This window comes from Rana temporaria, chromosome 3 (genome assembly GCF_905171775.1).
Source record: "Rana temporaria chromosome 3, aRanTem1.1, whole genome shotgun sequence".
Lineage (NCBI taxonomy): Eukaryota > Metazoa > Chordata > Amphibia > Anura > Ranidae > Rana > Rana temporaria.
Window position 1 is genome coordinate 428,629,462 of NC_053491.1, and position 104,191 is coordinate 428,733,652.

General features: G+C 44.4%; 1 protein-coding gene across 1 annotated transcript; it reads right to left on the minus strand.

Moving 5' to 3' along the window:
* Positions 1-36,586: 36,586 nt before the first annotated feature.
* On the minus strand, positions 36,587-79,730 carry LOC120933217 (perlucin-like protein). Its single transcript, XM_040346304.1, has 9 exons — positions 79,555-79,730; positions 64,923-64,973; positions 61,984-62,091; positions 61,737-61,778; positions 58,687-58,728; positions 49,312-49,353; positions 47,484-47,647; positions 41,056-41,165; positions 36,587-36,770 (listed from the first exon to the last, which is right to left on the minus strand). The coding sequence occupies exons 1-9, from the start codon at positions 79,595-79,597 to the stop codon at positions 36,632-36,634; spliced, it is 741 nt and encodes a 246-aa protein (XP_040202238.1). The 5' UTR covers positions 79,598-79,730; the 3' UTR covers positions 36,587-36,631.
* Between the last annotated feature and the right edge of the window lie 24,461 nt (positions 79,731-104,191).

Sequence of the window (104,191 nt, forward strand, 5' to 3'; positions counted from 1 at the left end):
TAAATATTCGCTTTTCTAACACTGAACCGCCTCTCAGCCAATCAGGAGGCGCGGGTCTAAAACCCATTACCTGATTGGCTGAAGGCACAGGCGCTCCGATTGGACGCCTAGCAGGAAGGAAAAAGAGACAAATGGAAGACACAGGAGCAACCTCCTGACCCGCTGCTCATCCCACAACTCACTGCCATCACCCGCTGCCTGATCCTCCACCAATATGGGGTAAGTGCCGGGCAGGCAGTGCGGGGGGAGGTTACAGTACCTGATTTTGATTGGTACAGTGGCTGCATTTGATGGGCACAGTGGTGGCATTTGATGGGCACAGTGGATGCAATTGATGGCACAGTGGCTGCATTTTTTTTCAGTATTTTTCAGACTTTTTTTGTTTGCTCCCCCCAAAAATTTTGAGCACCAGCCACCACTGGAGCGATGTTAGCATTTGCATGTGTAGCGGTACCCCCATAGGGGTTGATGGTGATTGTGGTACGGCTCCCACCCTGCACAGCCAGGCAAATTAATTTATTAAGGGGATATAACTTGGATGGGGATAAGGTACATATGGGATGCCCAGAAGATAGAAAATTAAGTTACTAACTATATACACTTTTGGTATATATAACCTCTCCTCCTCACCTCCAGCACATATGCTTGATTGCAGACTATCACCCCCAGGACCAGCTAGTACTGTTGTTAAGGCCTGACACTGGCTCAGCCAGGCCCAAAGCAGATGCCCTTTGCAGGCAGGTACCGTGGACCCCTATGGTGTAGAAAAATATGGTAGTCCTAGTGCTAGCTGTCCCACATGTGGCTACTGATTCCAGTAACATCCCTTCAGGCCCTGTCAGCCCTCCTGGCTGCAGCTGCCTCTTTCCACTGCCCGTGCCACCACAGTCCTTCACGGTCATTGTGGGTCATTCACCAGCCCTTGGCTTGTTTTATTGTTTTTACCCGGCTGGGTAATAAAGAGCACAGAAAAAGACATTGGACATTCCGTTACTGCAACTTTTATTAAATACCCCTAGATGGCGGAGGAACACGAGGTAACATGCCACCCAAAACAAACCAGAAGCTTCTCCGGGGGTAGTGCTACACGTGGAGGCTTGTCCAGGATGGGCTGTTGCCTCGGACAGCTGCATTGAGAAATTTATTCTGCCATTAAGATCCAGAAATTGTCGTGGTGTTGGACTGTGCTGGTGAGGAAAGAGTTAACTTCAGGTAGTTAATGTCTGGGCGCACGTGCAGCGAAGTGACGTGTGCCTGCAACGTGCCCAGAAAAGAACTCGAAGTAGGAGGAGCTACCCACCCCTGCATGAGACATAGGGAGAGTTTGGCACCAAAAGACAGAGTGATTGCCCGCCCACGAGAGAGAATCATGCAATATGTCTGTGCCCCCAACGCCGTTTGAGAGATTGAGGCCCCCAATGTCTACGGTGGAAGTCAATCCGATGTCTGCTGTTACAGTAGCTTCCCTGACTAATACCGGGATTACCAGTGGCAGCGTAATGGCCCTGGGACTGTCTTGTCCCAGATGTGTGGAGCTAGCTGTCCGGATCCTGCCCTTTGCTCGGTGCAAGAAGTGCAGAGAATACTTGTTCCAAGTGGAGCCACCAACGGAGTCTCCCCACGAATACCGGGTCGACTGGGTCACCGGACTGCGGAGGAAGTTGTTCCTTGGCCCGCACCTGATACTACGGCTGATGCTGATACTGTGTCTTCTACTTCTACAACTGCGATCACCATGCCATTGGCTGTTACTCCTATTGTGTCACCTGAAGTAAGTGACTCTGATGTTAAGGAAAGTGTGCCTGCTGTGAAGGTGGATGCTGCCACAGAGACTGTGTGTATGGCAGTGGTCCCTGCTTGGCTCAATTCTGAAAAAATGGGCCCCGTGAAGGTCTCCCATGGCTGTGGTCGAGGCCTACCTATGTGCAGATATGAAAGGGACTCCAGGGGGAGCGTTGCCCCTGTCAAAGCCAGAACTAAGGACAAGGTCAGTGCATCTGTTGTGGAACGTATCTGTTTGCCTGCAGAAGAGTATAAGACTTCTGACATTGGCTCGTACTCTGATGTGTGGGATGATCAGTGGTTTGAGCCAGAGCAACCTAGCTACAGTGGGGCAGAAGCTCCCGTGTTTCAAAACCCCGCAAGTCTAAGAGACGTTCCCGGGATACCGCGCTGCGGGCAGATATCCCGCAGTTAACCTGGGGAGTCACAGTGCCGAAAGTTAATGACACCAGGTAGACTGCTCCAATACCAGCTGCACTACCTATTGTAAAGAGAGCTCCAGATGCACCTGTTATGCCAGGACTAGGACACCCCAGTAATCTGCCAAAGTTAGCTCGCCTTCAGCGCATTGTGATGAAGAAGGTGGCTCTGGACTACGAGTGGGAATTTCCCTATGTGCCCCCAGCTCTGATGGCACTGATCGAAGAAATGAGGGAGGAATGGTGTAAAAATGCCATCTGGGAGTACTTGGGAGCAGTGGCGTATCTAGGGTATGGCAACCATGGCAAGTGCCATGGGCGCCATATGAAGGGGACGCTATTGAGTGGCTGGGCAGCAAGGCACTTACCAGGGTCTGAGGGTCTCTTTTTTCCTCCTCCCGAGTATAGGCAGGATCTCCTTTTTAGCCCCTTTGCTAATGGACAATGGCAGCGCTATCCCTGCTGTGTTCAGCCACAGCCCTCCCCTGTTCTCCCAGGCTCTCCCATTCCATCTGGTCGGATTGGCAGCGCACAAAGAAGAAGGAGGAACATTAGTTTCTCCCTCTCCTCTGATGAAGATTTCATCACTTCCAGTATTGGTTCTGCATTTACCTGGCCTTAGAAAGGCAGAGGAGGGATCCGGGGTCTAATAAACCCCAGATTTCTCCATAAAGAGGATATGTCACTACCAAAGGTATCACAAGGGATGATAAATATCACCAGTTTTGTTAGCTGTTTTTTTTTGTTAAGGTGATCTGAAAGAAGGGATTCAAATGTTTTGACAGGGGCGCAGTTTCAGTGCTTGCCATAGGCGCTATTTTCACTAGATACGCCTCTGCTTGGGAGTACCAAAGGTTGATCGAAACACAGAATATGCTTTTATCTCCCTTGGCCATCGGTTTGAAGGTTGCCTGAAAGACTGGAGTTCTAGTTAGTATATTTATCGTGACCGAGTGGTCCTTAAGTGCCCCGGAAAAGTGGATCGGGTCTATTCAGTTACCACAGTGAATGACCAGGGGGACGTTGTCACTCTGCCAGATCCCACGTTTTACCTGTAGGTTCAATATCTGCAGCGTTATTTTTTTTTACTGTTACTTGAAGCAGTCCTGAACAGGGACAACCACAGTCCTATTTTGTTTTATTCTTTTTCTCCTGATACTCATTTGGCGGTGATGTGACGAACTTCGGGGAGACGGAATAATTTTTTGAGCTAGTTAGATTAGGTTCCTGTGGACTTCATCTACCAAGAAAAGAAGAAGAAAATGTTTTTTTTTTTCTGATTGCGCCATTTTTATGCATGGACTGCACTTTACTTGCAATGCCAGGGCGCTGACCGCTAGAGGGCAGTGTTCTGCAGCTTTACCATTGCTGAAAGACAGTTTCCTATATTTTCCCATAGGCCTTTGCAGTTTGGGAAAAAATTTCAGTGCTTTTTTTTTAATGTGTCTGTGAGGAAGGAGGCTTTGCCTTAAGTTGGCAGAAGTGCAACCTTATTCGCCCTTAGCAAACAATGTAAATTTGTGTGTATATGTTTCTCTATTTTGTTTTGCAGGTTTGCTGATCGTCTATCAAAAACTGTTGGAGAATGGGGCAGAATAGATAGATAGGCATATTTGGTGTCAAAGTGTACCACTGTGTGAATTGTAAAGATGTTTTTATATTTTTTATATTCTTTTCTATCCTTTTCTTCTTTTACTCACTGTTAAGCAGATTCAGGTCAGGTGTTCAGGATTGAACACCATTTTGTTGTTTGGACACTGAGGACAGTGTCTATTCAAGTGGGGGGAGTGTGTAGCGCCTGGTTACTTTCCAGAACCGGTGCTAGGTTAAATTACGAGGGGGTCAGAGAGTTAGGTAACTCTGACCATGTTGATTTTTTCAAATTTAGGCGTCTGCCTCAGCGTTGGCTGTGCTGTGGGCTCATTCTGTCCTTTCTGGGGTGCTGATCACACCTCAGGTCGGCAGGTGGCAGCAGTGGAGTCAATGATTGGGTGCTCTTACCCAGCAGCCTATCAGAAGGAGTTTGCCTCGCTGTGCATGCTGGGGGAGGGTATTTATGAGGCAGACGCCATTTTCCTGGGTCTTCTCCTCGTGTGGCGCCCATGTTTAGGGTAGCCACTCCACGCTGCCCCTGAAAATGGCCTTCCGGGCCGGGGTTGTGCTTGCAATGCAGAGATCCTGGCTTCGGGACCACGTCGGCCCGGAGCAATTGATCTGCCGCTTGGGGACTCAGTAATCGACTGGGTCCCACCTAAGGCTGTCTGTCCTGTTGGAGGAAGCTGTACGGTGGAGAGTCTGCCTTAGGAGTACCAAGAGAGGCTGGTGTTCCAATAGGGGCCTGACCATCCATCTGGGACCAGGGGAACCAGACACTGAGAGGCTGGATGTTGGCCACCTGTCAGTCGGTACCCTAATTTAAAACTACCTGAAGGAGATTTAGGTGTCAAGTCCAGTCAAGAGGACTCCAGACTATTATTTTCTGCAACCATTGGGAGGGTCTGTGGCAGAGACTTAACCCCAAGTTTGAGTGTTATTCTGGCTTCCAGGCCTGTGAGAGAGGCCTGTCCAGGTGCGCTATACCCATTCCGAAGTGAAAGTTTGTCGTTGGGAGCAGGACTTCCTTTTTACATACACCTGAATCTGCTATTTCCATTTCTACTATTCCTCTATTCTTCGCCAAGTTTTATTGTTTTTACCCGGCTGGGTAATAAAAAGCACAGAAAATAACACCTGACGTGTGGACATTTCGTTACTGCAACTTTTACCAAATACCCCTAGACGGCGGAGGAACACGAGGTAACATGCCACCCAAAACAAACTAGCAGCTCCTCTTGGGGTAGTGCTACATTGAGGTGCTCCAATATTCAGTGTTCAGAGAGAGGTGGTCCATATGGATGTACATTCACCTTTACACGTTAACCACATATCGCTAGAGTGGTCACTTGCGCTTTGTGGTGATTTATGACCCTTAGATAGTGAATTCCAAGTCAGCTAATGCTTAGGATGGTCCTCCATGGATGGGGAGAAAGAATGACAGAATGGTCTCCCATAGTGTAAAACTGCAATTTATTAAAAAACAGAAATTAAATAGGTGCGGGAACTCAACCGCACCCCTCCCAGCCGAACCGCATCAAATGGTGGGTGTGACCAAATTGTACTAACAGTGGGAGGATCTTAAAGCGGAGGTCTGTCTGTTTTTTTTTAAAGTCAGCCGCTACAAATACTGCAGCTGCTGACTTAAAATAAGAATAGATAAATAAATCCTGCGCTTAGGACCAAATGTGTACGCCAAAGTCTGCTACCCCCCCCCCCCCTAAAAACAATCCCCCTAGGAGGATAGTGAAAAGTGAAAAAAATGTGAAAAAAGGGGGTAATGGCGCTGCCTACCCCTCTGTAACCCTAAAGATAGGTAGGGGGGTGGGACTTCTAACCAAGGGTCCTTTAGTGCAGTGGTCATCAACTCCTGTCCTCAGGGCCCACTAACAGGCCAGGTTTGCAAGATAACTGAAATCCATCACAGGTGATATCATTTGCTGCTCAGTGATTGCAATATTCTAGTCTGCATCTTCCCAAGGTAATACATAAAACCTGGCCTGTTAGTGGGCCCTGAGGACAGGGTTGATGACCGCTGCTTTAGTGAACCAATAATAACTGAACTACTGAAAAATTCAATGTGCAAAAACTATCATAAATAAACATTAATATAATGATAAGATATAGGTGTATACCTATACCAACCCTAATATAGGTATGTGCAATATTATAACAACACAATTCCAATAACCATAGTATAGTGACAAAGAACCTTAATGACCATAAAGTAAAAAATGGCACAACCAGTGCAGTGTCAGATACACCCTATGTCAACATAATTTAAATAATAGCGATGGCATAAAATAAGATGACATCAAATAAAAATAAACAGCAACAGTTATATGATGCACCAAGCATGAATCACATAGGTGAAGAATTGTCCTATGAGGAAACTATGACATAAAGTTCTATTGCTTCCAAACAAGGATTTGATTGTTTATATGGTGCAACTTCTTGCAGTGAGGGAGGTGCTCCTATGTCACAAATGGTGGATTTGCAGTGGTTCCGGTGTTGCCCCCACAGGGATCCCCACTCACCAGATCCTACTACCCCGCCGGGGGTGTATGGCATATAGTGCAGACTTCCCAGTACTGCGTTACTCCAGGGCTCCCCTTGATAGATCGGGATCGTCCACGACTAAGGATTCCCAGCAACAAATGATGTAGTAATTCCTCAGAGAGAAAAAAGTTTGGCTCCCATAGTGTAGTATTCAAATAAAATTGTATTGCGGCCACTACTGCCGGCTATAACAAACGTAGTGTAGCACTTATATAAAAAACAGTTGTGGCCCAAATAAATACAAATTAAATAAAAATTCCAGGCTTGGCTACTATTAGCTACCAAGCTGATTAAAAACAAGCTGACCGGGTGTTTGTAAAAGTCGCCTGTGCTAGCGAACAACAGCATGTGCTCCAGCTGCGTTCCACCTGGCGTTTCCCGGAAGTAACGTGAGTGCGTAACTCCGCCTTACGCGTTTCGTCAACAACGTCTTCTGAGGCAGTGTTACGCACTACTCACTTGCGTCCTAATAAGAGAAGCACCGCTCAACGAGAACGTCCACTCCCCTAGGAGGCGCCAATCAATGGGACCTAACGTTAACCTTCTGCCCCCATAGGATAAACTACTAGGGATATGCAAGGAAAGTAACCCTTGGAGTTGAGTTTGTAATGCGCGGTGGTCCTCTCCCTACATATTTAATCATCCACATTGTTATACAGAACCAAGCAGGTGATACAGTAACTGTGCGAACACTTGTGAATACACAATTACCGCCAGCACATAAGAATATAATACAAAATAGCAACAGACTTTTACTACGGGCCCTATGTTTGACATGTGCTGTAAACAGTGCGTGTTTCTGTTGGAGGTTACTTCCTATTACAAAAGATATTCTTCTATTTCATCTCGCTGCTCTGCAGAGACATGCATGAAGTGTCACATATTGACACTTAATATAAAGATAAAAAAAAAACTAAAAAGTAAACAGTGTGATGTGCCAAAACATTTATCATATCACCCCTGCGTACCTTAGAACTGACATTAGACTGCACAGTAAAAATGCTGCATTTTACAATGCAAGTTAGTGTGAACAAGCCCTAATGCCGCGTACACACGATCGGAATTACGCTCAAGCTTGGTTTGCATACACACGGTCACACAAAAGTTCTCGGAACTTTCAACCGTCATGAACGCGGTGACGTACAACACTACGACGAGCTGAGAAAATGAAGTTCAATGCTTACGAGCATGCATTGAAATTTTTTCCAAGCATGCATACGAATTTTGCGTGTCGGAATTGTTACAGACGTAAATTCTGACAGGAAAAGTCAGATGGAGCCTACACACGGTCGGAATTTTCGACGAAAAGCTCACATCTAACTTTTCCTGTCGGAAATTCTGAACGTGTGTAAGTGGCATAAGTCTAAGAAAACTCCTTAGTCATTTCTTCTACAGTTTATCACATTTTAGGACCAGAAGTATCTAATCTGCTAATATGCAAAACAATGTAGTAGAATAAAAATGTGCATGTTCTATGAAATACTCTAAAGCAGTGGCGGCCCATCCATTGGGGGCGCCGACACTCCCCCCCCCCCCCCCCCCAAGCCAGTCACAAAAAAAAAAATGCTTTAAGTGCACTGTACTCGTGTGACGGACACCATGAATTGGGAAGCTATGACACCAATGCAATCCCGTGATTGCAGGTAAGACACTTCATTTGCAGGGTTTTCTGATACTTTGTGGCACACTGCAGGGCGCCTCTACACTCTCTTATGTGTCATTCTTCTTCATGTCTGCACCGCCGTAGGAAATGGGCGGTGTTTTCCCCGGGTGGCGGCATCACTTCCGGTTTTGGTTTTGTGGATGGAGAAGCAAGGTAATGTGTTCTAACAACACCCTGTAATTGTCTGTCCACCCCACCCATATACAGCAGCACCTTGTGTTGTATGTAGTCTTCTCATCCTGTGATTGGACTGAGGGTGGAGGGAAGGGGAGGGGAGGGCACCCTGCTTCACCTCTGCCCCCGAAATCAACCTCCGCTCCAGCCCTCCACCCAACAATCTGCTGGACCATTTCGATACACATCTCCAGTATGTGTATACCATGAGGGGCCCCAGCATTGTGTCCTAGAGCCATGGTATACAGGTCTCTTTTCTCTCATCTATCTTTATATGTCTGTCTCTATCTATCTGTATATCTATCTATCTATCTGTATATCTATTTATCTGCATATTTGTCTATCTGCATATCTATCTATCTATCGGCATTTCAGTATATCTATATCTATCTGTATATCTGTCTGTCTGTCGGTCTTTCTGCATATATATATATCTGTCTGTCTATATCTAAAGCACATGGCAGTACATCACGCAACTCCAGTTCCTTAGCAGTAGAGTGTTGCGTGTCGCTGGGTTGAGGGTCAAATGTGCAACTTTCATCTCGAACAAAGCAGAACTCACTGCTTGCGTAGTCCTTGGGACATCCACAAAATGTGCCAGGAAAATCCTGTGTCTGTTTTTTAGAACCGACGTTGCACAATAAGATACGCAACTTTTTTTTTTTCTGTTAGCACTGTGCATAACTTGTTCATTTTTATTTTACTATATTGTTCAACAATTTGGACACTTCTGGTCCTACAAAGGTTATAAACTGTGACTCCGTACCCTCTAACTCAGATTACGAAGCGGACTACTTATTAACACTATGTTATCCAAGTTATTTGAGATTCACTCCTAAAATACTGAGACTCATTTCCAGTGGGTTATAAACAGCCATAGGCCTATATTTGCCAACTTGTGACAGAACCTTATGTCGCTGGCTTTACGCCCTAGTTCACACCGAATCCGACTTTGAAATGGTGCGACTTCACTTGTAATCGCACAATTTCAAAGTCGCATGTCAGTGCGACTTTAGGTTAGACTTGGCTGACATCTGAACGACTTCATCCTCAGATGTCAATGTAAGTCAAACCTAAAATCGCCAGAAGTATTGCAGGAACCACTTTTTCAAATCGGTGCTGCACCTCAAAGTCAACGCTGCACAGATTTGAACAGTTCCATTGCCGACAATACAGTGCAACTTATCATGTGATTTGGAACTGTCAAATTGCATGACAAGTCGCATGGGTGTGAACGGGGGCTAAATTACATTGCATGATAGGGGTGAAGTTTTGGCTTTTTGCTTTTGCGGTACAAAAGAAGGTTGGGAGTTTATTATTTATATTCCATTTCTTTGTACTCACTTCTTGATATAACTGGGAGAGACTAATTCCTTTGGTAACTCCAAAAGGAATTTTTGATATCATACTTACCTGTTTATGGTCATTTTAAGACAAATCTTATGAAAGAGATATGAGATGATTTTAGTACAACATTATATATGCAAGTTTATTATGGACTAATATTACGTATACAAGGGTCTCTCTCCATGGTCTTTTTTCACCTGTCAGTGTCCTAAATTCAGTGTGGTCTAGTTTTTGCTTACAAGTTGAGGAATATCTTTTTAATGTAGAGCTACTCTAGCAGAAGCCGCTGGTAATTTGTATCCTCTGCTCTGGCAGAACCCTATGTGAGGCCTCACCCTCACTGATACCACAAGTACACCTGGTATATAAACCCCAGCAGGCACACAAGAATTAGACTCACAACTCTATCAAAAATAAACAGACTGAATTGGTAGGTTAAGGTCATAAAACTATAACAGAGTATATTGGCACATGAAAATCAATCAGCATGAGCACAATGATGACTGTGTAATTGACCTCACAGGTCCTCTTCTAGAAGATTCAGACTCAAGCTTCTATTGTGACCCCAAGAGCATAAATAGTAGCTCTCTGTATGAGATGAAATGCTCCATGTGACTAAACACAAGAGTAACTATGTAACCAACTACCTACCATTTATGCTACTAGAGAACTCTTATATCAAATAAACAGGCTAGGTTAAGGCCTGCAAGATAAAGACTTAGCGTTAGACACAGATCTGCTCTCAGGACAGAGTGGTTTGAAAAAGTATTTTGGATCTTCTGTCAGCCACGTTGGGGCCCTTTAAGAATGGTGGCGCGCAGGGTGATGAGAAAATGTCAATATGTCGGGTATTTCAGCAGCATATCTAGGAGATTGAACTTAATGAAAGGGTGGACTCTTTTGGTGCAGATGAATACTTAGAAAAATGCAGGACCAGTTGCAGTAGCCATGTGCTAAGATATGTACAGTTGCAATAGATGTAATAGTGGGCCAATAGTTAGATGTAATTGTATGCATATTATCAGCACTCTTGGGAATGGAACAAGCAGCTGAGCTGCGTTAAGGTCCACTCCTGTCAGAACAGCATGAGCAATTGACACAGCAGCAGGTGTGGGATCTGTGACTGTACGTTATTTAGGAATAGATGCAGAATAATAGTGGTTCTGTGACCTACCAGCTCCTTCCTTGGGGATTCTCTGATGGTGGTTGGTTGGATGAACAGCAGGGAGGCCCCCTTTCCTGTGGTTGACCAATGGTTGATATCAGAGAACTGGAGAAAGTGCAGAGAAGGGCAACCAAACTGATAAGAGGCATGGAGGAGCTCAGCTATGAGGAAAGATTAGAGGAACTGAATTTATTCTCCTCTTGAGAAGAGGAGAATTAGGGGGGATATGATCAACATGTACAAATATATAAGAGGTCCATACAGTGGACTTGGTGTTGAGTTATTCACTTTACGGTCAACACTGAGGACAAGGGGGCACTCTTTACGTCTAGAGGAAAAGAGATTTCACCTCCAAATACGGAAAGGTTTTTTCACAGTAAGAGCTGTGAAAATGTGGAACAGACTCCCTCCAGAGGTGGTTCTGGCCAGCTCAGTAGATTGCTTTAAGAAAGGCTTGGATACTTTCCTAAATGTACATAAAATAACTGAGTACTAAGATTTGTAGGTAAAGTTGATCCAGGGTAAATCTGATTGCCTCTCAGGGGATCAGGAAGGAATTTTTTCCCCTGCTGTAGCAAATTGGATCATGCTCTGCTGGTTTTTTTTTGCCTTCCTCTGGATCAACTGTGGGTATGAAGTTGGGTGTATGGGATTGTACTGTGTTTTTTATTTTGTTTGTTTATTTTTTGTGGTTGAACTGGATGGACTTGTGTCTTTTTTCAACCTGACTAACTATGTAACTATGTAACTATGTAGAAGCTGTGGGATGGCAACCTCCTCAGCAGATCTGACAATGGTAGCCTGGCTCACAGCAAGCACGTCGGGGTGAGAACCAGGACAGCCGATCATGCAGCAAACTCTATCCAGTCTAAAACCCCTGGCTCTTAGATGCAACAGTGTCCAGTGAACTCAGCACAGAAACCACTCGGCAAGCACAAAACAGCACAGTTTTTAGATATCTCATACAGAAAATGCTCAGTCCCGTACAGCAGGTGTTCATTCCCATGTGCATGTGCAGGATTGAGAGCATAGAAGCCTAACTAGACATGCAAGGACAAGAATGCACATGAGCAATGACACGTGCAGTACATGCACATGCATTCACACACCCACAGGTCTTGGTACTTGGCAGCCTATTTAAACCCAGAACCTGCCTGGCCTCAGTGCTAGATTGTCTTCAGCTCTGGCATAGTTGCCAACATTATCAAATAATGTATAGGGACACTTTTTTGTCTGTAGGCAGTAAGGAAAGAAAGAAAGAAGGAAAGAATGAGGAAGGGAGAGATAGCAGGCCCAGATCCTACACCTTAAGAACAATTTGTGTATTTCAGAGAGTTTAACAATCAGCAGATAAAGATACTCCAAACACCTGTTGTTGGTGCTTCAATCATCAGGGCACCGTGGTTGATATGGTTCCAGATAGCGTGGAATTTTTTTCCAAATTTATTAGATAAAAACGGCTAGTTTACAATAATAGGTGCCAAGGAACTTCTACTCCTCTAGACTGACATCCAGCCATCAAGGCATTTTAATATTTGTATAACTCCTCGCAAGAGCCTGCCAACTGCTTGCAACAGGTTTCTTAAGATGAGTACAGTATAGAGTTAAGCCTCGTACACGCGATCGGATTTTCCAACGAGAATTGCGTGTTGACAGCCCGTTGGTGGAAAATCTGATCATTTGTACGCTCCATCGGACAATTGTTGTCCGACTTTCCGCAGACAAATGTTGGATGGCAGGCTTTACAATTTTCCGTGGACAACGGTCTGTTGTTGGATTTTCCATCGGACAAATGTCCAAAGTACAAAAACGTATGCTCGGAAGCAATACTCACCAAATACAACATTAGCAGAAGGTGCCCAAAGGGTGGCACTAAAGATCTGATAAACCACATAGTACGTAACTATGTTCGTGTTTGTTGGCGGACAATTGTGTGCCAGACAAGTTCCTGGCCAACGCCCTTCAAACAAAAGTCTGAGGCTGTGTCTGTGGAAAATCCGATTGTGTGTACAATGCTTTAAGCTGTTGTTCCCCTTTAGGAAGTTATATTCAGCACCTTGCTGGCCCCTCCCGCCGTGAATTGTTTGCATTGCATAGAGAAGCACAGATGTCATTATTGGGTCACAGGCATATAATGAAAATTGAAAACTTTTTTTTATGACATTTAGCCTAGGTTCACACTGCTGCGAATTCAAAATCGCGGTAAAAGGCGCGATTTTACCGCGATTTCGCGGCCGCGATTTTGCCGCGATTTGCCGCGATTTCGGCCGCAATTGAATGTAAATCGCGGCCCGAAATCGCAAAAAGTAGTACAGGAACTACTTTTTGAAATCGCAGATGCGGCGTCGCACTGATTAGGACAGTGCCATTGCCGACAATTGCCGCCTATTTGAGATGCGATTTGACATGTCAAATCGCATCTCAAATCTTTCCAAATCGTACCCAGTGTGAACCAGGGCTGAAACTTTTTTTTTTTTAAAATATCATTAACATATTGATAAGCAGGGGTTGGGGGAGAAACCAGGGAAACCTAAATTTAAACAGATTAAACTTCAGCTTTAACATTTTATTTTATTTCATGAACATGTAATATGATTTAACAAACATATACTAAAATATTTTACTTTGTATTTTAATAACTGAAAAGTACATAATGACATGCAGCAACCAGGGGCCATAATGACATGACATAATGACATGCAGCAACCAGGGGCCAGATTCTCCAACGTAACTCCGAATCTAAGCCCGTCGTATGTTTAAGTGTATTCTCAAACTGAGATACACTTAAACCTAGCTAAGATACGACAGCCTGCGCCGTCGTATCTTAGGGTGCAATATTTACGCTGGCCGCTAGGTGGCGCTTCCATTGCGGTCGGCGTAGAATATGCAAATGAGACGTTACGCCGATTCACGAACGTACGCTTGCCCGTCGCAGTAAATTTACGCCGTTTCCGTAAGAGATACGCAGCGTAAAGATAAAGCTGCCCCCTAGGTGGCGTATCCAATGTTAAGTATGGCCGTCGTTCCCGCGTCGCAATTTGAAAATTTTACGTTGTTTGCGTAAGTCGTCCGTGAATGGGGCTGGACGCCATTTACGTTCACGTCGAAACCAATGACGTCCTTGCGACATCATTTACCGCAATGCACGTCGGGAAATTTTAGGGACGGCGCATGCGCAGTACGTTCGGCGCGGGAACGCGCCTAATTTAAATGATCCACGCCCCCTACCCGGATCATTTGAATTAGGCAGGCTTGCGCCGGGGGGATTTACGCTACGCCGCCGCAACTTTACAGGCAAGTGCTTTGTGAATCAAGCACTTGCCCGTAAAACTTGCGGCGGCATAACGTAAATGCGATACGTTATGCCGCCGCAGATCTACGTGAATCTGGCCCCCGAAGCCCAATAAGAACTAGCCAGCTCTGTATAGATTGTAGGGACAGGGATGTTTTCAGAACTCACCTCAAAGCAAAATTATCCACTTGACCTCCGGAAGGTTTACCCCTTCCTGACCAGGCCATTGATACGGCACTGCGTTACTTTAACTGACAATTGCGCGGTCCTGTGATGCTGTACTCAAATAAAATGTAGTTCCTTATTTTCCCCACAAATAGAGCTTTATTTTAGTGCTGTTTGATCACCTCTGTGTTTTAAAATTTTTACACCGGAAACAAAGAATGACCGACAATTTTGAAAATAAAACAATATTTTTTACTTTCTGCTCTAAAACATATCCAATAAAAAAAGTGTAAAAAAACATAACATTTCTTCATCAATTTAGGCCAATATGTATACTGCTACATATTATTAGTAAAAAAAATCCCAATAAGCGTATATTGATTGATTTGCGCAAAAGTTATAGTGTCTACAAACTATGGGATATTTTTTGTTTTTTAACTTGTAATGGCGGCTATCAGCGACTTATAGCGGGACTGTGATATTGTGGTGGACAAATCTGACACTTGACTTATAACACTTTTTTGGGGACCAGTGACATTATTACAGTGATAAAAATATGCACTGTCACTGTACTAATGACACTGGCAGGGAAGGGGTTAATATTAGGGTCGATCAAAGTGTTAACTGTGTGCCTAGCTAATGTTTCAGTGTTGTGTAGGAGGTGCTTTTACTAGTGGATCTCATGGATCGGTGTTTCTGCCTCCATGTCTTCTGTACTGACAAAATGTGCAAAATCACGTATATATATACGTGATTCTGCACAGCGCAGCCACCCTGTAGCAGTAAATCGACTGCTATGCGGCAGTCGACAAGTGGTTAAACTTATGCTTGTTAAAGTATAGCTACAGCCATTTTTTTTATTCCATTTTAGATACAAAACAGGGAATAGTAAAATAAACCCTGTCAGGTGTTTTTTTTACATCTAATGTATGTTGTACAGGGCTGGACTGGGACAAAAAATTTGGCCCTGGACATCATCCAGAACGGCCCACTTTAATTTTGCAAACAAACACAAAAACAGTATATGTACTGTTGGGGGGATGGAGGACACAGGGGGACGCCATGGGGGTGGAGGACACAGTGGGACACCGTGGGGGGTGGAGGACAGAGCAGGGGGTGGAAGACACAGTGGGACACTGTGGGTGGTGGAGGACAGAGGGGGACAGCGTGGGGGCTGGAGGACAGAGGGGGACAGCGTGGGGGCTGGAGGACAGAGAGGGATACTTGAGGGGTTGGAGGACAGAGGGAGACAGCGTGGGGGCTGAAGAACAGAGGTGGCCAGGGTGGGGGGTGGAGGACATAGGGGGACAGCGTGGGGGCTGGAGGACATAGGGGGACAGTGTGGGGGCTGGAGGACAGAGGGGGACACTTGAGGGGTTGGAGGACAGAGGGGGACAGCGTGGGGGCTGAAGAACAGAGGGGGCCAGGGTGGGGGGTGGAGGACATAGGGGGACAGCGTGGGGGCTGAAGAACAGAGGGGGCCAGTGTGGGGGCTGGAGGACAGAGGGGGATACTTGAGGGGTTGGAGGACAGAGGGGGACAGCGTGGGGGCTGAAGAACAGAGGGGGCCAGGGTGGGGGGTGGAGGACATAGGGGGACAGCGTGGGGGCTGAAGAACAGAGGGGGCCAGTGTGGGGGGTGGAGGACATAGGGGGACAGCGTGGGGGCTGGAGGACATAGGGGGATAGCGTGTGGGGGGGGAAACCTGAGATTATCATGGGACCTCCTGCATCAGTACTGGCTGCCTCTGCTCCCCCTCCCCAGTGTTGGTGATAGTACACAGCCTCACCCGATGCCTGCAATAAGACCTCTCATGGCGCGCTGCTCTGCGCCGGCCCCTCCTCTCTTCTCGTCCGTCCCGGATGATGTACAAGCAGCTGGGTTGGACGGGAGGGAAGGAGGGGCCTGTGGGGAACAGCATGCCGTGAGAGGTCCTATTGCAGCCGCCTCCAGTGCTAGTGTTGCAGCTGTCATGGGGCCCCAGAGTGCCCATAGGTCAGTCCATCCCTGCAGTACAGCAGTGCTCAAAGTAATGGCTGCGTGGGCCGCGCAGCTAATACTTTGACAGGATGTCACTCAAACCGGCCCACTAAGCCATCGGCCCACCGGGAAACTCCCGGTAGTCCCGATGGCCAGTACATGCCTGATGTTGGTTCTCCATTGGGGAAATTTCTTTTCACTTCCTGTCCTGTAGTCAAAATAGAAAGTTAGTGAAAAGCTCACTAAAGTGAAGGAAATGCCCTCTCAGAAAGCTAACACCGCAACAAGTGTCCTCATTGGAAGATTTCCCCTCTACTCCATTTCTAGTGGGAACTTAAGATTTTGGATTCTCCCATTACATTCTTTACCAATGATAATGGTCACCAGATCAAAAAAAAGGGTGAACCTTACTAAATGGGACACAGACATCAAAGGGAACCTGTCAAGGGTTCTAGTCTTTGGATACTCTATCCAAAAAATAAAATAAATATTTTGGGGCAGATCCTCAAAGAAATTACGCAGCGTATCTCTTGATACGCCGCGTAATTTTGAATTTTGCGCGTCGTATCTTTGTTTTGGTATCCACAAAACAAGATCCGACGCCATCTGCGTTAGATCCGACAGACGTATGTCTTCGTACGCCTTCGGATCTTAGATGCAATTTTTCGGCGTCCGCTAGGTGGCTTTCGCGTCGTAATCCGCGTCGAGTATGCAAATTAGCTATTTCCGACGATCCCCGAACGTACGACCGGCCGTCGCATTTTTTTACGTCGTTTCCGTTCGGCGTATAATTAAAGCTGCTATATGGTGGCATACTCAATGTTAAGTATGGCCGTCGTTCCCGCGTCTAATTTAAAAAAAATTACGTTGTTTGTGTAAGTCGTCCGTGAATGGGGCTGGACGCCATTTATGTTCACGTTGAAAACAATGACGTCCTTGCGACGTCATTTGGAGAAATGCACCCTGGGAGTTTTTACGGACGGCGCATGCGCAGTTCGTTCGGCGCGGGGACGTGCATCATTTAAATGAAACACGCCCCCTACCCGCCCAATTTGAATTCCGCCACTACGCCGCCGTAACTTACGGCGCAAATTCGTTGAGGATTCAAACCAAAGCCAGGTAAGTTACAGCGGCGTAGCGTATCCTACATCTGCGCCGGGCACAGTTTATGTATGTGGATCTGCCCATTTGTGTTTAGATATAATTTAAAGCGGATCTCCACTCTAAAGTGGAGTCCCGCTGATCGGCACCCTCCCCCCCTCCGGTGTCACATTTGACACCTTTCAGGGGGGAGGGGGGTGCAGACACCTGTCTACAGACAGGTATCTGCACCCACTTCCGGCCCTACGATACGGGCAAAGGACGGGTTTTTTTTCCCCTTCCCGTCCGTCCCCCGTTGTATGCTGGGAACACTCGGCTCCCAGCACACAGCGGGAGGCAATCGGCGGGCGCAGCGCGACTCGCGCATGCGCCGTAGGGAACCGGGCAGTGAAGCCGGAGCGCTTCACTTCCTGGTTCCCTCACCGTGGATGGAGGGGGGAGCAGCAGGGTGACGAGCGATCGGCTCGTCATCTGCTGCGATCACCGCTGGACTCCAGGACAGGTAAGTGTCCTTATATTAAAAGTCAGCAGCTGCAGTATCTGTAGCTGCTGGCTTTTAATATATTTGTTTAGTGGCACATCCGCTTTAAGGTAAACCTGGCCCAAGAACTGATTGATACCTACTGTTGTTTTTAGCGCACTCTCCTACCAATGGACATCCCTAATTCCCTTTTGCCACAATTATTTTGGAAGTCAGTAAATATGCGGGTGTAAGCACACCCTCCAACCCAACAAAAGCAACGCTTGGACCTGGAAACTGGCCAGTAAAGCGCTTGATTCACTGAAGAAGTGGGAAAAAGTAACTCCCAAAAGTAAATTTTATTTTTTAACAAAACTCATCTAATAATGGGAGCAACGTGGGAAAAATGCTAAAAATATGTTATAATGCCTGCTATCTGATCATTCGTTAAAGAGACCATGCCATGTACTAAAATGCTTTCATCAATGGATATACAGTACCTGTAAGGAGGAGGCTGAAATCTGAAGGGTTAATGAGGTTTTTACAGTGTATGTTCTCCTCATATATCTATTATCTGAGTTTGACTTTGGAATGTGTTTACTGACTAAGACATTTTTAGACTGATAGATTAGCATGGCTGACAACATCCTGACATGTACTTTTTTAACCCAAATGACTGTGAGTATTAGGAGATCGCACGTCATATGGAGACAAAACTCCTTTTCCTGGAATTGCCATCTTTTTTCTCTGTAGACCACGCCCTAAATGTATTGTAATCCATCCTTCTTTATTTTGTATGTTTATTAATAAAGCGGACATGTTTTTGACCTCATCTCGTGTGCGAGTCATTTAACCACTTCCATACAGGGCACTTATACACCTTCCCGCCCAGACCAATTTTTAGCTTTCAGCGCTGTTGCACTTTGAATGACAATTGCACGGTCATGCTACACTGTACCCGAACTAAATTTTTATAATTTTGTACCCACAAATAGATCACCTCTGGGATATTTATTTTCTGCAAAAAAAAAAAAAAAAATGACCAAAAATTTAGAAAAAAAAAGTTTTTTTAGTTTCTGTTATAAAACATTGTAAATAAGTACGTTTTCTCCCTTCACTGATGGGCACTGATGGTACTGCACTGATGGGCACTGATAAGGCGGCACTGATGAGCACCGATGAGGTGTCACTGATGTGGTGGCATTGATGGGCACTAATATGCGGCACTGATGGGCGGCACGGATGGGCACTGATAGGCGGCATGGATGGGCTTGGATAGGCGGCACGGATGGGCAGGATAGGTGGCACAGATGGGCACAGATAGGCGGCACGGCTGGGCACGGATAGGCGGCACGCATGGGCACAGATAGGCGGCACGGATGGGCACTGATAGGCAGCATGGATGGGCACTGATAGGTGGCACGGATGGGCATAGATGGGCACTATCGTATGTGTTGTACTAATGAATGCCAATCAGTGCCAAACAATGCCTCAGTGATGCCCATTGTGGGCACTGATTGGCATCCATTGCGGCACTGATTGGCATCCATTTTTTGTGTCCTCCTCATCCCTGGTGGTCTAGGGTGGCATACGTCCAGTGGCCATCCTCGGGGGGGCTGTGCTGATAATCGATCAGCACAAACCCCCCCCTGTCACAGGAGCAGCCTATCGGCTCTCCTCTACTCGCGTCTGACAGACGTGAGTAAGGAAAAGCCGATTACCGGCTTTTCCTATTTACATCGTGATCAGCCGTGATTGGACACGGCTGATCACGTGGTAAAGAGTCTCCGTGAGAGACTCTTTACCTTGATCGGTTTTGCGCTGTGTCAGACTGACACCCTGCAACAACGATCGCCGCGATGCGCGCCCCCGGGGCCGCGCATCGGCTCAGAATCCTGAGGACGTCATATGACGTCCAGTCAGGATTCTACAACCACTTTGCCGACGTCAATTTGTCATTGGCGGGCGGCAAGTGGTTAATGTGTCCCAAGGGCCCTGGTGGAAGGTATCCAGCTGTCCGGTTAAAGTCCTCTACAAAAATTACACCACTCAACTGCTCTGACTCAGAGAAATAATCCACTGAAATCCAATGGGAAACCAGCACTTCTGGGGGTGTTGATCTCTGTGGTCCCCCCCCCCCTCCCAGCTTCCACTGGTTCCTTATGCTGACCTCAGAGTTCAACTCTCCTGGAAGTGTTGGTTTTCTAGGGGACTTGTAAGTAGTGTTGAGCAGAATATGCCATATTCGATTTCGCGATATATCTCGAATATATATTCGAATATTCGAGATATATTCGCTAAATTCGAATATTCGTGATATTTTATCGAAATTAATTGATTGCGATTTTTCGCTATTGCGAATGCGAAAATAATTGCGATTTTTTTAATAACTGCGGTAGGAGCGCTCTGATTGGCTTAGAATATTCGTGATATTTTATCGAAATATCGCAACATGCGAATGCGATATTAATTGCGGAATTTCGAGATATGCTGGAGGAGCGCTCTGATTGGCTCAGAATATTCGTGATATTTTATCGAAATATCGCAACATGCGAATGCGATATTTATTGCGGAATTTCGAGATATGCTGGAGGAGCGCTCTGATTGGCTCAGAATATTCGTGATATTTTATCGAAATATCGCAACATGCGAATGCGATATTTATTGCGGAATTTCGAGATATGCTTGAGGAGTTCTCTGATTGGCTCAGAATATTCGTGATATTTTATCGAAATATCGCAACATGCGAATGCGATATTTATTGCGCAATTTCGAGATATGCTGGAGGAGCGCTCTGATTGGCTCAGAATATTCCTGATATTTTATCGAAATATCGCAACATGCGAATGCGAAATTGATTGCAGATATTTCGAAAACTGCTGTAGCAGCACTCTGAAATCGAATATGTATGATATTTTAACCGAAATACATATTGCGATTGCGATTTTTCGATCGCGCATGCGCAATTGCGCGAACAACACGCGACCATTTCCTGGAGCCTTGCCAGTTTCCAACTTATGATCGCAGCGCAATATTACAGCAACATGGTTGGAAGCAATTTCACTAAGTCTGAGGAAAAGTTGCTGATTTGTGTAAGTATTTTGACCACTGTTATTTCATCATCTTCAACTGCATTTAAGTCTAGTTTAAAAGTTAGTATATATGATCAGATATTAGTATTTCACAAAAAATGTGTCTCCTGCTTTTACAAAACTACAAGTCCCAGCCCAGCCCAGCATTTTAGTCTAGTTTAAAAGTTAGTATATATGATCATATATTAGTATTTCACAAAAAATGTGTCTCCTGCTTTTACAAAACTACAAGTCCCAGCATGCCTGGACAGCTGCAGACACCCTGGTTGGCAAATGTGTATTTAGGCAATTTTCCTTGTTATTTAGCATAATGAATTTAAAAATTTTTTGGACATAGGACGTATGCGAACGTCCTGACTTCAGTGTCCTCAAGGCCCAAGGACGTTCGAATACATATTGCCCTTTAGATGTTGCAGAACTACAACTTCCAGCATGCCTGGGAATGCTGGCACTTCTAGTATTGTAAGTTCTGCAGGCCCCCATTTTTCAGGCCTTTATGCACGGGTCTCTAAACTGTGGCACCCTAGATGCAGCAAAAGTAAAATTCTTAGCATGCACTGACAGACCGTGGCTGATGGGAGTAGTAGTTTTGCAACAGCTGGAGGTGGACTGGTCTTGAAACCCAGAGTTAAGTAACAAACCCGTAGTGTTTTGCAACCATTCTGCCTCCAGCTGGTTATTTTCTGTTGAAAAGCCTGTGGCGTGCAAAACACAACCCAAAAACTCCACCCGGATGCAGTGAAAAATGTGCACACACCTAAAGAGTGACATCACAAAAAACTGCGACGGGTACATACGTCAGTGGTCCTCCGAAAAAGGTCCCGTCTCTGACCCCCCGGGGCGTTAGGCTCCTGACAGGGAAAAGAGTTAGCAACGCATATCTCCCCTATACGTGTATCCTGTGTTGTTAATAATATATTCATAATTATGCAAATGATAATGGCTGCTATATTTATGCAAAAAAGGTGGCGACCGAAATGGCAGGATATAAAATCTTTCATGTTACCCCTGTCATTGATTAATAAGGCGAGAATGCTTCCAATTGTTGAATAGCATACATTTACGTCATATATCCATAAGGCTGTCAACAGAAGTATTACAATATACTTTGTTCTTCATCTTGCAGAAGTTCCTGGAAACAGGATACGATAAGCTGCGGAGGCAGCCAGAGAAAAGGGCTGTGGTCAGCGCCCTAATCGCTGACTTTGGCGGCCAACATGACCACAAGGCAATTGTTAAGAAGTGGTCTGACCTGAAGAGGCGCCAAATGGATCAGGTCAGACGTCTTCGGGCTAAATATCATCCAGGTAAGTTATTGTTGACAGTTATGTTTTTTTTTTAAAAAGTGTATTTTGTGCGTGAACTCGAAAGAGAGAGGAGCCGGCCTGCAGGAGTTGGGAGGCCTCCCCCAGAGGCAATCTGCCACCTTCCTCCATGCCCCGGTTGGCAATGGCGGGTGTGAGGGGGTCCTCCCAACCCAACCTCGCATAGCACACCCACCAGGGGCGGGGCTGAGACCACCAAACTCAATTCACAGGTAGCCGAGAGCGGGATCCGAACCCCTAGCTGCAGAGGTGAATCACTTGTCAGTGCAGTGGCAATCGTGTGGAGCCACCGCAGCTCCTTTGGTGACAGTTATGTAAGGTCATATGTAATTCATGTAAGGTCAGATGTTGTTAACCAAGATGCCATGTTGTGCTAACATATATCACCACCAGCCAAGGTATTCATAGTACTGTTGAAAAAAGACATGGGACAGCAGACAGGAACACAGAAGTTATGTGGGAACATAATTTTCCCATTGCTTTGCATGGGACTTTAAAGAAAAACCCCGACCATGGCAAGTGGGGGTGGGTAAGGTTTAAACCACCTATCCTATGTTTGTGGCTGACATATAAGTAACCTGTGTGCCAAGTTTCATATAAATATCTTTAGCCGTTTGTACGTGATGCTGGAACATACATACATACATACATACATACATACATTTATGCACACACACACGTTGAGTTTTATATATATAGATTACCACTAAATTCCTGTGTTAGGAGTGGGGTTGTTATAGTAATCCCGTGTGCTCCATCAGGCCCTTTTTTTAACATGAGATGGTCTGAACAAAACAAAGGAGACAAAAACAGCTCATTTTAACATGGTTGCATCCCAGCTCACGCTCAGTCCCCTGTAGTGCCCACAAGACCCTTTAATATAACATTGTCCCATTGGTTAACTGTCTATATAAATCAATTTGTATTCATATACAATACAGCAGAGTACACAGAATTTGCATACGTCATTAGAAAACATTTTTATAATATATGAACATTGTGTTATTATAGGAGCTCCAATGCCAGTTATCCGCGCCAAGCGCAGAAGGCGCCAGGCCGATGAGGAGGAGGAGGAGGATGCGGCAGAGGAGGATGCGGCAGAGGAGGAGATGGATGAAGAGGAGCAGCCAGGGCCCTCCCACTCCCCAACCCCAGCTCCTGCTGAGGAGCAAGCTGAGGAGCTTCCCCCCCCCCACCACCCCAACTTCTCAAGCAGAAGAGCAGGAGGAAGAGAGCGGTCCTGTGAGCCTCGTTCAGGAAGGTAAATATGTGCACAATGATTAATAACATTTCAACAATAAAATGTAGATATAAAAATGGACAACATATAAAGCGCACCTGTCAGATTGTAGAACCATAATATGGTATTGATGCTAGAAGTATACAGGTAGTGCATAATTATTAGGCAAGTTGTATTTTTGAGGATTCATTTTATTATTGAACAACAACCATGTTCTCAATGAACCCCAAAAACTCATTAATATCAAAGCTGAATTTTTTTGGAAGTATTTTTTAGTTTGTTTTTAGTGTTAGTTATTTTCGGGGGATATCTGTGTGTGCAGGTGACTACTATTACTGTGCAGAATTTTTAGGCAACTTAACCAAAAAATAAATATATACCCATTTCAATGATTTATTTTTAAAAGTGAAACCAATATAACATCTCAACATTCACAAATACACATTTCTGACATTTAAAAACAAAACTAAAACAAATCAGTGACCAATATAGCCACCTTTCTTTGCAAGGACACTCGAAAGCCTGACATCCATGGATTCTGTCAGTGTTTTGATCTGTTCACCATCAACATTGCGTGCAGCAGCAACCACAGCCTCCCAGACACTGTTCAGAGAGGTGTACTGTTTTCCCTCCTTGTAAATCCCACATTTGATGATGGACCACAGGTTCTCAATGGGGTTCAGATCAGGTGAACAAGGAGGCCATGTCATTACTTTTTTTTATTTAATACCCTTTCTTGCCAGCCACGCTGTGGAGTACTTTGACACGTGTGATGGAGCATTGTCCTGCATGAAAATCATGTTTTTCTTGAAGGATGGTGACTTTTTCCTGTACCACTGCTTGAAGAAGGTCTCTTCCATAATCTGGCAGTAGGACTGGGAATTGAGCTTGACTCCATCCTCAATCCGAAAAGGCCCCACAAGCTCATCTTTGATGATACCAGCCCAAACCAGTACTCCACCACCACCTTGCTGGCGTCTGAGTCGGACTGGAGCTCCCTGCACTTTACCAATCCAGCCACGGGCTCTTCCATCTGGCCCATCAAGACTCACTCTCATTTCAGCAGTCCATAAAACCTTAGAAAAATCTTTCTTGAGATATTTATTGGCACAGTCTTGACGTTGCAGCTTGTGTGTCTTGTTCAGTGGTCATCGTCTTTCAGCCTTTCTTACCTTGGCCATGTCTCTGGGTATTGCACACCTTGTGCTTTTGGGCACCCCAGTGATGTTGCAGCTCTGAAATATGGCCAATCTTGTGGCAAGTGGCATCTTGGCAGCTGCACGCTTAACTTTTCTCAGTTCATGGGCAGTTATTTTGCACCTTTGTTTTTCCACACGCTTCTTTTGTTTGATGATCACGCTTCAGAAGCTTTGCAACTTTAAGAGTGCTGCATCCCTCTGCTAGATATCTCTCTATTTTGGACTTTTCAGAGTCTGTCAAATCCTTCTTTTGGCCCATTTTGACAAAGAAAAGGAAATTGACTAATAATTATGCACACCTGATATAGAGTGTTGATGTCATTAGACCACACACCTTCTCATTACAGAGTTGTACATTACCTAATATGCCTAATCTGTAGTAGGCTTTCGAGCCTATACAACTTGGAGTAAGACAACATGCATAAAGAGGATGATGTGGTCCAAATACTCATTTGCCTAATAATTCTGCACTCCCGGGATGTGTTAGACACATAACAAGTGTATACACATGATAATGATTGATTAATAAGCAAAAAAAATTTTTTATTTATTTGGTAACGTTATTTTAAATCCAATTTTTTTTTTTATTATATCCTAACAGTATCAGGAAAGATGAGGAGGCAGACCGCGCTCATAAAGACAACCCACCAGAGGATCCAGGCAAATCAGCGCCAGATCCGCTACCTTATTCAGCAAAATGTGCTGCTGGAGCAGCAGCAATTAAAAAATATAGAGAAGCTGGAGCGCCTTCAGAAGCTCAATCAGAGTTATATCTGAAATTATGTTTTTATTAATAAATATTATTTTTTGTAAATGTTTCATTTCTTTTTGAGATAGATTTGTAGGTTTTTCAACACATCTAACTTAACATCAAACAAATCAACATCAACACATTTAACTTCATAATAAGCAAAAACATTTTATACTATTATTTTATTTAACAGTAACCTAGGACAAACTAAAGCACACGACACAGACACGACGAACACAAAATAAACAGTTGAAAAATGAACATAACAAAAGCAACAATATATATATATATACAAAGAGAGAGAGAGGGAGAGCAAGAAAGAGAGAGAATGCAGATGAGCTCTTGCAGACAGCCCAATGGTTGCAGTATAAATGCCGCAAAACAGTGTTTAACATAAGGTTCATTGTTATAGTTACACTTGCTGTTTAGATCCGGTCTGGTAGCTTGTAGCGGAGGCTGTTGGTGGATCCGCTGTGCCAGAGAGGTCATGAAGCTTTACTCAGCATGGAGGCAGCAGCAGGAGTATTAAAATATAATATAACTAGACAATGCATTTCCTGAGGAAAATGCGAGTGGGAATGCTGAATAGCTTAATTGGTGAGCCCCTTGCCAAAGACATTCACCATAACCACTACACTATCTTTAGGACACACAGCTTCTTTCTCTATCTGCAAAGTATAGCGTATGCTGACTTCCTGGTCGCCCCTCCCCCCTCAATAGGTTTCCCCTCCCCCCAGGTCAGTGAGGAGGAATATTGCACTGAGGTCAGGAAAGTGATTTATAGAAAGAAATAACATTACAAACGCTTTTAATTCACAGATCTAATACATGATTTAAGCCTCCAAACAAAGCTTAATAAATCCTCAAACGTACATGCAATTGATACAACGACTACACCGTTTGAAATACACGGCCCTTGTAAACGCATCGATATGAAATTTATGTAGATAAACTTAAAAATGTGGCCATGTCTGCGATTTAGAAAAGAGCGTCTTTGTGAGTTCTGCAGCAACATTTTTTAGATAATTTAACATGAGAGTCTATGAGACATAATTTCTGGCTGTTGCTCCAATAACTAAAACTAAAATACGTATCGCAGACTTGATCACATTGCCATAAACCAGACAAGCATAGCTACGTTTTGATATAAAAATTGTGTATGAAAAGTAGATCTTGTGGGCGTGAGACCAATTTGTTTCCCCTTTTTGTAAAGATATTTTTAATTACAAAGATCTAGAATGTTAAGGTCACATGACAGACTCTAAATCCCCTCCATAGGATTACATTATAACCTATCGCATTTTTGTGAAAAATTCGCAAAACGTAAATTGCGTTTTCACCAAAAAATTGTAAACGATAACGATCTGAAAAGTCATAGCCGGATAGCTAAATATTTTGTGACCGCTTTACAGTTTTTTCAGTGTCTGTAAGTGAAAGTATGAAGTAGCTGAAACTTTTGGCAGGGCATGTGAATTCAAAGGGGAAAAGGATGTTCTCATTGACTTCATTGTTAAAAAAAACGGTCTTAAAAGCTAAAAATTTATAAAAGTGTAAAAAGTAGGAAAAAACTTGAACAAGTCCCATCATTTGCTGAAAGAGACGAACATTTTTACAGTTGAATGGTCTCAATAGCTGAAAGTATGCCGAAGTTACGCAGAACCAAAAAACGTAAGGAATAATAAGATTACTAAATTTACGGATATCAATACTGGAAATGTTTATTAAAGCATTCACACTAATTAAGATTAATACATTTACGGGTATCCATACTAGGAATGCTTATTAAAGCATTCCCACTAAGTATCACACAGGCATGATTTACAAGCAGTAGTGGTAATAGTAATACATAGCATAAAAACACTTGGGGAATACTTTACAGCATCAGTAGTGGTCATAGTAGTCAATAGTGTACCAAAAAATTGGGACACAGGTGTCTTGACTGAGCTGTAATAGTAGTAGTAGACATTGACAATACAGTGTCAAATCACTCGGGCAAGAGGTGCCATGATGAACAGCAGTCTTAATAAGAGTATATAGGGTGTGAAATAACTGCTGACATAGGTGTCTTGACTGGGCAGCAGAAGCAGCAGTAGTAGTATTAACAGTAGTAGTTGATACAGAGTCATATCACATGGGCAGGAGGTGCCATGATGAACAGCAGTAGGAATAGGAGTATATAGAGTGTCAAATAACTGCTGACATAGGTGTCTTGACTGGGCAGCAGCAGCAGAAGCAGCAGTAGTATTAACAGTAGTAGTTGATACAGAGTCATATCACATGGGCAGGAGGTGCCATGATGAACAGCAGTAGGAATAGGAGTATATAGAGTGTCAAATAACTGCTGACATAGGTGTCTTGACTGGGCAGCAGCAGCAGCAGAAGCAGCAGCAGTAGTATTAACAGTAGTAGTTGATACAGAGTCATATCACATGGGCAGGAGGTGCCATGATGAACAGCAGTAGGAATAAGAGTATATAGAGTGTTAAACAACTGCTGACATAGGTGTATTGACTGGGCGGCAGCAGCAGCTGAAGCAGCAGTAGTAGTATTAACAGTAGTAGTTGATACAGAGTCATATCACATGGGCAGGAGTTGCCATGAAGTACAGCAGTCTTAATAAGAGTATATAGAGTGTTAAACAACTGCTGACATAGGTGTATTGACTGGGCGGCAGCAGCAGCTGAAGCAGCAGTAGTAGTATTAACAGTAGTAGTTGATACAGAGTCATATCACATGGGCTGGAGTTGCCATGATGTACAGCAGTCTTAATAAGAGTATATAGAGTGTGAAATAACTGCTGACATAGGTGTATTGACTGGGCGGCAGCAGCAGCAGAAGCAGCAGTAGTAGTATTAACAGTAGTAGTTGATACAGAGTCATATCACATGGGCAGGAGTTGCCATGAAGTACAGCAGTCTTAATAAGAGTATATAGAGTGTTAAACAACTGCTGACATAGGTGTATTGACTGGGCGGCAGCAGCAGCTGAAGCAGCAGTAGTAGTATTAACAGTAGTAGTTGATACAGAGTCATATCACATGGGCAGGAGTTGCCATGATGTACAGCAGTCTTAATAAGAGTATATAGAGTGTGAAATAACTGCTGACATAGGTGTATTGACTGGGCGGCAGCAGCAGCAGAAGCAGCAGTAGTAGTATTAACAGTAGTAGTTGATACAGAGTCATATCACATGGGCAGGAGGTGCCATGATGAACAGCAGTAGGAATAGGAGTATATAGAGTGTCAAATAACTGCTGACATAGGTGTCTTGACTGGGCAGCAGCAGCAGCAGAAGCAGCAGCAGTAGTATTAACAGTAGTAGTTGATACAGAGTCATATCACATGGGCAGGAGGTGCCATGATGAACAGCAGTAGGAATAAGAGTATATAGAGTGTTAAACAACTGCTGACATAGGTGTATTGACTGGGCGGCAGCAGCAGCTGAAGCAGCAGTAGTAGTATTAACAGTAGTAGTTGATACAGAGTCATATCACATGGGCAGGAGTTGCCATGAAGTACAGCAGTCTTAATAAGAGTATATAGAGTGTTAAACAACTGCTGACATAGGTGTATTGACTGGGCGGCAGCAGCAGCAGCTGAAGCAGCAGTAGTAGTATTAACAGTAGTAGTTGATACAGAGTCATATCACATGGGCTGGAGTTGCCATGATGTACAGCAGTCTTAATAAGAGTATATAGAGTGTGAAATAACTGCTGACATAGGTGTATTGACTGGGCGGCAGCAGCAGCAGAAGCAGCAGTAGTAGTATTAACAGTAGTAGTTGATACAGAGTCATATCACATGGGCAGGAGTTGCCATGAAGTACAGCAGTCTTAATAAGAGTATATAGAGTGTTAAACAACTGCTGACATAGGTGTATTGACTGGGCGGCAGCAGCAGCTGAAGCAGCAGTAGTAGTATTTACAGTAGTAGTTGATACAGAGTCATATCACATGGGCAGGAGTTGCCATGATGTACAGCAGTCTTAATAAGAGTATATAGAGTGTGAAATAACTGCTGACATAGGTGTATTGACTGGGCGGCAGCAGCAGCAGAAGCAGCAGTAGTAGTATTAACAGTAGTAGTTGATACAGAGTCATATCACATGGGCAGGAGGTGCCATCATGAACAGCAGTAGGAATAGGAGTATATAGAGTGTCAAATAACTGCTGACATAGGTGTCTTGACTGGGCAGCAGCAGCAGAAGCAGCAGTAGTATTAACAGTAGTAGTTGATACAGAGTCATATCACATGGGCAGGAGGTGCCATGATGAACAGCAGTAGGAATAAGAGTATATAGAGTGTTAAACAACTGCTGACATAGGTGTATTGACTGGGCGGCAGCAGCAGCTGAAGCAGCAGTAGTAGTATTAACAGTAGTAGTTGATACAGAGTCATATCACATGGGCAGGAGTTGCCATGATGTACAGCAGTCTTAATAAGAGTATATAGAGTGTGAAATAACTGCTGACATAGGTGTATTGACTGGGCGGCAGCAGCAGCAGAAGCAGCAGTAGTAGTATTAACAGTAGTAGTTGATACAGAGTCATATCACATGGGCAGGAGTTGCCATGAAGTACAGCAGTCTTAATAAGAGTATATAGAGTGTTAAACAACTGCTGACATAGGTGTATTGACTGGGCGGCAGCAGCAGCTGAAGCAGCAGTAGTAGTATTAACAGTAGTAGTTGATACAGAGTCATATCACATGGGCAGGAGTTGCCATGATGTACAGCAGTCTTAATAAGAGTATATAGAGTGTGAAATAACTGCTGACATAGGTGTATTGACTGGGCGGCAGCAGCAGCAGAAGCAGCAGTAGTAGTATTAACAGTAGTAGTTGATACAGAGTCATATCACATGGGCAGGAGGTGCCATCATGAACAGCAGTAGGAATAGGAGTATATAGAGTGTCAAATAACTGCTGACATAGGTGTCTTGACTGGGCAGCAGCAGCAGAAGCAGCAGTAGTATTAACAGTAGTAGTTGATACAGAGTCATATCACATGGGCAGGAGGTGCCATGATGAACAGCAGTAGGAATAAGAGTATATAGAGTGTTAAACAACTGCTGACATAGGTGTATTGACTGGGCGGCAGCAGCAGCTGAAGCAGCAGTAGTAGTATTAACAGTAGTAGTTGATACAGAGTCATATCACATGGGCAGGAGTTGCCATGAAGTACAGCAGTCTTAATAAGAGTATATAGAGTGTTAAACAACTGCTGACATAGGTGTATTGACTGGGCGGCAGCAGCAGCTGAAGCAGCAGTAGTAGTATTAACAGTAGTAGTTGATACAGAGTCATATCACATGGGCAGGAGTTGCCATGATGTACAGCAGTCTTAATAAGAGTATATAGAGTGTGAAATAACTGCTGACATAGGTGTATTGACTGGGCGGCAGCAGCAGCAGCAGAAGCAGCAGTAGTAGTAGTATTAACAGTAGTAGTTGATACAGAGTCATATCACATGGGCAGGAGGTGCCATGATGAACAGCAGTAGGAATAAGAGTATATAGAGTGTTAAACAACTGCTGACATAGGTGTATTGACTGGGCGGCAGCAGCAGCTGAAGCAGCAGTAGTAGTATTAACAGTAGTAGTTGATACAGAGTCATATCACATGGGCAGGAGTTGCCATGATGTACAGCAGTCTTAATAAGAGTATATAGGGTGTGAAATAACTTCTGACATAATTGTCTTGACTGATCCAAAGGAGTCATGGGAGAAAATCATGTGGTCAGATGAGACTATAATATAATTTTTTGATCATAATTTCACTAACCGTGTTCGGAGGAAGAATAATGATGAGTACCATGCCAAGAACGCCATCCCTAATGTGAAGCATGGGGGTGGTAGCATCATGCTTTGGTGGTGTTTTTCTGCACATGGGACAGGGTGACTGCACTGTATTAAGGAGAGGATGACCGGGGCCATGTATTGCAAGATTTTGGGCAACAACCTCCTTCCCTGAGTTAGAGCTTTGAAGATGGGTCGAGGCTGGGTCTTCCAACATGAGAATGACCCAAAGCACACAGCCAGGATAACCAAGGATTGGCTCTGTAAGGAGCATATCAAGGTTCTGGCGTGGCCTAGCCAGTCTCCAGACCTAAACCCAATAGAGAATCTTTGGAGGGAGCTCAAACTCCGTGTTTCTCAGCGATAGCCCAGAAACATGACTGATGTAGAGAAGATCTGTGTGGAGGAGTGGGCCAAAATCCCTCCTCCAGTGTGTGCAAAGCTGGTGTAAAACTACAAGAAATGTTTGACCGCTGTAATTGCAAAGAAAGCCTACTGTACCAAATATTAACATTGATTTTCTCTGATGTTGAAATAGTTATATTCAGCACTGTAAATACATCAGGTCCGGGGCTTCATCAGGGAATGCATGGCAAGGGACCCTTCAGCGCCCTGAACCGACGACGGGTGCCAGAAAGTCACCGCCGATCCAGGACTCATTCATCTTTATGAATGTGAGTCTGTCCACGGAGTCTGTGGACAGACGGGTCCTCTTGTCCGTGACCACCCCACCTGCCGCGCTGAATGTCCGCTCAGATAGTACGCTGGAGGGGGGGCAAGACAATAACTCCAGCGCATACTGAGCGAGCTCGCGGCAGGTGTCCAATCTGGCAACCCAGTACTCCATGGGGTCGTCGGTGCTCATACTGTCAGAAGCACCGACGGACGCCATGTAGTCTGCCACCATGTGGGCCAGCCGCTGGTGGTGACTGCTGCTGCTGCTGCTGGTGGTGGTACTGGGTCGCTCGGTTTGGAAGAACATCCTCATCTCTTCCATTAGGTCCCCTGCTCGGCTGCAGCTGGGTGCAGCCACCTGCTGGGTGAGATGAGGGGGGACAACTGGAGGCCGGGGAGTTGCCTGCTCCAACCGTCTGACAATGGCTGCCTGCAGTTCCTCCATCCGGTGCTGCCTCCGGCTGGCTGGGATGAACTGCTCCAGTTTCCCCTTGCACCTGGGATCCAAAAGGGTGGCCATCCAGAAATCATCCCTCGTCTTGATGGTCTTAACCCGGGGGTCCCTCCTGAGGCATCTCAGCATGTGGGCAGCCATGGGGAAGAGCACAGCCCGCTGTGACTCCTCAATGCTGGCCAGGTGAATGAGGTGCGACTCTTCATCCCTGAGGCGCTGCTGGTCAAACTCAGACATGCCCAACCCCCGGACTATCGGTGCCCCCAACACCGGCTCTCCCTCCTGACCAGGCCCTGACTCCGGGACGACACCAGCAACCACCTCCTCCTCCTCTTCATCATCATCCTCCTCCTCCTCCTCCTCCTCGTCCTGGCCCTGGTCTCGGTGGAGCATTGCTGACTCCTCCTGCTCCACCAAGGCACTCTCCCCAGCCTCGAGCAGGCGATCTAGTGTCCTCTCCAGCATGAACAGTATTGGCAGCACGCTATTGAGGCCAATTTGCTCACTGCTGACCATCTTGGTCGCCTGCTCGAAGGAGGACAACACTTGGCAGACCTGGTTTATCTGCCCCCACTGCGCACAGGCGATGAAAGGGAGTTGTGGTGAAGCCCTCTCAGTGCCTAGTTCCATCAGGTACTCCCTCACCGCCCTTTGCTGCTCCCACAACCTCTTCAGCATGTGGAGGGTGGAGTTCCACCGCGTCACACTGTCCACAATCAGCCTGTGAAGGGGCAGATTGTACTTCCGCTGCAATTTGGACAGGGACGCGGTAGCGGTTGGGGAGCGCCTGAAGTGGCTGGCAATCCTACGCGCCTTTGCCACAATGTCACTCAACCCTGGATAAGTGCGCAGGAACTTCTGCACCACCAGGTTGAGGACATGTGCCAGACAGGGCACGTGCGTCAGACTGCCAGCATGGAGGGCGGCGAGTAGGTTGCTGCCGTTATCGCAGACAACCATACCTGGCTGGAGCCTTCGGGGTGTCAGCCACTTCTGGACCTGAGCTTGAAGTGCTTTCAGCACTTCTTCTCCAGTGTGTCTCCGGTCCCCTAAACTAACAAGCTGGAGCACGGCCTGACAGCGCACGTGCCCCACACTTGAGTAGCTACGGGGGCGCTTGCTGGGAGGCTCAGCAGCTGCGGAGACAGTGGCTTGAGGGAGACCAGCAGTTCTCCCCTGGACACCCCGGGGCGGCACCACAAGATCGGTTGCCGACGATCCCTCACCGACGCCTCGGAGGGAAACCCAATGGGCCGTGAAGCTGATGTAGCGTCCCTGCCCATGCCTGCTGGTCCAGCCATCCATTGTCAGATGAACCCTGTCGCTGACAGCGTGATCCAGCGACAGGGTTACATTCTGCACAATGTGCTGGTGTAGGGCAGGGACACCAGTCCTGGCAAAGAAATGGCGGCTGGGGACACGCCATTGGGGTTGGGCCTGCTCCAACATCTGCCTGAAGGGGTTGCTGTCAACTATGTTGAAGGGCAGCAGATGTTGGGCAATAACCCTTGCCAGGAGCCCATTGAGGGAACGCACACGTCGGTCTCCAGGGGGGAAGGGAGTGGTGCGGTCAAAGGCGTCTGAAATCGACGCCTGGCGCCGGACGGCAGTGCGGGACACAGACGTGGAGGGTGCTGTGGAAGTAGAGGTCTGGCTGCCGGTACCAGTACCTCTACTAGAGGGAGCGGGGGGGCATGACCTGCTGGAAACAGATGAAGATGTGGCAGGGGCTGCTGTACCCTGCTCACTTGTGGTGGTGGCGCTGCTACCACCACCACGCTTCATCTCGTCATACAACGCCCAGTGGTTTATCCTCAGGTGCTGGTTCAGGGCTGTGGTACCCACCCGAGCCAAACACTTCCCTCTCTTCACCCTCACTTTACAAATCCGGCAGATGGCCACGGTAGGGTTGTCTGCCACCAGGGTAAAGAAATTCCAGACAGGTGACTTCAGCACCGCCCTCCTGTCAGATGGGGTGACGCTTACTTGCACCTGCTGGGATTCGGTGCGCACAGGTGGAGCTGCCTGCTGCTGCTGCTGCTGCTGCTGCTGCTGCTCCTCCTCCTGACACCTCCTGCTGCCATCACCAGTGGAGACCCTGACGATGGTCTCCCTGGTGGTGACCTGGCGCACCGTTTCACCAGGGTGCCTACCTTCCCCGTCGTCACTGACGTAGTGAGCCGACGCGTCAGATGGCAACCATGATGGGTCACCCTCTTCGCCCCCAGAGATGTCAGACCAAGGGCTGAGATGTGTTGGTCTGAGGGAACCACGTGACATGGAGCCTCTAGCCTGGCTCCGCTGTCCCCTCACCCACGCCTGGGTCTGACTAGGTGCTGCTGTTTCCTGCACCAAAACAGCAGCACCAGTTTGAAGGGATGTCTCTGGGATACTGCCAGCAGGTATCCCATCCTCCTCATCCATCCCTTCAAAAAGGTCCTGACCATCAGGACAGAGCTGGAGGTCTGCCTGATGCATGGCCTCCCCCAAGAGATCCCTATCACTGTCGCTGTCGAACAGTAAGATGCTGGACTCTTGGGGGCTGGGGGGGGGTAGTACAGGCAACGGTGTAATGGTGGTACTACTGTGAGTCGGGACCGACGACTCAGTGGCACTGCTGTGCCCCATGTAGTCCACCACTACTTGAGCCTGAGATGGCAATATCGGGCGGCTGCCCGATGGGAAGAACTCCCGGATCAGGCGTACTCCCCTTGCACCCGATCCTCTACCACTAGTAGGGGCACGAGAGGTACCCCGTGCTGGCAGCGATCCAGCACTGGGAGTAACTCCCCTACCCCTGCTGCCACGGCCACGGATGCCGCTCATTATTGCTGATATGTGTGTGGGGGGGGTAAACTTTATTGGGGGGGGAAAATGTGAACAAAATGTGTTTTTGTGTTTTTTTTACAAGACAGGCACGCAGACAAAGACGTACACAGACAGCTACTAAACTATAAGAAAAGTAGTACACCAGACAAGGACTACAAAATTAAAGAAAAAAAAAAAAGCACTAAACAAACACTAACTTTTTTTTTTTTTTTTTTTTTTAAACACAAAACACAGACACTAAACACACACTAAGCTAAGCTAGATGAAATAAATGTACACTAACAGTGTGTACACTTACTACACAAAATTTAACTAAACTGAACACAAAACTTAGCTTTTATAAAAGCTCTTTAGGGAAAACTAAACAAAATTTGAACTGAGATGCCTATCAAATATCACTGAACAGCGAACCTGCAAGATCTAACAGTAACACAAGATGAACAAAACTTAGCTTTTAGAAAAGCTCTTTTATAAAGCTCAGCAAAATGTGTTCTGAAATCTCTTGCAAATATAACTGAACAGGGAGGATTGCAGGATCAAACAGTAACACAAATGAAAAAAACAGCACAAAACAGCACAAAACGTAGCTTTGAAAAAAGCTCTTGGGTCTATTGCTTTGAAAAAAGCAGTTGATATACTGGAAAAGATCCACTGGAATCACTAAATAGCAATGCTGGTGATGATCTAAATCAATCAAGAACAAAGACACAGGAAACCAGGAACACAGAAACAGCCTCCACACTCTATAGCCAGCTTCTGAATCTGCAATGAAATGGTGCTGGGAGTGAGCTTATATAATGTCCATGCAGGCAGGTTCCTATTGGTTGCTAACCTGTGACGAGTGTGGAAGGAGAACTCTGATTGGCTCTGATGCAAAAGGGCGGAGCAAATAATCGCGCAATATTCCTATTGCCGAATATTCGCATTGCGAATATTCGGCAATATAAAATGATCGCTTCAGCTACTCGGCCCAATGGCTCTAATCATACCAGCAATGCTTTCAGACGTCTATGGAGATCACTAGGATGTGATCTGTTTTAAAAATGAAACTGTAAAAATCGCTCTGATGCGGAAGATCGGGGCGAGGAAAATAATCGCGCGATATTGCGTTTGCCGAATAATCGCATTGCGATCTTTCTGGAAAATTCAATGAACGCTTCAGCTACTCGGCCCAGGGTCTCTAATGATACCAGCAATGCTTTTAGACGTCGATGGAGATATCTAGGATGTGATCTGATTAAAAAAAAAAATTGTAAAAAATCGAATATTCGGAATTGCGAATATTCACCGCGAATTTCGAAATATAGCGCGATTTCTCGAATATGCTATATTCGAGTCGAATATTCGCAATGCGAATATTCGTGAGCAACACTACTTGTAAGGACTATTCCCCTGGAAAGTGGCAGCATTGAGCAATGTGGGTGGTAACAGAGATAGGTATTCAGCCTATTCTTTACAGGTATGTAATTTGCTGATAGTATTTAAGTACATGTCAAGGTCTCTTTAAGTAAACCAACACTCAGTACATATTGCTTAGCTAATGAAGTTTATTAGGGGCGCTCAATATGTATCTCAGCAAGTCCATACTCCTCTACATATGTATCCAATCTTGTGTTGGCAATTGCGGTCATTCCATGCTTGCACTCCACCTAGAATTTCTGCACAGTGTTCCTCATCATGATCATTATTGGGTTCCCCTTCATTCCAGGCACTGGAGAAAGATTAAAAACATAAAAATATAAAAAAATGTAATTATTTATGAATATCACAACCATTAATGAGGGTGTCTGTAGTGCCTAGGAGAAAACCTAATGCACAGTCATTTGCTCAAGAAAAGAGACTTGTATCGCCATCCTTCAGACTTGTTTCAACCGCATCCATTTTACAAAAGTTTGAGGCACCTCTGAAATCATTGGTGCGTTTGATCTGCAGTTGACCTCCTTTTGACCTGCATTTGACTTGCCAACAAGGGTTTTGCCACCAAGTACTAAGCCATGTTTTGCGAAGGGGTCAATTACTTACTTTACTGATTAAAATGCAAATCAATTTATAACTTCTTTGAAATTTGTTTTTCTGGGGGGGTTTTGTTGTTATTCTGTCTCTCACTGTTAAAATAAACCTACCATTAAAATTCATAGACTGATCATTTCTTTGTCAGTGGGCAAACATACAAAATTAGCAGGGGATCAAATACTTTTCCCCTCATTGTGTGTGTGTGTGTGTGTGTGTGTATGTGTATGTTGCTAGCAGCCAGTTTATTTAAAGCAAACAGTTAAAGTGGATGTAAACCTGATTCATGATATTTGAGCTATTTTCAATGAGCTAAGTCTTATAGGTCTCTTGTGAACCATCCCTCTGTTATGAGCCTGAGAACTCCTGACATATTTTGACTTTTTAGACAAAAAGCAGTCAGAATATTTTGTCAAAGGAGGTTGCTAAAATAGAGTAGCAGAGAGCAGCTCCTATTACAAAACAGCTCTGAGAGTCTCTGCCTATGATGAGAGGGGGTGTGTGCCTTTCCTCCAATCAGCAATTTTAGCTATCTTGGCTGTATGCCCAGACATCACACTCTGTGTTAACAGGAAGAGAAAATCTCCTAACACGATCTGAACTTTCTAAACAGTATATAAATGTGAAGACAGTAGATATACATATAAAACCTAGGTAGGGAGATTTGGTTAATCTCTGTGTATCATCTGAGGCTGTTCACTTCACTGGGTGTATGGAGGGTTTACATCCACTTTAATTTATTTTAATCACGACTAAACCAAACAACAGCTTACTTCAGCCAAAGTAAATAAACAGTCCAAGATCCTGGTATTGATAATTAAACAGCAGACTCACCGCTAATCTTCGGTCCCATACAGGGGTTAGGCTCCTCCAGAGTAAGGGTGCCATATATATATAAGTAGGGGTTGTCAAGAGGAACCACGAAGTACAGCAGGGGGCACAGGAAATAAACACTCCAGAAGTGTCAAGGTCTGCAGAGGCTACAGGGGGTAATTTCTCTTCACTGAAGTGGTGCTTGGCAGGGCAGGCAGGAGAGGTAAGTATTTTTTTTTTTTTTACATGGATAACTTTTGTTTTGTAAAATTGTTTTGCAATGGAGTCACTTTAAGGGAGCTACACAGTTTTAAAGACTGTACATTTCTATAGAAATACTTTTTAAAATAAGTTGTTGAGGATAGGTTGCCTTCCCAAAATGTGATTCTTCTGTTTCAGAATTGAATTGTCTTTTTTTTTTTTTTTTAGTAGCTAGGTGAGAAGGTTTTTTAAATTAATTTGCTGTTTGGATAAGTGGCATGGGCAATGATCAGATTAGGTTAGCCTTAAAAATTGAATTTTTTTAGTGCCCGGTCAAGGAAGCATTAAGGCCTGGTTCACACTGGTACGATTTGAGATGCGATTTGGGATGTCAAATCGCATCTCAAATCGGCGGCATTTGCCGGCAATGGCACTGTCCTAATCGGTGCGACGCTGCATATGCGGTGCTGCACCGATTTCAAAAAGTAGTTCCTGTACTACTTTTTGCGATTTCGGCCCACAATTTACATTGACATCTGTGTAGAAACCTGCACAGATGTCTCTGAAATCGCGGCAGAAATCGGGACTGTCAGCGGGAGTGAAATCGTGCGAGTTCAGCTGAACTCGCACGGCTTCACTCCCGCAGCCCAGTGTGAACCTGGGCTAAAGAGCTTATAACGAAAAAAAAAAACTATCAGGTAGCTTTAGCGGTGAAACATGTTTTTCTATCGAACGGTAATAGGCCCACTTTGACCAGCAGATAAAAATTGCACAGGAGTTCACTAAGGCTGTCCCTGTTCTTAATAAAAAAAATAGTGAAGCCCTTGCATATACACTCGCCAGCCACTTTATTAAGTGCACCTTGCCATTTTTGCTGAATGACACTGGTTCATTCAGTGTCTTTTGTTGTGATTAGCTATGATTGGCCAAAGCTAATCACATGGTACAGATGGTCTGTGATTGGCCCTGTCTGTACCATGTGATCACTGTGACCAATCAGAGCTAGCAACATAATTGTATACAGTTGAAGGTAAATTAGGTATCTGGTGCTCCAGGAGGCAATTCTCTTAGTTTGTACTGTACATTTGATTAGTCAGTCTTTAGGTAAAAACAAAGTTGAACCACAGTAAGGGGGTGATTTAAAAAGAGGCAGCCTGACCTCTTCCTCTCGCCCCCTGCTGGTGACATAATTTTCTCTTCCAGTTCAAGCTGGACAGCATGGAGCTGACTACTTCCTGGTTTTCCTGAATGTACAGCACAAAATCACACCAGAACCTTTCCCAGCTACCCGGATCGTGCGAGGAGCCTGTGGGACGCAGTAGAACTGCCAGGACTACATACTTATGATGAGAATGACTCCAACTTATATCTTGTAAGCAGGGCCACCATCAGGAATTATGGGGCCCCTTACACAGCTTCAGGCATGGGCCCCCTGGAGAAGAGAACCGGGGGGTGCTGCCGCCTCAAATTGAGAAGCGGGGGGCTGCCGCGAATTGAGAAGCAGGGGGGTGCCGCCGTTAATTGAGAGAATTGAATTTTTTTTATAAAAAAAAAAGGGGGGTTGCCATCCGGGGCCCTGGGGACCTCCGTGTCCCTGGGGACCTCTGGGCCCTTTAATAAAAAGGGAAAAATATATATATATATATATATATATATATATATATAAATTGTTTTTTATAAAAAAACAGGGGGGTTGCCATCCAGGGCCCTGGGGACCTCTGGGCCCTTTAATAAAAACAATTTTTTTATAAATATATATATATATATATATATATATATATATATATATATATAAAAGAAATTAAACATTTTTTTTTAATAATAAAAATTCAAAAAGGGGGGGGGGGTTGACATCCAGGGCCCTGGGGACCTCTGGGCCCTTTAATAAAAATAAAAGAAATACAAAAATATATATAAAAAAAATTATAAAAAAAGAGGGGGTTGACATCCGGGGCCCTGTGGACCTCCGGGCCATTTAATAAAAACCAAAAAAAACAAGAAAATATATATAATTTTTTTTAAAAAAAGGGGGGTTGCCATCCGGGGCTCTGAGGACCTCCGGGCCCCTTACAAAAAAAAAAGAGGGTTGCCATCTTGGCCCCTTACAGGTGTACTGCCTGTACCCCCCTGATGGCGGCTCTGCTTGTAAGTGTTTTTAATCTTGTGCAATAAATGTTAATGTTTTAATACTACACTTAGAGAGGCACCTCAAAACCCCCCCCCCCCCCTTGTTTCTTCAATTGTATACAATGGATGCCATGAAAGGAAGCCATACATGATTGGTCACAGCTATCACATGGCACCGACAGCTGGTCAGTGCATTGACTGTGTCCGTTGGACACAGCTGGTGACAGATCGCGACTTTCTTCAGCCATGGCAAAGGCTCGTTCTGGGAGGACTTCTTCTTTTCTTATAATGTTTTTATTTTAAAGTAATAGATTACAACAGTTACAGTATGTCAGATGACAACAACTTAGAATGAGATACAGCATTGAAATACAGATAAATGCAATAATAATTGTACTGTTGTAGGAGTTGAAGTATTATACAGATATAAATAAACATAAATAAAAAAGTTACTAATAAATGGGAATGGGAACTAATGGAGGGAAGGGAGAGGGTAGTGGTGTTCCGAAGGTGGACTTCATTTATTTTATTTCACTATTATCCATGAAAGGGTATCAATACCATGACATGAGAACTCTTGAGTCAAAAGAGTCTGACGTACTATATAGTATATGGCCCAGGGTTTCCATATGCTATCGAATTTTTCCAATCCATTTTTGTCTAGCGCTTCTAGTTTAGCATGTACAAATGAAAGATTCATTCTTTTTTCGGCTTCCTCTGGGAGGATTTCTTATAACGTCCTCCCAGAACAACAGTGCTTCCGCCTGCCCTATAGTACAATAACGGAAGGTGTCAAGCTATTTTGTAATGTTCACAACATATTCCACCTATTTCAGTAAACTTACCTGAATGTCAGAGGGGTTTCATCAGCCCACACCCATATATCAGTGTCCTCACTGCTCCGCTTCAGTCCTAGCCAGTATCTACCTTTTCCTATGGTTGGCAGCAAAGCATTCTGTTGCATAAAAAAAAAGTTACCAGAAATATATCACTGGAAAATTATAATCTATGGGTATTATATTAACAGTGTGAACAAGGAAGGTCGAACTGTCCAATACCTACAGTATATTGTTTATGACCCTTAGGCCGCGTACACACGATCGGTTAAACCGATGAGAACGGTCTGATGGACCGTTTTCATCGTTCCAAACCGATTGTGTGTGGGCCCCATCGGTTATTTATCCATAGGTTAAAAAAAAAGAAATCTTGTTTTAAATATAACCGATGGATACCTAACCGATAGAAAAAAAATGATCGTTTGTAGGCACGTCCATCGGTTAAAAATCCACGCATGCTCAGAATCAAGTCGACGCATGCCTGGAAGCATTGAACTTCGTTTTTTTCAGCACGTCGTTGTGTTTTACGTCACCGCGTTCTGACACAATCGTTTTTTTAACTGATGGTGTGTAGGCACGACTAACCATCAGGCAGCTTCATCGGTTAACCGATGAAAACGGTCCATCAGACCGTTTTCATCGGATGGACCAATCATGTGTATAGGGCTTTACACTTCTGCTTGAATATGGCCTTTGTTGTAAGTATCTCTTGTTTAAATAATTTTAAATGCCCTTTTTGTGCAACAAGAGTCAGTCTGTCCAAAATTAATATATCACTGGAGTGGGCTTTGGCGAGTTGGATTACCAAAATTCTCATCGGTAATCAATAGAATTTGGTTTGCACAATTTGCACACTTTTTTATACAGTATTGCACAAGATAAATGATAGCTGCAAGCAGCACTTGAATGATGTTATTATTAATGGACTTTCTCTTTAAAGCTGCACTACTGTATATGGATTATGCACTATATGGGTCATTATATAATTTAGTATTATTTGGTATCATTTTTTTTTTTTTTTTTACACAGAAGTGTGTTTACATTCATCTGTCCAGCACACTCATCTCAAGTCCCAACAGGCCAAGCTGTCTAGCAAAATTGTCAGTTATAGAGTTCGGAAACAAACAAACCATATAAAACTAGCAGGGGTGCTTAAAATTAACACCTTTTGTTTGCTTTAAACTTTTTAAAAACTTTTGTTGTTTTATGTAGTGTTAGTTCAGTCAGTATTCAGGGCTGTCTTAATGAGAGGGCACACCTGGGCTCTGCCAAGGGCCCCCAGCTGCATGGGGGGCCCCTGCACTTTCCCCAAAGCAGCTGGTCCTTAAGTCCACGCTGCCCCGAAATTGGGGACCCCATGATGGCACTGAGAGTGATGGATACACAGGGGAGGCTTGCTGGTAGTGGTGCACCATGCTGTGCAGAACGATACCTATTATTTCACAGCCAGCAGGGAGGGGCAGGGCCAGAGCATCAGTGATGCGCTGACCCCGCCCCATGCTGCTTGAATGGCTGCGGGGTAGGAGCTGGAGTGGGAGCTGCTGAGTTGGCAGCACTGAGAGCCCATCTGTGGAGGTAGCATTGTGGATGGTGTCATGGTGAGCCCAGCCATCCAGCACTGTTTGCACCGAAAGGCTTGAAATGCCGGAGGCATGCTCCCTCCTCCGCACCTCCTTATGCCTGCTTGATTGGTATAGGTGAGTGCAGTGCTGGAGGTGGGCACATTGCCAAAAGTTTACATGCACAGTATCACCACTTTAAAAGGGAGTACTACCAAATGGTGCTGGGGGGATATCAAGGGTGTATGGGGGAAAACAATGATGAGGGAGGATCTGGGGTGTCTAGGGGGTAGCAATGCTTGGAGTACAGGGGCGTTGTTAGGGCGGGGCTTGGTGGGCTGAAGCCCCGAATGGTACCCCGAAAAGCCCCGAGTCTCGGCCGTTTAATATAACATTATTAGCCCTGAATCGTCGGGCCAGGGAAAACTTTCAACATTGTCAAGTGCAGACAGTGCTGCTTGTCAACAGACTTGCTGTGCGAGTGCGACGGACGCATCACGGTCCCGCCCGCGATCCCAGGATTGGCCAGTGTGAGATGTCCATCATAGGCGCGCTGTGCTGTTATGATGGACATCACAGTGGACAAATCCGCAGCCGGGACGTGATGACGCGTCACGTCACGCATGGCCGGACCCATAGGCGCTGCCTGCAAGCTGAGAAGGCGGCAATTACAATGCCGCCCGGCGCGCCATGATGCGGCTCTCCTCCTCGGCTCCTGACAGCGCTGCCTGCACCCCACATCGCTGATCGGCTCCCGAACCTCCTCGAGTCCTGGCTGCATCTGTACCACGAGGTAGGTCACCCCGTGATTGTGTATGTAGGTCAGTGTAGTGAGGTCAGAGGTCAGTGTAGTGAGGTCATAGGTCAGTGTAGTGAGGTCAGAGGTCAGTGTAGACAGGTCACCGGTCAGTGGAGTCTGGTCAGTGGTCAGTGTAGTCTGGTCTCAGTGGTCAGTGTAGTCTGGTCTCAGTGGTCAGTGTATTCTGGTCTCAGTGGTCAGTGTAGTCTGGTCTCAGTGGTCAGTGTAGTCTGGTCTCAGTGGTCAGTGTAGTCTGGTCTCAGTGGTCAGTGTAGTCTGGTCTCGCTGATCGGCTCCCGAACCTCCTCGAGTCCTGGCTGCATCTGTACCACGAGGTAGGTCACCCAGTGATTGTGTATGTAGGTCAGTGTAGTGAGGTCAGAGGTCAGTGTAGTGAGGTCATAGGTCAGTGTAGTGAGGTCAGAGGTCAGTGGAGTCAGGTCAGTGGTCAGTGTAGTCTGGTCTCAGTGGTCAGTGTAGTCTGGTCTCATTGGTCAGTGTAGTCTGGTCTCAGTGGTCAGTGTAGTCTGGTCTCAGTGGTCAGTGTAGTCTGGTCTCAGTGGTCAGTGTAGTTTGGTCTCAGTGGTCAGTGTAGTCTGGTCTCAGTGGTCAGTGTAGTCTGGTCAGTGGAGTCTGGTCAGTGGTCAGTGGAGTCTGGTCAGTGTAGTCTGACCAGACCACAGAATCCACTGAGACCACAGACTCCACTGACCACTGAGACCAGACTCCACTGACCAGACTACACTGACCACTGAGACCAGTGTAGTCTGGTCAGTGTAGTCTGGTCTCAGTGGTCAGTGGAGTCTGGTCTCAGTGGTCAGTGTAGTCTGGTCTCAGTGGTCAGTGTAGTCTGGTCTCAGTGGTCAGTGTAGTCTGGTCTCAGTGGTCAGTGTAGTATGGTCTCAGTGGTCAGTGTAGTATGGTCTCAGTGGTCAGTGTAGTCTGGTCAGTGGTCAGTGTAGTCTGGTCAGTGGTCAGTGTAGTATGGTCAGTGGAGTGTGGTCAGTGGAGTCTGGTCTCAGTGGTCAGTGTAGTCTGGTCTCAGTGGTCAGTGTAGTCTGGTCTCAGTGGTCAGTGTAGTCTGGTCTCAGTGGTCAGTGTAGTCTGGTCTCAGTGGTCAGTGTAGTCTGGTCTCAGTGGAGTGTGGTCAGTGGAGTGTGGTCTCAGTGGTCAGTGTAGTGTGGTCAGTGTAGTCTGGTGTCAGTGGTCAGTGTAGTGTGGTCAGTGGAGTCTGGTCTCAGTGGAGTCTGGTCAGTGTAGTGTGGTCAGTGGAGTCTGGTCAGTGTAGTCTGACCAGACTCCACTGACCACTGAGACCACAGACTCCACTGACCACTAAGACCACAGACTCCACTGACCACTGAGACCACAGACTCCACTGACCACTGAGACCAGTGTAGTCTGGTCTCAGTGGTCAGTGTAGTCTGGTCTCAGTGGTCAGTGTAGTCTGGTCTCAGTGGTCAGTGTAGTATGGTCTCAGTGGTCAGTGTAGTGTGGTCAGTGTAGTGTGGTCAGTGTAGTCTGGTCTCAGTGGTCAGTGTAGTGTGGTCAGTGGAGTCTGGTCAGTGTAGTCTGACCAGACTACACTGACCACTGAGACCACAGACTCCACTGACCACTGAGACCACTGAGACCACAGACTCCACTGACCACTGAGACCACAGACTCCACTGACCACTGAGACCAGTGTAGTCTGGTCTCAGTGGTCAGTGTAGTCTGGTCTCAATGGTCAGTGTAGTCTGGTCTCAGTGGTCAGTGTAGTCTGGTCTCAGTGGTCAGTGTAGTCTGGTCTCAGTGGTCAGTGTAGTCTGGTCAGTGTAGTGTGGTCAGTGGAGTCTGGTCTCAGTGGTCAGTGGAGTCTGGTCAGTGTAGTGTGGTCAGTGTAGTCTGACCAGACTACACTGACCACTGAGACCACAGACTCCACTGAGACCACAGACTCCACTGAGACCACAGAGACCAGACTACACTGACCACTGAGACCAGTGTAGTCTGGTCTCAGTGGTCAGTGGAGTCTAGTCAGTGTAGTCTGGTCTCAGTGGTCAGTGGAGTCTGGTCAGTGGTCAGTGGAGTGTGGTCAGTGTAGTATGGTCTCAGTGGTCAGTGTAGTATGGTCTCAGTGGTCAGTGTAGTCTGGTCAGTGGAGTCTAGTCAGTGTAGTCTGGTCTCAGTGGTCAGTGGAGTCTGGTCAGTGTAGTGTGGTCTCAGTGGTCAGTGTAGTGTGGTCTCAGTGGTCAGTGTAGTGTGGTCTCAGTGGTCAGTGTAGTGTGGTCAGTGTAGTGTGGTCAGTGTAGTGTGGTCAGTGGAGTCTGGTCAGTGTAGTCTGGTCTCAGTGGTCAGTGGAGTCTGGTCAGTGGAGTGTGGTCTCAGTGGTCAGTGTAGTGTGGTCTCAGTGGTCAGTGTAGTGTGGTCAGTGGAGTCTGGTCAGTGTAGTCTGGTCTCAGTGGTCAGTGTAGTCTGGTCAGTGGAGTCTGGTCTCAGTGGTCAGTGTGGTCAGTGGAGTCTGGTCTCAGTGGTCAGTGTAGTGTGGTCAGTGTAGTCTGATCTCAGTGGTCAGTGTAGTCTGGTCTCAGTGGTCAGTGGAGTGTGGTCAGTGGAGTGTGGTCAGTGGAGTGTGGTCAGTGGCGTCTGGTCGTGTTAGTGTATGCAGGTTATGTCAGTGTGTACTGACACACACACTCACTTAGGTCAGGGTATGTGTCAGGTAGGTCACCCTGCGCCGCGCCACTCCACCGACCGCGCTACAACCCCCCCCCCCCCAGGTGGCGGCTTGGCTTCGGGCTGAAGCCCCTGGTCTTTTTGCCACCTAGCAACGCCCCTGTTGGAGTAGCTTGGGAGGCTATAGTGCTAGAGGTATCAGGGATGTAGAGAGGTAGTTACAGTGCTGGGGGTAATAGCTAGGGTGTAGAGGGGTCCGAGTGCTGGGGGATATCTGGGATGTAGAGGGGTCAGAGTGCTGGGAAGTTATCTGGGGTGTAGAGGAGTCAGAGTTCTGGGGGGATATGTGGGATATAGAGGGGTCAGAGTGCTGGGGGATATCTGGGATGTAGAGGGGTCAGAGTGCTGGGGAGTTATCTGGGGTGTAGAGGAGTCAGAGTTCTGGGGGGATATGTGGGATATAGAGGGGTCAGAGTGCTGGGGGATATCTGGGGTGTAGAGGGGTCAGAGTGCTAGGGGGATATCTGGGGTGTAGAGGGGCCAGAGTGATGGGGGGATATCTGGGGTGTAGAGTGGTCAGAGTGCTGGGGGGATATCTGGGGTGTAGAGTGGTCAGAGTGCTGGGGGGATATCTGGGGTGTAGATGGGTCAGAGTGCTGGGGGATATCTTGGGTGTAGAGGGGCCATAGTGCTGGGGGGGATATCTGGGGTGTAGAGGGGTCTGAGTGCTGGGGGGATATCTGGGGTGTAGAGTGGTCAGAGTGCTGGGGGGATATCTGGGGTGTAGAGGGGTCAGAGTGCTGGGGGGATATCTTGGGTGTAGAGGGGCCATAGTGCTGGGGGGGATATCTGGGGTGTAGAGGGGTCTGAGTGCTGGGGGGATATCTGGGGTGTAGAGGGGTCTGAGTGCTGGGGGGATATCTGGGGTGTAGAGGGGTCTGAGTGCTGGGGGGGGGGGGCATCAATCTAGCAGATATTTTATATGCACAGGACAGCTTTGTTATTTTATGTATGTAGTATTTTCCCAATGTTTCTTTGCTGTACAGAATGATTGTTCATGTAGTTAATGCGGAGCTCCACCCAAAGGTGAAAGCTCCGCTTGTCTGCGTCCTACCTACTTGATGTCTGTTTACCTGCACTGTCTCCATTGTAGGGGCCCCAGAGCATTACTTTGCCCAGGGGCCCATGATGCTATTAAGACGGCCCTGTCAGTATTGCTAAATCTATAGCTTGACTTTACATCCAGTTTTCATGGAAGGTTTTATCATATGCTCAGCATGAATTGCTTAAATTTGTGATAGGTTCATTTACTAAGCAACCAGGAAAAATGAGAGCTATAAATACTCTGTTGGTTAGTAAACTTTGATTCTCTTCACTACGTACTCAAACACATTACATCCAGAGGCAAGTCAGAGATTTACCATTTCATTTATGTCCTTCATGATCAGGAGGACACCATTAAGGGTTGCACATTTCTCTCTGCTCTTCTCCCATGTTTCAGAAGTAGACTTGAAATAGTAGCAATAGTTACGAATTAACTTCCATCCTGGGGGGCAACTGCTACAGCTTCCCCCTGTTATGTCCACTGGTGAAGAAAGGATAACACGATAAATCCAAAGAGAAATATTAACAAGCCAATAAAAATTGTCTGGAAATGCAGTGTATGTTTTATACCATTACATTCTGATTTACAAGGGCATTTTTTTTAATCTTTTTCTTTCGGTGCAGTAGTTTGGGCACTAAAAATCTGAAATGTGCTAAGCTCATGCCAGAATTTGTGTCCTTGATATCATATTAATTTATTTTTTATTTTGATAATGAAAATTTCAAAACTGTAGCATTGTTGCCTCCACAATAGCCTTGAAAGTAGGAGTACATGTTAAGGAGATGGGCTGAGATTTAGGAGTTAGAAAGAAGCATGCAGGCCGGTGCTGGGACAAAGTCCTCTGGCAACCAAGCAGAAGAATGCAATGTGCACCCAAACCTGAGCTATGATAGATTATGCTTGTGCATCCAAAGGTCAGATGGACCCAGGGTTCAGAAGTGAAAGCCGCTGTCCACCAACCTTACTGATACCACCATTTGGTCCACTGAAACCAAATGTACTGAGGAAATTATGTGTTAAAAGTTTAAAACCGGTATGGATTAGTCATAGTGAAACAAAGTTTGATTTTCAAAAAAAGGATAACATTTGGAGCCAACCAGCGGCGGTGCGTCCATAAAGCGTGCAGGAGCGCTGGCCTCCCCCCCCCCCCCCCCCCCCCTCGCCTGCACCGCTCTAATCCCCATAGATAGATTCATGCATTGCATGAATCTATCTATGGTCGCTGCTGACACCCCCTATTCAGGTGTCAGGACCCTTTTCGGGCACCGGCCACCTGAATTACAGCGGTCGGGGTGTTTTTTGGAAGCACCTGATTAGAGCCGTCAGCTCTAAAAGACGTCCAAAAATGTGCCATTGCCTCACCTCACATCGCCGATCTTCATTACTTGCCTGGCGTGAGTCAGACTGCGCGCGTCCATTTTTTAAAAGCCGCGCCTCTTTCTCGTGCTGTTTTGTGATAGGCGGAACACTCAGTTTCCCAGCAGAGCCTGTGTTCAGTTTTCCGCCTATCACAGACGTCCTTTTGTCCGAGGCTGAGAACGAGACAACGTCTGTTATAGGTGGATCACTGAGCCTATCACGGAACAGCATGAGGAGGAGGAGCGGCTTTTAAAAAATGGACGCCCGCAGTCTGCATCTGGCGTATAAGACGATCCCCGATTTTTGAGCCAAATTTTTAGGTACAAAGGGTCGTCTTATACGCCGGCAAATACGGTAAACCTATTTACTTTCAGTTATCAACTTTCTGAATAAGGTTCACTTTGATTACGCTTTATTTATTATTGAAAAAAACTTAACCTTCAACATTTTTTTTTTTTTTTAAATACCAACAGTAGTAAACCAAAATCAGCTGAGCATACTGTAATGTATAATGTTGAAAATATTTCATCCAAATGCCTTCTTCATTTCAAATAATAGTAGGACTTTTAAACTGAAGAAGCCACTCAGAGAGAGTAGAAACATGTTTCACAATAAACATCTAATCCTGTTGACTGGTTTCTTCTGGGAGATATTTAGTAAAGGCCTCATACGCAGTTAGAGCTGGTATAAAAGCACATTCCCCACACTTCTGGTAGTTCTATAGTCTACCCTAGACTCTCTTGTATATGTTGAGAATTATTACAGTATATATAAAGGACTTTTACCTTGTGTCTTTATCTTTGACATGTCACCCATTATGTTGTCAACTAGCGAAGAGAAAAACAGGGAGATAAAATAACTAGTTATTTTTTAATCACACTACCATGTAATACATGTTCATGTCTTATAGAAGTTCTGTAAAAGAAAAATAGATGCAAATGGGGTAACTGGAAATAATACTCCATGTGGTGATATCTTCTATGTAGCGCAGTTGTATGCATTTAAATGTTTTACATTTTTTTTTGGTTTGCAAACTGTATATTGAGTGGAAGACATTTTGAGTGGCACAATACTTGCCTTGCCCCACCCCCTCTCTCTCCTGATTGGCTGATTGACTTTGACAGCAGCAGGAGCCAATTGTGCCGCTGCTGTTTCTCAGGAGGGAGAGTCTAGGATGGCCAAGACACTCATGGACATCGTTGGACAGAGATGGGGCTCAGGTAAGTATTAGGGGGGCTAGGGCATCTGCTGCACACAGAAGGCTTTTTATCTTAAAGTGGATGTAAACCCACTAAAAAAAAAAAAAAAAACCTGCAAAACGAAGGCATAATGGCCTAGTATGCATAGCATGCTAGCCCATTATGAATTACTTACCTTAGATCAAAGCCCCTGCAGCGGTCCTCGTACACCATTCCGGCGACATCACTCCCGGAGTTACTTCCCAGTATCACGGGCTCCGGTGCTGTGATTGGTCCGAGCCACAATGACATCACTTTCTGGCACATTTGTGTGCGGGAGCCGCCGGTAACGGCACACTAGCTGGGGCAACGGCACGTGCCATTGCTTCAGTGCGCATGTCCTGATGACATGCTGAATGAGCAGGATATATGAAAAACAAGCTAAAAACTAAGGAAGCAGATATTGAGGAAGGAAATTTGTTTTTTAAAAGCACTTTTGTGGTGTGCACATGTTTCTGGACAAAGGACGGTCCCACCCATAAGCTATCTCGACTAACATTTTGCAATTTGAGATGCAGACTTTAGATTTCCAGCTTTTTTGTAAAAGAGAAAAGCAAAAAAAATTACAGTTAATTCAGCTCAAAGGGCAACATTATAACTACACAATTTCTTTAAATAACCTGCTTGGGGGATGTCTTAAAACTGCGCATGAATTTGCACACCTTTACGCCTGCAAAAATTACATTTAGGAAAAAAGTATTGCAGCTAAATGATACAGAATTGGTGAGCACACAACTACCACGGCTCTTTACATTGTATTATTTTTTCGATATTAAAATGTATGTATTTATTGTATGTGTACTAATGGCATATCTTTGTCATACACAGACCACTATATCCCAAAAGGCTAAAGTTGCAAGGCCCTGACGAAGCACAAGAGTACAAAACTAGTTGGCATTCTGCACATAATACTTTATCGCTGTTTTGTAACTACTGTGGTAAATTTTCATGCATTACATGTTTTTATGAACTATTTATATATATTAAACTCTTTTGTAAAATTACAAACCTCGTTGTTTGGTGTGTTCACCCTATTACTACAATTAACACCTCACAATTAAAATCTCTATATTTGGAGAGGGACTACGCTCTACCATATATGTTCTTTGTTTTTATTTGCAGCTAAATGATAGTTTCCAGTCGGCATTGTTCTGTTTGTAAGAAAAACAGCACAGGGTTCTCTTTATAATCCTTGGATATTGAGGGAGAACCCATGCCTTTGTTTAATAAATACATTTTATAAAAAGGTGTACTCACACTTTAGGAAAAAAGAATGACATTAGCCCCTTGAAGAACTGGTATGGATTTAAAAAAGGACCACAGGCGAAAAGAAAATGGCATAGGGCCCCTATAAAATTCATATTAAACCCTTATCCAGGCGTGCAGCCTGGCTGGCTAGAAAAAGGGGGCAGTGAACATGCACCCCCTCCTAAACAATACCAGGCTAGGTATTCTCTGACTCCAATATACCCCCATAGACCCACACATCCACAGAACCAGGGATGTCAGGATAACAGGATAAGTCTCTTCTTCCCATCAACATGGGGACAAGGGTCTTGTGGAGGAGGCTTTGCACCCTATCCTGCAGGGTACCATCTCAATACTAAGGGGACAGCTAGCTTGTTGTTGTTCAAAAGGAGGATGCGTGCTCGCTATCCCTCCCTTTCCTGGTCAGCCAGGCTGCATGCCAGTATAAGGGTGTGGTATTGATTTTTTTGTTTTATTTTTTATCTGGAATCCCCCTCAAAACCGACACCAGACCCTTATCAAGGATGGTATGGATTTTACATGGAGCTCATCCAATTTCAGTTCCACACAGGAACCCCCCGAAATCGATACTAGACCCTTATCAAGGGTAGTATGGATTTTGCGGGCATCTCACCCCATTCAGGATGGGGGGCACACAGGATCCCCCCAAAGTCCATACTAGACCCTTAACCAGGCATACAGTCTGGCAGGAAAAGGGGGAGCAACCAGCATACCTCCTCCTCCTGAACCACACCAAACCACGTGCCCTCAGTATTGGGAGGGGAGCTTGCAGGGGAAAGACACAAAGCTTGCTCCCTGCAAGGCATCTCCCCTTGTTAAAGGTTAAAGGAAACAAGGGCCTCATCGCCACCTTCCTGACCCATAGTTGTGGGTATCTGCGGGAGACATATCATATAGAAGCCCCTAAAATAGGACCCCCAGATATCTAGCCCTCCCACTATATGAGCAAGAGCTACATTGTTCCCTTTGTTATTCATTCACAAAAAATAAAATTAAATAGGAAATGAAAACAACCACACCGTTAAGACCTCATACACACGGGGCGTTTTTTATGCTGCTCCTAGGTGCGTTTGGATTTGTTTTCCTGTCTCTAAACGCTTCTGCATGTTAGTCTATGGGATTGATTTACTAAAACTGGTGCACTCAGAATCTGGTGCAGCTGTACATGGTAGCCAATCATCTTCTAACTTCAACTTGTTCACTTGTGGTTTGCAATTAAAAACAGTCCAGTTTTAGTAAATGAACCCCTATGTGTCCATGCACATATAGGCATTTACAGGAGTTTGGAGGCAGGGTCGTTTAGAGGCAGAAAAAGAAACCCACAGCCAGGGATAATATATTGCTTTGTAGGGAGGCAGGAATTTTTACACAGTGGTGTCAGCAAAGGGGGCTGCAGAATAGGTCAAAGGAGATACTGGATGGTGCTTAGGATAGGGTAGGAGGGTGGACTGAGGACAAGTGTAGCAAGGTGCCACTTTGAATGTGGTTAAAAAACTACCATTGTAGATTAAGAAGGAACTCAGCTCCCTCCGGTGGCCAATTGTTGTATAGTCACCTCCTGTTTGGTTTACATTGGTACAGCAACGGGTTATGGGAATTGAAGTACGAGGAGATAAAGACTCCATTGCCCTGGGTAATTAACAGACTACAATGCCCAGAGTGCAACTGTGCCACCCAAAGTGCTTTGCACCCCCGCAAAGCCTGCTGGGGGAGGGAATTTAAGGAAGAGGACGTCTTCGGCCTGCTCTCTTGGGACCGCCTCTTCGAGCAAATAGGAAGCCTGTGTTGAGGCCTGTCTCCAGAAGCTTAGGCCTCAGAAGCAACCAGTGACCTGTTGATCGGCAGTTTGTGACGGCCGTGCGGAAGACCAGGAACTGTCTGTGGCGGAAGGGCAGAGAGTCGAGATTTCATAGACAGAGCATTCCAGAGAGGCGAGGCCTCATTGGGTGAGACGGGCACCTGCCCAACAATATTGACTGTGTTGCAGGAAGATGGATCGGGTGGACTCACCGCTGTTACTTGAAGGCCAACCCGCCACGCACAGGGGGACGTAGCATCCGGCAGTGACTGTGCAGCAGGGAGATTGGCGTGTGAGTTGCTAATACGCTTTAATTACTTAGATGTTCTTTACCAATTGACTTGGTTCCTTTGGATTACAAATTGCTTATTGTGCACCAACGTATGCTAGAAAAGAAATCCACTAACTGTTAAGGAACGATCGTATTAAGGTTTGGTCTGATCAATCAAGCCATTATAGTAGGACACGTGTCCAAGGACTGCCTGCTAGGTGGAGTTAGACATTATGGCCCGGATTCACAAAGCACTTACGCCGACGTATCTCGAGATACGCCGCGTAAGTGTAACTATGCGCCGTCATATCTGTGCTGCGTGCACACAATCTGAGATACGCCTGAAAATAGGCTGCATCTGACCAACGTAACTTTCCTACGCCGGCGTATCATGGGCGCATATTTACGCTGGCCGCAAGGGGCGCTCCCATTGATTTTTTATGCACATATGCAAATGAGGGAGATACGTCGATTCACAAAGGTAGTTGCGCCCGGCGCATAATATACGCGGTTTGCGTAAGGCGTACGTCCGGCGTAAAGTTATTCCCCATATAGGAGGCACAACTCATGCAAAGGCATGGACCAGGGAACACAGCCGTCGTATTTTACGTTGTTTACGTCGTTTACATAGTACGTGAATATGGCTAGGCGTAGGTTACGTTCACGTCGTAGGCAGTGATTCGACATATCTTAGGCAGTTGTTTCGACGTGATTCTGAGCATGCGCACTTGGATGCGGCCACGGGACGGCGCATGTGCCGTTCGTTTAAAGTACTTCTATGGCACTTGGCCCGTCATTAGCATGGGGTCACGCCTCATGAGCATGACTCACGCCCACTTCCACCTACGACGGCTTACGCCGAGGGAACCCAGCGCAGTTTGGGAGGCAAGTGCTTCGAGAATTCGGTGCTTGCCTCTCTGCGCGACGTCGGCATAGCGTATATTAGATACGCTACGCCGGCATAAATATGCGCCAATGTATGTGAATCCGGGCCTATATATATATATATATATACTCTTATAATTAAAGGAGTTGTAAAGGAAAAAAAAATTTGACTAAAATTATTGGGCCGGATTCAGATACATTGGCGTATCTGTCCGGCCCGCATAACGTATCTCCGATACGTTACGCCGCTCTAACTTTGGGCGCAAGTTCTTTATTCACAAAGAACTTGCGCCCTTAGTTAGAGCGGCGTAGCGTATGTGTTGCGGCGTAAGGCCGCGTAATTCAAATGGGGATGTAGGGGGCGTGTTTTATTAAAATTTATGTTGACCCCGCATTTTTGACGTTTTAGTTGAACGGCTCATGCGCCGTCCGTAAAATATCCCAGTGTGCATTGCTCCAAATGACGTCGCAAGGACGTCATTGGATTCGACGTTAACGTAAATTTATTCCGACCATATTCGCGAACGACTTACGCAAACAACGTAATAAATTCAAAACTTGGCGCGGGAACGACGGCTATACTTAACATAGGATACGCCGCACTTACCCCTCCTATAGCAGGGGTAACTTTCAGCCGGAAAAAGCCGAACGCAAACGACGTAAAAAAAAGCGCCGGGCGGTCGTTCGTTTCTGAATCGGCGTAAATGCTCATTTGCATATTTGACACGTAAAAGATATGGAAGCGCCACCTAGCGGCCGGCCTGGAATTGCAGCCTAAGATCCGACGGTGAAAGTCACTTACACCTGTCGGATCTTAGGCATATCTATGCGTAACCTGATTCTATGGATATGCGCCGTCGTATCTTCTTTCTGAATCCGGCCCAATGTCTGCAAGGTAGACAGACAGAATAGTGTAATGATTCTGTTAAAAAAACGAGTAAATACCTATTAAATTCCTTCATCTATATAACCTCCGGCATTCTAGTTTCTGTTCTCTCATTCACTTCCTGGTTTGCGGCGCTCGTTCATGTAAGAACTACATTTCCCAGTATGCATTGCGGCACGCCCAGTAATTCACACCTCCTTGAAGTCTCTAACACGTAGAGAGCGTCCTGCCGCACAGATGTAGTTCCCAGGACGGGGCGAGCACGACACTGACTGCAGTAAAGCCTCCCATCACTGTGGTGAGTAACAATCAGACAAGCAGGAAGAGAACAGAACAGAGAAGAAATAGAGCAACTTCTGAGCAAAAATGAACAATGAGGAAGTGAAAAGAGGAATGTCTGCAGGTAAAGGATGCTTATTATGAAAAAAAAAATGTTTCCTTTACAACCCCTTTAAAGTATGCAGTTTATTCTAATTTACACAGTATTGCTGTTGTTGAGAGCTGGGTGAGGCCTAGTGAAGAGGTGCTTCAGTACTGGATATACCCTGCTGGAGGGATCCCTTTACTGTGTGCTTACACAGGTCTGTGTTAATTATAAAAATCAAATCTGTTAATATTTATTATTATAGACTCTTACAGGGCTCTGTAAGCAGTCCACTGTACCTAATTAATTTTGTTCATTTACCTTTATTTCCTATCAAGTAAAGTTTTTCCTTGGTTAAGCGTAAGCCCGTGTTCAGTCTATCTATTACCCTGTGGGACCAGTGGCCAATACAAGGTAACAATATACTTGCAAGTTTTACTGTGGTGAGATATTATTGTTTTCCCCAACAACCAGTGGGTTCCACAATCCTTACCTATACCAGGTGTGCCAAGGGAGGGTTCAAGCCAGTTTCAGGGGTTAATAGCCAGAGTACAAAACCAGCAGCTCCTTTGGGGGTAGTGCTACATAAGTCTAATACATACCCAGATAGCAGGGATAACTTGCCACAAATGTGTGGCAGTATTGAATTGTATGTCTTGTTAACTTGCTGCACATTTTCACTGGCAAGTTGTACACAAAGCCCAAGTTCTATTTGACACTTTTCCAATTTGTAGCAAATTTGTGTGGCAAGTCTCTAGCAAGAGCAAAGTTGCAATAGTGTGTCAACAACAAGAATTCTGCAAGTTTACGGCATTAAATTTCAGCCACAGTGCCCCCTGTGTTGGGATGACTATTACACAACATAACTTGCGGAAGACTTGCAGAATGTCTGCAATGATCTGGAGTCATGTAATTGTGTAACAAACTTGTGAAGCCTGGCAAGTCTAGCAATAGCTTAGCAAGTCATTTTCAAACTTGCAGCTCAATTGCTTGCTATCTGGGTACATGCCCAAAAACAAAAATGTTATATATTGCAGCTTACCAGTCCATGTGATGGATGGCTGTATTAAGTTAAGTTGTTTAGGCTTTTTATTTCCTTTATTTTCATTTGGTAAATCCTGACAGTAACACACTTTCTGTCCCTGGGTGACTACACTAACTCCACTCTATCTATGGAGGGAGTCATGGTTGTCATTAAGCATTTTTTCGGATTTTAACAACATTTACGTTTTTCTCTTTTTATCTCCATTATATGGAAGGTAGGGGAATTAGTCGTTTATAGAAAATAGTATGGAAGAAAGAAAGCATTGTTTGATTTATCAGTTCAGTTCATTACTGACAATATAATTAGCTTAAAAAATTAGAACTAGTGCAACTACAATTGATAGGCTGACAGATATTTGTACTTTGGTTTAAAAAACCTTTAAGTGCCAAGTTCTGGAGGAACTGCAGCTGCTCACATAGTTTTTAATAAGAACATATTTGCCATTTTGAAGCTTCCCTCCAAGCACTTTGTATATTTTTTATATGTAGCGCCCCCTTACTTTCAGTATGGGCACTACGCTAAAGTTAGTGGGGAATGGGAGAGTTATTTTTGCTCCCATTCACAATTTGTCAAATTTGGGCTGCTATCATTCCAGAAATGTTCTGTAGGTCATCCTGGGCTCCAGGGGTGTTGTTTCCACCCCTGGGCGACAGGTGGCGCTAGAGGGGTTCTGGCAGAGCCACTTTTTCCCAGCAACCAATTAGAGGAGTTTTCCCTTGCGGAGCATGCTGGGGAGGGGTATATCTGTGGCAGACGCCATCTTTATTGGTCTTTCGCGGGTTCCAGATGTGATATCCACCGTTAGGGTGCGCGCATCCACCGGCCCCCGGCGATGGCCTACCAGGCCGGGGTCACATTCTACACGGAGTTCCATGTTCCTGAGAGGGGCCCCAGTAACTTACTGGGTCCCCAGTTCTATTGAAAGGATCCAAGGCTGGATGCCGTTCGATTGGGGGGTCGGCTTGAGGAGAACCCGGAGGCAGGTTATCCAACAGAGTTTGAACGAACCATCGGGGATCTGGTGACCGGAATGCTGACAGGTACGCTTTGCTGTCATCCGGTGACCTATGTTAAAACCGACTGGGAGGATTCGCTCAATTCGTCCATTTGGCTCACTCAAATTAATAGGCCCTAGAGCCGGGTCTGTGAGAGAGACCTGTTCCTCCCAGCAATCTAAAGTGACACTTTGGCTGCCAGGTTCGTGACAGGAGTCTGTCCGGGGGCACTTCACCCATTCTGGCTAGCGTGGCGACGAGCTGCAATTTGATACTACTGAAAGCAGGATTGCTTGGTTCATATCCAGGCCTGATACTGCCAAGTTCTCCCTTTTTGCTTCATCAACCTTTTCTTCCTATTTGATGTTGGCTGTGTTGGCCTGGAAATAAAGCATTGGAAAACCTTTATTCATTGTCTGGACATTCGCTCACTACTCTGTTCTCCAACTGCACCCCTAGACAACACTAAGGTAACTCAATACGCCGATTCCAACAACAAACCAGCGGCTCCTGAGTGGGTAGCGCTACATATATACTGTGATTTTGTACTCTGCAGCTCTCATTGACCCTCTTATGACTCATCCTCCCTCCCTTCCTGACAAACTCTAACAAGAGTGAGAGAGAGAGAGCTGTGCATGATGTCGTAAGCCTAGGCTTTTTATCAGACAAGAAAGAGGAAGTGGGCTGTATAAGGTATTTACTGGCAGAAAGAAAATGTTTTACTATCCAAAGTTAAAACAAAAAGGGCAGAAGATTTAATAGATGGAAAGATAAAGAAAATTACCTATAAACAGCACCAGAAAATGTAAAGTATCAGAACCTACAGCAAAATAATGTACTAAGACTGCAGTTACACACGATGTGCATTGCCATAGGGCACCTATTCACTTTGAATAGACCCTTAACAGGCCTCAACCAGGGGCGGACTGACCATTGAGTCACTCCGCCCGAGGGCCCCATGCCACTAGGGGGCCCCATCGGGTTGCCAGGCTCAGTAAAACAAGGGACAGTATGATATGTACGAAACCGACATGCTTTTGATGTGAAAATCCCGAGATTTTAGCTGACCCGCCTCTGCACTGCCTCCTGGCATGGTGGCCATCTGTAAGCACAGGGGCCCCATAATCTTCTGTTGCCAGGGTCCCCATGAGTTGTCAGTCCGCCCCTGGCCTCAACACATGGCAAAAACATTCCTGCACTCCTTTTGAGCAATTCAGCATCCATAGTGCAAAGTAAATTCACATCTGTATGCGGTGCAATGAAAGCAGGTGTGTACATTTACCCATGTTCCCATGTTCCCATGTTCCTTGCTTGGCTGTGCATGCATGGTAACCTTTAATATAACATGTGCTCAGAGGTGTAAATCCAGTTCCATACAATGAGTGGAATGGATGTGATTCTCTATTTACCTGACTTCCATAGGTCAGAAGTGTCACTTTTTGAATTTGAAACTGTCAGAAAAAGAATATAAAAAAATATATATCAAACAACATTGATCACACATCATTTAAAGTATGTCTAAAGTCAAAACATTTTTCTTAAATTTGAATAGGATTAGAACCTCCTTCAAATTTTTATTGTAGTCTGTGTCTCCCCTGAAGAGCTTTATTCACCATTGGACCCAGTGACCTTTGTCACTAAGACAGAAAGTTAGGGATAATCCCGAAATTCCTCCACCCCCAAACTTGCTCATCCACGTCTTTATGGACCTTGCTTTGTGCACTGGTCCAAATCATTTGGTGGAGGGGGGATTATGGTTTGGGGTTGTTTTTCTGGGGTTAGGCTTGGCCCCTTAGTTCCAGTGAAGGGAACTCTGAAAGCGTCAGCATACCAAGACATCTTGGCCAATTTCATGCTCCGACTTTGTGGGAACAGTTTGGAGATGGCCCCTTCCTGTTCCAACATGACTGCGCACCAGTTCACACAGTTCTGGTCACACCTGTTCATGACAGTTATTTGCACCCAGAGCCAGTATTTGTAAAATACGTTGGGCTGAAGACCCCAAGTGGAGATACTTCTCCATTCAGACGTGGATCAGAGCAGGAACCACAGTCAGTGACACGTGTTGAGCTTTAGGGCTCTTTCACACGGAGCGGACCGTTTCTGGGTCCGCTCCGTGTGTCCGCCAAAGCTCAGCGGGAATCCCCGCTGAGCTGTCGGCGGATAGGGCGGTCCCCGCACACAGTGCAGGGACCGCCCTGTCTCTGCTCCGCTGTCCCCTATGGGGGACCGGATGCAGACGGACCGTCTGTCCGTCTGCATCCGGTCCGTCCCGCCGAACGGAAGAAAAATAGGGTTTCTTCCGTTCGGAAAAGCGTATCCCAACTGATGCGGACGCTAGCGGATGCTCCATCCGCTAACGGACGCGATCCCATAGGGATTCATTACAAGTCCGTTAACGGACTTGTAATGAGCGGACGAACGGTCCGCTAGTGTGAAAGGACCCTTATATAGCTACCTGCAGTGATGGTGCGTCCATAGAGGGCGCCAGAGCACCGCCCCCTCTCGCTCCCGCACCACCACTGAATACAATACATAGATTCATGCATTGCATGAATCTATGTATTGCAGCTGACTATTCAGATGGCCGGCCCCCTGGTGAGCGCCGGCCATCTGAATAACGGCAGCTGGTTGGCTGTGGAAGAGCCTATAGGCTTTCCGAGTACAGCCCTCATGCTGTAATCGGCTTCCAAATACTTATCCAAGGGACGCACGGGGGGTGCGTTCCTTGGATAAGACTGACAGGCGTCTCAGCCAATCAGGTTCACCGGTTCTGGTTACCGGTAACCTGATTGGCTGAAGCGTCATCGAGGGCGGGAGAAGACATCGAGGGACTGTGGAAGGAGGATAGCCGACCCTAGAAAGGTAAGTGCCGGGCGGAGGGGGGGCAGCATTTTACAGGGCACAGTGGCAACAATTAAAGGGCACAGTGGCATCAATTGGCACAGTGGCAACAATTAAAGGGCACAGCGGCGACAATTAAAAGGCACAGTGGCATCAATTGGCACAGTGGCGACAATTAAAGGGCACAGTGGCGGCAATTGGCCCAGTGGCGACAATTGGCCCAGTGGCGACAATTGATGGGCACAGTGACTGCGTTTGATGGCATGGCACAGTGACTGTGTTTGATGGCATGGCACAGTGGCTGCGTTTGATGGCATGGCACAGTGGTGACAATTGATGGCACAGTGGCTGCGTTTGATGGCATGGCACAGTGGCTGTGTTTGATGGCATGGCACAGTGGTGACAATTGATGGCACAGTGGCTGCGTTTGATGGCATGGCACAGTGGATGCGTTTGATGGCATGGCACAGTGGTGACAATTGATGGGCACAGTGGCTGCATTTGATGGGCACAGTGGCTGCATTTGATGGGCACAGTAGCTGCATTTGATGGGCACAGTTAGGCTGCAATTGTTTTTTTGTTTTTTGTTTTGTTTTCGTTGTTTGAGCCCCCCAGAAATTTTGAGCACCAGCCGCCACTGGCTACCTGCTCCCTGTTCAGACCTGAAATCACAGTTTCTGTGATGGCTTGGAGCTTTGAGATGTTATGTGAATGAATGTCAGGAGCTGCAAAGGAGGCTGACGAACGATGAGGATTTGTGCCACAATAAAACATGTCCTTTAGGAATACTCACCTTCCACCATGTCTATTAGCCAATGCACTATTGTAGTCTACTTTCTAAGACCACAGAAATTTGCCCCTACCTTTACAGGGCTAGTTGACTGTTTCCTCCCATGCAGTGGCGTATCTAGGGTATGGCAGCCATGGTAAGTGCCATGGGCACCATATGAAGGGGGCGCTGTTGAGTGTCTGGGCAGCAAGGCACTTACCATTGTCTCTTCTTCCCTCCTCCCGAGCATAGGCAGGATCTCCTTTTCAGCACCTTTGCTAATGGACAATGGCAGCGCTATCCCTGCTGCGTTCAGCCACAACCCTCCCCTGTTCTCCCAGGCTCTCCCATTCCATCTGGTCGGATTGGCAGCGCACAAAGAAGAAGGAGAAACATCAGTTTCTCCCTCTCCTCTGTGAAAACTGAGGCCTTAAGTGATGAAGATTTCATCACTTCCAGTATTGGTTCTGCATTTACCTGGCCTTGGAGGGCAGAGGAGGGATCAGGGGTCTAATAAACCCCAGATTTCTCCATAAAGAGGATATGTCACTACCCAAGGTATCACAAGGGATGATAAATATCACTATTTTTGTTAGCTGTTTTTTTTGTTAAGGTTATCTGAAAGATGGGTTAAAAATGTTTCGACATGGGCGCAGTTTCAGTGCTTGCCATAGGCGCTATTTTCACTAGATAAACCTCTGCTCCCATGCCAAAAATGTCTGTCCTCCCCTGTACAGCAGTTCTTTGATTGACTGAGAGCTAGAATAGTCTGCCATCATCCAATCAGGAATGATTCCCACTATAAATACAATTGAAGTCATAAATATAAAGTGTTTTTTTAGTTACCATTATATTTTAGCACCGTGAGTTCATCAACCATGGTGGCATCTGAAAATGAAGAAGAAAAGTTATTTTGTTGGAAGTTAAAAACACAAAAAATCGAAACAGTAAATTTATATTAAAAAAAGATAATAATAATAATATTATATGGAGAAAAATAATATGATTCTGTTGGATGTTAAAAACACAAAAAAAATCAAAGCAAAAAATGTATATATATTAAAAAAATAAAAATAATTATAATAATACTTACAGTGACCAAACAGGAGTCCAGTGAGAAGAGCCAAGATCACAAATATAATAATTAGAATAGCCACAAGAGCTAGAGATAGCCAGCCATGATTGCCTTTTCTAGGGATTCCTGTTACATAAAATAAATATTATTAAAATAATATTAATAAAATAATATTTATGTCAGCAACACCCCAAACCAGAAAGGTCCATACAACACACTTATGTGTGTGAACTATGTTCCTCTAGAAAAGCCCGGAGCAAGAAATGAAATATATAGGCGCAGGGCTGGCATGACAGAGTAAGGCCCCTTTCAGACGTGCGAACCGTATGTCCGCATTTTCATCCATCTGTTGCGGATGAAAACGGGACATACATTGGTCCCTATGTTATTGCGGGTGTCAGCGGATGACTATCCGCTGGCACCCGTAATCACCCGCCTCCGCAAAGCTCCGCAAAATTGGACGGAAGAAAATCCTATTTTTCTTCCGCCTGGCGGATCGGATTGGGTGAACACGGACATACAGTCCGTGTTCATCCGATCCCCCCATAGCGGAGAGCGGAGGAAAGACAGGGCGGTCCCTGCACAGTGTGTGGGAACCGCCCTGTCAGCCGACGGCTCAGCAGGGATTTTACGGAGGATCCCCGCTGAGCTTGACGGACACACGGAGGCGGATCATTACTGATCTGCCCCGTGTGAAAGGGCCCTTAACAGGGACGCAGAACTGTAGATGGGGGTGGGGTGGAAGGTGCCGAGTGGGAGGGGAGAGGAGTGTTATAAAAGGGCTGGCCCCTCCCCATGAGTCACCACAGTGTGAGGGAAAGTTACCACCCACCCTCCCCTTTTTGTTTTTGTTGTCTGTGTTGGTGGTGTTTTTGTGTTGTGTTTTTTTTCTAAAAAGGTTCGGGTAATGTCGGATGTCGTGGCAGTTGGTGGGTGTTTCATAGATGTTTATGGAAGACCCTGCAAAGATCAACACTAGGTAGACTGATAGGTTAATAACTGTTGTTTTATGTTAATGTTAATTTGCATATATTTGTTTAAATAAATTAGGCTGCTACGTCCTAGGTTTTAATCCAGTCTTGGTGTGGTGTCAATTACTATAGTAAGGTTAAGAGGTTGGGGAAAGAAAAGGGCCGTAGCATTGTGGGACATCTGTTATACTATAGTCATGACTTCCTCTCCATCCACAATGCCATTGTGGTTGAGTGCCACCTGCAGTGGAGAAAGCAGACTGTGGGTATATAAGCTCAAATACAGACTGACATAGAATTTTTTAGATGTAGGCTATCAAGATATGCTTGCGAGCAGCACTGATTTTCCCGGTATTCAGACCTACATCCCAGTCTTACTGTGTCCTGGGAAAGATTGTCTTTGTCCCGGTGTTTAATGATGAATCACCAGAGCCGCCGCTAGAGATCTGGGGTCGCCGCCATTTTTGCAAAGAGAAGCTCTCATTGAGGCCGAGGAGAAGAAACAAGAGTTGGAGCCCGGGTTGTAGGCCAGGCCGGGGGGTAGGGGGTTGGCGGCAGCCCCATTTCTATTGGCAGCCACTTTCATTGCCACCCGGGCTCCGCCTCTTGTTTGTTACCCTTGGCCTCCACGAGAGCTGCTCTTGCAAAAATGTCGGCGGAGTCAGAATTATCAGTGCCAACCCCGGACTTTTAGCGACGGCTCTGGTGATACAGCAGCATGGAGTGAGTGAGTGAGAAACTTATATAGCGCTGGAGGTCTCAGAATCTGGTGGCAAGCTGCATCTTGGTGAGTTTCTCGGCAAAAACCAGCAAGAAACTTGCTGTTTTTTTTTTTTTTGCCGAGGAAACCGGTCGTGTGTACGCTTTTCGACGAGGAAACTGTCGAGGATCTCGTCGAGCCAAAAAGAGAGCATGTCATCTTTTTCCTCGACGGGAATGGGGAAATTTGGCTCGCCGAGATCCTCGACAGCCTAACAAGGAACTCGACGAGCAAAACGATGTGTTTTCGCCCGTCGTGTTTCTCGGTCGTGTGTACGAGGCCTTAAAATTTATGGCATACACATATTGCTATTGTGGTGTAGGATCTGGGCCTGCTGTTCCTCCATCCCTCTTTCTTTTTCTTCTTTCCTTCCTTTTCTGTCCTTCCCTCCCTATCTCTTTCTCTCTCTTTCTCCCTTTCTTTCTCTCTCACTTTTTCTGCCTCCATCCCTCTTTTATCTCTGACTCTAACCACACACCCTTTAAGCCACACCCAATATTTAGTTTAAATCACGCCCATTTTTTTGCAGTGGGGCTCAATAGGTCCACTGTCATTCCCCTGATACTCTGTCAGATAAATGTAGAGTACTGTAATGTAGCGTACACACAAGCGGAATTTCCGACATGAAAAGTTCGATGTGAGCTTTTGGTCGGAAACTCTGACCGTGTGTAGGCTCCATCTGACTTTTTCTTTTCGACGACAAAAATTTGTTGCAATCTGTATGCAATTCCGGCGCACAAAAAATGCATGCTCGGAATCAAGTCGACGCATGATCAGAAGCATTGAACTTCATTTTTCTCGACTCGTCGTAGTGTACGTCATCACGTTCTTGACGCTCGAAATTTCAGACAACATTTGTGTGACCGTGTGTATGCAAGCCAAGTTTGATAGAAGTTCCGTCGGAAAAAAATCCACGGTTTTGTTGTCGGAAATTCTGATCATGCGTACGCGGCATAAGATCCCCACAATAGAAGACATCATATTAATTTTAACATTCATATAACATTTTCCAAACATCCCGTTTCTCTTCCTTCCATCTTTGGGCTGCAGCCTGCCTCAGACTTTTCATCATTCAACACATCTGGGATTGTCAGATGCGTGTGACCCCTTTTACTGTTGTGTCCTTATGCTGTACGGGCCCTGTGCTATTCTTTTCTTTTACTATGGCATCCCTTCATCTGTTTCCCCTTTTTTTGTAATGCAGTAAGTTATGTTTGGTTTCTCACCTGCTTCTCTGGAAAACCTTTCGTGGAAAAAGGAAGATGAGTTGTCCAAATCTAATAAAAATAAGAATACAACTGATTAGTCAACATTTAAAGCTGAATTGCAGGGAGTAGCAAAAATAACACTGCTTATTCCTGAAAAAAATATTCAGTATCTGCATGTTTACATATTGTTTCATGAGGATTAGAGCCGGTACACACCGGGGTGGCACGATTTCGGGGGCGACTCGGCCAGCCAACATGAAGACGACATCTAAGGCGACTTGCAAAATGACTTCTGTATAGAAGTCAATGCAGGTCGCCCCCGAAGTAGTAAAAGAACCTTTTTCTAAGTCGGAGCGACTTGCGTCGCTCCTATTTGAACGGTTCTATTCACTAGAATGGGACGCGACTTGTCAGGCGGCTGCGTCGCCCCAGTGTGAACCGGAGCTAAGGTAAATGTTATCATGTGCTCTATATTTCCCTATTTTCTCTTGACTCAGAGATCTGTTGTAAAGTTGGGTTTTTGACCACAACCCAAAGCCTACCACCCTCCTTCTTGCACACTGATCCATACATTGCAAAAATATCAAGCATACATAGATTAAATCCAGGTTTATTCCAGCTGGTGATGTGATAAGTCTTCTGCTTCTCCTCTCTGGTCAGCAGTGGGTGGACATCAATGATGCAAACAGCATTTCAATGTAAGCTCTGCAGCCATGCACAGATAATGTTCCAAGAGGAAATCCTTTACACTATGAAATGTATGGAAAGTTTTATTAATTATACAAACTGCACTGCAGCTCCATAAAGTCATTAAAGGAGTTGTAAAGGAAAAAGTTTTTTCACCTTAATGCAATCTATGCATTAAGGTGTAAAAACATCTGCTGCTGCCGGCCCCCCCGAGCCTCCGTTATACTTACCTGACCCCTCGAAAGTCCCGCGGGGTCCCGATATTCTCTTCACTGCTCAGCCTGGCCGCTGATTGGCTAGTGCGGATGGATTAAGAGCAGCGCAGCCATTGGCTGGCGCTGCTGTCAATCACATCCAGGGACGCGGCGCGCCGAGGGGCGGGGACGAGTATCACGGGAGCGTGCACCCCAATTAGTGACCACCATGCGAGCTCTCGCGTGACTGTGGTGACTAATTGCGGGGAGGACCGAGACAGCCGCCGAGGGACCCCAGAAGACGTCGCTCTGTGCAAAACTAACTGCACAGTGGAGGTAAGTATAACATGTTTGTTATTTAAAAAAAAAAAATCCTTTACAAACCGTGGTTGGAAACCCGATTCATGAAATTTGAGCTGGGCACATATATCTACAGTATTTTGTTTTCTCTCTTCAAAGAGCCAAGTCTCTTAGCTTTCTCCTGAACAGTTCCTCTGTTATCAGCCTGACAAATTCTCTGACACATCGGTTAAAAGCAGCCTGAAATTTCTGTCCGGGGAGGTTGCTAAAATAGATTAGCAGGGAGCTGGTACTGTTACAAAACACCTCTGAGAGTCTCTGCCTATGAGGAGAGGGGGGTGTGTGCTTTTCCTCCAATCAGCAATTTTAGCTATCTTGGCTGTATGCCCAGACATCACACTCTGTGTTAAACAGGAAGAGAAAATCTCCTAACAAAATCTGAACATTCTAAACAGTTTATAAATGTGAAGACAGCAGATTTACATGTAAAATGTAGGGAGATTTGGTTCATCTCTGTGTATCATCTGAGGCCGTTTCACTTCACTGGGTGTATGGAGGGTTTACATCCACTTTAAAGCCCTGTACACGCGATCGGTTTGTCTGATGAAAACAGACCGATGGACCATTTTCATCAGACAAACCAATTGTGTGTGGGCCCCATCGGTTTGTTTTCCATCGGTGAAAAAATATAGAACATGTTTTAAAATTTTCCTATGGATAAAAAACCGATAGAAAAAAATGACCGTCTGTGTGGAAGTCTGTCGGTCAAAAATCCATGCATGCGCAGAATCAAGTCGACGCATACTCGGAAGCATTGAACTTAATTTTTCTCAGCACGTCTAAGGCCCCATACACACCATAGAATCCATCCGCAGATAAATCCCAGCAAATGGGTTTCAGCGGATAGATCCTATGGTGTGTACACGCCAGCGGATCTTTATCCGCGGATAAATCTCCCCTGGGATGGATTTCCAGCAGATGGATATTTGCTGACATGCTCAACAAATCCATCTGCTGAAGTCCATGCCAACGGATGGATCCGCTCGTCTGTACAGACTCACCGGATCCATCCGTCCAAAGGGATTCCCCGCACGCATAGAAATCTGCGGAAATCTTTGAGAGGATTTATCCGTGGAAACGGTCCGCTGGCCCGTATCCGCGGATAAATTCTCTCGTGTGTATGGGGCCTTAGTGTTTTACATCACCGTGTTGGACACGGTCGGATTTTTGACTGATGGTGTGTAGGCAAGACTGGTGAAAGTCAACTTCATTTATATTCATATATATTTTAAAATTCTGGGGAAGATAATAAGGAGGTTTATATGGAAGGGAAAAAAAACACGAATTTCAGCTGAGACCCTGATTAGACCTAGAAGTGAGGGAGGGTTACATCTACCAGACTTTAAAAGATATTATGAGGCAGCAGTATAAAGGAGGATAACTGACTGGTTTCAGGAAGACGGACAAAGGAAAAAATGGGTAGAAGTAGAGGAAAATCTAAGTAAAAAGTATCTGGGAAAGAGAATATGGGTTCCAAAGCAATATAGAAGTCTACCTAAGGAGATACCATCAATAACAAAAGAAACCTTTAGAATGTGGAACGCAGTTTGTAAAAGAAAAAAATGGCCCTATAAATGTCCGTTGTTGCCCCTTACGGGTACAGACTACTTCCTGCCAGGTAAGGGGGTGGATTGTACCTGAGATGGGCAACTTCGGACATGTTAAGACTGAAGGACTTAATGAAGGATAATATCTTGTGCTCTTTATTAGAATTACGAGGAAAATATGGATCAATTCCAGGAGATGAATGGAGGTATAGACAGGTTCAACACTTTGTAGGCATACTCCAGAAACCCCCTGCGGGGTATGAAGGCATTAAACCCATGGGAACAACTTATAGAGAGAGGAGGAATAGGAAGACAGGGGATATCAAATATATATAGAATATTGACACCCAATGGAGAGATGGGTACACAGAAAATATTGGAAGGGTGGGAACAAGAATTAAATCAAACTATATCAGAAGAAAGGAAGAGACAAGTATTTGATCTTGACCATTCTACATCAACATAGGCAAAAGTAAAAGAGATGAACTATAAACTTCTTACCAAATGGTACTATGTCCCAACGAAACTCCACAGAATAAATAATGAGACATCAGCTCTATGCTGGAGAGAGTGTGGGATGGAGGGGACACATGCCAATATCTGGTGGCAATGCATTTTGATACAGGTATATTGGGTAGAGATCCTAAAAATGATTAAGAGGATAAGTGGCTGGGAGGTTAAACAAGATCCCTGGCATTGCCTGTTTCATAATATGGGTATGGTAAGGAAAAAGTATAGAAGGTCCTTGGTCCCTTGCCTACTGAATGGGGCTAAAGCATTAATTTTAAAGAACTGAAAGGAAAAGAAAGCTCCATCAGTGGGAGAATGGATAAAAGAAATAGATAGAATTAGTAGGATGGAGGAATTAATATCAATTCATAATGAAAGCAGATTAGGATATAACAAGATATGGAATAAAAGGATAAAAGGAAAGAATTCAAGGACCAGGATGCTTAGATGGATGTGGAAGGAGATTTCCCTTCACCCCTCACCTTTGGTTTTTTCTCCCCTCTATATATATATATATATATATATATATATATATATATATATATATTTTTTTTTTTTTTTTTTTTTTTTCTATATTCCCTTTTCCTTTTCCACATTATAGAGCTCACATGAAAGGTATTCCCTAGAGGGTAATATCATAGGTTCCTTCTTTTTTTATTTTTTTATTATAGAGTTCACTTTATAGGCACTTATTTGGGGGTAATATGATCTCCCTCTATCCCTTTTTTTTTTTTTTTCTTCTTCACATTTAGGCACCGGTAATAAGATTTTTTTTTTTTATATTTATGGGTATGCATAGACTTGGGTGGGAAAGCCTTCTTAAAATATTACACACTTACTCCGAAGGGGAGAAGAGGGAAAAGAAGGAAAGAAAGGGGAAAATATATATATATTTTTTTAAAGGGATGCATGTTTCCCCTCTATTTTCTCATATTTCTTCTTAACCTCCCTGGCGGTATGATTCTGTCTAGAATTACGTACCAAAAGCGGTACAATTATTTTGCAAGGAAATTTGGCGTTTTATACTGTAGGTCTGTAATTTTTAGAAATAACTCACTTAAATCTGACCAAACAAGAGTCTTGTAGGCATCCCGGGTATGATTTTTTTTAAAAACAAAATTATAAATTATAATATAATAAATAATTATAAATAATTATAACAAATAATAATATAATTATAATAAAAATTATTCAATAATGTAATCAACTCAAAATCACTGAAATTTGCTCAGTTGCAGAATTGTCGCTGTCATTACTTTTATTTTTTTATGACGAATTTCCCCACAAATCGCTATCGCACAATACTGCTAGTGATTATAATTTATTATCGCTGTTTTCTAGCTGCTCTAAAACCATTTTTGACATAAAGGGACACTTTTCTACAGTTTTTCAGGCAGAAAGAAAAGTTTTTATTATACAAAAGAACACGCAGGACACTGGGCAGACCACTAGGGACAAGGGGGTGTGTATTTTTTACATACAGTACTGTAATCTATAAGATTACAGTATACTGTATGTATTGTGTTTGTTTATTTTTTTGAATTTGGCGCCGTTCTCCGCCCCCATGCGTCTTAACGTCGCAAGGAAGGAAATCGGCGGCACACGGGGACACTGTGAATCGAGCGAGGACCCGTGTGAGCGAGCGGGGATGCATCGCAGGATCCAGGGACAAGGTGAGTAACTTGTCTGTGGATGCTGCGAAGGTAAGCCGCACCGCTGCACACTCTGCACATCTACCCCGAGCGTGACTCGGGGATACCGATCCCAGCATGAAAAAAACACCCCGAGTCACGCTCGGGGATACCACCAGGCAGGTTAACATTGCACTTATATTGAGAATTTCTACACATATATAGGGTTGGGAGGGAAAGCCTTCCCAAGAAATATACACTTTTTTTTCTCTCTTTTATAATTTAGAGTTCACTTTATAGGAATTTACTTGGGGGGGTAATACGTTTCCCTCTATATTCTTCTTTTTTCTCTCTCTCTCTCTCTCTCTCTCTCTCTCTCTCTCTCTCTCTCTCTCTCTCTCTCTCTCTCTCTATCTCTCCCTATCTTCACATTTAGACACTGGCATTGAGGAATCTCTTTATATTTATGGGTACATATTATAGAGTTCACATGATAGGTACTTTTCTTTAGAGGGTAATATGTAGTCCCTCTATTACTTTTTATCTTTTGCTCTACACTTTGGCACTGATAATGAGGAAGGTTTATTAAGGAATGAAAGAAAAAGGGTGGAAAAGTGAATCCCCCCTTTTTTTTTCATTCCCTCCCTTCACATATTATAGAGCTCACTTGGTGGGAACTATTTAGAGGGGAATACGATGTCCCTCTATCATCTTTTCCTTTTCTTTTTTTTCTTGGGAAAAGCGTTCTTTTTCCCCGGTATATCGTCATACAGCTACCTCCTTCCATAGCACCCTATCCTATAGCTCCTATATCTCCCTGACTTATTTTTCTCTCAATATTTTGTCTAATCTAGAAACTAGAAGTCAGAAGGTTTAAGACCGGGGACGATGTACATGTGATAAGGTGATATGTAACTATAAGAACTGTAATTATTATAAACATGAGATAGATTTTATGAAGAGGTTTTATTGAGACTGTTAATGTGTGTTTGTATAATGTTTGTCCTTTAATGCATATTTATTTATTTATTTATTTGTATGTAATGTTGGAAAATTAATAAAGCAATAAAAACAGACAGGAAAAAAAAAAAAGAAAGTCAACTTCATCGGATATCCGACGAAAAAAATCAATCGGATTAGATTCCATCAGATATTCGATTGTGTGTATAGGGCTTTATAGTCTCTGCCTACGATGAGAGGGGGGTGTGTGCCTTTCCTCCAATCAGCAATTTTAGCTATCTTGGCTGTATGCCCAGACATCACACTCTGTGTTAAACAGGTAGAGAAAATCTCGTAACACGATCTGAACTTTCTAAACTGTATATAAATGTGAAAACAGCAGATAATCATGTAAAAAACCTATGTAGGGAGATTTGGTTCATCTCTGTGCATCATCTGAGGCCGTTTCACTTCACTGGGTGTATGGAGGGTAGTTAATGGACTAGTGAACTTACTTAATTATTATACCCCTCCCCCAAGAGGATGGGGATAACCATTAATTGGAATGTATCCTTGGGTGTTCAAACACATATCAATACCCAACTGTGACGGACCTAGCCAGGACAGAGGCTTTTGCAGAGGATTAAATTCTAGCCTCTTGCCTTCTGATTATGGGCCATGGATTTTAAGGGAACAATACTCTTTACAAGGTGTATGCCTGGGGACCTTGAAGTAATGTTACTTTGGTATTAAGTTAGGGTTGCCACTTTTTCTTCAAGCCAAACACGAACACTTTATCAGCGCACAGTACATTTTTTTTGTTTTACTATACACTATAGGATTGTAACAGACCTTAGACACCTTTGGGCACTACAAAGCGAATAGTAATAGCCCTGTTCCAAGTCACATTCCTGTCTAAATAGTGTGTCCGGGTTTCAGGTGGACTGAAACCTGGACACATAATTCAAAACCCTGACTGTCCGAGTGAATCCTGGACAGGTGGCAACTTTAATTCAAGTCCATGTCCCCCCAAAACACACAGGGCCAGATTCTTGTAGATCGCCGCATCTTTGCCGCGGCGTAACGTATCTCATTTACGTTACGCCGCCGCAAGTTTTACGGGCAAGTGCTTGATTCACAAAGCACTTGCCTGGAAAGTTGCGGCGGCGTAGCGTAAATCCTCCGGCGCAAGCCCGCCTAATTCAAATGATCCAGGTAGGGGGCGTGGATCATTTAAATTAGGCGCGTTCCCGTGCCGAACGTACTGCGCGTGCGCCGTCCCTAAAATTTCCCGACGTGCATTGCGCTAAATGACGCCGCAAGGACATCATTGGTTTCGACGTTAACTTAAATGGCGTCCAGCGCCATTCACGGACGACTTACGCAAACGACGTCAATTTTCAAATTTCGACGCGAGAACGACGGCCATACTTAACATTGACTGCGCCTCATATACCCAGGGGCAACTTTACGCGTCACAAATCTTACGTAAACGTCGGAACTTCACTGCGTCGGTCGGGCGTACGTTTCGGGAATTCGCGTATTTTGCTAATTTGCATACTCGATCGGGAAAACGACGTCGGCGACACCTAGCGGCGAAAAAAAATATTGCATTTAAGATCCGACAGCGTAAGAGCCTTACGCCTGTCGGATCTAATGGTTATCTATGCGTAACTGATTCTATGAATCAGGCGCATAGATACGACGGGCAGACTCAGAGATACGACGGCGTATCAGGCGATACGACGGTGTATCAGGCGATACGCCGGCGTATCTCTTTTGAGAATCTGGCCCACAGACTCTGGGAACTGTAGATAATTACTCCCTTCCATCCCTGCCCCCGACTAGTTATGGACAGCTTTATACGCTGTATCGGTTCCCGGGTCCCTCTCCTGGGGCTCCTCCTTTCCTCTATTTTACCTCTCTTCCTTTTTCTCTTTTTTTCCCTGTTTCCTCCTTCTCCTCTGCCTTTCTGACATGAAGGCTAGCAATGTAGACTGCTGTACTCAAGGGTACAGATTAATATAGTCTATGACACATGCCTAATTTTCAGCCTGGTCCTCTATGGCCCTGGTTACAGCTTAATGTTATTCATTACGCGTTCACGCGCTACTTCCTTACATATCTGTTCAATGTCCCCCTTGCGCAGGCAAACCATGGCTTGTTACGACTATTGAAACTCCAATAAAAATATTGAAACAGAAAAAGAATATGCTAAAAAACAAAGAGTTGAGTCTAAATCAATAGCATGGCATACCTCGGTATTCCGTCTTAAAGCATCTCTTACCGTATTCTTGGGTGCTAAAGATCTTTACACAATCGCCTTTGTCTGTGTTTCTTTTTACTAATTCTAGAGAGTTAGGGCCCTTTTACACTGGTGCGTTTTTTCCCGCGTTTTTGCGGTAAAAATAGCGCTATTAAAACGCTCCCCATGCCCCTCTCCATTGAAATGAATTAAAAACGCGGTAAAAACGCGGTAAAATCACAGTGTTTTACCGCGATTTTAACGCTCCGTTTTTACCGCGTTTTTACAGCGGTTTTTAATTCATTTTAATGGAGGGGGCATGGGGAGCGTTTTATGCGCGTTTTAATAGCGCTATTTTTACCGCGAAAACGCGGCAAAAACGCACAGTGTGAAAGGGCCCTTAATAACTTCTGCATTTCCTGAAAACCTAATTTATTATTGCCAAAATCCATACATCCATACTTTCCAAAATCCATACATCCATACTTTCCAAAATCCATACATAAATTACATATATTACCAGTGTCAATAGTTACAGTGCCTTGACAAAGTATTCACACCCCTTGAAATTTTCCAAATTTTATCATGTTTCAACCAAAAAACTAAATGTATTTTATTGGGATTTTATGCGATAGACCAACACAAAGTGGCACATTATAATTGTAAAGGGGAAGGAAAACAGGGGAGGCAGAGAGTAAAAGGGACACTGTGATTAGAGAGACGGGGGAGAGACTGCAAGGGGCACTGAGATGGGGGGCTGAGAGCAATATTTGTAGCACCCTAGCTCACAGTTAAAGGGGTTGTAAAGGTTCATTGTTTTATATTCTAAATAGGTTCCTTTAAGCTAGTGCATTGTTGTTTCATTTACCTTTTCCTTCGATTTCCCATCTAAATGTTTTTTTTTTCTTTGTCTGAATTTCTCACTTCCTGTGTCTCCTCAGTAAGCTTGCCCCCATCATCCGAGCCGTTCTGGCTGGGGGTTAGTCAGCCAGAACAGCTTACTCAGACAAAGAAAACAAAGAAAAAAACATTTCGAAGGGAAGTCGAAGGAAAAGTGAACCAACAATGCACTAGCCTAAAGGAACCTATTTAGAAAATAAAAAACCTTTACAACCCCTTTAACTCTAATCTAATGACCAGTAAAGTCCTTAAAAGGATAAGTTCACCTTTTTTGAACATGTTACACATTACCCTCATATTTTTAGGTGCAACATACTCCAGACCTTCCCCCACACCCCCGATCCCCTCCCTGTGACATCAGTTGAGGGACCCTTTCCCCGCACCCACTGTCACATTTTGAAAATAACATGGCCAACACAGCCCAATGATTCACAGCGATCTGTGAATGAGAAAACTACAAGAACAATCATCCACCACGGCTTACACCTTGTAGCTCTCAATGAACTGCGCTGATGAGCACTCTCATAGTTCATTCATGAGCTCTGCAGCTTGCAAACAGTCAGCTCTTATGGAGGTACGGGCTGACAGCTGAGGGGCTTCTCTGCAGGAGCCTGGCATTGCACCCCTGATTTACTAATCACAGATGCAATGCTTTGCAGTCATGCTATTCCCACAAAGTTGGTAGCACGAAATTGTCCAAAAATGTCTTAGTATGCTGACGTCTTAATAGTTTTCTTCGCTGGAACTAAGGGGCCAAGCCCAACCTCTAAAAAACAACCCCACACCATAATCCCCCCTCCACCAAATTATTTGGACCAGTGCACAAAGCAAGGTCCATAAAGAGATTGATGAGCGAGTTTGGGGTGGAGGAACCTGACTGGCCTGCACAGAGTCCGGACCTCAACCTGACTTTGGGATAAATTAGAGCAGAGAGTGCAAGCCAGGCCTTCTTGTCCAACATCAGTGCCTGACCTCACAAATGTGCTTCTGGAAAAATGGTCAAACATTCCCATAGACACACTCCTAAACCTTGTGGACGGCCTTCCCAGAAGAGTTGAAGTTGTTATAGTGGCAAAGGGTGGGCCAACTCAATATTGAACCCTACAGACTAAGACTGGGGTGCCATTAATGTTCATGTGTGTGTAAAGGCAGGCGTCCCAATACTTTTGTCAATATAGAGCTAGATCCAGGTAGCTCGGCGCATAGTTTTGCCGGCGTAGCATATCGAATATACGCTACGCCGACGGCGCTCAGAGAGGCCAGAGCAGTATTCACAAAGCACTCGCCCCGTACGTTGCGGCGGCGTAGCGTAATATGGTCAGCGTAAGCCCGCCTAATTCAAAGTAGGCAGGTAGTGGGCGTGCTACATTTAAATTAACCGTGACCCCATGTAAATAAAGGGCCGATCGAACGGCGCATGCGTTAGCATGCTCAGAATCACGTCGCATATACTCCCTAAGATACGCTGGCTCAATGCTTTCGACGTGAACGTCACCTACGCCCAGCCCCATTCACGTACGACTTACGTAAACGACTTAAAAAAAGACGGCTGTTCCGACGTCCATACCTTAGCATGGGTTGCGCCACCTATAGCAGGGATAACTTTACGACGGACGTACGCCTTACGTAAACAGCGTAGATTACAGCGACGGGCGCAAGTACGTTCGTGAATAGGCGTATGTAGGTCATTTACATATTCGGCGCGTAAATCAATGGAAGCGCCCCTAGCAGTCAGCGTAAATATGCACCCAAGATCCGACGGCGTAGGAGACTTACGTCGGTCGGATGAGGCCAGAATTCAGGCGTATCTAGTATAGAGAATAGGGCGCATAGATACGACGGCGCATCTGTTCACTTACGCTGCGTATCTGTAGATACGCCAGCGTAAGTGTTCTGTGAATCTAGCTCATAGTGTATAGTATATATCTAGTATATATCTTCGCTTGTGACTTTTTAAGGGTTTGCAGTGATTTCCATTCAACTAGGTGAGCCAGAGGGGCTGAGGGTGTTATTGGAGTGGAGGAACAGAGAACCCAAGATACCAAGCAGCTCCTTCAAGGGTGGTGCTACTTTAAAAAGAGTTTATCACAGTGTGTTTGTTTATTTAAGTTGGGCTTCCAGATTCTGATAAGTCCCATCTTGCAGACCCCCACAACCAGCATGCCAGGGTTGTGGGGAGGAGGCCCTTGTCCACATCAACATGGAAGGTACCTTCCCCATGTTGAGGGCATGAGGCCTGATATGGTTCAGAAGAAGGGGGGGGGCAGTGAGTCCCCCACCCCCCCCCCCCCTTTCCTGGTCTTTGCATGTTAAAAATGTGCACAAAATCACTAAACAACAAAGGAACAATTAGAGCTGCACAATGTAGCTCAGTACAAACTGTTAAAGAACTAAACTTATTAGAAACTGGAACAGCAGTGGAAGTCATTGGGATACAGTTTGGTATGAGCAAAGGAAGGAGGACTTGTGAAGGAAAACCAGAGTTAAAGTTCAGAGAAGATAGAATGTATCTCTTTTGCTGATCTGTCAGATTCTGTAACACTGAATTGTTTGTGTCTACGCAGCAGGAAATGTATTGACATATCATGATTTTTCTAGTAAATATTCTAAATTTGCTCATCCTGACTAAAGCAATGCACTAGTTGCTAAAGAAAACATCAAGTAGTATCAACAGTAATCTGTCAAAAAAACAGTGGTGGGGGCCCATCCATTAGGGGCACACAGGCTCCTAATAATATGAATTTATAATATGAATTTTAAAATTCATGAATTGCGATCATAACGAATGACCCGAAAAAAATAAAAAAAAATTATGAAACGAAAACAAACACATTTTTCGGTAGTGCACATGTCTACCCCCCATCTATTCTGCCTATCCTGTATGAACAGATTTGTGTACTTACCTATTTTCAATCCGCTCCAGTCTAGTCACATGATCCTGCAGCTCTGCATAAAGCCTTGTACACACGTCCGAGGAACTCGACGGGCGAAACACATCGTTTTGCTCGTCGAGTTCCTTGTGAAGCCGCCGAGGATCTCGGCGAGCCAAATTTTCTCATTCCCGTCTAGGAAAAAGAAGACAAGCTCTCTTTTTGGCCCGTAGAGATCCTCGACGGTTTCCTCATCGAAAAGTGTACACACGACCGGTTTCCTCGGCAAAAAAAAAAACCCAGCAAGCTTCTTGCTGGTTTTTGCAGAGAAACTCGGTCGTGTGTACGAGGCCTTAGGGGCACTCAACAACCGCTGTGAATTCTGTGAGCCGTGATGTTAACCTAATGCTGGCCATACACTATACGAAAATTTGGTTGTTCAGACAGTTCTTTCGTTTTTCGGCCAGTTAATGGGCACAAAATTGATAATCGTTGGGACGTTTTTGAGCCGAAAGGACACATTTGGAAATTTTCTGCCGAACGAACGATAAATCGGAAGGTTAATATGTTTCCCGTCCAAACTTTCTGCAATAGGTATATGCACTCAGGACCGAACGTTCGTTTTTCGAAAGTCCGTTCAGACAATTTTTCGTGGAGTGTATGGCCAGCATTAGGTCCAGCTGCTGACTGAGCGGACACAGGGGTATACACATAGTACAGACATCTTGTTTTATATAGGTTAGGTAGGATAGGCAGAAGGAAGGGGGTACATTTTTAAGAATAGCTATACGTTTTTTTCCACTTTAACCAATTGCCGCCCGCCGCACGCAGATATACATTTGCAGCATGGCACGAGCAGTCAAAAGGATGTACCTGTACTTCCCCCTTAAGAAGCGGTTGTTGCGGGCGTGCGTGACTTGATCGCCGCGGGCATACCCACGATCGTCTCACGGAGAGATAGAACGGGGAGATGTTAGTGTAAACACAGGGGCCCGGATTCACAAAGCACTTACGCCGTCGTATCTCGAGATACGCCACGTAAGTGTAAATATGCGCCGTCGTATCTGTGCGCCGTGCCCACAAACTGAGATACGCCTAAAAATAGGCTTCATTCGACCGACGTAACTTGCCTACGCCGGCGTATCGTAGGCGCATAGTTACGCTGGACGCATTTGCCGCTCCCATGGATTTTCTATGCACATATGCAAATGAGGGATATACGTAGATTCACGAACGTACTTGCGCCCGGCGCATAATATACGCTGTTTGCGTAAGTCCTACGTCCGGCGTAAAGTTATTCCCCATATATGAGGCGCAACCCATGCAAAGGTATTGAGCAGGGAACTCAAGCCATCGTATTTTATATCGTTTACGTTGTACGTGAATATGGCTGGGCGTAGGTTACGTTCACGCCGTAGGCAGTGATCCGTTGTATCTTAGGCATTCGTTCCGACGTGATTCTGAGCATGCGCACTGGGATGCGTCCACGGGACGGCGCATGCGCCGTTCATTATTCGTATCTATATGGCGCTCGGGCCATCATTTGCATGGGGTCACGCTTCATTATCATGGCTCACACACACTTCCACTTACGACGACTTACGCCTAAGAAACCCAGCGCAGATTTGGCAGCACTGGCTTCCTGAATTCCATGCTTGCCTCTCTGCGCTGCGTCGGCGTATCGTAAAGAAGATACGCTACAGCGGCATAAATATGCACCGATGTATGTGAATCCAGGCCAACATCTCCCCGTTTTGCCTAGTGACACTGTCACTGATCGTGTTCCCTGTCATCGGGAACATGATCAGTGATGTGTCACAACAAGCCACGCCCCCCTACAGTTATAATCACTCCTTTAGGGAACACTTAACCCCTACAGTGCCATCTAGTGGTTAACCGCTGCACTGCCAGTGTCATTTTCTCAGTAATCAGTGCATTTTTATAGCACTGATCGCTGTAAAAATGACAATGGTCCCAAAAATGTGTCAAAGGTGTCCGATGTGTCCGCCATAATGTCGCTGTCACGATAAAAATTGCAGATCGCCGCCATTACTAGTAAAAAAAAAAAAATAAAAATGCTATAAAACTATCCCCTATTTTGTAGACGCTATAACTTTTGCGCAAACCAATCAATAAATGCTTATTGCGATTTTTTAATACGTAGAAGAATGCGTATCGGCCTAAACTGATGAAAAAAAAATTGTCTTTTTTGGGGGATATTTATTATCGCAAAAAGTAAAAAATATATAATTTTTTCCAAAATTGTCGCTCTATTTTTGTTTATAGTGCAAAAAATAAAAACCGCAGAGGTGAGCAAATACCACCAAAAGAAAGCTCTATTTGTGGGGAAAAAAGGACGCCAATTTTGTTTAGGAGCCACGTCGCACGACCACGCAATTGTCAGTTCAAGTGACGCAGTGCTGAATCGCAAAAAATAGCCAATTCTTCCGGGGCTAAGTGGTTAAAAGATAAAATCCTGACATGTGCAGTGTGCACAGAGGATATTCTAATAGATTTTACAATCAAAATGGAACATAAAAAGGGAAAATGAATAGTATGTACATAGCTAATTACTACACAGACCTGCCTTACAGCATGGAATGTGTATGGATAGGCTCATTGAAATGGCATTACTTTATGGGAATAGCGGGATGCTTGGCTTCTTTCTTGGTTCCTTTTTATGAAAGTAAATTCCAAATGTTATCATCTAACATTGTCACCGCTACATCAGAAATCTTGTAACGTGTAATAGAAATGTGTACATTACCTGTAGTAGAATCGCTGAGCGACTGCTCATAAGAATTCTTCATTTTCCCAATGCTGGCAGCTTATCATTCAGACCTGTCTTCATGTGTTAGTGCCGCAAATGACTAACGTTCTCTCATCATTGGACCCCATATAAATCACTTGCTCCATCCTTGCTCTCTCATCCTTCCTGTGGACAGTGAGGTTCAACATAATCTGAAAAAAAAAAAAGCATTCAGGAAGCCAGATAAATGCTGAGATCAGCATTTGGGAAAAGAGAGAAAAATATATTATTTTGTTCTCGGGAAATAGCTAAATTTGGCCTCGGCCCCCCAACCCCCCGCAAAGTGGCCATCCAGAGGTATTTTAATGCTTTTTTTTATATATATATATTTACATTACATTTAGTGGGTGTCTTCTTTTTTTTTCCTCTTCTCTCTAGCGGTGGGTGGTCTCAAATAACATCAGCGCCACTGTCTAAAACAATACACAAGGTTTAATTTACTAAAGCTGGAGAGGGAAAAATCTGGTGCAGCATAGAAACCAATCAACTTCCAGTTTTTTGTTTTTTTTTGTCAAAGCTTAAAGGGGTTGTAAAGGTAATTTTTTTTCCTAAATAGCTTTCTTTACCTTAGTGCAGTCCTCCTTCACTTACCTCATCATTCCATTTTGCTTTTAAATGTCCTTATTTCTTCTGAGAAATCCTCACTTCCTGTTCTTCTGTCTGTAACTCCACACAGTAATGCAAGGCTTTCTCCCTGGTGTGGAGTGTCGTGCTCGCCCCCTCCCTCTCCCTACAGGAGAGTCAGGACGCCCACTAACACACAGCTTCTTTCTCTATCTGCAACGCAGAGTGCGTCCTGACTCTCCTGTAGTCCAAGGGAGGGGGCGAGCACGACACTCCACACCAGGGAGAAAGCCTTGCATTACTGTGTGGAGTTACAGACAGAAGAACAGGAAGTGAGGATTTCTCAGAAGAAATAAGGACATTTAAAAGCAAAATGGAAGGTTGAGGTAAGTGAAGGAGGACTGCACTAAGGTAAAGAAAGCCATTTAGGAAAAAAAAATTGTACCTTTACAACACCTTTAATTAACCACTTCCATTCTGGGCACTTTTACCCCTTTCCTGCCAAAGCCAATTTTCACACCTTGAATGACAATTGCACGGTCTTGAAACGCTGTACCCATATGACATTTTTATAATTTTTTTTCCACACAAATAGAGCTTTCTTTTGGTGGTTTTTAACCACTTAAGGACCCCTCAGTGTATATATACGTCATTTTTTTTAAAGATGGATATCTCGTAACGGTAGCAGCTACTGACACAACCGAGATATCCATCTTTTCAGTGAGCGGTCTATTAAACGATAACGGTGGTCTCCGTGGCGGATTTGGCACGAGATCACCGTTATCTGCGGCATGAGAGGGCCCCCCCTCCCGCCGCTAGGCGGCACTTAAGGGCAATGATAGGCAGCACAGATAAGCGGCACTGATGGGTGGCACTGATGGGCACAGATTGGAATTACTGATAGGCACAAATTGGCATCACTTCTGGGCACTGACTGGCATCACTGCTGGGCATTGTTGGGCCTGCACTGATGATCACTGCCCTGATTACCTGTACAGTCTCCCCTGCAAAGGAATGCCGCTGAACGGCTCTCCTCACACTCGTCCAGTGTGAAGCAAGCAGAGACAATTACCGACACATACTTGTTTACATGTGATCAGCTGTTCATTTGGGCCTGAATGAACCCCTGTGGACAAGTCAGACGCCTACCTATTATTCTTGATTTTTAACATTTATATTTTTGTATTTATTGTATCATAAACTTTTATTACTATTACTACTCTTTTTGACTTAATGAGTTGTTACCGTTAAAGCCCCACCCTGGGTATTTCTCTCTTTCCTATCCTATATAGGGGTGTTGGTAACATACACAGGTTTTCCTTCTTGATGTTTTTTTGCATGAGGTGGAATTGAAGACTTAGTGGGTCGAATTTTAGAAATCAATGGTGGCACCATCGGATCACAAAACACAAAATTTCTGATTTTCGAAAGAAAATTTGTGTGGAATTCGAACATGTATGGCCTGCATACGTTTTCACAACATGAAAGCCTTCAAAAGGCAAGGTCATGGTCAAAATCAAGGTCAATATTTTTTGGACCGGATATTTTTTTTAAATTAGTACCAGTGTCAGTAAGGGCCTAATTCACTATAACGCCTATTCAGCGAATACACAAACGCATGTTCGCAATCGGTTAAAACCGGGAAGATTTACACGGAAATGGCATTCACTATATCGCTCGTGAAAAAAGTAGTCGCGAAAGCGAATTCACTATAGGTCACAGACAACAGCGACCGTCTAAATCAGTAGTTTTGATATAAGCATGGGAATGACACATGGTATGGAAATAATGTTTAGCACATGATATGATATGCTTCTTAAACATGTGGTACATTGTTTGAAGGTGATCTGCTTTTAAACTGTTTAAAAAAATTTATGTGTAAACAGAAATATAACTGAATGTCTGAGAAGAGATAAATTCTCCCTCTTTCTACGATTATGTACCAGCACAAGTGCGCATGCTCAGACAAGCAAAATAGTCGCAATCCTATTCGCATTCAGTTTTTACTGCACGCTATAATAAATTAGTAAATTTGTGAATGTGAAACATGAGTTTGTGACCGCAAAAGTGTGCGTTATATAGCTAAATGCAAGTTCCAACCATTTAAAGTGAAAATTACTAATGCGCAAACCAAATATATATATTAAAATAAACTGAGTAGCTACCAACATAGAAAGGTGTTCCCACACAGTGCTAATTTTAAATGATTAAATGTGGCGCACACTCAATGAGCAATAACATCAGGGAAAAGAACTATGGGGGATATTTACGAAAGGCAAATCCACTTTGCTCTACAAGTGCACTTGAAAGTGCAGTCGCTGTAGATCTGAGGGAGACATGCAAGGAAAATAAAAAACATCATTTTAGCTTGCACATGATTGGATGATAAAATCAGCAGAGTTTCCCTCATTTCAGATCTACCCCTCATGCCGCATACACACGACCATTTTTCGGGTTCTAAAAAATTACGTTTTTTTAATGTCTTTAAAAACGATCGTGTGAGGGCTCCAGAGCATTTTTCACGATCTAAAAAATGGCCATTAAAAAATTCGAACATGCTCTATATTTTCACAACGTTTTTAACGTTGTCGTTTTTTAAGGTTGTAAAAAATGGTCGTGTGTGGGCTTTAACGACGTGAAAAAACTGTGCATGCTCAGAAGCAAGTTATGAGACGGGAGCACTCGTTCTGGTTAAACTAGCGTTCGTAATGGAGTAAGCACATTCATCACGCAGTAACAGACTTAAAAGCGCGAATCGTCTTTTACTAATACGATATCAGCAAAAGCAGCCCAAAGGGTGGCGCCATCCGAATGGAACTTCCCCTTTATAGTGCCGTTGTACGTATTGTACGTCACCGCGGTTTGCTAGAGCCTTTTTTTTTCATGATCATGTGTAGGCAAGGCCGTTTTAATAATCGGTTGAAAAAAACGTTGTTTTTTCTAGACCCTTAAAAACTTCATTTTTTAGAACCCGAAAAACGGTCGTGTGTACGCGGCATAAGATTTACAACGACTGCACTTCCAAGTGCACTTTTAGTGCAAAGTGGATTTGCCTTACGTAAATAACCCCCTATATCTAATAATATACAAATACAAAAATTTACAGTGCATCAAATACCGTGAGCTTCACGCACCATAATGTGCCGTATAAATAAAGTGACGATGCAATACGTATAATGCAATAAGTATAAAGATGCTCAATCAGAAAAAAGTTCATAAATTAAGGCGCTTGTGTGAAGAGAGACCAATGAATCCAGGTCATAAACCACTTCCACCATCCGAAGTGCGCTTGTGGTTTGCCCCAGCCTCTCACCTCAGACAAAGACCCTTACCAACTCCTACACATAAATACAACATTTCTTTGGACATATACCTATAGGTGATGGGCCTACTAGCAGATTCAGTAATATGCCCTGCTCACCACCTCGAAAAACACAAGACATGAGCAGAGGAGTCGGCCGGTGAGCAGGGCATATTGCTAAATCTCTTAGTAGGTGAGCAGTATATGGAGGGAAGTGAGGACCTATCTAAAGTTTTCATTGGCATTTGTGAAAATTGTGTCCAGTCTGACTGGAGGTCCCAGGAATAGGCATTTACTGCTTGGATTCTGGAGACATCCATTACACCCAAGCCCAACTAGACCTGTAGGGGTTTTCTTCTGAGGTGAGAGGCTGGGGCAAACTACAAGCGCACTTCATATGGTTGAAGTGGTGGAAGAGGTTTATGACCTTGTCAGCCAGTGGTTATCATGAATAAACTTGTAACAAGCCCCTGCTCCCTCGGTTCCACTCTCCCAAAACTCCTTTGCGGCTATTGAATCAGATTGCAGATTGCAACTTCTGATGGTTCGGTCCGGGATTGGAACTACAGCTATGTGCCATTCTAATCCAGTTGTGATAGCTCAGAACAAACACCAGGCAGGCTGTATGTAAATTCAAACAGGAAACTCTTTTATTGGATGCTCACAACACACTTTTATACATAGCGGTTTGAACACCCTGCCCCAACAACCACTATCCTATTGGTCAATTGTAAAGTACATTCTAGTCCTCACTTAGGTCCTCTTGGCCATGCAAATGAGGACTTGAAACAGGGTCAGCAGGGATTGGTCCGATAGCTTGAATAGGAGGATTGATATGTGTAATGACACAGAGAAGCCACAGGGGGTAATTAAAGTACATAAACAAACAGTCAAACACAGAACAATGCCTTTCTTCATGACCATGGAGCCGTCTGGAGTAGGGGTTATCCTTAAGACAGGGCAGAAGACCCACCACTGTGTAATAGAATCAAAGGAGAAATATTTCAGTATTCCAAGGTTCATGACAATACTGTATGTAGGTTACACTGCCTTCCTCTTGTGCTATAGTGTGGGAAGCATTGTTACACCTAATTTCCTTTTTTTTTTTTTTTTTCATTTAATTTCTCTTTTTATTAAGTTTTCCAATTCCATATAACATTTAACATTTCATTGACATTAACCTTCTGAGCGGTGTTCCCGAGTCTGACTCGGGGTGAGATTTTTTGGCTACTATCGGTAACCCCGAGTCAGACTCGGGCTCGCCTCGCTGCAGCCACAGACAAAGTTACTTACCTTGTCCCTGGATCCAGTGATGCCACCGCGCTGTGTGAGCGAGCGGGACCTCGCTCGGTTCACACAGTGCCTCTGTGTGCTGCCGATCTCCGTTCCCTGCGACATTACGATGCACGGGAGCGGAGAACGGCGCCAAATTCAAAAAGGTAAACAAACACATTACATACAGTATACTATAATCTTATAGATTACAGTACTGTATGCAAAAAATACACCCCCCCCCCTTTGTCCCTAGTGGTCTGCCCAGTGCCCTACATGTACTTTTATATAATAAAAACTGTTCTTTCTCCCTGCAAACTGTAGATTGTCCATAGCAACCAAAAGTGTCCCTTTATGTCAAAAATGGTTTTAGATCAGCTAAAAAACAGCGATAATAAATAATAATCACTTGCAGAATTGTTCGATAGCGATTTGTGGGGAAATTCGTCATAAAAAAATAAAAGTAATGACACCGACAATTCTGCAACTGAGCAAATTTCAGTGATTTTGAGTTGATTACATTATTGAATAATTTGTATTTTAATTATATTATTATTTGTTATAATTATTTATAATTATTTATTATATTATAATTTATAATTTTGTTTTTAAAAAAAATTCATACCCGGAATGCCTACTAGACTCTTGTTTGGTCAGATTTAAGTGAGTTATTCCTAAGAATTACAGTCCTACAGTATAAAACGCCAAATTTCCTTGCAACTAATGGTACCGCTTTCAGCACCTTTTTTCTGAAATAATCATACCGCTGGGAGGTTAAAAAACACCTCCCTGATCATTTTCTTTGTTCACCAAGTGGCGGTTTCTTGGATTCCTCAAAAAGGAAAGAGAGAAAAAAAGGGGTGAGGGAGAAGAGGAATGGAGGGGGGGACAGGGTAAAGAGGGGGCATATGGGGAGGGGAAGTGTAAAAAGGGGAGTGCTATAATTATAAAAGATATATTCATATATCTATATTTAGGTGCTTCAATCGTGTAATATTTATTGTGTTTCTTATGTGTCTTTTTTTACTTGTTTTATCCATGATTTAAGCCTATCTCATCTCATTTCCTTTTAACAGAGACAGCCATGCCCTCTGAGGAGCCACACATGGTGAAACGCGTCAGTTTAAATGTGGCATGTGTGAGGGCCACCATTCTCCACCTACTACCCAATACCAGCTATGCTTTTTAAGACTTAAAACCATATTCGTTATGGGACTTTTGTTTGCTCATAGTAACTATTCCAGCTTCAAAACATCCACAGGACTCCTTTTATCATATGGCGAGATCATTCCTTATTTCATACATGTTGTGATCACACTTTTCAGGCATGGAAGTAAACATGTATAGTCACATGGACATCAAAGCCTCAGTACAGCCCAGCACACGGGAATTCTTTTGTTTGCCTTGCCTTGAACACTATGGGCCAGATTCTCAAACGAGATACGCCGTCGTATCTCTGAGTTGCGCGGTCGTATCTATGCGCCTGATTCTTAGAATAGATTTCCCGTAGATCCGACTGGCGTAACTGTGTTACACCGTCATATCGTAACTGCATATTTACGCTGGCCGCTAGGTGGCGCTTCCGTCGAATTCCGCGTTGAGTTTGCAAATTAGCTAGATACGCAAATTCACGAACGTATGCCCGGCCGACGCAGTAAAGTTACGCCGTTTACGTTAGGCTTTTCCCGGCGTATAGTTACCCCTGCTATATGGTGGCGTAAGTGCGGTGTACCAATGTTGGGCTAGATTCAGAGAGAGTTACGCCGGTGTATCAGTAGATACACCGTCGTAACTCTGAATCTACGCCGTCGTAAATTTAAGCGTATTCTGGAAACCAGATACGCTTAAATTAGGCTACTAAATATGCAACTAAGATACGACAGCGTAAGAGACCTACGCCGCTCGTATCTTAGTTGCATATTTACGCTGGCCGCTAGGTGGCGGTTCCGTCATTTTCGGCGTAGAATATGCAAATGACCTAGATACGCCGATTCATAAATGTATGTACGCCCGGCGCTATTTTTTTACGTCGTTTACGTTAGCCTTTTTCGGCGTAAGGTTGCTCCTGCTCTTATGAGGCGTACGCAATGTTAAGTATGGACTTCGTTCCCGCTTCGAATTTGGAATTTTTGCGTAAGTCGTTCGCGTAAGTCGTTCGCGAATAGGGCTGGACGTAATTTACGTTCACGTCGAAAGCAATAACGTTCTTGCGGCGTACTTTGGAGCAATGCACACTGGGAAATTCCACAGACGGCGCATGCGCCGTTCGGGAAAAACGCCAATCATGTCGGGTCACCAATAATTAACATAAAACACGCCCCCTCATCCTCATTTGAATTACGCGCGCTTACGCCGGCCCCATTTACGCTACGCCGCCGTAACTTAGGAGGCAAGTGCTTTGTGAATACAGCACTTGCCTCACTGACTTACGGCGGCGTAGCGTAAATACGATATGCTGCGCCGCCGTAAAAATGCGCGGCTGCACCTGAATCCAGCCCGTTAAGTATGGCCATCGTTCCCGCCTCGAAATTTGAAAAAGTTACGCCGTTTGCGTACGTCGTCCGTGAATGGGGCTGGACGTCATTTACATTCACGTCGAAACCAATGACGTCCTTGCGGCGTACTTTGGAGCAATGCACACTGGGAAATTCCACGGACGGCACATGCGCCATTCGGGAAAAACGTCAATCACGTCGGGTCACAGTACATTTACATAAAACACGCCCCCCTGATTCAAATTTGAATTAGGCGGGCTTACGCCGGCCGATTTACGCTACGCCGCCGCAACTTACGGAGCAAGTGCTTTGAGAATACAGCACTTGCCCGTCTAAGTTGCAGAGGCGTAACGTAAATCGGATACGTTACACCGCCGCAAAGATACGCGGTTCTATGTGAATCTAGCCCTATGCTGCTACCTTGAATAATCGAAGACCAATGTTATTCTCATCTTCATTCTAAAGCTAGCTATACTCATATAAATTCCTCCATCCACACGAATTAGCTCCTCTCCCCACCAGCTATTGTACTCTGACAACTGACACCACTGAATTAATACTCTAAGAATATGATTAATCTGGGTAACGTTCGACTTTAAATTTGGACACCAGGCTTCGGGTGTGGAGGCTTCAGATCCACTTCTTATCAGAAGACGGAAAGATGGTCTTCAATCTTGTTTACAGAATATCATTGTGTAAGAGGAAACATTGGTGAAGATGATGACTCGTCTGTTTCATGCAGTGAGCTTGTTTTGAAGGATTCCTGTCATCAGTTATTGTATTGTGCATTAGTACAGGATGTCAATGCTTTGTAGCTGGATTTCACAATGCTTTGCCACCATCCAGCATATAAATTACTACTCTGCATGAAGCGATCATCCCCATCACTGTAACAGCACTGGGAGAAACGGGAGTGAATCACAACTGCGGATACAAGGACCTCAATGCGATTCTCTATGCGACAACTCAGTATTAGGCCCCAGGCGTCACTCCTCGCAACAGGAGTTGGGGGATCTATACATCATCTCTCTGTCACATAAAGAAAGGCGTTGATTTACTAAGGATGGAAGCATTACAACATGCGACCAGACCTTAGCGATTAAAATATATTTTAGCTTCAAGGATTATATTCCAATACACCTCTACATGTGCGTGATTATCAGTAAGGGACTGCAGGCGCATGTAGAGGTGTATTGGAATATAATCCTTGAAGCTAAAATATATTTTAATCGCTAAGGTCTGGTCGCATATTGTAATGCTTCCATCCTTAGTAAATCAACGCCTTTCTTTATGTGACAGAGAGATGATGTATAGATCCCCCAAACTCCTGTTGCGAGGAGTGACGCCTGGGGCCTAATACTGAGTTGTCGCATAGAGACTCGCATTGAGGTCCTTGTATCCGCAGTTGTGATTCACTCCCGTTTCTCCCAGTGCTGTTACAGAATAATAGAACCCTAAAATGAATCCAGCGGAGCTTGCAAACCAAGTTGTCACCCTTACCCAGAGGGTAGACGCTCTCACTAACACATTACAAAATCTATAGGCAGAAAACCAGGCTTTGCAAGATTTGGTTGCCCTTACCCCAAACTTTCCTCGGCTACCTCCAGAACCTAAGGTAAATCCACCTCCTACTTTTTCTGGTGATCGAAAGACCTATAGAGCGTTCATTAATGCCTGTAAATTAATGTTTGAACTCCGTCCTCGCACTTTCCCCAATGATAGGATTAAGGTGCTCACCCTCATATACTATTTACAAGGTGAACCCCGTGCTTGGGCAAATACCTACCTAGAAAAAAAGGATCCTAATAAATTCCTGTAACCAATTCTTAGCAACAATGGGCCAAATCCACAAAAGGGATACGACGGCGTAACTGCTGTTACGCCGTCGTATCCCTGTTCCTAACCATGGAACTGATCCACAGAATCAGTTTTCCATAGTTAGGCAGAAGATCCGGCATGTGTAAGGGACTTACACTGTCGGATCTTAGGATGCAGTACCGCATCCGCCGCTGGGGGCATTTTGTGTCGAAATGCCGCCTCGGGTATGCAAATTAGCACTTACGGAGATCCACGAAGCTTCTCAGCTTCGTTTTTTCTCCATAAGTTTTAGTTTGCAAACGCAAAATTAGGGCTGCTTTTACAAGGTGTAAAGTTAGTACACCTTGTAAAAACAGACCTTTCTGTCCAGCGACGCGATTTTTTTTTAATTTTGATTTTTTTTTTCGCGCCGTATCTTTTTTTTTTCCCGACGCAACTTTATTGACCCGTCGCAATCCACAAAGCTTGGCGTAACGTAATTTTGCGCTATGCACGTCGAGAAAATGACGTCACGAGCATGCGCAGTACGGCCGGCGTGGGAGCGCGCCTAATTTAAATGGGAATCGCCCCCATGAAAATAGGAACGCCTTGCGCCGGCGGAATTTAAGTTACACAGCCCAAAATTTCTAGGTAAGTGCTTTGTGGATCGGGCACTTAGGTAGAAATATTAAGGCAGTGTAACTTAAATGGAAAAATTTACGTTACGCCGGATCTTTGTGGATTTGGCACAATGTCTCTGCTGTATGACGACTTCAATAAGCAACTTACTGCTGAAAATACAATTAGGAATCTCAAACAAGGTAGACGACCAGTCGAAGATTTCATTGCGGAATTTCAGAGGTGGGCTATTGAAACTGAGTGGAATGATGTCACACTGCGTAACCATTTTCATCTTCGTCTTACACCTCAAGTTTTGAACCTACCCCCTTTTGAGGAAGGAATGGACATTGGGACAATGCATCGCTCCATAAGTTGTTCAAAGCCTTCTGTATCATTTTTCAAAAGATTTTCTGGACTTGTGCGTACTGGTGTGTCTCGTGGACATACCTTATTGCTCAGTTGAACTTTTTGCAACATCAGAAATACATCGGATGACTACTTGCAAGAATCAGAGCTTACTCCTTTACGCCGTGCTGTCTTTGAACAGACTACTACGTTTTTCTTGCCCCTTATTGGTTTTCCTAAAAGGGGATAGAATTTTTTTGGGTGAAAACCCCTTGCCCCCCCCCCCTTGCACCCCTTGTTCCCTCTGTGCACCTGTTATTTCCTATAGTAGGCGCTTCCACCGCCGTAATGCGTTCCATGCTGGAACGCATACGGTGCATGCGCGATGACGTCATCGCCCAACGCCATGATGCGTTCCAGCTTGGAACGCGGAAGTGCGTCTTATACGGTGCTCTATTGAATTTCATTGCAATGCACTACACCTGATCTCCTGCCTATAAAGGCATGCATAGGAGATACAGGGGGGGTTCTATTATTGTCAGCCGTCCGGTCACGCTACAAACAGAGGCAATACTATGGCCAGCTAGCAACAGATCCTCACTGTGTCTGCTGCCTTTACTCCCTTTGCCGGAACACCACTCCAGGAAACAACTACTACTTTGCTGCTGAAACTTCCTACAACAACTGCATTGTTGGGAACTACCTTCATGCCTTGAACATCTTGCACCATGGACATCTCCTGCATAAAGATACCTACAAACGGATAAGTAGTCATTCCTTCACTTGTAGTTCTACAGGAAGATATAATGCTAATGTTTTATCTATTATAATTGTAGTATTACACATACCGTGTGCATATTACCATATCTTATGGGAGATACTATTGTGCTAAAGCTTGTTGCAAAGGAGTACCTAAAAGGCACAGCTACCTCTAAATTACTACAGCAATATTAGTTCACGTATGTTATTATAAATTCCTGAGCTATATTGCCTCTCATATGTATGCATTGCTACATCTAAAGTTCCAGCTCATGTCTACAACTATATTTACCTGAGCTATACTGCTTCTCATATGCAAATAGTATTATATCTACAATATACACCTCAAGTATGCTACTATAATTACCTCTCATACGCAACTATTAGTTGTTACTACAACTCATATTTACTACGTGCTGACATAAGTGCTTCTTGTATATGAGCCCATGCCCTGAAGTTGCGGAACATGTTCGCCTAATCTTCTATGCTAAGGGTTGACGTATTCTATACCTCCTCCCTTAGTCGCCTAATGCACAACGCTATGTAATACTCGTAATCATTAGCGTATAATTGTGCATTGCAATATTTTGGGGCATAATATAGTGACGCCTGGGGTGACGCCTGGGGCCTAATGCTCAGTTGTCGCATAGAGAATCGCATTGAAGTCCTTGCTAACCGCAGCTGTGGTTCACTCCATTCACCAGTGCCGTTACAATCACCAATGAAAATACTAATCTTTTGTAGGACTAAGGCCCCGTACACACCATAGAATCCATCCGCTGAAAAATCCCAGCAGATGGGTTTCAGCGGATAGATCCTATGGTGTGTACACGCCAGCGGATCTGTTTCCGCGGATATTTCTCCCCTGGGATGGATTCCAGCAGATCGAATATTTGCAAATAGCAAATCCATCTGCTGGAATCCATCCCAACGGATGGATCCGCTGGTCTGTATAGACTCACCGGATCCATCCGTCCGAAGGGATCCCCCGCATGCGTCGTAATGATTCGACGCATGCGTGGAATTCCTTATATGACAGCGTCGCGCACGTCGCCGCGTCATAATCGCGGCGACGGCGCGACACGTCATCGCCAGAGGATTTCGGCGCGGATTTCAATGCGATGGTGTGTACACTCCATCGCATAGAAATCCGCGGAAATCCTCGAGAGGATTTATCCGTGGAAACGGTCCGCTGGACCGTATTCGCGGATAAATTCTCTCGTGTGTATGGGGCCTAAGAATTAGTATTTACATTAGTGATGGAGATGATCGCTTCATGCAGAGTTGTAATATACAGGCATATGTTGGATGGTGGAGGATTACATGCTATTCATACTCACTCAGTCACTATGGGATTCATTTTCTGTATTCTGCAAAAAACCTGGTTGATCCTGCTGTTCTCTGTCTCCCCCTCCTGTCCAAGTCTCCACTTCAGCTGGGAATTTTGCAGAGCAGTGTTGGTGTCATCTCGCAGCCATCTTACTATTAAGCCGAGAGTCGGCATATGTGTTTGATACGTGTATTTGAGCTAGCATTGGCGGCATTGCTCTATTTTGTAAGTACAATGTTCTTCTTTTATGCATTAAACCTTTTAAACGGAGAGCATTAGATCTTCTGTGCTTCCCTTCCCATTTAGTTTGGGTGTTCCTGAGTGCCTGACAACCTGTGTACCCATCCTATGGAAAGAGAGGAGTGAGGATCTGTCAAGAGTCTATCAGAACTATTATCCCTGAGGGTAACACCGCTTTGACCTTCTGGCAATGCAGGGGTCATTGCTTTGAGGTCAGTGGCCAGTTTGTATGGTGGTGGAACACTGAGCACTTCTATAATTTGGATCACAGTATCACAGTGTTGTTAGCATATACTGATTGGACTTTCATTTATACTATTTGTGAACTATCATATTTGTTGTACGTTATAATTATATTAGATGTGTGGTACATTTTGTTTTAATATTTTGTTATTGATATTCAGTACAAGAGACTTATTTTTGTTGTGCTGTACTCCTGCAGTCATTGAGAAATACGGTGATTACTGTGATTGACCACAGCTATCACATGATACTGGACTGCTGTGAATGGCCCTGTACTGTGTGATCTCTGTGACCGATCAGTAGTAAACAATGATTCCAGGAAGTTACATATTGTTTACTACTGTTTGTCTGTGTGATCGCTGATTGGCTACAGCAATCACATGGTACCAAGGCTACCAACAGCGGCCTGGTTGAGTGGTCAGTATTCCACTGTGTCCAGTGGATCTCCCTGGAAGGCCACACAAATGATGGATGTGAGGGGGAAGGGGCATAGTGGTTAAACATTATGTGTTTAGTATCACTTTAAGCCCACGATGCAGAAAGTCTGGATTCAAAGTCAAAGCTGCAGCTTTTTTGTTAACCCCTACGAGTTCTATGCAATGGACTGATGTTCATGAAGTTGAGAGAGACTATGGAGCAGAATTAAAAGGTCATATTGCCTCAGGATTTGTACCAGTAATATCGATTCCATGGATCGATATGTTTTTCTTCTTTGTCTGTGCATTCAGTGACATGCGTTTGGTGCACCACATAATTATGCTAATTCTCAAAAAATTATATGTTAACAAATCATACTTCATTGATACAGGACTGCTGACTCACAGTGTCTAAAGCGGATGTTTATATGAAGTTTATTTAAAGTGTAATTCACACAATATAACCACTGTACACTATGATGAAACATATCCTGTACTATGTGGTATTTAACAATTACTAGATATAGCGGTTCCATATGCTGTGGTTATGAGTGACTCGGACGTCCGGTGAATGTAATGACAACACTGGCATGCTTTTAATTCATACAGGGAGTGCAGAATTATTAGGCAAATGAGTATTTTGACCACATCATCCTCTTTATGCATGTTGTCTTACTCCAAGCTGTATAGGCTCGAAAGCCTACTACCAATTAAGCATATTAGGTAATGTACATCTCTGTAATGAGAAGGGGTGTGGTCTAATGACATCAACACCCTATATCAGGTGTGCATAATTATTAGTCAACTTCCTTTCCTTTGGAAAAATGGGTCAAAAGAAGGACTTGACAGGCTCAGAAAAGTCAAAAATAGTGAGATATCTTGCAGAGGGATGCAGCACTCTTAAAATTGCAAAGCTTCTGAAGCGTGATCATCGAACAATCAAGCGTTTCATTCAAAATAGTCAACAGGGTCGCAAGAAGCGTGTGGAAAAACCAAGGCGCAAAATAACTGCCCATGAACTGAGAAAAGTCAAGCGTGCAGCTGCCAAGATGCCACTTGCCACCAGTTTGGCCATATTTCAGAGCTGCAACATCACTGGAGTGCCCAAAAGCACAAGGTGTGCAATACTCAGAGACATGGCCAAGGTAAGAAAGGCTGAAAGACGACGACCACTGAACAAGACACAAGCTGAAACGTCAAGACTGGGCCAAGAAATATCTCAAGACTGATTTTTCTAAGGTTTTATGGACTGATGAAATGAGAGTGAGTCTTGATGGGCCAGATGGATGGGCCCGTGGCTGGATTGGTAAAGGGCAGAGAGCTCCAGTCCGACTCAGACGCCAGCAAGGTGGTGGTGGAGTACTGGTTTGGGCTGGTATCATCAAAGATGAGCTTGTGGGGCCTTTTCGGGTTGAGGATGGAGTCAAGCTCAACTCCCAGTCCTACTGCCAGTTTCTGGAAGACACCTTCTTCAAGCAGTGGTACAGGAAGAAGTCTGCATCCTTCAAGAAAAACATGATTTTCATGCAGGACAATGCTCCATCACACGCGTCCAAGTACTCCACAGCGTGGCTGGCAAGAAAGGGTATAAAAGAAGAAAAACTAATGACATGGCCTCCTTGTTCACCTGATCTGAACCCCATTGAGAACCTGTGGCCCATCATCAAATGTGAGATTTACAAGGAGGGAAAACAGTACACCTCTCTGAACAGTGTCTGGGAGGCTGTGGTTGCTGCTGCACGAAATGTTGATGGTGAACAGATCAAAACACTGACAGAATCCATGGATGGCAGGCTTTTGAGTGTCCTTGCAAAGAAAGGTGGCTATATTGGTCACTGATTTGTTTTTGTTTTGTTTTTGAATGTCAGAAATGTATATTTGTGAATGTTGAGATGTTATATTGGTTTCACTGGTAAAAATAAATAATTGAAATGGGTATATATTTTTTTTTTTGTTAAGTTGCCTAATAATTATGCACAGTAATAGTCACCTGCACACACAGATATCCCCCTAAAATAGCTAAAACTAAAAACAAACTAAAAACTACTTCCAAAAATATTCAGCTTTGATATTAATGAGTTTTTTGGGTTCATTGAGAACATGGTTGTTGTTCAATAATAAAATTAATCCTCAAAAATACAACTTGCCTAATAATTCTGCACTCCCTGTAGATGGTGAGTGGTGATGGAGTTCTTGTATATTTTTGAGAATTTTTACATGAATTTCACAATAAAGAATTTTATATTTTTATAAATGAGTAAGATGCTCCTCAAAGTGGTTGTAAACCCTTACAGACCACTTTGACCTACAGGTAAGCCTAGATTAAGGCTTACCTGTAGGTGCAAGAAACATCTCCTTACCCTACATGGTTAAGAAGATATTTCCAAGAAAGACGGCGCCTATGTCTACGGCACATGCGCTGTAGACAACGGCGCACAGGCGCACTGAGTGTGCCGCTACTAACAGCATCATGCGCAAACACGCGGGAGTGACGTCAGTGGCAGCGCCGGAGCAGTGATACCGGGAAGTCACTCCGGGAATCATGGCGGCGACAGAGGAGGTGTCTGAGGACCGCTGCGGGGGCTTTGTTCTCAGGTAAGTAATTCATAATGAGCTAGTATGCTATGCACACTAGCTCATTATGCCTTTGTCTTGCAGGGTTTTTTCTTTTTTCTTTTTTTAAGAGAGGGTTTACTTCCTCTTTAATACTTTAATTGTACCGTTTTTTGCTTCATGGTCTGTCCTATGAAATATTTCCTTAGTGCGTGGACAGTTATTGGATTGCCCCCTACTGGGGAGTGAGCAATATGTAACCTTAGAATTGAATTTAATCTTTATGACTAACCTGTATGAGGACCCATGATCTCTAATAGCGGCTCTAGCTTTAAACATTTAAGGTCCGAGCCTCTTTTTCAGATAAGCCCATACGCTACCTGCTCAAGACGCCATTTTTAAATACGTGATCACTTGTACTTGCCCTTGATCCGGCTTGTACTATTTTTTATCTACCAATTTTTTATATGTTTTGTATCCAGTTTTCTGTTTTATTTGCTTGCCTTCCATGCCTAAATAAAAGGCTTTTTCTAAGGATTTACCGCACCATGTGAGTCACTTTTTTCTTTACATGATTCCGTGACGGCTTCGCTCACTGCATATTTATGCTTGTGAACTTCTCCTGCAAGATTTGGTTGTGAATCTCTCCTGCAAGATTTGTTTTTCTGCCGCTCGGATTCTACCGACTCCCGGGGATTAAAGTTTGACATATTGGAACGTTTCCCATCAACACCACCTTTTCCTAGGAGTTTGTGCATGCCTGATCGACATACCGTCGCTGACGTGTATGTCCACATATTCTGGTAAGAGTATCCATTTATTTATCTTTTTGGATATCACTGTGAATCGTTGCTGAGGTTTTCACCATCCACACTGATCGTCTGATCGGCATACCAGAGAGGACAATCTTACATCAGTTCTTTTTGAGTGGCCGTTTTGTTTTTCCTTCATAAGAATTTCCGACCAATTCCATCTCTCAAAGACTGTACATATCGGTCCGATATCGGATTGCTATATATATACATTTTTTGCTTGGACTTTGTAATTGGTTCACCCCATTTGTTATCACCTACAGGTGTCACATCACCCACTCTAGTGTGTTGCACACATTTCCTACAGGAACACCACCTCCTAGTGGCTTTCCACACTATTACATTGTTTCAGTTATATATATTTTTTTTTTCCACTCCATATCATCTGGTGAGTGTCTCCTGGGTCCAATTCTAATTGAATTGTTTCACCGAATTGTACTACTTACCGTATTGTTTGAATTCCTTCACTCAATATTTAGCGCTGCACTTTTTCTTTCTCACCTTCTGTACACAACATTGTTTTTTGTTGGTGCTGGCCGCTACAGGTTTCACATTATTTATGTTTAGCGCAATTTTTCCACCAATTTTCTCTTTTTCAGATATGTTGTTTACAAGTTAAAAAAAAAAATTTGCTAGAAAATTACTTAGAACCCCCAAACATTATACATTTTTTTTTCTAACACCATAGAGAATAAAATGGCAGTCATTGCAATATTTTATGTCACACCGTATTTGCGCAGCGGTCTTACAAGCGCACTTTTTTGGAAAAAATACACATTTTTTAATAAAAAAATAAGACAACAGTAAAGTTAGTCCTATTTTTTTTATATTGTGAAAGATAATGTTACGCTGAGTAAATTGATACCCAACATGTCACGCTTCAAAATTGTGCCCGCTCGTGGAATGGCGACAAACTTTTACCCTTAAAAATCTCCATAGGCAATGTTTAAAAAATTCTACAGGTTATATGTTTTGAGTAACAGAGGAGGTCTAGGGCTAGAATTATTGCTCTCACTCTACCAATCACGGCGATACCTCACTTGTGTGGTTTGAACACCGTTTTCATATGCGGGCGCTGCTCATGTATGCGTTTGCTTCTGCACAGGAGCTCGGCGGGACGGGGTGCGTTTAAAATGTTTTTCTTATTTATTTTACCTTTTATTTTTTACACTGTTCTTTTAAACAAATTGTGTCACTTTTATTCCTATTACAAGGAATGTAAACATCCCTTGTGATAGAAAAAAGCACGACAGGTCCTCCTAAATATGAGATCTGGGGACAAAAATGCAATAAAAAAAAAATTTGTCATTTGAAAACATTTAAAAAAAAATGGCCCTTTAAGAGCTATGGGCGAAAGTGACGTTTTGACGTTGCTTCCGCCCTGCTATAGTATGGAGATGAGTGGGGGCCATCTTCCCCTCACTCGTCTCCATACCCAGCCACAGAGAGGACCCGATCGCCTCCGCCACTACGACTACGAGGGCCCTTTCCCGTCGCCGATAACGGTGATCTCGCGGGGAATCTGCCGCATAGACAACCATTATTGGAGACCGGACCGCCGGCTGAAGACAAGGATACCAGGGTTATGGTAGCTAGCTGCTGCCATAACAGAGATATCCCTCTTCAAAGTGCAGACGTATATAGTCGTGCGGCGGTCCGGAAGAGGTTAATCATTCATTGGACTGCGTGTAAAATTTTAGAAAAAGGTTCTGTGTCACTACATGCCCATATCCTAGATCTCATACACAGACCACCAAATACTTGGAGCACAGGATTTTTGAGGTATGCGGTGGATCTCGACACCAGACATATTTTTCATAATATTTATTATATAAATGTTAAAACCCATATAACACTATATCCAATACTAAAACCCAGGGTTCATATATATATATTTTCCACATGACTACAGAGTAAAGAGAAGCGTTCCACATCTCATCTCTACGCGTTTCGAATGATTACATCTCCATTAGGAAAATGTGTATGGAATCCATGCAGTTGAACCAATTCAATTAGGAACAAAGGGTGTATGTATTTATTGAAGAACACTAAATGTTGATCATTTCCAAGAAAAGTAACCAGATCTTCTCTGTGGACCTTCAGCATCACACAACCTGTTATTTTTGTTGTATAAAATCATAAACTTTGTAAGTGTATTATATCATGATCCCCATCTATTATGATCCTCATTTTGTTTGTAGGCATGTTTGTACCTTTTTCTATATGCATATTCATTGTATCTTTGTACTCTCCGATTTCCCTTGTGGATCCTGTTGTGGATCCAGATCTTAGACAGGGGACACCATCTCCTGTGAATGTTGTACACATTTCTATACACAGACGCCTATGTATAGCGATAGAGGCACTCCTACAAAAGGCATTTCTTTACTTCTACAGATCCTGACCAGGGGCAGACTGACCATTCGGGCACTCGGGCACTGCCCGAGGGCCCCATGCAACTAGGGGGCCCCATCAGGGTTGCCAGCCTCAGTAAAACCAGGGACAGTATGTAAAAATCTGTGTTTTAAAACAAATCCCAAGATTATAGCTGCCACGCCTCTCCAGTACCTTTTCAGTGGGTGTATGTGTATTCTGTGTGTATGTGTCAGGAAAGGTTCCATCCGCTGATAATATTTATTATTTGGCTTGCAGTGCTGTGGTTCACCAGCAGGTGTCTCCTGCCAGTCAGGAGAACTTCTCCCTGCTGGTGTTATATCATCTTTGGGACGCAGTACTGGTCTCCACCAGCGGATGGATCCTGGCAGTATGGAGCGTACGACTCTTTCTGCACTCAGGTGTAACGTGAAGCCAATTACTGGATCCCTATTTATACCCGGCGAGTGCAAGCACACCTCACCTTGGTATCTCTCTCCCTGACCTTGAGCCTGTGATCCTGACATTGAGCCTGCATCTTCATGATCCGATCCGACCTGATCCCTATTCCTAACCCATCCTGGACTTGCCCTTCCTGCTTCCCCATTGCCTTGGATCCCTGTCCCCTTGTTACCTGGATCCCTGCTTTGCAGCACATCCATCCGTCATCTCCCTGTTCCTGTTCATTCCCCGTCCTCATCTATCTTCTGATTTCCATGTGTATGACCTCGGCCTGGCCTGTTTACGATTACGGTATTTCCCATCACTGTACATATTGAGCTAGATTCAGGTACAGTTACGACGGGCGTATCAGTAGATACGCCGTCGTAACTCCGAATCCGCACCGTCGTATATTTAAGTGTATGCTCAAACTGAGATACGCTTAAATGTTGCTAAGATATGAGCGGCGTAAGTCTCCTACGCCGTCGTATCTTAGCTGTCTATTTACACTGGCCGCTAGGGGCGCTTCCGTAGATTTACGCGTAGAATATGTTAATGTCCTAGATACCCCGATTCACGAACGTACTTGCGCCCGCTACGCCGTTTACGTAAGGCTTACGTCCGGCGTAACGTTACCCTGCTATATGAGGCGCAGCCAATGTTAAAGTATGGATGAAGGAACAGCCGTTGAATTTTACGTTGTTTACGTAAGTGGTACGTGAATGGGGCTTTGCGTAGGATCGTTAGTGAAAAGATTTACATGGCTACTTTGAATACAACACGCCCACTACCTTCCACATTTGAATTAGGCGGGCTTACGCCTGCCTAGTTACACTACGCTTGCGCAACGTACGGCACCAGACCTTTGTGAATAATGGTCTGGGCGCCCTATTTTACGTCGGCGTAGCACATATGAGATGCGCTATGCCGGCAAAACTATACGCAGAGCTACGTGAATCTAGCTCATTGTCTTTAGTAATCTTTGGGTCACTATTTGTTGGTTTATTTATTGCACTGTGTTCTGTTGGAGGTGGTTGTGTGTTATTCCCTTTTCTTAATAAATCATTATATTTTTACCTATATATGTTTTGGTTCTCCTCTTTGCAGTCACACAGTCTGGTCCACTAGCTTCTCTGACAGTATGCATACTGTGTGTTTATTGTGTGTATACTGTGTCTGTATACTGTATATACTGTGTGACCCCATAATCTATTTCCTGGGGGCCCAATAATCTCCTAATGCCCGGGGACCCTGTGAGTTGTCAGTCTGCCCCTGATCCTGACATTTCTTGCATATTTTGTTTTCTTTGTTACCTTTCCTTTTTCTATTCAGCAATGAATATCTTTGTGATTTTTGAGTAAATAACATATGTTGTGCTTGCTGCCCTAAAAATTTTTTAATATTAATAGAAGTACTGAACATTTCAGATGAATTTAGTCCGGCAAAGATGCCTAGAAATAAGTTCCTGTGTATGGCAATGTTCTTACATAAAGCACACATTCATTTATTTGACATGTAACAGGGCCATCTTGTGGTCAGTTTTCAGTACTACAAATACTACAAGTTCTTTGAGCTTCTATAGAACTCTGAACAAAATCAAAAATCAAAAATTAAAAATACAAATACAAAAATTTCCCCCTATCCACACAGGAAATCTGTACATCTGCTGAAGAGTAATCTGGAGCCTTTGTTGCAGTGTTTTGAGGCTCATAATTAAAATAAATACATTTCCAATGTATATAATATTTTATACGCTTTTCAAAAATGTTATCCTTTCATTCAACATTAAATTATATTTGGCCTTATTTACATAAAAAAAAAGCAACACACTGTCTATAGAAGCCAAAGAGCAAAAAGCTAAAGGTATCACGAATGTGGTATAAAGGCCAACTACACAGAAAAAAATATAAAAAAGCTTCTAGTATTTGGTGGCCTTGGTTCCCATCTGCCAAATGATACCAAAGAGACAAGATTTATATACAGAAGTCTGAACATGCATTTTTTAAGAAGGGTGCACAGGAAAGTGCATGTGGGATTTGAATGCATTTGTATGCATTTTGAAGTCTTTTGTTGCATTTACCATTATTTTGGTGAATGGAGGCTCTAAAGTGAAGAACAAACTCACCTCAAACTGACCTCAAACTGATTTTGAAATCTAGATAGTTAAAGTAGAGCTCCACCCAAAGGGGGAAGCACCACTTATCATCTCCCCCCCCCCCCAGTGCCACATTTGGCGCCTTTCGGGGGGAGCGTGTACCAGGTACGACCGGTATGCACATCCAGGTGATGTGGCCGAAGTTCAGCCCCCCTCCTCCTTGCCCCTACAGCTGGGCCATTCACAAAGTGCATGCACAGTACAGAAAGGGACGGGAAGCCGCTAGGCTTCACTGCCGTTTTCCTTTTCAAGCAATGGTGGCGGCAGCACGCGAGAGCCGATGGGAAAATTTGCTGGAGTTCTGACATTGCTGGATTCCTGGACAGGTCAGTGTCTTAATATTAAAAGTCAGCAGATGCAGTATTTTTATCTGCTGGCTTTTACTTTTTACTGAAGGAGTCTGGACCTCCCTCTTTAACAGCTCTGATCACAATACATAATGATTGAAGGAGGAGAGGGGTTGGTTAAAGAACCTGGGGAAAAAGTTGAGAGAAGAGAAAAAAAAGGGGGGGGAAGAAAAGAGAAATAAGAAAGAAGAAAAGAAGGGGAGAGGAGGAGAGAAAAGGGCGTAGGGAGAGAAAAGAGAAAATTAAGTTGGAAACACAAGGATAGCACTCACATGGGCCACATCTGTAATAATATTAAAGAAGAAACAATATCAAGCAAGTGGACATTGATGGTCAGACTTTAAGGCCAAGGAAGTATAGTTTTGTAAAAATATATAATTTAATAGCGTATAAATAAATTGAACAGGATATACATAAAATAAATAAGTTCAAGAAAAATTATCACAAATTCATCAACAGTAAATGACCACTGTACATTCCTCCGAAGTCGCCAACGCACGTTTCGCCGTGGGGCTTCTTCAGGGCGAAGATGAGGAATATATAGTTAGCAGAGAGATAGAAACTTATATGGCTGGTGGTCCCTCGATGGGTGCGTCCACGGGGCATATAAGATGGAAATATACCAAGTCGGAAGGTAAGCTTTAGGCACAAGTTTCCATATATCGAAAATCTTAGGTGAGTCGAAAGAGTCAAGACTGCAAGTCCAAAAGGTGGAAGATATGTACCACAGGAAGAGTTAATACTCGGACTATTTTTATGAAGTCCTGAGCACACTGGGACAACAGATGGCAGTATAACAGCAATGTGGAGGGGCTTACATAGAGAAACCCTTTCTGTAGCAGCCTTTGTATGGGGCTTTTGTACAGGCCCTATAACTGATTGCAGCAGCAATGCGTCTGTGTCCCAGGGTGTACACACGGTCACCGTGTCACCGTGTGTACACCCTGGGACACAGACGCATTGCTGCTGCAATCAGTTATAGGGCCTGTACAAAAGCCCCATACAAAGGCTGCTACAGAAAGGGTTTCTCTATGTAAGCCCCTCCACATTGCTGTTATACTGCCATCTGTTGTCCCAGTGTGCTCAGGACTTCATAAAAATAGTCCGAGTATTAACTCTTCCTGTGGTACATATCTTCCACCTTTTGGACTTGCAGTCTTGACTCTTTCGACTCACCTAAGATTTTCGATATATGGAAACTTGTGCCTAAAGCTTACCTTCCGACTTGGTATATTTCCATCTTATATGCCCCGTGGACGCACCCATCGAGGGACCACCAGCCATATAAGTTTCTATCTCTCTGCTAACTATATATTCCTCATCTTCGCCCTGAAGAAGCCCCACGGCGAAACGTGCGTTGGCGACTTCGGAGGAATGTACAGTGGTCATTTACTGTTGATGAATTTGTGATAATTTTTCTTGAACTTATTTATTTTATGTATATCCTGTTCAATTTATTTATACGCTATTAAATTATATATTTTTACAAAACTATACTTCCTTGGCCTTAAAGTCTGACCATCAATGTCCACTTGCTTGATATTGTTTCTTCTGATCACAATACAGTCCAATACAAAAAAAAAGGGTTATTCTTGGTGTCAACATGCCTGTGTCCTCCAACACACTTTGGACGTTTCCTTTTACCCCTATGTCACTGCTGGGTCTTGTAGTGATGTAGGAGTCAGAGGAAGAAACCAGCATGCAGTGGGAGACACATGAATCTCTGACACTCCTGGAAGTGTGAAATGCCAAAGAGACTGATAACATCTGAAGCACAGGAGTAGAAGATGTCATGGGCTGCGCGCAAGGTGAGCATAATTCCCCTTCTCTTGCAGGAACCCGGCCTTTTCATTTATTTAGAGACGTGACAGGGTCTCTTTAGAGTGACTAACTTTCCACAGATTTTTACAATATATAGACCATTTATGTATCTATACAAGGTAATCACATCCCTCCTTAATTTCCACTTCTCTAAGATAATTAAAGTGTATCTACATTCAAGAACAAAAATATAATAAATTGTAGCTTACATAAACTCTTTAGATATAGTGGCTGCATTATTTTTTTTTCCCCCCAAACGTTTGTCTTTTATTTTACCTGACTATCCTGCCAGTAACACACTTCCTGTTCTAGGCAGATAATTAGAGGTCAACCGATATATCAGCCGATATTTGGCCTTTTTTATGAAAATTATTATGCAAATTAAGACGATTTTATCGCACCGTGCCCATCGAGCCACAAGTGCCCCAACAGTCTCTCTCTGCATTCAGTTACATATGTCAGTTTCACACAGTTACACTAAATCGACTCAGTGTGAAACCTGCCAGTGCCAATCAGTGCCACCTGCCAGTGCCATCTGTCAGTGTCAACCAGTGCCAACCAGTGCCACCTGCTAGTGCAAACCAGTGCCACCTGCCAGTGCCAACTGCCAGTGTCAATCAGTGCAAAACAGTGGCACCTGCCAGTGCCAATCAGTGCCACATGCCGGTGCCAAACAGTTTCACCTGCCAATCAGTGCCACCCACCAGTGA

Excerpts from the sequence above, each read along its gene's own strand:
- LOC120933217 (XM_040346304.1), bottom strand. The coding sequence starts at position 79,597 with ATGAAGAATTCTTATGAGCAGTCGCTCAGCGATTCTACTACAG. Across the intron at positions 64,974-79,554 it reads GCTCAGCGATTCTACTACAG|ATTTGGACAACTCATCTTCC; the intron begins GTAATGTACACA and ends TATTTTTATTAG. Across the intron at positions 49,354-58,686 it reads TTCTGACCTATGGAAGTCAG|TTGACAACATAATGGGTGAC; the intron begins GTAAATAGAGAA and ends TCTCTTCGCTAG.